A 144,179-nucleotide genomic window follows, 5' to 3' on the forward strand; every position below is an offset into this window, starting at 1 on the left:
CTGGAGCGTGGTCCTGAGCTCCTGTCTGACTTTCCCTCTCTTCTGGCCGTTCTCACCAGGGATCCACTTATGTCCGGCTCCCTCGGGTCTCTTGGTGGGTACACCTCTTCTGGGTTCCCTGACCCTATACTTGGTATGCCTTCCTAGTGGATTTAGTGAGGGTCGTGGCAGATCCTGCCCACGACCTCCGGTTTCTGGCTAAGGTGTGCTTTTCTCTCTGCCAGCTTGGGATCCGGTACCCTGGGTGCCAACCCTTCACCCTGCTGTTTGTATTCTGGGGTCTTGGGGTTCCTTCTTCTTCTCTCTGGGTCCTTCTGACTCCTCTCTCTCTCTCTCAGACTTGGCCTTGGAGCTGGGCCCAGCCGGAACCACAACTCCCTGTCAGCCCTTCTGGCTGAGCTTCTCTGCTCTGCTCCTGACCGACTCACTCTACAAAAGACTGACTCACTCTACAAAAGACTCTGTCCTAAGATGGTGCCCACCTTATATACTCCCTCTATGTGTGAGCTCAGGTGACCAGCACCCAATGAGCTCCTAGCATTACCCAGACTGCTCCCCCTATCTGCCCCTACACTACTGGGATGTTCCACCCCCCTCCCACTCCAGCCAGGGACAGACACTATCGTACCTGCACATATATTGGTGGGAGTACCGTCGATCTGTCCCCCGGAAATGGGATGTATGTAGTGTATGCAGCTATCTGAGCTCAGTTCCACACTCCATCCTTACCCGGGAGTGGAATACCACACCTCTGGCTTGAGGTGTAATACCCCTGTAGCAGCCGAGTCCTCAGGGTGCTACATTCCCCCCTGGTAAATCACAGCACGTCCTCAGGCTGTAAGAGAATAAAAACATCCACAAACATACATTTTTTTTTTTCATAAAACATAAACATATAAAACATCATATATTATCAGCATAAACTTTTCATATAAAGCTTTTCATAAATAACACTCTTGTTCCTCCGGCCACGGTGCAACTTGTGACCGGGTAAAGTGCGACAGTCTCTTGTAGTAAAAACAACAGTTTCCTATAAAACCGGTAGGGGGCGCCTTAGAAAGCGCAACTATATACAAGGGAAGGTGGCCGCTCTCAGTCCTCGACCAGTGGGGAAAAGGGATGGCTGCTCACAGTCCTCGGTCAGTGGGAATAGGGACACACGGGTTTCAGTTCAATTTGCTGGTCCCAACGGGGACTATATTTTAACTAGCAGCAGTAACAGTTCTTATACCCTGACGGGTAACTATATACAGTCTCTTTACCGTACTTTAATGACGGCGTACTCCTGCTCCTCCTTCAGACCCGTCCGGATCCTCTTGCTCCTCTTCACACCGTAGCTCCTTCTCCGTCAGCCGGTGTACATGGAGAGCGTAGGGTCCTTTGGCACACTTGTGCCGGGTGAACGTGACCTCGTCCCCTACATATAGGTCACGACCTCTGTGTCCCTCCGGCAGATGGGACTCGACGTCTCTTCTGGTCACGAAGACGTCGCCGGGGGTTTGATGATCCCTGATGAAACCCCAACCGTGCTGCAGTTGGAATTTAATTACAGTCCCGGTGGCACGGGGACCGTGGGCTGCACGGGGGTTCCTCCTGGTCCTGCTCTTCTGCCCTGCGCTCTGTTCCTGCAGCCGCTGCTCTCGGACCCGCCTCTCCCTTCGCTCGCGGTCAAAGACCTCTAACTGCTGCCGGCAGCACTCCGCACGCTCAGCTGCGGCTGCCCGAGTCTCTTGGGTGAATCCCATGAGGTCTCCTCCGGTGGGGTCCCACGCAAACTGCGCTTCCTCCAACGAGAGTGGGGTGATCTTAACGGGCTTCGGAACCGGAATCAGGGGCTCATCTAGGGGTCTTTCTTTCCGGAGTCGGGGATGGTGGAACTCCGGTGGCCACACAAAGGGCTGCCCATCCGGGCACGTGTGCTGGGCAAACAAATCTTCACCCAGGTGCGGCACTCTAGATGTTGAGGGCGCTGTGGTGGTGGCGGCGCCCGGGTTCGCCTGGCCTTGCGACCAGGCCTGGGGTACCCTGAACGTAAAGGGCACCGTGAAGACGGCGGCGCCCGGGGTTACTTGGCCCAGCGACCAGGCCGGTGGCTCAGTGGAGGTAGAGGGCGCTGTTGGTACTGCGGCGCCCGGGGGTACTAGACCTTGCGACCAGGCCGGTGGTGTTTCCTGCTTTGCCGCGCTCAGGGTTGAGGCGCATGACGTCACAGGGGTCGCGGCCGCGGCTTCTGCTTGAGGCCTTGTCTGGAGCGGTGACGATGCAGCGACGGGCACGGCAGGGGGAATTTCGGGCTCTGCGACGGGGAGCTGGGGCAGGCACGCGGTTTCTCGGCTCGGGGTAGTGACGTCCCCTTTACCTGCCTCCATCTGTCCAGCTCCCTTCTCGGCGCCGTCTCCGGCCTTCACTCCTCCTGCACCATCCTCAGAGGCGGTCTGTCTCCTCGTCTCGGGTGGCGTGCTTCGCTGGCGGGTTCCAGCCTGCTGGGCCATCTCTCTGCTCCATGCGGCCAGTACGTCCCGCTGCACTCGGGCCATCCTCTGAGCCAAGCCCTCCAGTGCGGTCTGTGCACGCTCCCGGTCTCGGGGGAGCTGTGCCAGGATCTCCACCAGGCCTTCTGGGGTTGTCGCTTGCAACAGGCTCCTGACCACTGGGTCGGTGCTGCCTGCCTCTCCCTCCATCTCCGGGTACGACTTCTCCGGAGTCCTCTCCAGACTTCTTGTCTCCGGGTGCGCTCTCTCCAGACTTCTCCAGGCTGCACCCATCTTCGCTCTCTTGTTCTGTCTCCGCCCACATTGAAGGTGGTCCTGGGGCAACTTTGTGATTGTCAGTTCCAGGGGCAGTTCTCTCACGCAGATGGACATCTCCAGCATCACAGTCTCCGTTGGTGGGGGCGGTTTCCGCTTTTGGCGCCATTCCTTGACCTGGCCCACGATGGGAGGTGACCTCTTGCCACCCTCTGGCACGCCCATAATGGCGTCCGCTCTTCCAAGGCGGGAAATCTTCTGGAAATGGCAGGAATTGTCTCCCAGTGGCGGGAAACTCCGTGGATGGCGGGAAAAAGCTGCAGATGGCGGGCAACCGGCGGGAAACGATCCGTGATGGCGTCCCATGGTGGGGACCCTCTGGAACCGGCGGGAGACTTCTTCTTGAGGTAAATTTGGAACTTTTCTTCAGGCACGCAGTACCCGGTGGTTGCGGGCACGAAATCCTGCCGACTACGCCAAAGTTGAAGCGCCCCCTGGGCCAGTGCTGTTTGGGGGATACCCGGAGCCGGATCAGATGGGGGTTGTAGTCTCCGAGTGGCGGCGACCCGGTCCGTGCCCAGGGTGTCAAACTCAGTGTGTGGCAGTCTTGATAGATGTTATTGGTGTTCTTAGTGTCGACTACGCCACCCGTTGATTTGCGGTCAAAAGGCCGCCGCTGCAGAAGGGTCCGCTGAGGCTGGTGGTATGTGTGCAGCTGTGGTAGTATAACCCCCAACGGGAGGGGTATAGCCTCAGGGGGTCAGATGTAGAGGATGGTGGTTGTGCAGGTGCAGGAGAGCTAAGCAAGAAGACTCAGAGTCGGGCTGTGCAGTTCAGGGGTTTTTACTTACGGGTGTTCTTATGGTCACTCTGGCCTGAAGCGACCACCCGAGCCGTGCTGCGTCCACCAGGTCCTGGACTCGGCCAACCCCCAAGCAATTCTGGAGCGTGGTCCTGAGCTCCTGTCTGACTTTCCCTCTCTTCTGGCCGTTCTCACCAGGGATCCACTTATGTCCGGCTCCCTCGGGTCTCTTGGTGGGTACACCTCTTCTGGGTTCCCTGACCCTATACTTGGTATGCCTTCCTAGTGGATTTAGTGAGGGTCGTGGCAGATCCTGCCCACGACCTCCGGTTTCTGGCTAAGGTGTGCTTTTCTCTCTGCCAGCTTGGGATCCGGTACCCTGGGTGCCAACCCTTCACCCTGCTGTTTGTATTCTGGGGTCTTGGGGTTCCTTCTTCTTCTCTCTGGGTCCTTCTGACTCCTCTCTCTCTCTCTCAGACTTGGCCTTGGAGCTGGGCCCAGCCGGAACCACAACTCCCTGTCAGCCCTTCTGGCTGAGCTTCTCTGCTCTGCTCCTGACCGACTCACTCTACAAAAGACTGACTCACTCTACAAAAGACTCTGTCCTAAGATGGTGCCCACCTTATATACTCCCTCTATGTGTGAGCTCAGGTGACCAGCACCCAATGAGCTCCTAGCATTACCCAGACTGCTCCCCCTATCTGCCCCTACACTACTGGGATGTTCCACCCCCCTCCCACTCCAGCCAGGGACAGACACTATCGTACCTGCACATATATTGGTGGGAGTACCGTCGATCTGTCCCCCGGAAATGGGATGTATGTAGTGTATGCAGCTATCTGAGCTCAGTTCCACACTCCATCCTTACCCGGGAGTGGAATACCACACCTCTGGCTTGAGGTGTAATACCCCTGTAGCAGCCGAGTCCTCAGGGTGCTACACATACCATGATTCATGATGCACAGATACCGCAGAGAAATATATATATATATAGTACAAGGCCAAGGATTTCACTTACTACATTACATGAGCGATATCTATTGTAAATTCTACAATAGCTCAGAAACCGGCAAATCCTCACAACGCACAGTGCAGACCGGACAGTATAGTCCTCCATACAGTATTATGGGCACCATATCATGCTCCATACAGGATACTGACCCCCTTATAATGCTCCATACAGGATACTGGTCCCTATATAACGCTCCATAGAGGATACTGGTCCCCATATAACACTGCATACAGAATACTAGCCCCCATATAACGCTCCCTACCGAATACTGTCCCCCATATATCACTCCATACAGAATACTGACCCCCATATAACGCTCCATACAGAATATTGGCCCCCATATAACGCTCCATGCAGGCTGTTCCCCCCTTATAATGCCCCATTACAAAAGCGATATCTATTGTAAATTCTACAATAGCTCAGAAACCGGCGAATCCTCACAGCGCTCAGTGCAGACCGGACAGTATAGTCCTCCATACAGTAATATGGGCACCATATAATGCTCCATACAGGATACTGACCCCCTTATAATGTTCCATACAGGATACTGGTCCCCATATAATGGTCCATACAGGATACTGGTCCCCATATAACTCTCCATACAGAATATTGGCCCCCATGTAACGCTCCATGCAGGCTGTTCCCCCCTTATAATGCCCCATGCAGGATAACACCCCCCTTTTAATGCGCTATGCAGGATGTCACATCTACCCCCATAAAATGCCCCATGCAGGATGTCACCTCTTCCCCCCATATAATGCCCCTTGCAGGATGTCACTTCCCCCCTTTTCAATGCCCCATGCAGCATGTCAGACCACCCCCTCCCTTATAATGCCCCATGCAGGAGGTCACCCCCCCTCCTTATAATGCCCCATGCAGTATGTCACACACCAACCCTCTATATAATGCCCCATGCAGGATGTCAATTCCCCCCTCCCCCTCTTATAATGCCCCATGCAGGATGTCACACCGTCTCCCTTATAATGCCCCATGCAGAATGTCACGCCCCCCCTCCCTTATAATGCTCCATGCAGGATGTCACTTCCCCCCTTCCCCTCTTATAATGCCCCATGCAGGATGTCACTTCCCCCCTTCCCCTCTTATAATGCCCCATGCAGGATGTCACTTCCCCTCTTATAATGCCCTATGCAGGATGTCACAGCCCCCCCCCACCCCCATATAATGCCCCCATGCAGGATGTCAATTCCCCCCTTCCCCATATAATGCCCCATTCAAGATGCCAATCCCCCCCCTATATAATGCCCCATGCAGGATGTCACACCACCCCCCCATATAATGCCCCATGCAGGATGTCACACCCACTCTCCCCCCACCATTAAATACCCCATGCCCCCATACATAAAAAAAAAAAAATCAAATACTCACCTCACTTCTTACCTGCTGCTGATCCGGACTCCAGCGTTGCGCGCGTCTTCCCGCTCTGATGTGACAGCTCAGGAGAGAGCGCGCGGTGTAAAGACGTCACCGCGCCCTCTGACCTGAGACGTCACAGTCAGAGGACGCGGCAGACGCTGCGGAGGCACGGGGAGGGGTAAGTATTGTGCCGGCGCCGTCACATGACCGGAGATGTCCCTGCGCTCAGCATGGGGCCCATGCTGAGCGCAGGCACATCTCCGGTCATGTGACGGCAGGAGGTCCTGCGGGGGGGGGCCCATGAGGAGACGCACAAGAGGGGGGCTCCGAGGGGGCCCCGACCGGCCGGGCCCCATGCTGGAGTCAGGGCAGTCATGCCATGATGGCGGTCCTGCTGGAGGCTGGAGGGGCCACCTCTCCCTCGGGGGTCCCCGTTCAATGAACCGGCTGCACGGCCGGTAGGTCCGCCCCTGGTACTACATCTCTAATAAGGTATATCTGCTTTAAAAATAGTAATACATAAGAATAATATGTACTATGTCTGACCACTACAAACACTCATCTGAACTGGTCCAAGTGCTGTCAGCTTTTTTCATGGGCAACACTTAGACAATACGGTCGTGTGAATATAGGCTTATGATGCATCTGGTAATAAACATGATAAGGATGGGCCGCTACTCATGGGCCACTGCTGTGTGCTTGCCCCCCAGGCTAAAATGTGCCAGCCAGCCCCTGCTGCACCGGGTGCCAGAAAACCTAGATACACCTTTGGAATAGGTATCTTGCAAAGTAAGGATGGGATTTGGTGTTTTTAAGTGATATTATTGACTCTGTGCATTTATATTTTGTATCAATAATATGATATGGTTACTGTATATATATCTTCTGGATATCAGTAGGGCTTATCCCTGTGCATTGACTCTCTCCTTCTCCTTCGATGTCCTGTATAGGAAAAAAAAAACTACGCGTTTCGAGGACTCACAGTTCCTCTTCGTCAGCTTCTCGCTGGTAGTCAAACTGGTAACCTAATAAAGTCCAAACGCCCCCCACAAAGATAATACAACCAAAGAAATGGAGGAAGATCCAATACTATCAAGACGGTGGAAAAGGACATATGGAGGTGCAATAGAACTAAGATAGAATTCCAATAAGAATAGACTGTGTGTGAAAAAAATAATAATAAAAAAGACATTGTTCAAACTTTCACAATTAGTTAAAAATGAATAAAAATTATATACTTATATTTCTGATGGCTATAAAAAACAGTCTGTTAATCAGTGTATATTACCAGGATAGTATAAATTCGGCACTTAGTACCATCCAGAGATAAAAAGGAAAAAATGAAGGAGAAAAATAAAAACATTATATTGTATCTCCAATAGGGGTATCAATATATAGAAACAAATACATATATAAAATAGGTGGATTCAAAGGAATATATCCAAAAGACATATTATATTGATAAAATATAAGGAGGTTCATAAAAGTGCAATGTAAATGTTCAATTGGTACTAGGATAAAAAATACATACAGTATATACCGCTGCGAGTTGAAGGCATACAGCTGACTCTCGTGATTAAGGGCCTTCAGAGCCAAGCTATTTAATGTGAAGATCCATTTGGATTCCATCCGCGACTAGTGTTGAGCGATACCTTCCGATATCGGGAAATATCGGATCGGATTGGATCGGACCGATACCGAAAAAGTATCGGATATCGCCGATTCCGATACCGGAAACCAATGCAAGTCAATGGGACATAAATATCGGAATTAAAATAAACCCTTTCTTTCCTTGTAGGTTATTTCTACATGAAGGAAAACAACTAAGAATAATGTAGAATGTATTGGGGGAGGTGGGGGAGACAATAAAGGCATAGAGGTTTAGCCCAGTCAAATGGAATAGCAGGAATTAATATTTTTTTATTATGTTCTGAGTTACGGAAATATTAACTATGTTAAGTATTTTTATATTTTGTCAGATATTTATGTTTCACTACTTCCATGCTCTTCACCTTCTTTTTTACTTCTCCCACACTTTCTCCTTCATCATCCTCAGCATCTTTTTCATCCACTTCTTCTTCACCTTCTTCTTCTTCACCTTCTTCGTATTATTCTTTTTTTTACATTCTTCATATTCTACTTCTTCATCTTCTTCATATTCTTCTTCTTCATCATATTCTTATTTGTGACAGGCATTCCTGTAGTTGTTATCTATAAAAGGTTGGACATTACACCTTTCGTTCTGCCCGTCACAAAAGATTTACAACAGGATTTGTCCGCGTTCAGTTTGGCCTGCAGCAGCAGGTCTTTTCCAGGGGCACCACGAGGAGGAACAGACTCACCCCCATACACTGCTTAGTCATCTTCTGCTTATAATTTAGATATTATCTTTTGCTCTGATTTTTAGTCTTATGCTTAATGTTCTTCCGCTTTTTGTTCTGCAGCTTCTTGTATTTCTGCTTCTTGGTTTTCTGTCTCTTGTTTTTCTGTATCTTGGTGCTTGTCTTCTCTTCTTTGTCTTCTTGGTCAACTTCTTCAGGGTCATCTTCTTGGTCTTCTTCGGGGTGGTCTTCAGGGTCGTCGTCTTCGGGGGTCCTCGTCTTCGGGGTCCTCGTCTTCTTCGGGTTGGTCTTCTGGGTCCTCGTCTTCGGGGTCCTCGTCTTCTTCGGGGTGGTCTTCAGGGTCCTCGTCTTCTTCGGGGTGGTCTTTAGGGTCCTCGTCTTCTTCGGGGTGGTCTTCAGGGTCCTCGTCTTCAGGGTCATTGTCTTCGGGGTCCTCGTCTTCTTAGGGTTGGTCTTCAGGGTCCTCGTCTTCAGGGTCCTCGTCAGGGAGATCCAGAGTGATTACCAAGAACCATTTCAAAAAGCTTGAACTTGGAAATGTAGCAGAAGGTACAAGAAAGCTGAGGAACTACCGAGGACCAGCTGACGGTACTGGAACCCGGATGGATAGCAGAAGGTACAAGAGCCAATGGAACTACCGAGGACCAGCTGATGTTACTGGAACTCGGTTACTAAGCAGGAGGTACCTGTGCCAGAAAGCACTACCAAGGACCAGCAGACGTTGGTGGAACTTGGATACCGAGAAGGAGGCACCTAATCCAAAGGCACTGCCGAGAACCAGCTGATGGTACTGGAACCCGGATGGGTAGCAGAAGGTACAAGAGCCAATGGAACTACCGAGGACCAGCTGATGTTACTGGAACCCGGATGGGTAGCAGAAGGTACAAGAGCCAATGGAACTACCGAGGACCAGCTGATGTTACTGGAACTCGGTTACTAAGCAGGAGGTACCTGTGCCAGAAAGCACTACCAAGGACCAGCAGACGTTGGTGGAACTTGGATACCGAGAAGGAGGCACCTAATCCAAAGGCACTGCCGAGAACCAGCTGACGGTACTGGAACCCGGATGGGTAGCAGAAGGTACCCATGTAAAAAAAAAGTTCAAGGCCGCGAGCCGGCCGCAGTTACCAAAACCCACAGTCCTACAGAGGGTGCTTGTCCTATTGGCACTATGGAACCAGCCTTCATTGCCAGATCCCGCAGCCCACATAGGAGTCACCTAAACTGCAGGCACCATAGAGTCGGCTAACCCGACCGCAACACGACAGGACAACGCATTGGAGGCAAAGTGACGTTGACACTACCCGGAAACAGCTGGCGTGCTGGAACCAGGCTGGGCAGGAGGGAGTACCCGTGCCAAAGACACTGCCGAGAACCAGCTGACGGTACTGGAACCCGGATGGGTAGCAGAAGGTACCCATGTAAAAAAAAAGTTCAAGGCCGCGAGCCGGCCGCAGTTACCAAAACCCACAGTCCTACAGAGGGTGCTTGTCCTATTGGCACTATGGAACCAGCCTTCATTGCCAGATCCCGCAGCCCACATAGGAGTCACCTAAACTGCAGGCACCATAGAGTCGGCTAACCCGACCGCAACACGACAGGACAACGCATTGGAGGCAAAGTGACGTTGACACTACCCGGAAACAGCTGGCGTGCTGGAACCAGGCTGGGCAGGAGGGAGTACCCGTGCCAAAGACACTGCCGAGAACCAGCTGACGGTACTGGAACCCGGATGGGTAGCAGAAGATACAAGAGCAAATGGAACTACCGAGGACCAGCTGACGGTACTGGAACCCGGATGGGTAGCAGAAGGTACAAGAGCCAATGGAACTACCGAGGACCAGCTGATGTTACTGGAACTCGGTTACTAAGCAGGAGGTACCTGTGCCAGAAAGCACTACCAAGGACCAGCAGACGTTGGTGGAACTTGGATACCGAGAAGGAGGCACCTAATCCAAAGGCACTGCCGAGAACCAGCTGACGGTACTGGAACCCGGATGGGTAGCAGAAGATACAAGAGCAAATGGAACTACCGAGGACCAGCTGACGGTACTGGAACCCGGATGGGTAGCAGAAGGTACAAGAGCCAATGGAACTACCGAGGACCAGCTGATGTTACTGGAACTCGGTTACTAAGCAGGAGGTACCTGTGCCAGAAAGCACTACCAAGGACCAGCAGACGTTGGTGGAACTTGGATACCGAGAAGGAGGCACCTAATCCAAAGGCACTGCCGAGAACCAGCTGACGGTACTGGAACCCGGATGGGTAGCAGAAGGTACAAGAGCCAATGGAACTACCGAGGACCAGCTGATGTTACTGGAACTCGGTTACTAAGCAGGAGGTACCTGTGCCAGAAAGCACTACCAAGGACCAGCAGACGTTGGTGGAACTTGGATACCGAGAAGGAGGCACCTAATCCAAAGGCACTGCCGAGAACCAGCTGACGGTACTGGAACCCGGATGGGTAGCAGAAGGTACCCATGTAAAAAAAAAGTTCAAGGCCGCGAGCCGGCCGCAGTTACCAAAACCCACAGTCCTACAGAGGGTGCTTGTCCTATTGGCACTATGGAACCAGCCTTCATTGCCAGATCCCGCAGCCCACATAGGAGTCACCTAAACTGCAGGCACCATAGAGTCGGCTAACCCGACCGCAACACGACAGGACAACGCATTGGAGGCAAAGTGACGTTGACACTACCCGGAAACAGCTGGCGTGCTGGAACCAGGCTGGGCAGGAGGGAGTACCCGTGCCAAAGACACTGCCGAGAACCAGCTGACGGTACTGGAACCCGGATGGGTAGCAGAAGATACAAGAGCAAATGGAACTACCGAGGACCAGCTGACGGTACTGGAACCCGGATGGGTAGCAGAAGGTACAAGAGCCAATGGAACTACCGAGGACCAGCTGATGTTACTGGAACTCGGTTACTAAGCAGGAGGTACCTGTGCCAGAAAGCACTACCAAGGACCAGCAGACGTTGGTGGAACTTGGATACCGAGAAGGAGGCACCTAATCCAAAGGCACTGCCGAGAACCAGCTGACGGTACTGGAACCCGGATGGGTAGCAGAAGATACAAGAGCAAATGGAACTACCGAGGACCAGCTGACGGTACTGGAACCCGGATGGGTAGCAGAAGGTACAAGAGCCAATGGAACTACCGAGGACCAGCTGATGTTACTGGAACTCGGTTACTAAGCAGGAGGTACCTGTGCCAGAAAGCACTACCAAGGACCAGCAGACGTTGGTGGAACTTGGATACCGAGAAGGAGGCACCTAATCCAAAGGCACTGCCGAGAACCAGCTGACGGTACTGGAACCCGGATGGGTAGCAGAAGATACAAGAGCAAATGGAACTACCGAGGACCAGCTGACGGTACTGGAACCCGGATGGGTAGCAGAAGATACAAGAGCAAATGGAACTACCGAGGACCAGCTGACGGTACTGGAACCCGGATGGGTAGCAGAAGGTACAAGAGCCAATGGAACTACCGAGGACCAGCTGATGTTACTGGAACTCGGTTACTAAGCAGGAGGTACCTGTGCCAGAAAGCACTACCAAGGACCAGCAGACGTTGGTGGAACTTGGATACCGAGAAGGAGGCACCTAATCCAAAGGCACTGCCGAGAACCAGCTGACGGTACTGGAACCCGGATGGGTAGCAGAAGGTACCCATGTAAAAAAAAAGTTCAAGGCCGCGAGCCGGCCGCAGTTACCAAAACCCACAGTCCTACAGAGGGTGCTTGTCCTATTGGCACTATGGAACCAGCCTTCATTGCCAGATCCCGCAGCCCACATAGGAGTCACCTAAACTGCAGGCACCATAGAGTCGGCTAACCCGACCGCAACACGACAGGACAACGCATTGGAGGCAAAGTGACGTTGACACTACCCGGAAACAGCTGGCGTGCTGGAACCAGGCTGGGCAGGAGGGAGTACCCGTGCCAAAGACACTGCCGAGAACCAGCTGACGGTACTGGAACCCGGATGGGTAGCAGAAGGTACAAGAGCCAATGGAACTGCCGAGAACCAGCTGGCGGTGCTGGAGCCCAGGGTAAATACTAAAAACAGAAGAGCCAGAGGTGTATTTGGAGGAGGTTTTAAATCCGTACTACAGTGGATGTGGACAAAGCAGGAGAATTTGCCGGACACACAGCTGGGGATCAGCTGACGTTACTGAATCCCAATAACACTGGAGCAAGCGTTGACTGTGCAGACGGCACTTCTGAGCAGCAACTAGCGGTATTGGAGCCCAGGGTAAATACTAAAAACGGAGGAGCCAGAGGTGTAATTGGAGCAAGTTTTAAATAAGTAGCACAGTGAATATGGACAGAGCAGGAGAAATTGCCGTGAACACAGCAGGGGAACAGCTGACGTTACCGAACCCCAATAACACCGCAGCAAGTGTTGACTGTGCAGACGGCACTTCCGAGCGCCAACTGGCGGTGCTGGAGCCCAGGGATAAGAATGAAAACAGAGGAGCCAGAGGTGTAATTCGAGCAACTTTAAAATGTGTAGTACAGTGGATTTGGACAAAGCAGGAGAAATTGCCGTCCGCACAGCAGGAGAACAGCTGACGTTACTGAACCCCAATAACACGGCAGCAAGTGTTGACTGTGCAGACGGCACTTCCGTGCGCCAACTGGCGGTGTTGGAGCTCAGGGATAATACTGAAAACAGAGGAGCCAGAGGTTTAATTGGAGCAACTTTAAAATCTGTAGTAGTGAGAATGTGGACAGAGCAGGAGAAATTGCCGTCCGCACAGCAGGGGAACAGCTGACGTTACTGAACCCCAATAACATGGTAGCAAGTGTTGACTGTGCAGACAGCACTTCCGAGCGCCAACTGGCGGTGCTGGAGCCCAGGGATAAGAATGAAAACAGAGGAGCCAGAGGAGTAATTGGAGCAACTTTAAAATGTGTAGTACAGTGGATGTGGACAAATCAGGAGAAATTGCCGTCCGCACAGCAGGAGAACAGCTGACGTTACTGAACCCCAATAACACGGCAGCAAGTGTTGACTGTGCAGACGGCACTTCCGAGCGCCAACTGGCGGTGCTGGAGCCCAGGGATAAGAATGAAAACAGAGGAGCCAGAGGTGTAATTGGAGCAACTTTAAAATCTGTAGTAGTGAGAATGTGGACAGAGCAGGAGAAATTGCCGTCCGCACAGCAGGGGAACAGCTGACGTTACTGAACCCCAATAACATGGTAGCAAGTGTTGACTGTGCAGACAGCACTTCCGAGCGCCAACTGGCGGTGCTGGAGCCCAGGGATAAGAATGAAAACAGAGGAGCCAGAGGTGTAATTGGAGCAACTTTAAAATCTGTAGTAGTGAGAATGTGGACAGAGCAGGAGAAATTGCCGTCCGCACAGCAGGGGAACAGCTGACGTTACTGAACCCCAATAACACGGCAGCAAGTGTTGACTGTGCAGACGGCACTTCCGAGCGCCAACTGGCGGTGCTGGAGCCCAGGGATAAGAATGAAAACAGAGGAGCCAGAGGTGTAATTCGAGCAACTTTAAAATGTGTAGTACAGTGGATTTGGACAAAGCAGGAGAAATTGCCGTCCGCACAGCAGGAGAACAGCTGACGTTACTGAACCCCAATAACACGGCAGCAAGTGTTGACTGTGCAGACGGCACTTCCGTGCGCCAACTGGCGGTGTTGGAGCTCAGGGATAATACTGAAAACAGAGGAGCCAGAGGTGTAATTGGAGCAACTTTAAAATCTGTAGTAGTGAGAATGTGGACAGAGCAGGAGAAATTGCCGTCCGCACAGCAGGGGAACAGCTGACGTTACTGAACCCCAATAACATGGTAGCAAGTGTTGACTGTGCAGACAGCACTTCCGAGCGCCAACTGGCGGTGCTGGAGCCCAGGGATAAGAATGAAAACAGAGGAGCCAGAGGAGTAATTGGAGCAACTTTAAAATGTGTAGTACAGTGGATGTGGACAAATCAGGAGAAATTGCCGTCCGCACAGCAGGAGAACAGCTGACGTTACTGAACCCCAATAACACGGCAGCAAGTGTTGACTGTGCAGACGGCACTTCCGAGCGCCAACTGGCGGTGTTGGAGCTCAGGGATTACAGTTCAGGTGGTAGAAACATGAACAGAACAGGAGACCTGGATACTGTTGCCAACCAATTATTTATTCTGGAAGAGGACTGGCAAATTCATGAGAGATCCAGGCCTTGTTCATTTTGAGAAAAGTAAGCCGGTCAACGTTATCGGAGGATAGTCGCATGCGACGGTCTGTTAGTACACCACCTGCGGCACTAAAGACGCGTTCCGATAATACACTAGCAGCAGGGCAAGCTAGCACCTCCAGTGCATACTGACTAAGCTCTGGCCATGTATCCAGCTTACAGACCCAAAACTTGAAGGGAGAAGAGCCGTCTGGGAGTACACTAAGAGGGCAAGACATGTAGTCTGTCACCATCTGACGGAAACGTTGCCTCCTGCTGACTGGAGCTGTCTGTGATGGTGTAGACATTTGTGGCGGCGGGGACACAAAACTTTGCCACATTTCGGCCATACTGGTCTTGCCTTGTGCTGAGGCGCTGCTTCTGCTCCCTCTTTGTGCAGAGCTTCCTCCACTGCCTCGACGCACTGAGCTGCTTTGTAAAGCACTAGCAGCACTGCTCTCGGTTGGAATGGAGAACATGATGGAATGCACCAGTGCGTCTTGGTACTCCCGCATTTTACGCTCCCGGTTCAATGGTGTTATGAGGCTTTGTAAGTTGTCCCGGTAGCGAGGATCTAGGAGGGTGGACACCCAATAATCAGCCGTGTTGAGAATGTGGGCGATGCGGCGGTCGTTTCTGAGGCACTGCAGCATGAAATCAACCATGTGCTGCAGACTGCCAACTGGCTAAGAAACGCTGTCCCCTGCTTGAGGCGTGATCTCTGCCTGCTCTGCATCACCCCACCCTCGCTCTAGATACTGACTACTAGAGCATTGTGTACCTCCCTCCTCTGGACAGATGTCTTCCTCATCCATTGACTCCTCCTCATCCTCCTCACAAAGTGTCCCCTGCCTAGGCCTTTGTGAGGAACCACATTGCGCAGACTGTAGAGAAGCAGATGGCATTTGTGACTCCTCATCCTCCACCTCTTCCAAAACCTCGTCCCTTAGTGCTTGCAGTGTTTTTTCAAGCAGGCAGATAAGGGGGATAGTCATGCTGACTAGTGCATCATCTGCACTCGCCATCCGCGTGGAATAATCGAAGGCACGCAAAACGTGGCAAATGTCCTTCATAGAGGCCCACTCAGTGGTGGTGAAGTGTGAACGGCGCGCACTGCGACTTGTTTGCGCCTGCTGCAGCTGGTACTCCATTACTGCTGCCTGCTGCTCACACAACCTCTCCAACATATGTAACGTTGAATTCCACCTGGTGGGTAGGTCACATATGATGCGATGTTCCGGAAGACATAATCGGCGCTGCAGAGCTGCAATGCGTGATCTTGCATTGCTGGAACGCCGCAAGTGAGCGCACTCTATGCGGACCTTGTGAAGCAGTGCATCAAGATCCGGATAGTCCCTCAAAAAACTCTGCACGACCAAGTTGAGCACATGTGCCAGACATGGGATGTGAGTGAGGTTGCCTAGGCCCAGAGCTGCCACCAGATTTCGGCCATTGTCACACACTACCATGCCTGGCTGGAGATTCGCTGGCACAAACCACACGTCACTCTGCTGCTTGATGGCATTCCAGAGCTCCTGCGCTGTGTGGCTTCGATTCCCCAAAGAAATTAATTTTAATACGGCCTGTTGACGTTTGGCCACGGCTGTGCTCATATCGGTCATCATAACAGGTAACCGTTCACGGGTCGATGTGGAGGTAGACCGTGACGGCTCCTGCAGCGCTGATTCAGAGGAACTGGAGTATGAGGAGGAGTCAATGTGTACAGACTGGATTCCTGCAATCCTTGGAGTTGGCAGAACACGTACAGCGCCACTCTCAAGATCTGTACCCGGCTCCACAACATTTACCCAATGGGCAGTGAGGGAAAGGTATCGTCCCTGTCCATGCTTACTGGTCCACGCATCAGTGGTCAGGTGGACCTTGCTACTGACGGCGTTTTGTAGCGCATGTTTAATTTTTCCCTCCACATGATGTTGCAGGGCAGGGACGGCTTGCCTGCTGAAATAAAAGCGGCTGGGCACGTTGTATTGTGGGACTGCCAATGCCATAAAGTTACGGAATGTGTCAGTCTCCACCAGCCTGAATGATAGCATTTCAAGGGCCAGTAGTTTAGCAATGCCAGCATTCAGAGCCTGTGCTCGGGGGTGGTTTGCCGAGTATGGGTGCCTTTTCTCCCATGCCTGTGCTAACGATGGCTGTAGACTGGCCTGGGAGTGTGAGGATGACTGGGAAAGTGGTGCTGTGGGTGGAATTACACTGTGTCTCTGTACAACAGTGCCAGAGATTCTTCCATGGCGATCCTGTGAGGAAGCCGAACCAGCTGTGTGTGAGCTGGAGGAAGAGGCTACAACACGAGCTGAAGAGGTGGTAGGTGGCGCTGTAGGTTGGCCTAGGTCTTCAGTGTGTTTGTGTAACTCCACCACGTGCTTGGTCCGCACATGTTTCCACATATTTGTGGTATTGAGGTTGCTGACACTTTTCCCTCTTTTCACCTTCTGATTACACAGCTTGCATTTGACAAAGCAAATGTCATCTGCAACTGTGTCAAAAAAGGACCAGGCACTGCAAGTCTTGGGAGCGCCCGCTTTGGATTTTGGAAGAGCCATGCTCCTAATGGGTGCCGAAGTGGAGGCTACAGGCAACCAAGTCTGCCCCCTCCCTCTCCCTCCTTTTTGGGCCGTTCGGGGAATCTCTTCCTCAGAGCTGCTCCCACCACCTTCCTGTCCCTCACGCCATGATGGGTCAAGGACCTCATCATCTACACCACCCTCTTCAAACAACTGCTTCTCCTGGGTAGTCTCGACAGCACAGTACGCACCAGAAAGTGGCACCTGAGTCTCATCATCAGATGCGTACTGAGGTGTGCTGCTGACCATAGGCACTGGCCCACCCGCCTCTTCAGATTCAGAGAGACAAAACGGTTGCGCATCACTGCATACTACCTCTTCTTCAAATTCTCGAATTCTGCTTGGCTGGCCCCCTCTTTCCAAGCCAAGAGATTCAGAGAACAGAAGTAGAGATGGCTCCTGTCCAGGGCTCTCTGACTGCCTGGGCAATTTGGCAGGTGGTGAAGAGACAGATGGGTGCTCTTCAGTGCTCAGGACCTGAGAGGATCTGGAACTAATTGAAGTCGATGCGTTAGCTGCCATCCATCCGACAACGGCTTCAATTTGGTCCTCGCGCAGCAGTGGGGTACGGCTAGCTCCTACAAAGCTGCGCATAAAGGACTGTTCCCTGGTAAAACTGGGGGATGCTGAGTCACTGGTGCCCGCAGCAGGCACAGAATCCCCACGTCCTCTCCCTGCAGGCACAGAATCCTCACGTCCTCTCCCTGCAGAAACTCCACGCCCACGCCCACGACCACGACCACATGCCTTACTCCCTGCCTTCTTCATCTTGATAGACTGATAAAGATAGGCAGAAAAGTACTAAGGGCTTAGTGTGCTTATTCCTGAACAGCTGCTAACAGGTATAAGAAACACTAATTTTATAAAGTGTGGACTAGACTTTAATATGAGCTAATGTGGCCTACACAACTGTAAAGTGGAGTGTTTGGTGAACTTTATTTAGGTTTTTTTTGTCACAAAAAGACACTGGATGTGCCTAAAGATGTAATAACGATAGTATCACAAACTTTTTGTAGCTATTACAATGTAGGAAGGTAACCTACAATGCAATAGATGAGGCTGCAAAAAATAGGCTAATACTAATCTGGCTGGGGCTGCAGGGCCCAATGCTGCAGAAAGGCTCCTCTATCTACTCCTATATAGTGTGTTTGGAATCAATTTAGCTGAATATGGATGGAACCACCACACTAATAGGAGATATCAGGAAAAATTATGAATTGGCAATAAAGGACAATGTATGAGGCAGTGACACACACTGAGTGCACTACAACCAGACGGGGTTGAAGCACACACTACAGGGTGAGCTGCACTCACACACCAGACCTTGCAGACAGCGGTGAACAGTACAGATGCAGAGCACTGTGCACTAGTGCTGCAAGACGGAAAAAAATTTCTCTATCTACTCCTATATAGTGTGTTTGGAACCAATTTAGCTGAATACAGATGGAACCACCACACTAATAGGAGATATCAGGAAAAATTATGAATTGGCAAAAAAGGACAATGTATGAGGCAGTGACACACACTGAGTGCACTACAACCAGACTTGGCTGAAGCACACACTACAGGGTGAGCTGCACTCACACACACAGACCTTGCAGATAGCGGTGAACAGCACAGGGAACTGTGCACTAGCACTGCAAGGCACAGTGATTTAGAAAGTAGCTTGGGTAAAGCAGTATAGAGCAAATAGGTAGCTAAAACTGTCCCTCAGAACAACAGCGTCCTATCCCTAACTGAATTCACAGCAGAGTGAGCTCAAAATGGCGGCGGTGGCTTTTATAGTGCATCATGACATCATTTCAGCAGCCAATCACAGCCATGCCATTAGTTAAGATGCCTACATGCCTAACAGGATGTGCCCACACTTCTTAGGATCCTCATTGGCTGAATAAAATGAAAATGTCTCATTGCATTATGGGAACTTCCGATTCCGGTATACGATATTGCAATAGTATCGGAATTAAGTATCGGAATTCCGATACCGCGAATATCGGCCGATACCCGATATTTCAGTATCGGAATGCTCAACACTATCCGCGACATTAATCTCAGGTAATCACCTCCCCTCCATTTTCTGGGGACTAATCGGATCCCACAAAACTTAGGGTCCTTATAAGATTGGTTGTGGAACTTCCGGTAGTGCCGGGACAGTGGATGCCCTTCAAAACCTTCATTCATGTTGATAAAGTGTTCCTTCAGCCTTTTGATAACTTGCGCTTTGCACAGACATCTCCTCCTGCCAAAGTATAAAAAGGGCGTGGCTTGGGGTGTGGATAGGGGCGTGGTCAGACTACGCGTGCCGCATGGTTTCGCCCTCTTTCTAGTCCTCATAGGTTGGCGGTATGCTTGTACTGAGGAGATCTGGGATATCAGTGATTAGGTCCCATATTGTGCACTGTAAGGTCTGGAAAAGCTCCTTCTATCCGTCTCTGTAGCACCAGAGGAAGAACAGAGGGGAAAAGACAGGATTTTCTACATGTCGCGTTATGTAGATGTTCTGCAGATTTATCACAACCGTCCACAAGAAGAAACTGCCATCACAGAGCCGCTGTTGGAAAAGTTTAAACTTAGTTTTGAATGGTTGCTATAGGCAACAGGGACCGTTTCTATTTACACTGGGTCACATGATGCTGGTGCTGGGTGATGTCATGTGACGGAATGTTGTGGGTGATGATGTCACAGAGGGCGTTGTGATGTCACCCTTGGGGTATATAAGGGGGCTCCATCCACCTGGAGCTCATATCTCATTGGCCATATCTTGGTGCTGAGATGCCCCCTGGAGACAATGAGGATCGCCATATTGTTTCTGTGCTGTACCCTGTTCTACCCTGTGAATTACCATAGGCTGCCGGTGAGTACCTGTCTATTATTACATATGGAGGACGTTTAGAATCAGCTGCGGCAGGGGAAGGGGATGGGGAGGGGGGTCCTGTAAGAATTTACCTGCGGGAATAAGAGGTTATGGCAGGGAAAGGAGCTTAGGAAGTGACAGTCAGAGGGGATATAAGTGTGGGGTGACCCCTCTGACTCCCACATTCCTGCCTTGTCCTTGTAGTGATTAATGACTTTGGTGTTGTCCCTTATATATCACTTTGCAGTCACCAGTGATCGCTCCGCACTGTGATCCTAAACTACAGTCTCATTTACCTTATTGCAAACGCCCAGAAGGGGAGGAGTGACATCACACCCATGTGAGCAGATCCCGCCCACTTTTACTGCAGTCGTAATGCGAGCTAGCTGTATTCTGTTTTCATGGAAATATCAGCAGCTGCTCCCCCTAGTGTTTACAAGATGAAAACATCAAAACAGTTAAAATATTTTTTCAGATTTTATACCATTAAAACCTTTTTAAATATATATGTGTATTTATATATAAATATAAATACTTTACAATTTTATAATTGTAAAAAAATTGCTGACACTTTCCCTTTAAAAGATCTAAAGACGTTCTGCTTCATGTGCCATTGTGACCAATCACAGCACAGATTATATTTTTTAAACTTTTCTTGAAAAACTGAAGCTGCTCCGTGATTGAAAATCATGTGGAAGGGTTCTCTTTTAGACATTTAGTTAGGTCCAAAGTATCAGTGACATGATGGATAGAACTGTGCAATGATGTCACAGAGGGCTTTGTGATGTCACCCCTGGGTATATTAGAAGCCTCGGCCCATCTGCAGCTTGTATCTCATTGACCATACCTTGGTGCTGAGAGACCTCTGGAGATGATGAGTATCATCCTATCACTTCTGTGCTTTACGTTGCTCTACCCCCACATTACAGTACACTGAGGGCGAGTATGTTCTCATCAATATGGAGGTCACAAGGATCAGCTAATGAGAATATCGCCTCTTGCAGGACTTCTCATACTGGACACGTGACCGTTCGTCATATGAAAGTCCAACTGTAAATAATATTCCATGGACCCTGGAGGTGAAACCCAAACTTCTTACTGATCTTCTCAATGGGATATTTCTGAAAGTTGCTTGATAATGTATCCATCACTGTATAATAACAAGGGCTCTCTGTTTGACTGGATTGGCTATAAATATACAGGACTTTATTATGTTTTTTTTCTTTATTATAGGATGACCCACTACCCGTGGATCTCAGTAGAAGCACCTATCAAGCTTCCATCAATCTTCCTCTTTGGCTCTTCCGTGATGCAGTTTCTTTTGCGGTGATGACACTACTGACAATACTAGAGTATTTGGCCTTAAGTCTTGTCCTGAGCAAGTGGGCAATGTCTGAACCTGGTGAAACAATCAGAAAACTCCTGAGAACAAAACCATTCTGAAGGAACAAAGTGCTTGTAAGGAGCCGATTTGCATCCCTCAGATTCAGGAGCAAGACTCCAGGAGAACACCTGTCCTGCCCAATGGCAAATGTTCTACTCCATCCATGGCTCCTGCACCGCAGGATGCGAAAAAGGTTCCTAGCTGCAACTATAAAGTGGCGTTCAGTGATATTGTCTGGGTCAGAACGATCCCTCACAACAATATAGGAAGAAGAGCTCGAAGTTCCACGGAGCATAAAGAGAGGTTACTGATTTTTCAGAGAAACCAACAATCCAGAATTCCAGAGCCAAGAGCACCAGAACCTAGAACACCAGAACCTACCATGTCAGAACCTAGTATGTCAGAATGTAGAATGCCAGAGCCAGAAATGCCTACAACACCTCAACCCAAAATCAAGAGGAGAAGATGTTTCCTTAGATGTCTTAGAGGCGAGGAAGATTGAGAAGGCAACTGCTTGAACTTTCCCATTGCTCGTGTTTTCATCACAGGTTAGTCCTATACATGCTGTCTGATGGGCACCATCTTACTACATACAAGGCAGCATTGCACCTGAAATCGAATGTATATTTTGTCACACACTTGCACTTTAGCACCTTATCATATGGCGCATATATCTATGAACGCTTTGCTAAGTATCACTGTCTAGTATGTGCTTCTGATGAACCTATTTTAGGAAAACGTGTCGAGGTTTGGCATACTATGTACTTGAGTTTGGCGTACTATGTGCTTGTTGGTAAATTCTATTGCCATCTATAATCTACTAGATATTATAATGTCTCTGGTGGGATGCCCCTTGCCGAATTGTTGATAACTGACTATGAGCATTGTCCTCTATTTCTTATCTACTATGGTTACAGGTTGAAGTGAAGACAGCTGTGCCATTGGTAGCGATATTTCTACTGATTTGTCAGTTATATTTAAGTTAGTTTAGCAAATTTCTGCTTGTAGGGTCTAATGTTTTAGCATAGTGTATGTTCTGTGAGCTAAATTGTCATACTTATGCACTAGATAGATTATAAATTGTGATGCTTATGTACTAGATAATTAGTTTAATCGGTGATTTTTTTAATTATTTTTTAACATCAGGAGACTCAAGAATCGCATCTTACAGAAGACAAGAAGCCTAAATGCCGAAGTGTGATGACCTGTTGATGGCCCACAGCTGGAGGGTCATTACCTCTTGATGACACAAAACTGGACAGAAGATAAAAACATTTGATGGCACACAGCCGGAGGGTGATGACCTATTGATGGCCATAGCCAGAGGGTCATTACCTGTTGATGGCACACAGCCGGACAGAGGATCATTACCTGTTGATGGCACACAGCCGGATGGTCATTACCTGTTCATGGCACACTGCCGGATGGTCATTACCGGTTGATGGCACACAGCCGTAGGGTGATGACCTATTGATGGCCATAGCCAGAAGGTCATTGCCTGTTGATGGCGCACTGCCGGATGGTCATTACCTGTTGATGGCACACAGCTGGAGGGTGATGACCAGTTGATGTCGCACTGCCGGATGGTCATTACCTGTTGATGGCACACTGCCGGACAGAGGATCATTACCTGTTGATGGCACACAGCCGGATGGTCATTACCTGTTCATGGCGCACTGCCGCATGGTCATTACCTGTTGATGGCACACAGCCGGAGGGTGATGACCTATTGATGGCCATAGCCAGAGGGTCATTACCTGTTGATGGCGCACTGCCGGATGGTCATTACCTGTTGATGGCACACAGCTGGAGGGTGATGACCAGTTGATGTCGCACTGCCGGATGGTCATTACCTGTTGATGGCACACAGCCGGACAGAGGATCATTACCTGTTGATGGCACACAGCCGGTCAGAGGATAAGATCTTTTGATTACATACACCGGGTCCCTCCCTGATAACAAGGAACCCTGAGGAATACTGGTCATCTTGATCCCCCACTGACTATATACTTGCTCCACCTCAGCCTACACCATCATGGAGGACACTTCCACCTGTGTCCACTGTAAGGTTGGACTTTCTTTTATAATTACAGCAGATTAATAAACATCATAAAGCTGAAAAACTATCGAGTAATTTATTATAAATTATTATAAAGAAATATAAATTATAATATATAGCTATAGAGGGCACATAAGACGACTAACTATAGAAAGCATGGTATCGCCTGATATATACTGTATATTCTAGATGGCGCTATTACACTAAATACATCACAACCTCCAGGGTGATATTACCGTACAATGCGAGATCACTAATAATGGCCACAGATTATGAGAAAATGACCAGCTCCATAGTCCTGGAGTTATTATAAATGTCTCTAGTGTGAGGCAGGGACTGGACGAGTGTTGGAGGGAGGTATATTCCCCCAGGACGTCCTTTATGTATCCATGCTGTAGAATCTGCCGTATACTTCTGTTCTAGCAGTCAGACATTTCACTCTGCTGATCACAGGCTCAACATTGTGTAAAACTACCACCGTATATAAGAGCACTCAGAATAAAAACTAGCGGCATGCCGTGCACTGCCCACGTCATGTGTACGGGATACAGGACCTGCAGAACCTGGTGCGGCCATTATAGTTGATAGATTAATGATACCTGTGCAGATGAAGGGAAAAAAAATATGTGCAACAACAGGAGGAGAAAGTCTCAAAATGTAATTTGAAGAGTATAATAGAGAAATGGGAAACTTCTGGAGATGCAGATAAGTGGTACGAGGGCGAAACGTAAGTGCAGTCAGACAAGGGAAAAGTGCAAATGATCCAGCGTAAAGGTTTGTTTAGTAGAAAAAATATTAAAACTTAGCTTTTATTAGCCATATAAAACACTGCTCCACAAAGAATACAGCAAATGTGCAACTATCATAGCTTACAGACCTACGCGTTTCAACAAATCATGTCTTAATTATGGCCCTATTACTAGAATGACAAAAAGGTACAGTATATATATATATATATCCACGTGCCTGTATGACCTCCCTACAACGCCTGGGCATGCTCCTGATGAGGTTGCGGATGGTCTCCTGTGGGATCTCCTCCCAGACCTGGACTAAAGCATCCGCCAACTCCTGGACAGTCTGTGGTGCAACGTGACGTTGGCGGATGGAGCGAGACATGATGTCCCAGATGTGCTCAATCGGATTCAGGTCTGGGGAACGGGCGGGCCAGTCCATAGCTTCAATGCCTTCATCTTGCAGGAACTGCTGACACACTCCAGCCACATGAGGTCTGGCATTGTCCTGCATTAGGAGGAACCCAGGGCCAACCGCACCAGCATATGGTCTCACAAGGGGTCTGAGGATCTCATCTCGGTACCTAATGAAAGTCAGGCTACCTCTGGCGAGCACATGGAGGGCTGTGTGGCCCTCCAAAGAAATGCCACCCCACACCATTACTCACCCACTGCCAAACCGGTCATGCTGAAGGATGTCGCTCTCCACGGCGACTCCAGACTCTATCACGTCTGTCACATGTGCTCAGTGTGAACCTGCTTTCATCTGTGAAGAGCACAGGGCGCGAGTGGCGACTTTTCCAATCCTGGTGTTCTGTGGCAAATGCCAAGCGTCCTGCATGGTGTTGGGCTGTGAGCACAACCCCTATCTGTGGACGTCGGGTCCTCATACCACCCTCATGGAGTCGGTATCTAACCATTTGTGCAGACACATGCACATTTGTGGCCTGCTGGAGGTCATTTTGCAGGGCTCTGGCAGTGCTCCTCCTGTTCCTCCTTGCACAAAGGCGGAGATAGCGATCCTGCTGCTGGGTTGTTGCCCTCCTACGGCCCCCTCCACATCTCCTGGTGTACGGGCCTGTCTCCTGGTAGTGCCTCCAGCCTCTGGACACAGCCAACCTTCTGGCCACAGCTCGCATTGATGTGCCATCCTGGATGAGCTGCACTATCTGAGCAACTTCTGTGGGTTGTAGAGTCTGTCTCATGCTACCGCGAGTGTGAAAGCACAACCAACATTCAAAAGTGACCAAAACATCAGCCAGAAAGCATTGGTACTGAGATGTGGTCTGTGGTCCCCACCTGCAGAACCACTCCTTTATTGAGGGTGTCTTGATAATTGCCAATAATTTCCATCTATCGTCTATTCCATTTGCACATCAGCATGTGAAATTGATTGTCAATCAGTGTTGCTTCCTAAGTGGACAGTTTGATTTCACAGAAGTTTATTTACTTGGAGTTACATTCTGTTGTTTTAAGTGTTCCCTTTATTTTTGGAGCAGTGTTTATGACGCGCCCCCTGGGCCAGTGTTGTTTGGGGGATACCCGGAGCCGGATCAGATGGGGGTTGTAGTCTCCGAGTGGCGGTGACCCGGTCCGTGCCCAGGGTGTCAAGCTCAGTGTGTGGCAGTCCTACAGATGTTACTGGATGTTCTTTAGTGTCGACTACGCCACCCGTTGATTTGCGGTCACTACGGCCGCCGCTGCAGCAGGGTCCGCTGAGGCTGGTGGTGTGTGTGCAGCTCAGGTAGTATAACCCCCAACGGGAGGGGTATAGCCTCAGGGGGTCAGTTGTAGAGGGTGGTGGTTGTGGTGGTGCAGTGAGAGTGGTAATAAGACTCCGAGTCGGGCTGTGCAGTTCAGGGTTTTACTTACTGCTGTTGTTCTGGTCACTCCGGCCTTGAGTGACCGCCCGAGCCGTGCTGCGTCCACCAGGTCCTGGACTCGGCCAACCCCCAGGTGATTCTGGAGCGTGGTCCTGAGCTCCCTTTCTGACTTGTCCTTCTCTCTGGCCTTCCCCACCAGGGATCCACCTAAGTCCGGCTCCCTCGGGCCTCTTGTTGGTAAAACCCTTGTCTCTGGGTTCCCTGACCCTATTCCTGGTGTGCCTTCCGGGTGGATTTGGTGGGTGGTCGTGGCAGATCCTGCCCACGACCTCCGGTCTCTGGCTAAGGATTAGGGCCCTCCACCAGCTTGGGATCCGGTACCCTTGTGCCAACTCTTCACCCTCTGGTCTAATTTTGGGTTCTTGGAGTTCCCTCTTCTCCCCCTCTGGGTCCTTCTTTCTCCTCTCTCTCTCTCTCTTGGCCTTGGAGCTGGCTGAGCTGCTCTGCTTCTCTGACTAAACCTCTACAAAAGACTGACGTCTCACAGACTGACCCTGATCTAAGATGGTTCCCACCTTATATACTCCCTCTATGTGTGAGCTCAGGTGACCAGCACCCAATGAGCTCCTAGCATTACCCAGACTGCTCCCCCTATCTGCCCCTACACTACTGGGATGTTCCACCCCCCTCCCACTCCAGCCAGGGACAGACACTGTCGTACCTGCACATTTCTCTAGTGGGAGTACCATTGGTCTGTCCCCCGGAAATGGGATGTATGTAGTGCATGCAGCCTACTGAGCTCAGTTCCACACTCCATCCTTACCCGGGAGTGGAATACCACACCTCTGGATTGAGGTGTAATACCCCTGTAGCAGCCGAATCCTCAGGGTGCTACATTTATAGATACATTGAGTACGGAAAGTATTCAGACTCCTTTAAATTTTTCACTCTTTGTTTCATTGCAGCCATTTGATAAATTCTAAAAAGTTCATTTTTTTTCTCATTAAAGTACACTCTGCACCCCATCTTGACTGAAAAAAACAGCAATGTAGAATTTTTTTGCAAATTTATTAAAAAAGAAAAACTGAAATATCACATGGTTATAAGTATTCAGATCCTTTGCTCAGACACTCATATTTAAGTCACATGCTGTCCATTTCCTTGTGATCCTCCTTGAGATGGTTCTACTCCTTCAATGGAGTCCAAATGTGTTTAATTAAACTGATAGGACTTGATTTGGAAAGGCACACACCTGTCTATATAAGACCCCACAGCTCACAGTGCATGTCAGACCAAATGAGAATCATGAGCTCAAAGGAACTGCCCAAGGAGCTCAGAGACCGAATTGTGGCAAGGCACAGATCTAGCCAAGGCTATAAAAGAATTTCTGCATTACTCAAGGTTCATAAGAGCACAGTGGCCTCCATAATCCTTAAATGGAAGAAGTTTGGGGCCACCAGAAGTCTTCCAAGACCTGGCAGTCCAGCCAAACTGAGCAATCGTGGGAGAAGAGCCTTGGTGAGAGAGGTAAAGAAGAACCCCAAGATCACTGTGGCTGAGCTCCAGAGATGCAGTAGGGAGATGGGAGAAAGTTCCACAAAGTCAACTATCACTGCAGCCCTCCCCCAGTTGGGCCTTTATGGCAGAGTGGCCAGACGGAAGCCTCTCCTCATATGAAAGCCCGCATAGAGTTTGCTCAAAAACACATGAAGGACTCCCAGACTATGAGAAATAAGATTCTCTGGTCTGATGAGACGAAGATAGAACTTTTTGGTGATAATTCTAAGTGGTATGTGTGGAGAAAACCAGTCACTGCTCATCAGCTGCCTAATACAATCCCAACAGTGAAACATGGTGGTGGCAGTTGTTAGAACGCTCCTGTTAGTTTTTTCTATTTTGTGGTCACGTGACCTTCTGCCTATTTATTCTAGCTCCACCCTTCAGGCTTTGCTGGACTTTAGTGTTACTTTGACTCTTAATCTAGCCAGGTGCTTTGTACCTACTGTATCTCTCTAGTTTGTTTGGTCCTTGGACCACTAAGTACTTTTGTCTGTTTGTCTTCTTCTGCTACTACTTCTGCCAGGAGGTGTCCAATTTTGTCCCAGTCCTTAGTTCTTTTAGGGACCCCTCTCTTTAATCTATAGGTCTGCGTTCAGACTAGCCGCGGACGAAGGCGGGTCTGTTCACAAGGAACAGGTTGCCCGCTGCATCGTAGGGAATCAGCTTAGTCCTATTGTATGGACAGATTTCCTCTCTTTCCTTAGTTCTTGTAGCAGATCATAACAGCAGTATCATGCTATGGGTGTGTTTTTCAGCTGCAGGGACAGGACGACTGGTTGCAATTGAAGGAAACATGAATGCGGCCAAGTACAGAGATATCCTGGATGAAAACCTCTTCCAGAGTGCTCTGCACCTCAGACTTGGCCAAAGGTTCACCTTCCAACAAGACAATGACCCTAAGCACACAGCTAAAATAACAAAGGAGTGGCTTCAGAACAACTATGTGACCATTCTTGACTGGCCCAGCCAGAGCCCTGACCTAAACCCAATTGAGCATCTTTGGAGAGACCTGAAAATGGCTGTCCACCAACGTTTACCATTCATCCTGACAGAACTGGAGAGGATCTGCAAGGAAGAATGGCAGAGGATCCCAAAATGCAGGTGTGAAAAACTTGTTGCGTCATTTCCAAGAAGACTCATGGCTGTACTAGCCCAAAAGGGTGCTTCTACTCAATACTGAGCAAAGGGTCTGAATACTTATGCCCGTGTGATATTTCAGTTTTTCTTTTTTATTAAATTTGCAAAAATTTCTACATTTCTGTTTTTTTCAGTCAAGATGGGGTGCAGAGTGGACTTTAATGAGAAAAAAATGAACTTTTTAGAATTTACCAAATGGCTGCAATGAAACAAAAAGTGAAAAATTTAAAGGGGTCTGAATACTTTCCGTACCCAGTGTACATGCATGGAAATAAATGCAGAATTATATTTCTTAATACTGCAGTATCAGATCCTGTCTTGAATTTAACCCCTGTGGTATCCAATGTGAAAATCCACAGGGACTCCCGGTTCAGAAGTTTGCACTTATGATCCCCCCTCGTGTGGCTCTATATACCTTCTCTATCTCCATATATTTAAAGAATGAGGTGTCCCCTTTATGAACTCTCGCAAAATGCCTCGATACTGCTGATGTATTTATGGCTTCCAAATTAATCGCATCAGAAAGATGTCTTCTGATACGGACTTTCAGCGAAACCTGTGGTACAACCCACATAGTGAACCTTACACAAGGTGCATTCTAGAAGGTATATAACCCCTGATGAATTACAATTGAGGAAATCATGAATTTTATATTCTCTATCATTACTTAAGAACATAAAACTATCTGTTTTAACCGCGTGTAGACACGCTTTGCACCGATTGGCTCCACATCTGAAGAAACCTTTTGTGCTGAGCCAATTTGGTTGTACAGTATTAGTCTCACTGGTGTATAAGCCAGGAGAAAGGATGGTTCCCAGAGCGGGCGCTTTCCTGGCTACAAAGCGGATGTCATTAGAAAGTAGGTTTTTTAGTTTCTTGTTCTGATATATAATAGGGTTATACTTTTTAATTCTAGATGTAATTTTATTATACTGAGGACTATAGGTGGTAGAAAACGTTACCCTAGTATCCAATGTGTTAATGTTATTTTTCTGTTTATTTCGGAGTATATCTTTCCGATTTATATTGGAGACAATTCTACTCGCTTTTCTTAAAGACCACTCGGGATAGCACCTATTGGATAGTCTGTTACTAATTTTTTCTGATTCCTTCTGAAAAGTGATGTTATCTGAACAATTTCGTATTGCTCGTATTAGCTCACCGTAAGGGATATTTCTCTTAATGTGGCGGATGACAACATTTAGCTGATAGAATAGAATTTGAGGCTGTAGATTTTCTGTGGGGATTAATTTTGACCAATTCTTTCTCCTTGGTAGCCTCAAGTTCGAGATCCAAAAAAGTAATTTTGGATGAATGGTAGAACTAAGTGAATTTAAGATTAAAATTATTGCAGTTGATGTACTGTACAAATTGTACCACCTCCTCCTGTGTGCCCCCCCACACCAGGAGGAGGTCATCAATAAATCTACCGTACACAATGTGTCCACTATATGTGTTATCATTATGGTAAATGAAAAGCTCCTCCCACCTACACATCACTATGTTCGCTAGCGAAGGAGAACATTTACTGCCCATGCTGACTCCTCTTTTCTGTAAAAAAAAATCTTTTATCAAAGCTAAAATAATTACGCTCTAAGAGGAACTGTACTGCTATGACCAGAAATTCTTTTATTTCTATAGTGTACGAACTGTATGTGTCAAGGTGGTAGGTTAAACATGCTAAAGCAATATGGTGTGGAATTGAGGGGGTATAATGCCACCACATCACAGGACAATCATCCAAAGTTTTTTGGCCATTCAAATTTATCAAAAATGGTCACTATGAATTTTGAATCCCTAATGTAACTCGGAGTTTCCTGAACCAGAGGCTGTAGGTAAAAATCCATCCAGGCACTTAATTTTTCACCATGGGAACCAATCCCCACCACTATGGGTCTTAACCCCTTTACAGCCCAGGGCTTACTAATATGTACTGTACCTGCGCCCAGGGCTTTAAGAGCCAGGTACGTATTAGTACGCCCTGTTGATTTCAGCCACACACAGGCTGTGCGGGCGCGATCGCCGCCGGGTGTGAGCTGATTTTTGCTATGTGCTGGGAGCGGTCACGCACGGCTCCCGGCACATTAACCCCCGCAATGCTGCGATCGAAGTCGATCACAGCATTGCGGAGGTAAGTACTGCATACTCACCTCTTCCCCGCCGTCGCGCGCTGTCTGAGGCTGGGTTCCGTGGTTGTCATGGTAACCCAGATGTCGTCATGACAACATCCGGGTCACCAGACAGCAGAAAGATACTTTGATCATGCACAGTGCATGACCAAAGTATGTTCTGCATCTACAGCGCTGACAGCCTGTATAGCACAGGGATGGTGCTCCATCCCTATGTTATACAGGCGATCAGAGTATAAAAAGTGAAAGTCCCATAGTGGGACAAAGTATAAAAGTAAAAAAAAGTGGTAAAAAAATGTAAAAAAAAAATAATCCACCAAAAATAAAAATATAATGTACCCATCAATAAATATTATAATGAAAAAAAACAAACAAAACAATAAAAGTACACATATTTGGTATCGCCACGTCCGAAACGACCTGACCTATAAAACTGTCTCACAAGTTAACTCCTTTAGTGAACACGGTAAAAAATTTAAATAAAAAACAAAGCAAAAAATGATGCTTTATCATCATACCGCCAAACAAAAAATGGAATTAAACGCGATCAAAAAGATGAATATAAATAAAAATGGTACCACTGAAAACGTCATCTTGTTCCACAAAAAACAAGCCGCCATACAGCTCCATCAGCTGAAAAATAAAAAAGTTATAACTCTCAGAATAAAGTGATGCAAAAAAATATTTTTTTCTAGAAAATAGCTTTTATTGTGTAGAAGCGCCAAAACATGAAAAAAGATATAAATGTGGTACCGCTGTAAACGTACAGACCCAAAGAATAAAGCTACCTCATCAATTTTACCACATGCGGAACAGCATAAAAAAATTAAGAAAAACAATTCCTGAATTGTTGGTTTTTGCTTATTCTGCCTCCCAAAAATCGGAATAGAAAGCGATCAAAAAATGTCACGTGCCTGAAAATGGTACCAATAAAAACGTCAACTCATCCCGCAAAAAGCAAGTTGTCAAATGACTCTGTCGGCCAAAATATGGAAAAATTATAGCTCTCAAAATATGGCGATGCAAAAACTAGATTTTGCAAAAAAATGCGTCTTTTAGTGTGAGACAGCTGTCAATCATAAAAACCCGATAGGATTCTGGTATCGCTGTAATCGACCCAAAGAATAAAGTCGTCTAATCACTTATACCGCACAAGGAACGGTGTGAAAAATAAACTCTAGGGTTAGGGTTGTGCTAGGGTTGGGATTTTTTTCAAAAGCAAAAAAAAAACGATGACGATATGTCGACTAGTGTTGAGCACAAGTGCTCGCTACTTGAGTTTGCATCGGGTGCTCGGGTATGCATTGAGTATCGCGGGTGCTCGAGTCTCTGCCCCATACGCTTCACAGTCAAAAAAAACGTGCGGGGATTGCCTGCCATGCGCCAGCAATCCCTGCATGTTTGTTTTGGGTGTCTAATAGCCGTGAAACATGTGGGCAGGACTCGAGCATGTCACTCGAGCACGTGCGATACATGGTGCATACCCGAGTACACGATGCAAACTCAAGTAGCGAGCACTTGTGCTCAAGACTAATGACAACTTATTCAATATGATGACCTAATGTTATCAAATTATGTGTCGTACCGGGTTCAAAATGTTCATTATACCCCTTGATAAAATCCTTGAGGGGTGTAGTTTCCAAAAAGGGGTCACTTGTGGGGGGTTTCAACTATTTAGGCACATCAGGGGCTCTTCAAACGTGACATGGCGTCCGCCCTCAATTCCAGCCAATTTTGCGTTCAAAAAGTCACACAGTGCTCCTTCCCTTCTGAACTCTGCTGTGCACCCAAACACTGTATTTTCCCCACATATACGGTATTGGCGTACTCAGGAGCAATTGCAAAAAGTTTTTGGGGTCCATTTTTTCCTCTTACCCTTGTGAAAATAAAAAAATTGGCGCTAAAACATAATTTTTGTGGAAAAAGTTTGATTATTTATTTTCATGGCTCCATGTTTAAACTTCTATAAAGGTTCTCTGAGGGGTCTAGTTTGCAAAATGGTGTCACTTGTGGGGGGTTTCCACTGTTTAGGCACATCAGGGGCTCCCCAAACACAACATGGCGTCCACTAATTATTCAAGCAAATTTTACTTTCAAAAAGTCAAATGGCGCTCCTTCCCTTCCGAACCCTGCCGTACGCCTAAACAGTGTTTTTTCCCCTCATATGGGGTATCTGTGTGGTCAGGGGAAATTGAACAACAAATTTTGGGGTCCATTTTTTCCTGTTAACCCTGTGAAAATAAAAAAAATTGGGTCTAAAGTAACATTTTTGTGAAAAAAGTTAAATGTTAACTTTTTTCTTCCATATTCCAAAAATTTCTGTGAAGCACTTGAAGGGTTAATACATTTTTTGAATGTGGTTTTGAGCACCTTGGGGGTGCAGATTTTAGAGTGGTGTTACTTTTGGGTATTTTCTGTCATAAAGACCCCTCAAAGTGACTTCAAATGTGATGTGGTCCCAAAAAAAATGGTTTTGTAAATTTTGTTGGAAAAATGAGAAATCTCTGGTCAACTTTTAACCCTTATAGCTCTCTAATAGAAAAAAAATTTGGTTCCAAAATTGTGCTGATGTAAAGTAGATATGTGGTAAATGTTATTTATTAACTATTTTGTGTGACATATCTCTCTGATTTAAGGGCATAAAAATTCAAATTTTGAAAATTGCTAAATTTTCAAAAATTTTCGCCAAATTTCAGTTTTTGTCACAAATAAATGCAAGTGTTATCGGAGAAATTTTACCACAATCATGAAGTACAATATGTCCCGAAAAAAACAATCTCAGAATCAGGGGGATCCGTTGAAGCGTTCCAGAGTAATTACCTCATAAAGTGACAGTGGTCAGAATTGTAAAAATTGGCCTGGTCATTAATGTGCAAACCACCTTGGGTAGTAAAGGGGTTAAAGGTGGTAGGAAAATATTTTTATGTATTTTTGTCAGCGAATGGTAAACTGGAACAATTGGGTGATCTACGTATAAATATTCCATTAATTTTTTTTTTAGGGCCCCTCAGTGCAAACCTTCGTTTAATAGATTATACATAGCAGCATTAAACTCAACAGTAGGATCTCTAGCTAACTCCAAATAAACATCCCTATTTTCTAAATCCATCAAATTCAATTTTTTATACAATCCTGCATTCAGTACTATAGTGCCACCTTTATCCGCTGAGCGGACTAGTATGTCTGAATTATCCTTTAATTTTTTCAGAGCGTCTTTTTCTCTATATGTCAGATTAGAGTCCAAATGATTAGTAGAAGATAATTCATTCTTTAATTCCACTAGTTCTTTTTCAATTAAGTCCTGGAACTGATCCAGAACCAATGGTCTGGACTGAAGTGGGTAAAAGAAAGGATTACCAGCCCGAAAGTCGTCATTTAAATTTACATTTGGAATTAAAGATTCCGTCTCGAATTGTTTCATTTGTAATAAAGACTGTTGTTCTGTGAATAATAACATGGAATCCTGGCTTGTCCTAGGAGAAACTTCTTCTGAAGCTGTATTCTGTGGATTTTTCATGTCCATAAAATGACATCGGATGGTGAGGTTACGTGCTAGTTTGTTAACATCCAGAATTGTTCTGAAAATGTCGAATTCGTTAGAAGGTGAAAAGCTCAGGCCTTTAGCCAGGAGAGAAATTTGACTCTCAGATAAGATGTAGCTAGAGAGATTTCAAACAGGTGACTCTAATAATGGCGTTTTTTGCTCTGTGTTGGGTACTTGTTTGCATTTACGCTTACGTCCCGCCCTTGTGTGACCCGCCACTAGCTGTTTCAGTAGCGGCTAGCCCTCCCTTGGAAAGGGGTGTACTCGTACGGCGGGCCCAGTTGGTAGAATGGGGATGCAGTCGCGGCCTCGGCCCAGTCCGTGCCCAGGGCGCTCACATTAAAAATAGGGGCCAGTTGATGAGTGGCAATTATGAGTGGATAAACGACTACGCCACCTGTGGTGTCTGGTGATGCGCCACTAGCACTGGTGCAGTCCTCTGAGGCGGAATGTTGTGGCAGCCGATGGCAGTACTACTCCCCACAGGCGGAGCAGGGCCTCAGGGCAGAGGAAAAAGGAGGATGAGGGGAGTCGTAGTAGGTGCAGTGGTGCGGTGTGGTGTCGCGCTGCAATAATGGACCGGAGGCAATGGATGTAGTCTTCCAAGCTTTACTCACGTTGTTAGAGGTCAGCAGCAAGGCTTCTCCTTGCTCCTCATGGCGTGCTGTGACCACCAGAGAAGGGGGTTCGGCACACCCCGGTTGTTCAGGTGCATCTATCAGGATCCCCAGAACCAGCGTGTTCCTAGAAATCTCCCCCTTGGGCCTCTCCTGTCCGTGTGCGGTGAGTGTTGCAAGGCTGGGTCTCCCTCTGGCTATACACAGAACAAGGGCATGGGTGGAGACTCCGCTCCGTCCGTTACCTGGTGGGAACCACTTAGCCTCCGGGCTTTTCCGACTGAGACGTGAAGTAACAAAGTCAGATATCGGGGGCCGGTACCCCTCTTGCAGCAGGAGTCCCTCTGACTAGGCCAGAATGGAGAGTACAGGTGGCGTATACCGCTCCGTCCGTATTCCCTGGGATCCTTTTGCCTGCGGAGCTCTCCTCCTCATCTCCCCTCCAGGCCTTCTTAAGCAGGGACCTTGACCGGGTAGAGACCTCTGTTAACTCTATCCTGCTCCTCGTCTCAAGGCCAGAGCATGAGGACCGTGCATCTCCAGCACGCTGCAGGCTCCTACACAAGGCCACTGCCAGCTGTGAAGACCACAATGAAACAACCATGAACTTAAGATGGCTGGCTATTAAATATGTATCTACAAGTGTAACCTAAAAGGGCATCCTCCACCCTCACCCACTACATGGTTCCCCCTATCTTTGGTTCCCCCATCTCCATTATCCTGCTGGGGCAGCACCCTAGTGCATACTAGCCCCCCATAGGACAGGAGTGTGTAGTGTTGAGTGATGAGATGGGGTCCTGACAGGTGCTCCATCCTAACCTGGGAGAGGAGATACCACACCTCTTTCACAAGATGCAGTACCCCCCTGTGGCGACCGAACCCTCAGGGGCGCCACACCCTCTTCCTCCGTTTTTTGTAATCGTTCCACCAGCACTAGATAATTTATTTTTAATAAAATACAATTGTTGCATTTCTCCCATTGAACTCATAGATGAATCTGAGTAATCATCAGAGGTGGCAGCAAAAGAATTATCCGTAACATCATCATGCTCCTTAAAACGCCCTCTTCCAGATCTCTGAAAACGTTTGTGGGAGCGTTTTTTTAAGATGGATGGTAATTGTTTATTCCAACTATAAATCTTGTTCTGCGCATAGTCCTCACTGTCCCTTTTGAACTTGGATCTTTTTATATCCATAATGGTGTTCTCCAACTTGGCCAAATTAGATTTCAGTTTGTCATTACAAATATTAAATTCTTTTAGTTGCACATATTTCCCCAAAGACGATTGCATATTTTTAATATCCAATTTAATTTAAGTCAGTTCCAGTTCCTCATGTTTGATTATGAGGTGCATAAGATTCAGTGAACATTGACTAAGAATCGCATTCTGATCTTCTTGAAAACCGTCATTGTATATAGTGGTGGCGACATTTTTTTAAACGCAGACCTCTAGGGATCATTTCCTTTTTTATATATGTGTCCAAGGTTGTGAGATCCCACCAAACTTTAAGTTCTCTGGTCATTTTGTTTTCCACCTGGAACATGAGATCTTTAAATTCATCCGGTTCTGTTGTCACCACTGACGGTTTATTATCAAAAATAGATGCTAGTTTGTTCAGTGTAGCCGAACAATCCTCTGTGTCACTGAAATTCATTATGTCAAATTGAGGGGATGTGAAAATCCACAGGGACTCCCGGTTCAGAAGTGTGCACTTGCAGTCAGACATGGCCTGGTAACAGGGGCCAAGCAGAGCCGGGTAAGTGGTAATACAAGTGGGCAGTGGAATGAGTCGAGGTTTTTGGTAATCATGGTGTAACAGATCGGGCAGACTGACTGGGCAGGAGAGAATTTCATGTTTTCTTGATTATAGCATCATGCGGAGAATTCCTGCTCCTTAATATTAAAAGGGGTTGTCCGGGACTTTTTTTTTTTTTTTTTTTTACCTTAGACCTAAGAACTAACAGGCAAGTATTTGCTAACTATGTGCCTGTTGTGCCAGGCGCCGATATCTGCTGGTTCAGAGTGGTCACGGAGCGCTCCTGACAGTGATTTTTCAGCTCCCGCTCTGATCTGTTGATGGGGTGTGACTGCCGGTGTCATGCTGATTGACAGCTGGCTCCCTGCTGCCTAACTGCAGGGAGCCGTCTGTCAATCAGCATAAAGTTGGCATTCACGCCTCTTTGACTGAGCAGTCGGGAAGAGGAAGAGCTGTTCTGTTGACGTGAAGCAGCAGAATCGCTGTTAGAAGCGGTCCAGGAACAATTTGAGCCACCACAGGGTAGAACAAGCACGTAATAAGCAATTACCTGCCTGATAGTTCTTAGGCTCATTGCATTTTTCTATCTCACCCTGTAGGAGTCACCTTCTCCTCAACCAAAAAGAGAAGGTGCATATCCACCGACATTGTGATGCGCCAGCTTCCAGATCCAATTGCAGATAAAATTATGATTTTATTGTTAATCCATTAAAAGATATACACATTGCAAAAATAAAATAAAGAAAGGTGGAGACCTCTGTGAAACCTACACGTTTCAAACTCCAAACGTTCTTCGTCCTGCTATAGAAATACATGTAGGGAGTTACAATTTACATGCTCGACCGCGCCATCATATGGGCGTGTTGATCGTTCCTCACGCCCAATTTTCTAAGTAAAGAAATGATAGGGTGTGGGAATAACAGAATAAAAACAAGTGATCTAATCTTGAAAAGTAGGCAGTGTGTATAAAAAATACACAAAGATGATACAAACAATATGATATATACATTAACATAAAATCAAAAAGATAATAAAAGAAAAGTGCTAAACCTGTGTCAGAGAAATAGCTCAGAGCTTAGTGCAAGGAAGCACTCCTTAGAAGAACTCCTTAGGAAAACAGATACAACTACAGCAAGCTGTACCTTCCAGGACTGACCAATGACCAAAATCCAAGCTCTGATTTAATAAGATCACGGTTACACCCACATACCTTCTATTGGTGAGCTCATATGAGGACTTATCATAGGTGTGCTAGATCTTTTAGAAGTTTATGAGTCCCCAACTTTCAGGATATCTTCGCCCATGGAGGTCTCGGGCGGGAAATATCATGGTCATGTTTTCTATCATGATTTTACCTTTCTATAGAGATGAAACATGGCATGGATAGCATTATCCATCTAAACGATATTAAGTTGGGGGTGTTCGGCTGGTCTTACAATGATGTGAGTGAATGCGTTATGATCGTCCCTTTGCTACGATGTCGAAAATACATCTCCCATGAATATTGGATCGATGCAAACCCCAATATTCATCACTGACCACAGTCTTCAGAGTGTCTGAGACAAGTCCTTTGAAAAGAGGAAGCCCTTGCTTCGGAAATGTACTTATCCGCCTCTGAGTATGCAAATTCTAGACTTGTTGGCTGGTTCTCATCAGATTCTTTGTTGAATTTACCTGACCACGGCAGGAGGCCATACGTCAATAGAGGTTGAAGTGTCAGCTCTTTCTCATTTTTCTAGTTATAATCCTATATGCTCAATGTGAGGGTGATATGTCCCCTCTCCAGAGATGTCTTTTTGGATTTTACAATTTTTCTTTACGACAGGGTGCAAAATTACCCTCCCCACCCCCAACCAGGATCAAACTGGGGTGTCTGGGGCCCCAATAGGAATTGATTCTAGGGGTCCACACTACAGCTGTATATGAAAACCTGTTAGCCATTATCTCGATTATAGTGGAGCGTCGGCTGTAAAATACAGGAGGCTCCTGCACCTCTTACTGTGCGATACCATAACTGGGATGTACAATTACGGTAATTTGCAGTAAAGGACTTTGTTAGTGAAAACAAGTTATGACCATAGGATCCACAGGAGAGGTGATAACTCCATAGGATCCACAGGAGAGGTGATATCTTATTGGTCAGTGATTGATTGGTCTGACCATTTGGGACTGTACCGATTGGAAGAATGGGGAATTTTTATCCCTGACAGGGCACTTTTATTCCTATTGTAAAATGGAGCGGCAGATCGGGTGTGTCATCTTCTTTGCCAGAAAAAGCCAAGTGCAGTGCTCATATAAAATACATATAATACAGACTGTCTTTGATGTGAGCTCAGGAGCAGATGATGGGAGTGTTACAGATTCCCCTTTAAAAAGGACCTTTTGCTGACAGCCTCTTCACATGGAAGCTCTGTGCTTTGCTCCTGCTCTGCATCCTTTCATTTCCACCTATTAGCAGTGAAATATTGATTCCTTCACACCAAAGGCTGGGGGAAAGTACACAGAGAAGCTTAAAGTGCACTCAGACATGACCAGAAGCAAGCATCAGAAGGAGCAGAGTCCAGATAGTGGGCCTTCCAACATGGCGCCTCCTCCCCCACACCAGCCAGAGTGAGAGATGCTGAGGCTGCTGCAGCAAAGCTGGGGAGATTTGCCAGACTGACCTTAGATTCTGACCCTTCAGATGATTTACAACCTGATCAGGTATGCTCACAGAGGAAGAGAGATACAGAGACTGTGCAGGGGAGGCAATGTGGCACCACTCTCACAGCAACAGTTAAACAGAGAAGTGCAGGTAATGCAGAGCACTAACAACACCTATGGAGAAGTCAATGATTCTGGGCAAGAGCCTACACGACAAGATGTTTTCTCTGCTGGAAAATCCTGTAGTTTCTCATTAGAAATTATCAACAAACACATGGGAGGGCTTAGAGAGGACATTAATCTCATCAGACAAAACATGAAGAAAATAAACAGCCGAGTCAATGAGTTGGAGGAAAGAGTGAGTTCTGTTGCGGACCAAATGCCTACTATACATAAATATCTCAGGAGAGGTCTTCAGAATATCAATGCCCTTCTCAAGAAGGTTGATGACCTAGAGAATAGGCATCGGCGAAATAACATACGTTTAGTCGGGGTTCATGATAAAGCGGAGGGTCGTAATTCAGTTGATTTTTTTTTAATCCTGGCTGACTACAATGTTCGGCAAAAACACTCTCTCTCAATTTTTTGGCAATTGAAAGAGCTCACAGAGTTCCTACACGTCCTTTGCCACCGGGTGCTCCACCAAGACCTGTACTCATCAAATTACAAAATTTTAAAGAGAGAGACCTTATCCTACGAAAGGCCAGGGACCACTCTTCACTTACCCTTGATGGAAGGAAAATATCTATTTATCCTGACTTTTCAACAGAAGTTCAGAAGAAGAGGGTCAAGTTCTGGGATAGAAAAAGGAGGCTCTGTGAAAAGCAAATTTCCTATTCTATAATCTACCCTGCTCGGCTTAGGGTGAAGTTCATATGTTTGACTCCCTTCCAGATGCTTTATCATGAATGGATGCCAAAAAGAGATCTCTGCGAAATGGAGCTGGATGAGAGACTTCTCCTTGAGGCGGTTTTCTCCAAGCACTTTTCATATACCATTATGAAAAAATGCCTATCCCTGAATCTATTCCGTTATTCTATTATGAGCGGGAAATGTTGAGCTATGATGAGTTATGTACCTGCCTTATTGTACATACAAAGTATTCTTATTTTGTGAGTGGAGCATCCGTGGAGAAAATCTCTTTTGACAGAAAACATCATCCACTATACATTTACTTTCAATTATTTGGGTATTTTTCTTGTTTTTGGTTTCTCTTCATCCACTATAAGTTCATGCTCAAAACTTATAATTCTGCTCTCCATCCGGCTAAACAAGTCTACTTTACCACTCTCATCACATCTCTAGCCAACAATCCTAAACGACTCTTTGAAACCTTCCACTCCCTCCTGAGCTCTAAAGTACAGACCCCCGTCACCAACCTAAGCGCTGACGATCTGGCCACTTATTTCCTACAAAAAATCAATCATATCTGTCAAGACATTTTTACACAATCCCCTCAGAGTCTGGATTCCCTTCCCTCCTGCACCTCAAGTTCACTTTCCATCTTCGAGCTGGTCACAGAAAAAGAAGTGACCAGACTCCTCACTTCTTCCCTCCCTACAACCTGCAACAGTGACCCTATTCCCTCACAGCTCATTCAGTTCCTTTCCCCAGCTGTCACTGTGGAGGTTTCACCAATTTAAGATACACTAGGTAACTGCTCTCCTCCTAATTAAAGATGTCCGAGTGAATGCAAATCAACCAAATTTGCTAATATGGTTGAAAAACTTCACTCAGAGACTAAACCACGCAAAATGACATACTTTATTATGTAGACATGGGGTTATATAGTATTCTACTTCTAGGTGGGATTAGTAAAATTCATTGCTCCTTCTGATAACTTGGCACACTGCAATTTGCTCATCCATGTATCTCCTAGCCTCAGTAACACCTTAGGAATTCTGATGGGAGGGGTGAAGTCGTCTCTCAGCGCCATCTTTGCCAACTCGACATGAATCTCTCTGTTATCAACCATGCACATACATACGTCATTCCCAGGAAATCATAGTTGTTCATGTCTACAATAAGGCTGTGTGCCCACGATGCGTTTTTTAAGCGTTTCCGCAGCGGCAATTCCGCTGCAGAAACGCTTAAAAAACGCTTGCTAGAAGGCCTGCCATGTTCCCCAATGATAATCCACATGTGCTGTGCACATGCTGCAGAAATTTCCGCTGCGTCTTATCATTGCGGAAAAAAACGCAGCATGGCCAATTATTTTGCGGAAGCGCTGCGTTTTCGCCACCATTGACTTGCATTGGAACGCATGGAATCTGCATCACTGGATCTGTACATGCTTATTCCATGCGTTTCAATGTGCGGATGGTACCCGGGTCTGGAGAAGAGGAGACTCTCCTCCGGACCCAGGTACCATAGTACCTGTAAAAAAAGAATAAAATAAAGCATAAATATTATACTTACCTTCTGATGGCCCCCGGTGTGCTTGTCTTGGCTTGCCGGCAGATCGCGGTGGACTCAAGGACCTGCGCTGACGTCATTTAGTCATGTGACGGCAGGTCCTTCAGTGTACCGCGAGCTGCCGGCAAGCTGAGACGCATCGGATAAAGACACCGGGGGCCATCAGAAGGTAAGTATGACATTTATTTTTTATTTTTTAACATTCTTTCGGACACACTATATAAATCCATGCCGTTTGCATGGATTTATATAGTGTGACCAAGTTGTCAAGCACTTTCCAAGTGATGTTAAAATCGCTTGGAAAGCGCTTTTCAATGCGCATGCGGAAATGCATGTGAAGAAAGCTTCACATCCGCTTGTCCCTGGCAGGAAAAACGCATGTAAAATCCGCATGTACAATCCGCATGTAAAATCCGCATGTACAATCCACATGTAAAATGCGCATGTACAATCCGCATGTAAAATCCGCATGTACAATCCGCATGTAAAATCCGCATGTACAATCCGCATGTAAAATCCGCATGTACAATCCGCATACATTTTTTCTGCCAGGGAGATGCAGAAACGCTCAGGAAAAATCCGGAGCATTTCTGCATCGTGGGCACATAGCCTGAGAACAGAAACTGTTATATATCATTAACTATTAACATAATCAATGTGCATATACACATTTGCATACATACATACACATAGATTATTCCATCATCTCTATATTAATTCACACTGATTAGGTAATCTATTAAAATAAACTAATTGATTTTCTATAATATATATATTTTACCTTGACATCACTACCCACCTAACTAAAATATTTGACCTCTCTCTTTCTTTAGGTATCTTTCCCTCCTCACTTAAACATGCCATCATAACCCTTTTACTGAAAAAGCCATCCCTGGACCAGAACTGCACTGCTAACTACAGACCGGTCTCTAATCTTCCCTTCATCTCTAAACTCCAGGAACGCCTGGTCCATTCCCGCCTAATCCGCTATCTCTCAGATAACTCTCTTCTCGACCCTTTACAATCCGGTTTCCGCTCCTCACACTCTACTGAAACTGCCCTCACTAAAGTCTCTAATGATCTACTAACAGCTAAATCTAATGGTCACTACTCCCTGCTGTTTCTCCTGGATCTCTCTACCGCTTTTGACACTGTAGATCATCAGCTCCTCCTCACTATGCTCCGCTGTATAGGCCTCAAGGACACCGCTCCCTCCTGGTTCTTCTCCTACCTCTGACCGCTCCTTCACAGTATCTTTTGCCGGCTCTTCTTCCTCTAATCTTCCTCTTACTATCGGGGTTCCACAAGGATCAGTCCTAGGTCCCCTCCTCTTCTCATTGTATACTGCTCCTATTAGACAAACCATCAGCAGATTTGATTTCCAGTACCATCTCAATGCTGATGACACCCAACTATACACCTCTTCACCTGACATCACCCCCACTCTAATACAAAATACCAGTGATTGTCTGTCTGCTGTCTCTAACATCATGTCTTCTCTCTATCTGAAACTGAATCTTTCCAAAACTGAACTCCTTGTTTTTTCTCTCTCTACTAACCTACCTGTACCTGACTTTTCAATTTTCTTGGGTTGTGCCACCATAACCCCCAAGCAGCAAGCTCGGTGTCTTGGAGTCATATTTGACACACAACTTTCCTTTATCCCCCATATACAATCATGTAATGCAGGTGCGGGAATGCAACGCACAAAGACACAAGGCGAGAACAGTCTGAGATGAAAATAAACAATTTTATGCAACAGTTATTCTGAACAAGGGATTAGTAACAAGGGTAATGAACAGTAATTCAATATATCAGCAAAAGGCAAAATCTCTCAAAATAAGACGCAGTCTCTCAAAGTAAGGTGAAGCCTCTCAAAGTAAGGTGAAGTCTCTTAAGTAAGGTGCAGTCTCTTTAGTACGGTGAAGTCTCTTAAGTAAGGTGAAGTCTCTTAAGTAAGGCGAAGTCTCTTAAGTAGGGTGATGCCCTCAGTCATAGGAGACACCACGTAAGTTCTTTAACTGTACATTTGGCCCTAGCGAGGGTCACCGGTTATTCACGCTAGGCCGTGAGTCTCTTCCTCATAAATTCAATTAGATCACGTTGTACTCGTTTAGTCCCAACCGTTCCCCTCCCAACCTGAGTATCTAAACCCAATTGTCCCCGGTACCGTGGGTGAACAGTGGAAGTGACGGCCCTGTTCACGTATGCAGCTCCTCCGCTTCCGCTGGCGTGACTTTCCTGGGGCAACTGTCTCTCAACTCATCTCTGCTTGGCTGTTGGAGGCAGTCTCTCGAGCCTTGGATAGGGGGGTCCAGGCCTCGTCTGTCGGCGGGCGATGTCGGGTTCCGCGAACTCACTCAGCACCGCAATCAGGTTCCTAGTCTCCTCAGCAGGCACAGCACTCAGGTAACATCCGCGAGATATCCGGAGCTCTTTTACCGGTGCCCGGCTGTGGCACCTCACAGGCCTCTAGCTTAGGCTTGTCACGCGGGGTTTCTCAGGATGCAGGGAACACGTCTGCTCCTTTCTGCTGCTTGGCGCCAAAGACCCCTCAGGTTTGGCGCGCTGGCCTCTTATTTTCCGGAACTCCTTCCTGTAAGTCACCTGATCAGGTCCAGCGTCTGAATTTGCTCTCCCTGCAACTTCCCTTGCATATCTTGGTTCCGCTTGACTGCGTCTGGCCAGTAGATGGCAGTCTCTTTCCATCCTTGAAACATCATGTAGAAGTTCTTTTACAAGCTCTCTTGACTGGGCTACATTCCTCCCTCCTTTTTGCTCGCCAGTCCTCGGGCTAGTAGGCTTCTCGCAGAACTAATGCCTCCTTCCAGGCAGTGCAAGCTCAGACAGGAGTTGGGCACACTCCTGCGTTTTCTGTTGGATTTGAGACCAGATGAACTCTTCCTGAGCATACCGGTTAGGAGGGATTCCGGCATTAGCCCGCTCAGTTCTGCGGAGCTCTTCTTGCGGAGGTGACTCCGGGAGATCTGAGGAATCAACCACTGGGGATTGCAAATCATTTCCCGACTCTTTTGGAATTCCACTCGGGGTTGGCATCAACGGTTCTGACGGGCCCAACTGCATTGTGGCCCATCCTTCTTCATCCCCTAAGGTTCCTGCATGTGGCACTTCAGCCAATACATCTGGGGGCCCAACTTCGTTACAGACTTCTGCTTCAGAGGAGCAAGGTCGCAGCATATTACGGGCCTAACCTCGTAGACTGGGTTGTCTGGGTGAACTTTCTTCACCACCCGATATGGTATCGCCTCCCAACGATGGTCCAGTTTACTTCCAAATCGTTTAGCCCTCACCAGCACTCGGTCTCCTGGCTGAAGTGATCCACCTGTCGTCGGGGGCCGAACTGCATACTCTACTTCCTGAAACTGTATGGAGCCGACGCCGGTGTTCTCGAATCCAGGTACTTGGTCTACCGCCCGGGCCGGGGTCTTCTGAGTCTAGCTCCAGTACAGTGATTTCTCGGCCACTTCTTCCTAACAGCAACATGTAAGGGGTGTAGCCGGTGGTCGCATGAACTCGATTATTATACACCCACAACAGCTCGGACACATATTCGGGCCACTTCATCTTTTTGTCCGCTTCCAGCGTTCGCAACATTTGCAACAGGGTTCGGTTAATGCGCTCGCATGCGCCGTTCCCTTGCGGGTGGTAGGGCGTTGTTCGGGAACGGTCGATTCCATAGATGCGGTACAACTCATCCATCACTCGCCCTTGGAAGCAGGCCCACTGGTCAGAATGTATTCGCTTCGGGCACCCATAAATCCAGATGAAATCTTGACAGATGGCCTTAGCTGCAGCTTCTGCCGTCTGGTCTTTAGTAGGCGTCACTACTGCGAACTTGGTGAATTGATCAGTCATGACCAAACATTGTCCATAACCATTGTATGAAGTTCCTATCATCAAGTAGTCAATCATCAAGACCTCCAAGGGGGCAGAAGTTCGGATGGTCTGAATGGGAGCTCTTTGTTCCGGGGGCTTATTCAACTCACACTGGCGACATGCTCGGCAGACTCCCTCGACTTCTTGCTGCAGTTGAGGCCAATACACCAGCCGTTGCAACCACCGAAAGGTCTTTTCTACTCCGAAGTGAGCTGTGTTACTAGCGCTCCTGGAAATACCACCTGCCAGGTAACATCAAACTCACGAGGCAGCTGGATTCTTCGGCATAGCAAGCCGTCCTTCAGGAGAAGCCTCTCCCACTGACCTAGGATTTGTAGGGTAGTTGGAAGTGAAGCGGCTCTGGCTTCCTGGTCGGGTCTTTGATTAAGGGCGACCCATTCCCTCAATTTTGCTAACTCCGGATCGGATTGCTGCAGATGTATCCATTCGTCTCTTGAAAGGCCCAGAATCTGAGTGGGCTTCTGCTCCTCTCTGGTCTCTTGGGCAGCGACGAACTGGCTGAAATCCGGAATCTCGTTGCCTTCGAGCTCCTCATCTCTGTCCTCCTTCGGCCCCGCCTGAGTGACCCAGGACCGGGCATCGGCATGGTTGTTCAGGGCCTTGGACCGATAGGCAATCTTATACTGGTATTTGGACATCCTTGCGACCCACCGCTGTCCTAACACGCCCAGTTTGGCGTTCTCCAAGTGGGCCAAAGGGTTGTTATCTGTCCGCACTTGCACTTCTGACCCTGACAAGTACTCAGCAAATTTCTCGGTCATGGCCCACACCAGTGCTAGTAGCTCCAGCTTAAACGAACTGTAGTTCTCCGGATTCTTCTCCGTATCTCGGAGTGACCTGCTGGCATACGCGATCACTCGCTCTTTTCCTCCTTGTACTTGAGCCAGCACTGCTCCCAGTCCATGAAAGCTTCCATCGGTGTACAACACGAAAGGCTGCGAAAAGTCGGCATAGGCCAAGATTGGGGCATCTGTCAGCACCATTTTAAATGCTCGGAATGCCTCTTCTTGTCGTTGGCCCCACTGGATGGGCTGTCGCTTGGCTCCCCCAGCTGTTCCTCTCAGCAATTCATTGAGCGGGATCGCAATCTCAGCGAAGTCTTTAATGAATCTGCGGTAGTATCCAGCAAGCCCCAGGAACGCCCTCAGTTCCCTTAGGTTGGCGGGCGTGGGCCACTTCTGCACGGCAGCTACTTTCTCTGCAGTGGGGTGTACTCCTGCACTGGACACAGTGTGCCCCAGATACTCAATTTCTCGTTTGAAGAGGCGACACTTTCGAGGCTTAATTTTCAGGCCGTGTCTCTGAAGCCGTTCTAACACTTGTTCCAATCGGCGGAGATGATCCTCAAACGTAGCGGAATAGATAATTATATCGTCCAGATATATTAAAGTGGCTTCAAAGTTGAGGTCCCCCAAGCATCTCTCCATCAGCCGTTGGAAGGTCCCTGGCGCATTTGTTAGTCCGAACGGCATCCGATTGAACTCAAACTGGCCCATAGGGAGAACAAAAGCGGTCTTCGGACGATCCTTCTCAGCTACTGGGACCTGCCAATAGCCACTGGCCAGGTCGAGGGAAGAGAAGAATTTGGCGCTTCCTAGTGCAGATAGAGACTCTTCGATTCGGGGGAGTGGATAGGAGTCCCAGACTGTACAGGCATTCAGCTTTCGATAGTCCATGCAAAATCTCAGAGTACCATCCTTCTTTCGGACCAGCACGATCGGAGCCGCCCAGGGGCTCTGACTTTCACGGATCACACCGTTCTGCAACATGTGGGCCAACAGCTCTTTCACCTCCTGGTACATTTGAGGCGGGATCTGCCGATATCTCTCTCGGATGGGAGCAGTATTTCCAGTGGGTATTTCGTGCTGAATGTCCCGAGTGCACCCGAAATCATCTTCATGCTGTGCAAACACTCCCTGATATCGCTGTAGAAGTTGTTCGATCTGCCTTACTTGTCCAGCAGAAAACTCAGTCAGATTAGCCTCCATTTCTTCCAGAAGGTGGCGTCCAGCCAACGGTTCTCTTCCATTCTCCTGGCTGTTGAGGGACACCTCCAGGGTCCATGGTTTTCCTTCCACAGCTGCCAGCCCTATAGCGTCCGCTCTAGTAAGGGCCTCTGGCATTATGTACACTCGCGCCACCTCTTGTCGGGGCAACAACTGTAAACTGGTGCCACCTAAATTGATGCAGCGCACGGGTACTCGGCCGTGCCGCACGGTTGCCAGGGTTTGAGCAATCAGGAGTCCAGAGGGCGCTTCTTCTCCTTCCATCGGTTCAGTTTGAATGTCCACACCCTCTAAGGACACATGTGCCAGCACCGGCAACGTGAGTACAGTCTGTCCCACCGGCAGTGTCATTGTGGCTTCGGGCGGTATCGATACCTTGCCAAGGTACTGAGAGGTAGCGGGCAATTTTTGAATCTGGCTGACAAGCACGAGGTGTTGGAACACTCTCTTGCTAACTGGGTCTCGAGTGGCGCGGGTCCAGTTGTTTTTGCTACAGCCCTCAGCCAGGAACTGTCCGACTTCTTTCAGCACATTCATGCCCAGGGTTACAATGGGCCCATCGCCTCCGGGCCCTGTGGTTAGTACGATCCCTTTTCGACCGAGGTCCTTTCCACATGCCCGCATGGACATCCATACTACTCCCGCTACTGGGATAGGTAGTTGATTGGCCGCCACCAATTTGACAGTGGGTTCCCGGCAGGGACGAATGACTTCAGGAAAGTGACTTTGGAAATACGTCTCAGGTATAGTGGTCACTTGAGACCCGATGTCCAACAAACAGCGGATCCGCTGCCCATTGAATTCAGCCCAGATGATGGGCCTCTCGGAGACAATGTCTTCAGAGCTCCCTCTTCTACCCTCTGAAGCACGAGACACCACGGTATGCTCCACAACCGTGGGGCATTTTAGTTTAACGGCTGTCCCTTCCTCCTCCTTTCTCGGTTGGGACAGTCTTTGGAGATATGCCCCCTACCTTCGCAAGTCCAGCACTCCGGTCCTCTTTCTGCCGATATGTCGGGTACATGCCGTGCTGGGGCCGGGTAGGAACGTCTCTATTGTTCTGGTCTCCGTCCGCGTTGAGCAGTACGGTCCGTTGGCAAGGGGGCAGTAGGGGGCTTTCTAATAGCAATCAGCTCACCCCGAATGTCTCGAATTTCCTGACTTATTTCCCGTACCCAATCAGGCTCTTGGTTGGTGAATCCAGGAGCAATTGCCTCTTGACTTCTAACTGTGGCTTTGAGAACAGGAACTTCTCTCTCCAGCACTCTAGCTTCAGCCCCTACTTCCAGGAAGCCCATATCAGGGCTCAAATCGCAGCCGCTCCTTCAGGATCTGCCTCAGGGAAGGGTCTTTCAAGCCGGCAATCAGTTGGTCACGCAACACCTCATCCAATGGTCCCAGTCCTCGGTTCCCATCTCGAGCTTTCTTAGTGATATGGGCCGTCACTTCCTGCAACGCATTAACATACTGATTTACTGTCTCATTTTCCCCTTGGACCCGCTGGAACAACCGTAAGTGCAAGTGTCCCAAATCTGTAGTGTCACCGTGCATGTCCTCTAAAATTTTTATCACTTTATCCACGGTGTCACGGTCCCCAGGTGGGCGGTACATCACAGTCTGACGGGCCTCTCCATCAAGAGTTAGGAGGGCCAGCTCCGACTGGGCTAGGGGATCAAGGGGGTACATCCGTAGCATACTTCTCAGTCTTTCTACCCAGTCCCACAGTGACATGCCATCCCCTGAAAACTTGGGAAGATGGCTGAGCATAGCCCCCAGGGGTATATGGGTCCGACCGGACCCAGCCACAGACTGATCCCCCATCTCTGCGTCTGAATGTTGCATCCTACCGACTACGCCAAATGTAATGCAGGTGCTGGAATGCAACGCACAGAGACACAAGGCGAGAACAGTCTGAGATGAAAATAAACAATTTTATGCAACAGGTATTCTGAACAAGGGATTAGTAACAAGGGTAATGAACAGTAATTCAATATATCAGCAAAAGGCAAAATCTCTAAAAATAAGACGCAGTCTCTCAAAGTAAGGTGAAGCCTCGCAAAGTAAGGTGAAGTCTCTTAAGTAAGGTGCAGTCTCTTTAGTAGGGTGAAGTCTCTTAAGTAAGGTGAAGTCTCTTAAGTAAGGCGAAGTCTCTTAAGTAGGGTGATGCCCTCAGTCATGGGAGACACCACGTAAGTTCTTTAACTGTACATTTGGCCCTAGCGGGGGTCATCGGTTATTCACGCTAGGCCGTGAGTCTCTTCCGCATAAATTCAATTAGATCACGTTGTGCTCCTTTAGTCCCAACCGTTCCCCTCCCAACCTGATTATCTAAACCCAATTGTCCCCGGTACTGTGGGTGAACAGTGGAAGTGACGGCCCTGTTCTCGTATGCAGCTCCTCCGCTTCCGCTGGCGTGACTTTCCTGGGGTAACCGTCTCTCAACTCCTCTCTGCTTGGCTGTTGGAGGCAGTCTCTCGAGCCTTGGATAGGGGGGTCCAGGCCTCGTCTGTCGGTGGGCGACGTCGGGTTCCGCAAACTCACTCAGCACCGCAATTAGGTTCCTAGTCTCCTCAGCAGGCACAGCACTCAGGTAACATCCGCGAGATATCCGGAGCTCTTTTACCGGTGCCCGGCTGTGGCACCTCACAGGCCTCTGGCTTAGGCCTGTCACGCAGGGTTTCTCAGGACGCAGGGAACACATCTGCTCCTTTCTGCTGCTTGGCGCCAAAGACCCCTCAGGTTTGGCGCGCTGGCCTCTTATTTTCCGGAACTCCTTCCTGGAAGTCATCTGATCAGGTCCAGCGTCTGAACTTGCTCTCCCTGCAACTTCCCTTGCATATCTTGGTTCAGCTTGACTGCGTCTGGCCAGTAGATGGCAGTCTCTTTCCATCCTTGAAACATCATGTAGAAGTTCTTTTACAAGCTCTCTTGACTGGGCTACAATCACTCACTCACTCTTGTCACCTGCACCTTAAAAACATCTCCAGAACCCCACATTTTCTCACCTTTGATACTGCAAAAACTCTTACTGTCGCTCTTATTCACTCTCATCTGGACTACTGCAACTCTCTTCTAATTGGTCTCCCTCTAAACAAACTCTCTCCTCTCCAATCCATTCTGAATGCAGCAGCCAGGGTCGTATTTCTATCAGGCCGCTTCACCAACGCCTCTAACCAGTGCCAGTCATTGCACTGGTTACCCATTCACCACAGAATACAATACAAACTCATCTCTCTCACCCATAAAGCCCTCCACAGTTCTGCACCACCCTATATCTCATCCCTCATTTCTGTCTATCACCACTCCCGTGCCCTCCGTTCTGCAACTGATCTAAAACTAACATCCTCCTAAATCACAACCTCGCAGGGGGAGGGGATTTTGCCACCTACCTCCACCCTTTCTGGGATAAATTCCATACTGGAAATATTTTTCAAAATGCACAATATACATCTCTACATTATCTGCTAGAGGAGGTAGGCATAGTGGACCTATGGAGAATACGGCACCCTGATGTCAGACAATATTCCTGTTACTTCGCCTCCCATCATTCTTTGTCAAGAATAGACCAAGCTATTGGCTTTGAATCAATCATACCCTATATTAAATCAGTGAGGTATCTGCCAAGGAGTGTCTCTGACCACTCGCCTATACAGGTACAACTGCAGATGGGTGTTGTGAGGTCTCCGGGGGAATATACATGGCACATCAATCCTTTTTGGCTGCAACTAATTGGTCCTACTCTTAGCTCTAGAATCTTAGAATATTTTCGTTTTAATGATGGGTCGTCATCTACGAGATTTATATGGGATGCTATGAAAGCATATGTACGGGGAATATGCATAGGGGAGATCAATAAGATAAAATCCCAAATAAAGGAGTTAACCCAAAAATTGCAACAGAATGTTTGCGAAAAGGAGGCGCAAGTAGAATGAAATGGAAAAATGCACAGAAAATATTGCCTGATCATTTGCTATCATTAGCTTCTCAGAAACAACTGTTTGTTAAGCTAAGATACTTTATAAAGCAAGGGTCTCAAACTCGGCTGGGTAGATGGTCCGCATTCTTTGCATGACTAAATGACATTTTTAGTGATATCATTTTTTTTCTATACACCTTTTGAATTTGTCCTCATCTTGTATTAGCCCCTTTACAGCCCATGACGTACTAATACGCGTCTGTGCCCTGGGCTTTAAGAGCCTGACCCTTATTAGTACGTCATGGCGATCGTGCGCGCACACAGGCTGTGCGGGCGCGATCGCCGCCGCGTGTCAGCTGATTGTCACAGCTGACACCCGGTACTATGTGCAGGGAGCGGTCCCGCACCGCTCCCGGCACATTAACCCCCGCAATGCTGCGATCGAAGTCGATCGCAGCATTGCGGTGGCAAGGGGAGGTGATCGCAATACTCACCTCCTCTTCCGGCCTCCAGCTCTGTCTGCCGCGGCTTCCCGGGTGTTGCCATGATGACCCGATGTCGTCATGACAACATCCGGGTCACCAGACAGCAGGAAGATTGTTTGGTCATGCGCAGTGCATGACCGAACAATCTTCTCACTGTGCAGCGCTGACTGCCTGCATGGCTCAGGGATGGTGCTCGATCTGACTAAAAAAGTGAGAGTCCCAGAGTGGGACAAAGTAAAAAAGTGTAAAACCTCTCAGAAAGTGAAAAAAAAATGTAAAAAAAATTGTAAAAATATTTTTTAAAAAATAAAAAAAATAATCCACCAAAAATAAAAATATAATGTACCCATCAATAAATATTATTATGAAAAAAACAAAAAAAACAATAAAAGTACACATATTTGGTATCGCCGCGTCCGGAACGACCTGACCTATAAAACTGTCCCACTAGTTAACCCCTTCATTGCACACGTTAAAAAAAAAAAACAAAGCAAAAAACAATGCTTTATCATCATACCGCCAAACCAAAAATGGAATAACACGCGATCAAAAAGATGAATATAGATAAAAATGGTACCGCTGAAAATGTAATCTTGTCCCGCAAAAAACAAGCTGCCATACAGCTCCATAATCCGAAAATTCAAAAAGTTATAGCTCTCAGAATAAAGCGATGCAAAAAAATATTTTTTTCTATAAAATGTCTTTTATTGTGTAAAAGCGCCAAAACATAGAAAAACTATATAAATGTGGTACCACTGTAAATGTACTGACCCGAAGAATAAAGCTACCTTATCAATTTTACCACACGCGGAGTAGAATAATAAAATTAAAAAAAAAAACAATTCCTGAATTGTAGGTTTTTGTTTATTCTGCCTCCCAAAAGCTGGAATAGAAAGTGATCAAAATATGTCACGTGCCTGAAAATGGCACCAATGAAAACGTCAACTTGTCCCGCAAAAAATAATCCATCACATGACTCTGTCGGCCAAAATATGGAAAAATTATAGCTCTCAAAATATGGCGATGCAAAAACTAGATTTTACAAAATATGTGTCTTTTAGTGTGTGTCAGCTGTCAATCATAAAAGCCCGATATGATCCTGGTATCTCTATAGTCGCACCGATCCGAAGAATAAGGTCGTCTAATCACTTATACCGCACGAGGAATGGCGTAAAAAATAAACACTAGGGCTGGGGTTGGGGTTATGGTTGTGCTAATGTTAGGGTTGGGGTCAGGGTTGGGCTAGGGTAGGGTTAGGGTTGGGGGTAAGGGTTGTTTTTTTTTTATTAAAAAATAAAAAAAAAAAAGATAACGATCTGGCAACTAGTGTTGAACACAAGTGCTCGCTACTTGAGTTTGCATCGGGTACTCGGTTATGCATTGAGTATCGCGGGTGCTCGAGTCTCCGCCCCATATGCTTCGCGGCCAAAATAACCTCGCGGGGATTGCCTGCCATGCTCGAGCGATCCCCGCATGTTTTTTAGGGGGTGTCTAATAACCGTGAAACATGTGGGAGGAGACTCGAGCATTTCAGTTGAGCACCCGTGATACATGGTGCATACCCGAGTACCCAATGCAAACTCAAGTAGCGAGCACTTGCGCTCAAGACTAATGACAACTTAATCAATATGATGACCTAATGTCATCAAATTTTGTGTCGTACCTCTGGGTTCAAAATGTTCACTTTACCTCTTGATAAAATTCTTGAGGGGTGTAGTTTCCAAAATGGGGTCACTTGTGGGGGGTTTCAACTATTTAGGCACATCAGGGGCTCTTCAAACGCGACATGGCGTCCGCTATCGATTCCAGCCAATTTTGCGTTCAAAAAGTCACACAGGGCTCCTTCCCTTCTGAACTCTGCCATGCGCCCAAACACTGTATTTTCCCGACATATGGGGTATTGGCGTACTCAGGAGAAATTGCACAAAAGTTTTTGGAGTCCATTTTCTCCTCTTACCCTTGTGAAAATAAAAAAATTGGGGCTAAAACATCATTGTTGTGGAAAAAGTTTGATCTTTTTATATTCACTGCTCCATGTTATAAACTTCTGTAAAGGACTTGGGGGTTCAAGGTGCTCACCACACATCTAGATAAGTTCCCTGAGGGGTCTAGTTTCCAAAATGGTGTCACTTGTGGGGGGTTTCTTCTGTTTAGGCACATCAGGGGCACATCCGCTAATTATTCAAGCAAATTTTACAATCAAATAGTCAAATGGTGCTCCTTCCCTTCCGAACCCTGCCGCGCGCCCAAACAGTTGTTTGCCCCCACATATGGGGTATCTGCTAATTCATGAGAAATTGCACAACAAACTGCATAGTGAAATTTCTTCTGTTACCCTTATGAAAATGCAAAAGTGGGGGCTGAAAAACATTTTTTGTGGGAAAAATGTGAAAATGTTATTTTTACGGCTTAATGTTATAAACTTCTGTGAAGCACCTGGTGGTTCAAGGTGCTCACCACACATCTAGATAAGTTCCCTGAGGGGTCTAGTTTCCAAAATGGTGTCACTTGTGGGGGGTTTCCACTGTTTAGGCACATCAGGGGCTCCCCAAATGCAATATGGCGTCCGCTAATTATTCAAGCAAATTTTACAATCAAAAAGTCAAATGGCGCTCCTTCCCTTCCGAACCCTGCTGTGCGCCCAAACAGTGGTTTTCCCCCACATATTGGGTTTCTGCTTGCTCAGAAGAAATTGAGCAACAAACTGCATGGTGCAATTTCTCCTGTTACCCTTATGAAAATGCAAAAGTGGGGGCTGAAAAACATTTTTGTGGGAAAAATGTGAAAATTTTATTTTTACGGCTCAATGTTATAAACTTCTGTGAAGCACCTGGGGGTTCAAGGTGCTCACCACACATCTAGATAAGTTCCCTGAGGGGTCTAGTTTCCAAAATGGGGTCACTTGTGGGGGGTTTCCACTTTTTAGGCACATCAGGGGCTCCCCAAATGCAATATGGCGTCCGCTAATTATTCAAGCAAATTTTACATTTAAAAAGTCAAATGGCACTCCTTCCTTTCCGTACCCTGCCGTGCGCCCAACCAGTGGTTTTCCCCCACATATGGGGTATCTGCTTACTCAGGAGAAATTGTTCAACAAATTTTGGGGTCTATTTTTTCCTGTTACCCCTGCGAAAATAAAAAAAATTGGGTCTAAAGTAACATTTTTGTGAAAAAAGTTAAATGCTAATTTTTTTCTTACACATTCCAAAAATTCCTTTGAAGCACCTGAAGGGTTAATAAAGTTCTTTAATGTGGTTTTGAGCACCTTGAGGGGTGCAGTTTTTAGAATGGTGTCACTTTTGGGTATTTTCTGTCATAAAGACCCCTCAAAGTGACTTTAAATATGATGTGGTCCCTAAAAAAATGGTTTTCTAAATTTTGTTGGAAAAATGAGAAATCGCTTGTCAACTTTTAACCCTTATAGCTCCCCAGTAAAAAAAATGTTGGTTCCAAAATTGTGCTGATGTAAAGTAGACATGTGGGAAATGTTATTTTTTAACTATTTTGTGTGACATATCTCTCTGATTTAAGGGCATAAAAATTCAAATTTTGAAAATTGCTAAATTTTCAAAATTTTTGCAAAATTTCCATTTTTTTCACAAATAAACGCAAGTGATATCGAAGAAATTTTACTACAATCATGAAGTACAATATGTCACAAAAAACAGTCTCAGAATCAGGGAGATCCGTTGAAGCGTTCCAGAGTAATTACCTCATAAAGTGACAGTGGTCAGAATTGTAAAAATTGGCCTGGTCATTAATGTGCAAACCACCTTGGGTTGCAAAGGGGTTAATGACTCATCCTGGTCCTCATCTTGTAGTAATGCCTCATCTAATGCCTCATCCTGGTCCTCATCTTGTAGTAATGTCTCATCCTGGTCCTCATCTTGTAGTAATGTCTCATCCTGGCCCTCATCTTGTAGTAATGCACCATCCTGGTACTCATCTTGTAGTAATGCCCCATCCTGGTCCTCAACTTGTAGTAATGCACCATCCTGGTCCTCATCTTGTAGTAATGCCCCATCCAGGTCCCCATCTTGTCGTAATGTCCCCCATTCAGGTCCCCAACTTGTCGTAATGTCCCCCATCCAGGTCCCCATCTTGTCGTAATGTCCCCCATCTAGGTCCCCATCCTGTTATAATGTCCCCATCTTGTAGGAATGTCCCCCATCCAGGTCCTCACATTGTAGAAATGTTCCTATCCAGGTCCCCACATTGTAGGAATGTTCCTATCCAGGTCCCCACATTGTAGATATGTCCCAATCCAGTTCCCCATATTGTAGATATGTCCCCATCCAGGTCCCCACATTGTAGATATGTCCCCATCCAGGTCCCCATATTGCAGGAATGTCCCCATTCAGGTCCCAAATTGTAGGAATGTCCCCATCCAGGTCCCACATTGTAAGAATGTCCCCATCCAGGTCCCACATTGTAGGAATGTTCCTATCCAGGTACCCATATTGTAGGAATGTCCCCATTCAGGTCCCACATAGTAGGAATGTCCCCATCCAGGTCCCACATTGTTGGAATGTTCCTATCCAGGTCCCCATATTGTAGGAATGTCCCCATTCAGGTCCCACATTGTAGGAATGTCCCCATCCAGGTCCCACATTGTAGGAATGTTCCTATCCAGGTCCCCACATTGTAGATGTGTCCCCATCCAGGTCCACATATTGTAGGAATGTCCCCATTCAGGTCCCACATTGTAGGAATGTCCCCATCCAGGTCCCACATTGTAGGAATGTTCCTATCCAGGTTCCCATATTGTAGGAATGTCCCCATTCAGGTCCCTATATTGTAGGAATGTCCCCATTCAGGTCACTATATTGTAGGAATGTCCGCTGTTCCATTCTTCACATACATATATAAGAAAAAAAAAAGTCTCTTCTCACCTGTCCTCCGTTCCCTCGGTGTCCTTTCTGCATATGCGGGCGCAGGCACCATAGACCCCTTGACGATCGCGGCCTGGTCCAGGAGCTTCCGGCAGCTGCTCTTTAGTTCAGTGTATTGCTGCGCAGAGACCAATGCCTGCCACTGGCCTATCAGAGGCCAGCAGCTGACATCTGCCCATGTTAGTGATGTCATGCACCGCTGCGCTGGGACGCGGATGTCCGCTGCTGGCCTCTGATAGGCCGGTGGCTGGCATTGGTATTGTATCATGCAGAGAGCCGGTCTCTGCGCAGCAATACACTGAACTAAAGTGCAGCTGTTGGCAGCTCCTGGACCGGGCCGCGATCGGGGTCTATGGTGCACACAGGCCGCATGAACCAGTCTGAAGGGCCACATGCGACCCGCGTGTTTGAGACCCCTGGTTTAGGATGAGTCTGTCTCTCATACTCTGCTGACCTCACCCCTCCTTGGATAAACCCCCTTCCCACTGCCCCCTTTACTTTTTCCCTGCCCCTCTTCAGGGACGCCTGGAGCTGGTGCTCCCACACTATCATACAAGTCACCACTCAATAAAGGTAATATGAAGCAATTAAAGTAGTGAAAGAGGTTAAAACATAACCTTTAATGAATACGTAGGTAAAAAAGATATAAAACGTCACTAGGACCTAAAATCCAGTTAATGCCTGCCAATGGTAGTAAAACAAAGCTACCTATCATAAATATGTACTCGTTATAAACAGGAATTTATATGGCATGAACACCAAATGTATCCAACCTGTATATTTAACAAGATAGTGGCAAGAAAAATGATAGAGCTGTCAATAACACATCTCAATAAGCGTGCAACATATCCGACGACCAGTCCTCACACTGTACTCACACAGTGGGTCCTCACACTATATGCAGGAGGCTGTGTGGGTCCTCACACTATATTCAGGAGGCTATGTGGGGACTGATACTGTATAGAGGAGGCTATGTGAGGGCTCATACTCATATAGGAGGTTGTGTGAGGGCTCACATTGTATATAGGAGGCTATGTGGGGCTCACACTGTACAGTATATGGAAGGCTATGTGGGGCTGTAAAAAGGAGACTATGTGGTGGCTCCTGTTCAGCAGCCACAGAATATTCATCTGACCACTGGACCACGGTTCTACAAATTGCTCGTCTCTATATACCAGTCATACTGTATATTCTCCTATATATATTGTACTGTATGTGGTATACTATGTATACAATGTGCACGGACATCAGATGAAGCACTCAAGATAATTAGTGACTGCTACATCATATACTATTATGTGGAGTTGAAGTTTACCATGATGATTTCATTGATGAAGTATGTTTGAAAACATATACAAAATAATAATTCATAGGTATCTATCTAGCAGACCTGGGCTTATGTGTGACCACCTTTACTCTGCTGATATGTTATTTTAGGAGTGTAGAAAAACACAGCGTACTACACAGGGGCGGACACAAACTGTAGTGGGCCCCTGTGCAAGAATTTTTTTGGGGCCCCCCCCGTCCTTCATAGGGGGCATGAAGGGCCCCCCCCATGCATCTCTCATCCCCCCGTGCATCTCTGATTCCCCCCACTCCAAGTTAATTAATTGTGGGCCCCTTTAACACATACCATGATTCATGATGCACAGATACCGCAGAGAAATATATATATATAGTACAAGGCCAAGGATTTCACTTACTACATTACATGAGCAATATCTATTGTAAATTCTACAATAGCTCAGAAACCGGCGAATCCTCACAACGCACAGTGCAGACCGGACAATATAGTCCTCCATACAGTATTATGGGCACCATATCATGCTCCATACAGGATACTGACCCCCTTATAATGCTCCATACAGGATACTGGTCCCCATATAATGCTCCATACAGGATACTGGTCCCCATATAACGCTCCATAGAGGATACTTGGCCCCATATAACGCTCCCTACCGAATACTGTCCCCCATATATCGCTCCATACCGAATGCTGTTCCCCATATATCGCTCCATACAGAATACTGACCCCCATATAACGCTCCATACAAAATATTGGCCCCCATATAACGCTCCATGCAGGCTGTTCCCCCCTTATAATGCCCCATTACACAAGCGATATCTATTGTAAATTCTACAATAGCTCAGAAACCGGCGAATCCTCACAGCGCACAGTGCAGACCGGACAGTATAGTCCTCCATACAGTAATATGGGCACCATATAATGCTCCATACAGGATACTGACCCCCTTATGATGTCATGTGACGGAATGTTGTGGGTGATGATGTCACAGAGGGCGTTGTGATGTCACCCTTGGGGTATATAAGGGGTCTCCATCCACCTGGAGCTCATTTCTAGTGTTGAGCCACCCCCGTAGTGTTCGAGTTCGGTTCGGTTCGTCGAACACCCGTGTGTTCGCCGAACTGTTCGTCGAACTGTTCGTCGAACACCTTCGAACACCGTTAACACCAATGGCAGGCAAACAAAAACACATAGAAACACATAGAAAACACCTTCAAAGGTGTCCAAAAGCTGACAAACTGCTCAGAAGACACAACTAACACATGGAAAAGTGACAAGTACATATAGTCATGCGAAAATAAAAGAGGTGGAGGAGTAAAAGGAGGGGGAGACACAGATATAGGCATGTCATGCCCTTCTAAAATCCAAAAAGTGAGAAGCCGACACGGCCAGTCCGCTCCTGCCCGTGCCACCTCCGTGTCGCCGGGTTTGTGCCAGAGCCGCGGTGAACCCTGATGGCCAGTCCCCCTCTCCCAATACTGGTGCCTGTCCGCTGGTGGGTCGAGCGAGCCCCCCTGTGGTGGAGGCAGCTCTAAGCTTTTTAATTTAAATTGTCTCTCTAATTTGAATGAATACACTTTAAATCCATTTACAAGGATCTATTGGAGGGCAAGTCTCATGCCAGCAGCCGCGTAATTCCAGCTCCAGTAGCGTCCACTAAAGCTGCTGCAGTTAAAAAGCTTTTATAAGGATCGAGCTCGGCTGTCCACCGCAAGGCATCCTACTGCCAGTCCCAGCCCCTATGCCTTGGGGTGCCTCCTGATGCTCTTCACTGAGTATCCCATGGTCCCGAAGCATTTCCTTTGAAAAAATTAAGTGTCTAAACTACAGGTGGTGTAGCTTGCTTAACAGCCGGGATAATCCGCTGACTAGCAGACACTGCTACTAGGCACAAAGTATTTCCTGGGCTAGATGCAGTTAAAAATTTGTAATTAGATACTCTCGTTGGATGCTGAGAAAGCATTCCATAGAGTCTCCTGGCACGCCATATATGATTCTCTTATAAAGCTTGGGGTAGGGGTCTAGGGGACCCTTTTATAGCCAAAATCACGGCCCTGTATCGCAATACGTCACCTAGGCTGAAGATAAATGGAACTGTAGCACCCTGAGGGCTCGGTTGCTACAGACGTATTGCACCTCACCCAGAGGTGTGATATCTCACTCTCAGGTAAGGATGGAGTGTGGATCAGGACCCGACACCTGCATGCATTACACCACATTGTCGTGGGGCAGGGCGACCAATATGCCCCTGAGATGGGCACGACAGTCCCTGTCCCTGGCTGGAGTGGGGGGAGGGAACACTGAGGAAGGGGAACCCTGTAGTGCAGGAGCAGGGAGGAAGCAGTTCCTGGGTGCATTGAGAAGGGAGTATAAAAGGTGGGCACCATCTTAGTTCAGTGCAGAGAAGTCTGAGCAGAAGTGGCAGGGAGCAGGGGCTCTGCATGAGCTCTGCTCCGGAGGCGGGCCTAGTAACAGAGGCCCAGGCCTGGAAGAGGGAGAAGGAAGGAAGAGGAGCGGAGAAGGCTCCAGGAACGAGGAATGAAGGGATCCCAGGGGTGCGGACGGGCGAGTCGCCACCGCACGCCCGAATCCACCTGCGTGGAGGGGTCAGGCCAAAGGGGGAGACCGGTCCCCGAACTAGTGGAGGCAGGAAACGACCCTCAGCTAGAAACCGGAGTCTCTGACATTTTATGTGGCGCAGCCCCTCGCTACACCCGCTAGGAAGGCACCACATAGGGTCAGGGAAACTGGCGCCAAGTTTACCAAGAGGAGGCCCGAGGCAGCCGGACAGAAGTGTTGGTAAGAAAGGCCAGACAAAGGACACACAAAGGGGGTCCTGTGAAGTGCTCCAAAGTTATCTGGGAGTTGTCTGAGCTCCTCACCTGGTGAGCACAGTACGACGTGGGCAGCCGTTACCTGCAGACGTGGTCTGGATAATAAGAACTGTGAGTAAAGGCCCTGGACTGCATCACTGACTCCGTGTCGTTACTGCTGCTGCCCTGCACCATCACCCCCATCCTCCGCATACACTGCCCTGAGGCTATACTCCTCCCGTGGGGAGTTATGCTACGCTCTGCTGCACCCACAACACCAGCCTCAGCGGTCTGCCCTGTAGCAGCGGTTCACTCTGACCGCAATCCACGGGTGGCGTAGTCGGACATTTAAACATCAAAACCACATAAATAGTTCCGCCACTGGTTTGACCGCCCTGAGCCACGGAACCGGGTCGCCGCCACGAAGACTACAACCACCAGCATCCACCAAAAAGGGTCCGGCTCCGGGTGTCCCAAGGCCCAGGGGGTGCGTCAGAACATTTTCATCACCTTTCACAATCACCAATGGGACAAGGCAGGGATGTCCTCTGTCCCCTCTCTTATACATCCTAGTGACGGAGCACCTGCTCTCATCAATTCGCCATAACCCCAATATTAGGTGGATTGAGGTGGGAGGCACCGAGTACAAGTGCTCTCTATTTGCTGATGATGTCCTAGTATATATCACTCAATCACATATATCCATCCATGCTGTTATGGCTGAAATAGATCACTTTGTTACATGGTAAAATTTTAAAATCAATGCAGCGAAGTCTGAGGCCCTCGATGTCTCCCTCCCCAAATCCATATAGGATTCCATCCAGTCCAACTTTCCCTTTGCCTGGCCCTCACAGGGTATCAAATACTTAGGAATTCCTATTCATAGAGACCTCTCCCATCTATGTTATCTTAATTTTGGGCCCTTTATTGAACAATTCCATACAGACCACGGTTGGCAAGTTAGAACTGTAAGATTCACTACGTGAACCACTGGTGTTTTGTGGAAAAGCACATGTACACCGCGTTCCAAATTATTATGCAAAAAGTGTTTAGGAGTGATAAGGGAAGAATTTGTTTGTTTGTCAGTTAAACTCATTGATGGTGATGTGTGTCAGGGCTCTTTATATCACTGTAAGCAATTGCAGACACCTGTGCTAATTAGTTTGGCAGGTGTGTCCAATGAAAGGCAAGACTACTTAAGAAGGCTCTCTCACATTATTAAGCAGCCTACATTTTCTGCCAAAATGGGAAAGAAAAAGGATGTGTCGGCTGCTGAGAAGCAACAAATTGTGGAGTGTTTAGGTCAAGGCATGACTACAATCAACATTGTGCGATGATCAGGATGAAGTGTCTTGGCAATCAAGAAGTATGTAGCTGATTCACAGTACACACGTGTGCGTGCTGATAAGGGCAAATTGAGGACTCTTTCCTACAGGCAATTACGTCAGGTTGAAAGAGCAGCGGCAAAAAAGCCTTGTCATAGCAGCAGACAAGTTTTTGAAGCTGCTTGTGCCTCCAACGTCCCCCGAACAACAAGATGCAGGGTCCTTCAGAGGTTTGCAGCTGTGCATACGCCATCCTGTCGACCTCCTCTATCCACTTCACACAAGCAGAAACGGCTCCAGTGGGCCAAACATTACATGAAGACTGATTTCAAAACTGTTTTGTTCACGGATGAGTGCCGTGCAGCGCTCGATGGTCCAGATGGATGGAGTGGAGGATGGCTGGTTGATGGACACCCCACGCAAACACGGCTACAGCGCCAACAAGGAGGAGGTGGAGTAATGTTTTGGGCTGGAATCATGGGGAGAGAGATTGTCAGCCCCTTTAGGATCCCTGAAGGCGCTAAAGATGAACTCCATAATGTATGTGGATTTTCTCAAACAGCACTTCCTGCCATGGTTCAAGAAGAAGAACCGTGTATTTCACAGCAAGATCATTTTTCTGCATGATAATGCACCATCTCATGCTGCACATAAAACATCTGCATCTCTGGCTGATATGGGCATAAAAGGGGACAAACTTATGGTGTGACCCCCATGCTCCCCTGACCTCTACCCCATTCAGAACCTTTGGAGCATCATTAAAAGGAGTGTCTATGATGGCGGGAGGCAGTTCACATCTAAGCAACAGCTCTGGGAGGGTATTCTGTCCTCATGCAAAACAATTGAAGCAGAAACCATCCAAAACCTGACAAATTCAATGGACGAGAGAGTTCAGAAGCTCCTTTCGAACAAGGGGTCCTATGTGAAAATGTAACATCACCTAGAATAAAGTTTTGAGTTGAAAACTGTTTGATTTCAGTTTCTAACAACCTGCTAATGCTTATAATTTCAAAAATGACCATTTTTTTGGTCTTTATTAAAATGAAAAGGTTGATCGAAAAGTTTGGGGGATCTAAGAGTGTGGCAACCCAGTAGTCATGATTACTTCGAATTCTGACAATATGAGGGTCATGCTGCAGGTAGTGCAGCAAGAAGGCACTTATGTGTCTTGCGCATCTCGGAGCCCCAAAATTATTTTCCGGGCTAGATGCAGCTAAAAATTATTTTTAATTTTAAATCTGGTGGAGCTTATTATAGATGGCCTAATAGGATCAGTGCTGCACACTGCTACAAAGCCCAAATTATTTTCCAGTCAAGATACAGATAAACATGATTAGTAATTTGAAAGCTTAAAACGTTTGGTAGGGTGATTTTAACCAATCATCAATCTTTTACTCTCCCCAGGATGACACAGGGGTAGAAAAGTCGTTTCGGATCCATGATTTGTTCATCTTTATGAACGTGAGTCTGTCTACATTATCAGTGGAGAGCCGCGTGCGCTTATCTGTCAGCACACCACCAGCAGCGCTGAACACACGTTCAGACAGAACGCTGGCTGCGGGGCATGACAAGATCTCCAAGGCGTAAGTGGCTAGCTCCGGCCATTTATCCAGATTGGAAGCCCAAAAAGAGCAAGGGTCCAGTGACACAGTCGTGGCTTCAATGTTTACTTGGAGATACTCCTGTACCATCGTCTCTAGGCGTTGACTATGTGTCAGACTTCTTGTCTCCTGTGGCCTTGCAAAGGATGGGCTAAAAAAGTGGTGAAATGATTCTGCAAAATTGATGTTACCAGCAGATACTGTGGTTCTGTTACGGTTTGAGTGCTGAACACTTGACGGTCCCACGGTTGGCAAGTTGGAACTGTGAGATTCACTACGTGCACCACTGGTATTTTGTGGAAAAGCACATGTAAGATTCTGCAACAGTCTCTGCTGATACTCCTGCATGCGTGCATCCCTTTCTATGGCAGGAATAATTTCTGCAAATTTACTTTTGTACCGGGGATCTAACAGTGTGGCAACCCAGTAGTCAGGATTATTTCTAATTCTCACAATTCGAGGGTCATGTTGCAGGTAGTGCAGCAAGAAGGCACTCATGTGTGTTGCGCATCCAGGAGCACCAAGTCCCTGTTGTGTTGGTGGCGAGGTAACAATCATGCTTCCTTCCTCTGTCCTCTCCCCCCAACCTCGCACAACAGAAATGTGATCAAGGTCTCCCTCATCTGATGAGTCTTCCATCAGTTCGTCCTCCACTTCTTCCTGGGCTCCTGCACCTTCCTCACTAGTTTGGCTGCTACCATGCGCCCTGGTAAAACCATCTCCCCCACCCTCACATGCCTGCCGCCTTGGTGCTGCCGACCTTCTGGACCTTGCAGATGTTAGCCCTTCCGCATACAACTCCTCCTCCTCTACTTCCTCCACCTCCTCTTGTGCCACCACCTGACTCCGAATTCTGTTTAACATGTGCTCCAGCATGTAAATCACCGGAATAGTCATGCTGATAATGGCATCGTCAGCACTAAACATCTTCGTCGCCATTTCAAAACTGTGCAGAAGGGTGCATAGGTCCCTGATCTGAGACCACTCCTCCAGCGTGATTTGCCCCACCTCTGAATCTCGTTGGCCCAGGCTATACGTCAGAACGTATTGCACCAGGGCTTGTCGGTGCTGCCACAGTCGCTGCAACATGTGCAGAGTTGAATTCCACCGGGTAGGCACATCGCATTTTAGCCGGTGAAGTGGCAGGCCCAACGACTTCTGTAGAGATGTAAGTGGCTGAGCTGCGGGATGCGAACGGCGGAAGTGAGCACACAGCGACCGTGCCCTCTGCAGAAGGCCATCTAGTCTGGGATAGTGGGCTAAAAATTGCTGGACAACCAGGTTCAACACGTGAGCCATACAAGGCACGTGTGTGACATTGCCCCGGCGAAGGGCCGCACCCAGGTTTGCAGCATTGTCGCACACGGCCTTCCCTGGTTTCAGGTCCAGTGGAGACAACCATTCATGAAATTGGTTCTCCAGAGCTGACCACAACTCCTCAGCTGTGTGACTCACATTTCCCAGACATTTCAATGTAAAAACCGCCTGATGACGTTGAGCCCTACTGCCAGCATAGTAAGGAGGTGTGCAGGATCCCTTCTGCGCAGTTAGAAAGCTTGTGGCATGACCAGACAGGCTTTGGGTGCAGGTGGAAGACCGAGAGGAGGTTGAGGAGGCAGAAGCAGTGGAGGAACTTTGACATAAAGAGGATTGACGCACAACTCGTGGGGACGGCAAGACTTGGACAGCAGCCCCTTGTCCTGCTGTCACCATAGTTACCCAGTGCCCAGTCAGCGACATGTAACGCCCCTGTCCATGCCTACTCGTCCAAGTGTCTGTGGTGAAATGCACCCTGTCACACACAGAGTTTCTCAAAGAAGCGGTGATGTTGTGTGCGACATGCTGGTGGAGCGCAGGCACACCTTTCTTTGAGAAGTAGTGCCGACTGGGCATCTGGTACTGGGGCACTGCGACGGACATAAGGTCTCGAAAATCCTCTGTGTCCACCAGGCGGAAAGGCAGCATTTCTGTAGCCAAGAGCTTGCAGATGGTGAAATTCAACCTCTTAGCTTTCTCATGGCTAGGAGGAAATGGTCTTTTACTTGTCCACATCTGAGGGACCGAGGGCTGGCTATTGTGCTTAGACGGGGTTGATAAGGGTGTCCCCGGCAAACTGCCGGTCTGTGAGGAAGATGCAGGCGGACATGTTAGGTTGCCTTGATCCAAAGGTGGTGCTATCGATGTCGGACAGCACTCAACACCAGCTGGTGTTACCACCTCCAAAGAAAATGATGACCTGCCAATCACGCTGGCTGTTGCGGGTAAAGAGGTGGCAGGTCTGCGCCCCAAAACAGGTGTGACTGCTGTCCCCCCAGTCACAGAGGATGAAGAGGCCGCGGATGCACAAGATATGGCAGACGGTGGTTGGCCCGGCCGGCTAGGCCGCATTGTAGCACACTGAGCTTCCCACTGCAACTTATGCTTCATGTCCATGTGCCGGTTCATGCATGAAGTACTCAAACTATGTATTTTTTGGCCTCTACTTAGCTTTTGCTGACAAATGTTACAGATAACACGAGTTGGGTCATCTTTATCGATCTGAAAAAATGCCCAGGCTATGCAAGGCTTAGCACCCATGCGACCTGAAGAGCCACCACGACTTGTGGTGAGAGGCAGAGTTGTGTTTGAGGATGCAGTTGTTGACGTGCTTCCAGTACTACGTCTCTGTCCAGGAAGGCGCAACCTGACCTCGTCGTCACTAGCATCTTCCTCCACCTCCTCTGCTGACCTCATCTCTTGGCTGACTGTGGGTTGACAGTAAGTGGGATCTCCGACCTCATCATCATCACCCTGTGCGTTATCACACCCGTCGTCCTCAGAGCCAACCTGTTCCTGCCCTGACAAAAAACTAAAGTTGTCGCTCCAATCAGGTATTTGAGTCTTATCATCGTCTTCCTCATTGTCTCCACCAACAGGAGTTACAGTTTGGGAATGAGGGTCTACATTATGGTCAGAACCTTCTGCGTCTGGTCCTGGATCCGACTCATAAAGATTCTGGGCATCAGTGCAGATCATTTCCTCGTCTGGATTCACAGAAGCGCTGGAGTCGACCTCTGATTCCCAGGCTATAGTATGAGTAAACAGCTCTGCAGACTCAACCATCTGTTCTACCTCATACTCAGACGGGCAGCTGGAGATTTGGGAGCTGTGAGGAAGCAAGTGCGATTTGGGTGACACCTTTGAGGACTGGAGTATTTGTGATGTTGAAGTTGATGTGGAGGAGAGCCCACTTAAAGGAGCACTTGATATCCGTTGAAGCACCTGCTGTTTTTGTGCCTCATCTGGAATTTGTAGCGATTGGCGTGGCCGTAAGAAAGGGATCTTATCACATTGTCCGCTAAAAGAAGTAGACATTTTAGTTTGGCTGGAAGATGGTCTTTCTTCTGCAGATGTTACTGTTGCTTTAACACCTACCCCACGGACACAACCTTTTTTCCCCTTCCCAACACGCCTATTCCCCTTTCCACCAGCAGCAGGCCTTTTTCCACTCATTTTGGTGGTTAACTAATTCACAACTCTGGAGTTGTTTGCACAAAAAAACAATGGATGGTAACCGAGCAGAGCTGAGTGGCCAAACTGTGGTATTAGGCCAAAACTATTGGCTGGGTTAGATGCAGAAAAAAATTATTTTGAATTTGCAACCTGATGGAGGTCAGTATAGATGGACTAATACAACAAGTCCCACACACAGCTAGAAGCCCAAATATTTTTTTCAGAGGTACTGTAGATGCAGATAAAAATTAGTTTTAATTTGCAACCTGATGGAGGTCAGTATAGATGGACTAATAGAGAAAGTCCGACACACTACTAGAAGGCCAAATATTTTTTCAGAGCTAGATGCAGAAAAAAATTATATTCAGTTTGCAACCTGATGGAGGTCAGTATAGATGGATTAATAGAACAAGACCCACACACAGCTAGAAGCCCAATATTTTTTCAGAGGTAGATGCAGAAAAAAATATATTCAGTTTGCAACCTGATGGAGGTCAGTATAGATGGACTAATAGAACAAGTCCCACACACTGCTAGAAGCCCAAATATTTTTTCAGAGGTACTGTAGATGCAGATAAAAATTAGTTTTAATTTGCAACCTGATGGAGGTCAGTATAGATGGACTAATAGAGAAAGTCCGACACACTACTAGAAGGCCAAATATTTTTTCAGAGCTAGATGCAGAAAAAAATTATATTCAGTTTGCAACCTGATGGAGGTCAGTATAGATGGATTAATAGAACAAGACCCACACACAGCTAGAAGCCCAATATTTTTTCAGAGGTAGATGCAGAAAAAAATATATTCAGTTTGCAACCTGATGGAGGTCAGTATAGATGGACTAATAGAACAAGTCCCACACACTGCTAGAAGCCCAAATATTTTTTCAGAGGTACTGTAGATGCAGATAAAAATTAGTTTTAATTTGCAACCTGATGGAGGTCAGTATAGATGGACTAATAGAGAAAGTCCGACACACTACTAGAAGGCCAAATATTTTTTCAGAGGTAGATGCAGAAAAAAATATATTCAGTTTGCAACCTGATGGAGGTCAGTATAGATGGATTAATAGAACAAGACCCACACACAGCTAGAAGCCCAATATTTTTTCAGAGGTAGATGCAGAAAAAAATATATTCAGTTTGCAACCTGATGGAGGTCAGTATAGATGGACTAATAGAACAAGTCCCACACACTGCTAGAAGCCCAAATATTTTTTCAGAGGTACTGTAGATGCAGATAAAAATTAGTTTTAATTTGCAACCTGATGGAGGTCAGTATAGATGGACTAATAGAGAAAGTCCGACACACTACTAGAAGGCCAAATATTTTTTCAGAGGTAGATGCAGAAAAAAATATATTCAGTTTGCAACCTGATGGAGGTCAGTATAGATGGATTAATAGAACAAGACCCACACACAGCTAGAAGCCCAATATTTTTTCAGAGGTAGATGCAGAAAAAAATATATTCAGTTTGCAACCTGATGGAGGTCAGTATAGATGGACTAATAGAACAAGTCCCACACACTGCTAGAAGCCCAAATATTTTTTCAGAGGTACTGTAGATGCAGATAAAAATTAGTTTTAATTTGCAACCTGATGGAGGTCAGTATAGATGGACTAATAGAGAAAGTCCGACACACTACTAGAAGGCCAAATATTTTTTCAGAGGTAGATGCAGAAAAAAATATATTCAGTTTGCAACCTGATGGAGGTCAGTATAGATGGATTAATAGAACAAGACCCACACACAGCTAGAAGCCCAATATTTTTTCAGAGGTAGATGCAGAAAAAAATATATTCAGTTTGCAACCTGATGGAGGTCAGTATAGATGGACTAATAGAACAAGTCCCACACACTGCTAGAAGCCCAAATATTTTTTCAGAGGTACTGTAGATGCAGATAAAAATTAGTTTTAATTTGCAACCTGATGGAGGTCAGTATAGATGGACTAATAGAATGATGCTATGCCCAAAAGATTTTACTTCACTAGGTGCAGTAAAAAAATTGGTATTCTATACACAGGTGGTATATCTTGCAACACAGATAGGCTACTCCACTGACTAACACACTCTGCAATAGGCCAAAAAGGATTAGCTTTGCTAGATTCAGCCAAATGCTGTGAAAAAAACTTGCACAGCACTGGCACAGACCTGCCTGGCAAAAACTGATAGGAACTGATGTAACCTAGTCCTGAAAAGGACTGCAATTACAATTAGTCTTTACTCCCACAACCGATCTATTTAAGAGCACAGACCTCCCTGATAAAAGTCGTAGGAAATGCTGTAACCTAGTCCTTAAAAGGACTGCAATCACAACTATTCCCTACTCCCAAGCTATCTGTATATTTGTGCGAAAATTGGCTTGAAATTAACAAGGTATAGCGCACACAGCAACAGCGGTGCCGTCTAACACGCAGCTGCAGCAGTGAGAAAATGGTGGCGACGGGGAAAATGGCTTGGTCTTATAGGGCAAGGACATGTGACATACACTGCCAATGACACATGCCCTTGCTTGTGTGAAAAAAAGCACTTCGCTCCGTGTGTGCGCTGCTGATAGGCTGACAGATTGCACCTCCCCACTGTAAATGCGGGAAAGAGAAAAAAAAATGGAGTTCTTCATTGTTCCTGCAGAGATCCATCCCCTGCCCCTCCCCCCACCCCGCTGTACACTCAAACTGCGTATTAACATTAATTTTCATCATTACTGAGAAAAAATCCAGTTATGATTTTGGTGCACGAACAGTTATCGAACATAACCTCGAACAGCCGAATTTTTCTCAAATTGTTCGTGTTCGCCGAAAGGCTCGAACACCGCCCAAAACAGCTCGAATTTGAGATTGGCGAACAGTTCGAGTAGAACAACGCTCATCTCTACTCATTTCTCATTGGCCATATCTTGGTGCTGAGATACCCCCTGGAGACAATGAGGATCGCCATATTGTTTCTGTGCTGTACCCTGTTCTACCCTGTGAATTACCATAGGCTGCCGGTGAGTACCTGTCTATTATTACATATGGAGGACGTTTAGAATCAGCTGCGGCAGGGGAAGGGGATGGGGAGGGGGGTCCTGTAAGAATTTACCTGCGGGAATAAGAGGTTATGGCAGGGAAAGGAGCTTAGGAAGTGACAATCAGAGGGGATATAAGTGTGGGGTGACCCCTCTGACTCCCACATTCCTGCCTTGTCCTTGTAGTGATTAATGACTTTGGTGTTGTCCCTTATATATCACTTTGCAGTCACCAGTGATCGCTCCGCACTGTGATCCTAAACTACAGTCTCATTTACCTTTTTGCAAACGCCCAGAAGGGGAGGAGTGACATCACACCCATGTGAGCAGATCCCGCCCACTTTTACTGCAGTCATAATGCGAGCTAGCTGTATTCTGTTGTGGAACCCCAGGGGTCTGGTTACCACAGTAATAGCAATATTACGTCTGAGAGCAGGTGGGAGGTCTCCTGGTCAGGTGCCCTAAGCATGCCACACCTCCTGCCCAGTCCTGGGAGGGGAAGAACTTCCCCTATAAAAACTGGGGGCTGAGGCAGGGTTAGAAAAAGAAGAAGAGGAGTCCCAGACAGAGACACAGTCTGGTCTGGAGTGGAGCAGATACAGGGAGAGCAAGATCAGGAGCTCTGTGGGAGCAGTGATAAAAGGGGTCAGAGACTGGAAGCTGTAGAGCTCGTCCTGACTGAAGAGATCTCACCGGACACGGAGTCCGAGGCTGTGGGGACTGATCCATACCCAGCAGCAGAAACCGACCGGCAGGGGATTTCAGGTCCTCTGGCCAAGAAACCCGAAGGCACGGTCACACGCAAGGGGACCAGCACCGCCGGCGTGGAGCGGAGGCTACCAGAAGGCCCCGAGTCACCGGCCATACGGGTGAGCACCACACGGTACACTCAGGGACGTGGGCTACTTCTACCCGCTTCTAGCAAGGTAGCCAGGAAGAGTACAATAGTTGGGGAGGCCTACAACTCCGCCTGGCCAGGGGAGATCCTATCTGCTCACAGACTGACCAGGCCCCGATCGCTAGCCAGTACTCCCGGGAGGGTCTACCTTTGCCACCAGTAAAGACCCTGAATTACACCGCACCGTCTCTGAGTGGTTCCTGGTGCCCGCGTGCAATTCTGCTATCCCCATCATCCACGTCCGCTGCCCTGAGGCCATACCCCTCCCGTTGGGGGTTATACTATCCACGCTGCACAACCGTACCACCGGCCTCAGCGGTCTGCCCTGCAGCGGCGGTTTCATAACCGCATTCAACGGGTGGTGTAGTCGAACTCTATAACATCTTATTCTAAGTTCTGCCACTTGGTTTGACACCCTGGGCACGGACCGGGTCACCGCCACGAGGACTACTACCCCTATCAGATCCGGCTCCGGGTATTCCCCGCATGCGCAACGCTGCAAAACATGGCCCAGGGGGTGCGTCAACTTTGGCGTAGTCGGCAGGATTCCGTGCCCGCAACCACCGGGTACTGCGTGCCTGAAAAAGACTGTTAAACTTACCTGTGGTGAAGATTCCCGCCATCCGACGCCATCTTCTGCCTTCTTCCCGCCATCCGTGGAGTTTTCCCGCCATCTGACGCCATCTTCTGCCTTCTTCCCGCCATCCGTGGAGTTTTCCCGCCATTGGACGCCATCTTGAGGACGCCGCGCGGGAAGAAGAGGGGCGTGGACTCCGAAAGCGCGCGAGAACTGAAGCTCCGCCTCACGTCCGGACGTTGCGTAAGGTCCTGGAAGGAGCCCAGCAGACGCCGACGTCACAGGAGCGCGACGGAAGGTCCTCGACCCTGACGATCCACTGCGGAGCCGCGGCCTACGGAAGAGGATCATCGCAAGGTAGGCCACGGTCCACTAGGGGGGAGGAGGATGTCGGATAGAGAGGAGAGCTTCACTGCCACAGCCACCGCCAGCGCCACCGCTGCTGCGGTCATGCCTTTCACTATGCCCTATATCCCGGGGGCAGCCTGGCTACCCCAGTACTCAGGGGAGTCACATACCCTAACTGACTTCAGAGAAAAGCTGGATAGCCTCTTCCAGGTGTACCCCCTCACAGAAGAGCAAAAAGTGAGCATCCTGGTGGCTCAATTAACAGGGGCAGCCCAAAGGGAGGTAAAGTCCTGGCCACTTGGGAGGAGGAGGACTGTCGCAGAGATACTAGCCCGGCTGAAGGACACCTTTGATACCCGTACCTCAGCCGAGATCAAGCTTAGATTCTACGGGTGCAAGCAGCGAGCACATGAGAATATAAGGGACTATGCACTAAACCTACAAGAGGCCCTGAGAGCCATTAAGCAGGCCGACCCTGACGGCGTGGGAAACGAAGACAAGCTGTTGACTGAACAATTTATAGAGGGTCTATATTGCAATGCCCACCGAACCCAGTTGCGGGCAATGGCCTTACAGGACCCTCATCTGGACTTTGCACAGTTCAAGGACAGAGCCATCCGGGTGCTCCGAGAACCAGCACCAGGTGGCGCTGTGACCCACAGACGCCCTACTACCACTTACCACCAGGAGACGGCGCCCTTGTCGGCAGGGCCTGTGGGAGCTGATGCGCAGGCTTTAAACAATGACCCGGCTACAGACCTGCACCATCAGGTCCAAGAGCTAACTAAAAGCGTTGCTGCGCTAACCCGAACTGTGCAGTCTTTACAGGTTTCTACTCCAGGGAAGATCCAGCTGGCATCCGGACCGGAGGACATCCCGTGGCGCCGACCAAGGAGGACCCCACCGGCCAGAGGAAAACCCAGCGACCGATACAACGAGGACGGACAACCCATCTGCCGCCGCTGCAATCAACCCGGACATATGGCAAGGTACTGTCCTTTAAACTGGCACAACCTGGGGTAGAGGGCCAACCCCTAGGAATAAGATCACCAGGCCCATCGAACTGGCGTGACAAATACGTGGGAGGACGTCCAGTCTTGCCTGTGGTACTGGATGGCATTCCTATGAGTGCCCTACTGGACACCGGGTCACAGGTCACCACCATCCCGTACGTGCTCTTCAAGCAGTACTGGAATGACTCGGATATAACTCGCTACCCTGACGACGACTTGAGTATCATCACCAGCAATGGTCAGCCCGTGCCACAGATCGGATTTAAAGAGGTGACTATTAAAATCGGTAAAGTTGAACTGGCAGCACAGGGACTGATCATTGTGGACATTGACAAGCGCGAGAGTCACCCAAAGATAACTCTAGGAACTAATGTGATTGAAAATTGTCTTGCAGAGATGATTCTCATTTTACAGCAGGTTGCCAAGAACGCCAGCTCCGGTCAGCAGCGAGTGCTCCAAAAAGAGATCCGGGCACTGATGCGACGGCAACAGGTGGAACTCTCCGGTGGTGAGATTGGTAGCGTGAGAATGTGTGACCCTTTCCCTCTTGCTATGCCCCCGAAAAGTGAAATGATGATTTGGTGCCGGGCAGCTATTGGTCTGAGAGGTAGAGATTACCAGGCAATGGTAGAACCAGTCTACTCAGACAGTAGGCCCACCATTTTGACGGCACGGGGGGTGGTTGATGTACGCCATGGGAGGGTGCCCGTTCGCATAATAAATATCGGGAAGAGGGAAGTGTACCTGCCCCGGTATGCTACGCTAGCCAAATTGTATACCATCAACCAAAATTCTGTACAGTCCGTGGAACCCTTGCCTCCATCTCATCCAGAGGAAGGTAACGGCTCTAAGCAACAAATGGAGGACTGGTGTCAGCAACTGCATTTGGGTACTGACTCCACACCCGCTCACCACAAGCAGGGAGTCTACCGGGTGATCCAGGAATACGAGAGAGTGTTCAGTAAACACCCGCTAGACTTCGGGCGAGTAAAGGGGGTAGAACACCACATCCCCACGGGACACCATCCTCCCATAAAGGAGAGATACCGACCCGTACCCCCTGCACACTACCAACACGCCAAGGGGATGCTTAGAGACATGAAGGAGGCTGGGGTAATCAGGGATAGCTGTAGCCCCTGGGCAGCTCCACTAGTCTTGGTTAAAAAGAAAGACAACACCATGAGAATGTGTGTAGATTACCGGAAAATCAACCGTATCACACACAAAGATGCGTACCCCTTACCAAGGATAGAGGAGTCTTTGGCTGCTTTAAAATCTGCTAACTTCTTCTCCACTTTGGATCTCACTAGCGGGTACTGGCAGGTTCATGTAGCAGAGGCGGACCGGGAGAAGACCGCATTCACCACCCCGATGGGACTTAGCGAGTTTACCTGCATGCCGTTCGGACTCTGCAACGCACCAGGAACCTTCCAACGATTGATGGAATGCTGTCTGGGACACCGGAACTTTGAGACGGTCCTGCTGTACCTGGACGATGTTATAGTTTATTCCAAAACCTACGAGGACCACCTGAAACACCTGGCGGAAGTGTTTGAAGCCCTGGCAAACTACGGTCTGAAGGTGAAACCGTCGAAGTGTCACCTGCTAAAACCAAAAGTGCAGTACCTGGGACACGTGGTGAGTGCTGACGGAGTGGCTCCCGACCCTGATAAGATCACCGCGATTAAGGAATGGCCAAGACCCTCCAGCGTAAGGGAAGTACGGCAGTTCCTCGGGTTGGTAGGCTACTACCGAAGATTCATTCCCGGTTTCACCAAAAAGGCAGCTCCTATGCAGGACCTCCTGATAGGCCAGTCCAGGAAGGCCAAGAACCAGAAGCCGCCCTTCAGATGGGAGAAGCTGGAGGAAGAGTCCTTCCGCCAGCTGAAGATGGCCCTCACGGGGGATAAAATCCTGGCATAACCTGATTACAGCCAGCCCTTTATCCTCTACACCGACGCAAGTAACATCGGGCTAGGAGCCGTACTGTCCCAGATCCAGCAGGGGAGAGAACGGGTAATTGCTTACGCCAGCCGAAAACTGCGACCCACCGAAAGAAACCCTGAGAATTACAGCTCATTCAAGCTAGAGTTCCTGGCAGTGGTGTGGGCAGTCACCGAACGCTTTAGGCACTACCTCGCCTCTTCCCGGTTCACCGTGTACACGGATAACAACCCGTTGACACATCTGGACACTGCAAGACTCGGTGCCCTGGAGCAGAGATGGATGGCCCGCCTGTCCAACTATGAGTTCACAATCAAATACCGGGCAGGACGCTCCAATACCAACGCGGATGCCTTGTCCAGAATGCCGAACCTACCGGACGTAGGGGAAGATCCAGAGGAACTGGAAGAAGTTGAACTCCCCGCGTTCCACCGTCATGGGACTACCCAGTATTCCCACCGTGTAAGGGGTAAGCAATCCGCTACGTTCAACCCCTTACCTCATTACAACTGGGCGGAAACGCAAGACAGTGACCCCGCCGTCCGACTGGTGAAGGAGATGCTGACTCAGCCAGATGCTCGCCTTGACCCAGACGCTCCGGAGGAAACCAAGCAACTGTGGGCTGAGAAGAGTCGACTGTTCCTTTACAAGGGGAAGTTGTGCCGTAGAATGGTTAACTCCCGGACGCATGAACTGATCTGGCAAGTAGTGGTGCCAAGAAGAGACGCGGCTATGGTACTGGAGGCATACCACGATGGGGCTGGGCACTTCGGATGGAAGAAGCTGGAGTTCCTGCTGCGCGGGCGGTTCCACTGGGTAGGCATGAGAGGAACCATCGAGAGGTGGTGCAGAGACTGTGGCCCATGCAACCTAAGAAGGAAGGACCGTGCCAGTCAGAAGACTCCCCTGCAGTCCATCGTCACCAGGCAGCCGTTGGAACTGGTAGCCTTGGATCATGTAAAACTGACCCCCAGCAGAAGTGGCTACGTCTATGCGTTAACCATCGTGGATCACTACTCCCGGTTCCTGGTTGTAGTCCCCGTCAAGGACTTAACGGCTCAAACAGCAGCTAGAGCCTTTCAGCAGCACTTCTGCCGTCCACACGGATACCCAGAGCAGGTGCTGACGGACCAGGGACCTGCCTTTGAAGCGGAAGTCTTCCAGGAGTTCTGCACTCTGTATGGCTGCCGGAAGATAAGAACAACACCCTATCATCCGCAAACCAATGGGCTCTGCGAGAAGATGAACCAGGTGGTGATAGACCTTCTGAAAACATTGCCCCTGGAAGAACGCAGTCTGTGGCCTGAGAAACTGCCTGATCAGGGGACCTATACAACCACATCCCTGTAGGTTCTACCAACTGTACCCCGGCTTACCTAATGAGAGCAAGACCTGGTAAGCTGCCTGTTGATCTGGATATGGGAGTCCTGACACCCGAGGACACTTCACCAGAAGCAGACTGGGACACAGAGAGGCAGCAGCAGTACCGGAAAGTACAGGAGAGCGTTGAGCGAAGTCTCTGTCAAGCAAGAGAAAGGCAGGAGAAGACTTACAACCAGTATGCTCCCGCTGTTCCCCTGGTACCTGGAGAGCAGGTCTTGAAAAGGAAGAGACGGCTCCACAAGTTGGACGACCAGTGGGAGAAGGACCCGTACACCGTACTGCCATCAAGCCATGAAAACCCAAAAATCTGCACAATCAGTAAGGATGGAGGAGAAACCACAGCCATTGTCTCCCGAGATCACCTGAAGAAGTGTCCCGAGCAGCTACGAAACCCTGAAGAAGATCAAGAAAACCCTCGACCCGCAGAGGAAAGGGAAGAAATGGTCAGTACTGTACTCGGAGACTTCCCTCGGTCTTGGACACAAGTAAATGGCGCTGTTGTGGTACCCGTCCTCACCTTCCTCCAGCCAGCATCCCAAGTGCCCACGGAAAAACAGGTAGAGCTGGAAGAGCAGCCGGTCCAGGAGGCAGAAGACCCCACACAAGCAGACCAGGAGAATCGACCCTCTGCTTATAGTGAGCCTGCCTTGCCCCTAGTGAGCCAAAGAACCCGTAGACAGCTGCCCAGCTTACCTTTGACAGCTCCTACACCCTGTAGGTTAGGACCGGTCAGTAAGCTCCGTAGGTCTACTAGGGCCACTAGAGGCCAGTTGCCAGAACGTTGGAGGATCTAAAGTGTTCAGACTGTTTTATTGGTATTTACCTGTTTACTGTTGCTTGTAAATAATTATGTTTTTCCAGTTATTTTATAGGTGTCTTTTGTGGATTAACCGGAATTCTTTGTATATATGTTTGGAGCGTAACCCAGGAATGGACTAAGACTGCTAAAGACTCGGGGTAGGACAGACCCCCACCTGGTTACGGCTCCCTGTTCTTTGGTGAAATGGACACCCTTATTGCTTAAAAAAAAACTGCACCCGGTTGCGGACACGCCGTGACCACCCTAACGTGTTTTTCCTTATTGTATTGTTCCTGTTTATACCCTGTTATGTTTTCAAAAATATGTTTAGTCCCGGAGAACTAAATTTTACTAGGGGGGAATGTGGAACCCCAGGGGTCTGGTTACCACAGTAATAGCAATATTACGTCTGAGAGCAGGTGGGAGGTCTTCTGGTCAGGTGCCCTAAGCATGCCACACCTCCTGCCCAGTCCTGGGAGGGGAAGAACTTCCCCTATAAAAACTGGGGGCTGAGGCAGGGTTAGAAAAAGAAGAAGAGGAGTCCCAGACAGAGACACAGTCTGGTCTGGAGTGGAGCAGATACAGGGAGAGCAAGATCAGGAGCTCTGTGGGAGCAGTGATAAAAGGGGTCAGAGACTGGAAGCTGTAGAGCTCGTCCTGACTGAAGAGATCTCACCGGACACGGAGTCCGAGGCTGTGGGGACTGATCCATACCCAGCAGCAGAAACCGACCGGCAGGGGATTTCAGGTCCTCTGGCCAAGAAACCCGAAGGCACGGTCACACGCAAGGGGACCAGCCCCGCCGGCGTGGAGCGGAGGCTACCAGAAGGCCCCGAGTCACCGGCCATACGGGTGAGCACCACACGGTACACTCAGGGACGTGGGCTACTTCTACCCGCTTCTAGCAAGGTAGCCAGGAAGAGTACAATAGTTGGGGAGGCCTACAACTCCGCCTGGCCAGGGGAGATCCTATCTGCTCACAGACTGACCAGGCCCCGATCGCTAGCCAGTACTCCCGGGAGGGTCTACCTTTGCCACCAGTAAAGACCCTGAATTACACCGCACCGTCTCTGAGTGGTTCCTGGTGCCCGCGTGCAATTCTGCTATCCCCATCATCCACGTCCGCTGCCCTGAGGCCATACCCCTCCCGTTGGGGGTTATACTATCCACGCTGCACAACCGTACCACCGGCCTCAGCGGTCTGCCCTGCAGCGGCGGTTTCATAACCGCATTCAACGGGTGGCGTAGTCGAACTCTATAACATCTTATTCTAAGTTCTGCCACTTGGTTTGACACCCTGGGCACGGACCGGGTCACCGCCACGAGGACTACTACCCCTATCAGATCCGGCTCCGGGTATTCCCCGCATGCGCAACGCTGCACAACATGGCCCAGGGGGTGCGTCACTGTTTTCATAGAAATGTCAGCAGCTGCTCCCCCTAGTGTTTACAAGATGAAAACATCAAAACAGTTAAAATATTTTTTAAGATTTTATACCATTAAAACCTTTTTAAATATATATGTGTATTTATATATAAATATAAATACTTTACAATTTTACAATTGTAAAAAAATTGCTGACACTTTCCCTTTAAAAGATCTAAAGACGTTCTGCTTCATGTGCCATTGTGACCAATCACAGCACAGATTATATTTTTTAAACTGTTCTTGAAAAACTGAAGCTGCTCCGTGATTGGAAATCATGTGGAAGGGTTCTCTTTTAGACATTTAGTTAGGTCCAAAGTATCAGTGACATGATGGATAGAACTGTGCAATGATGTCACAGAGGGCTTTGTGATGTCACCCCTGGGTATATTAGAAGCCTCGGCCCATCTGCAGCTTGTATCTCATTGACCATACCTTGGTGCTGAGAGACCTCTGGAGATGATGAGTATCACCCTATCATTTCTGTGCTTTACGTTGCTCTACCCCCCACATTACAGTACACTGAGGGCGAGTATGTTCTCATCAATATGGAGGTCACAAGGATCAGCTAATGAGAATATCGCCTCTTGCAGGACTTCTCATACTGGACACATGACCGTCCGTCATATGAAAGTCCAACTGTAAATAATATTCCATGGACCCTGGAGGTGAATCCCAAACTTCTTCCTGATCTTCTCAATGGGATATTTCTGAAAGTTGCTTGATAATGTATCCATCACTGTATAATAACAAGGGCTCTCTGTTTGACTGGATTGGGTATAAATATACAGGACTTTATTATGTTTTTTTTTCTTTATTATAGGATGACCCACTACCCGTGGATCTCAGGAGAAGCACCTATCAAGCTTCCATCAATCTTCCTCTTTGGCTCTTCCGTGACGCAGTTTTTGTTGCGGTGATGACACTACTGACAATACTAGAGTATTTGGCCTTTAGTCTTGTCCTGAGCAAGTGGGCAATGTCTGAACCTGGTGAAACAATCAGAAAACTCCTGAGAACAAAACCATTCTGAAGGAACAAAGTGCTTGTAAGGAGCCGATTTGCATCCCTCAGATTCAGGAGCAAGACTCCAGGAGAACACCTGTCCAGCCCAATGGCAAATGTTCTACTCCATCCATGGCTCCTGCACCGCAGGATGCGAAAAAGGTTCCTAGTTGCAACTATAAAGTGGCGTTCAGTGATATTGTCTGGGTCAGAACGATCCCTCACAACAATATAGGAAGAAGAGCTCGAAATTCCACGGAGCATAAAGAGAGGTTACTGATTTTTCAGAGAAGCCAACAACCCAGAATTCCAGAGCCAAGAGCACCAGAACCTAGAACACCAGAACCTACCATGTCAGAACCTAGTATGTCAGAACCTAGAATGCCAGAGCCTGAAATGCCTACAACACCTCCACCCAAAATCAAGAGGAGAAGATGTTTCCTTAGATGTCTTAGAGGCGAGGAAGATTGAGAAGGCAACTGCTTGAACTTTCCCATTGCTTGTGTTTTCATCACAGGTTAGTCCTATACATGCTGTCTGATGGGCACCATCTTACTACATACAATGCAGCATTGCACCTGAAATCGAATGGATATTTCGTCACACACTTGCACTTTAGCACCTTATCATATGGCGCATATATCTATGAACGCTTTGCTAAGTATCACTGTCTAGTATGTGCTTCTGATGAACCTATTTTAGGAAAACGTGTCGAGGTTTGGCATACTATGTACTTGAGTTTGGCGTACTATGTGCTTGTTGGTAAATTCTATTGCCATCTATAATCTACTAGATATTATAATGTCTCTGGTGGGATGCCCCATGCCGAATTGTTGATAACTGACTATGAGCATTGTCCTCTATTTTTTATCTACTATGGTTACAGGTTGATGTGAAGAGAGCTGTGCCATTGGTAGCGATTTTTCTACTGATTTGTCAGTTATATTTATGTTAGTTTAGCAAATTTCTGCTTGTAGGGTCTAATGTTTTAGCATAGTGTATGTTCTGTGAGCTAAATTGTCATACTTATGCACTAGATAGATTATAAATTGTGATGCTTATGTACTAGATAGATTATTAGTTTAATCGGTGATTTTTTAAATATTTTTTAACATCAGGAGACTCAAGAATCGCATCTTACAGAAGACAAGAAGCCTAAATGCCGAAGGGTGATGACCTGTTGATGGTCCACAGCTGGAGGGTCATTACCTCTTGATGGCACAAAACTGGACAGAAGATAAAAACATTTGATGGCACACAGCCGGAGGGTGATGACCTATTGATGGCCATAACCAGAGGATCATTGCCTGTTGATGGCACACAGCCGGATGGTCATTACCTGTTCATGGCGCACTGCCGGATGGTCATTACCTGTTAATGGCACACAGCCGGAGAGTGATGACCTATTGATGGCCATAGCCAGAGGGTCATTACCTGTTGATGGCGCACTGCCGGATGGTAATTACCTGTTGATGGCACACAGCTGGAGGGTGATGACCAGTTGATGTCGCACTGCCGGATGGTCATTACCTGTTGATGGCACACAGCCGGACAGAGGATCATTATCTGTTGATGGCACACAGCCGGTCAGAGGATAAGATCTTTTGATTGCATACACCGGGTCCCTCCCTGATAACAGGAAACCCTGGAGAATACTGGTCATCTTGATCCCCCACTGACTATATACTTGCTCCACCTCAGCCTACACCATCATGGAGGACACTTCCACCTGTGTCCACTGTAAGGTTGGACTTTCTTTTATAATTACAGCAGATTAATAAACATCATAAAGCTGTAAAACTATCGAGTAATTTATTATAAATTATTATAAAGAAATATAAAGTATAACAGATAGCTATAGAGGGCACATAAGACGACTAACTATAGAAAGCATGGTATCGCCTGATATATACTGTATATTCTAGATGGCGCTATTACACTAAATACATCACAACCTCCAGGGTGATATTACCGTACAATGCGAGATCACTAATAATGGCCACAGATTATGAGAAAATGACCAGCTCCATAGTCCTGGAGTTATTATAAATGTCTCTAGTGTGAGGCAGGGACTGGACGAGTGTTGGAGGGAGGTATATTCCCCCAGGACGTCCTTTATGTATCCATGCTGTAGAATCTGCCGTATACTTCTGTTCTAGCAGTCAGACATTTCACTCTGCAAATCACAGGCTCAACATTGTGTAAAACTAACACCGTATATAAGAGCACTCAGAATAAAAACTAGCGGCATGCCGTGCACTGCCCACGTCATGGGTACGGGATACAGGACCTGCAGGACCTGGTACGGCCATTATAGTTGATAGATTAATGATACCTGTGCAGATGAAGGGAAAAAAAATATGTGCAACAACAGGAGGAGAAAGTCTCAAAATGTAATTTGAAGAGTATAATAGAGAAATGGGAAACTTCTGGAGATGCAGATAAGTGGTACCAGGGCGAAACGTAAGTGTAGTCAGACAAGGGAAAAGTGCAAATGATCCAGCGTAAAGGTTTGTTTAGTAGAAAAAATATTAAAACTTAGCTTTTATTAGCCATATGAAACACTGCTCCACAAAGAATACAGCAAATGTGCAACTATCATAGCTTAGAGACCTACGCGTTTCAACAAATCATGTCTTAATTATGCCCTACTACTAGAATGACAAAAAGGCATATATATATATATATATATCCACGTGCCTGTATGACCTCCCTACAACGCCTGGGCATGCTCCTGATGAGGTTGCGGATGGTCTCCTGTGGGATCTCCTCCCAGACCTGGACAAAAGCATCCGCCAACTCCTGGACAGTCTGTGGTGCAACGTGACGTTGGCGGATGGAGCGAGACATGATGTCCCAGATGTGCTCAATCGGATTCAGGTCTGGGGAACGGGCGGGCCAGTCCATAACTTCAATGCCTTCATCTTGCAGGAACTGCTGACACACTCCAGCCACATGAGGTCTGGCATTTTCCTGTATTAGGAGGAACCCAGGGCCAACAGCACCAGCATATGGTCTTACAAGGGGTCTGAGGATCTCATCTTGGTACCTAATGGAAGTCAGGCTACCTCTGGCGAGCACATGGAGGGCTGTGCGGCCCTCCAAAGAAATGCCACCCCAGACCATTACTCACCCACTGCCAAACCGGTCATGCTGAAGGATGTCGCTCTCCACGGCGTCTCCAGACTCTGTCACGTCTGTCACATGTGCTCAGTGTGAACCTGCTTTCATCTGTGAAGAGCACAGGGCGCGAGTGGCGACTTTGCCAATCCTGGTGTTCTGTGGCAAATGCCAAGCGTCCTGCATGGTGTTGGGCTGTGAGCACAACCCCTATCTGTGGACGTCGGGCCTTCATACCACCCTCATGGAGTCGGTATCTAACCGCTTGTGCAGACACATGCACATTTGTGGCCTGCTGGAGGTCATTTTGCAGGGCTCTGGCAGTGCTCCTCCTATTCCTCCTTGCACAAAGGCGGAGGTAGCGGTCCTGCTGCTGGGTTGTTGCCCTCCTACGGCCCCCTCCACATCTCCTGGTGTACTGGCCTGTCTCCTGGTAGCGCCTCCAGCCTCTGGACACAGCCAACCTTCTTGCCACAGCTCGCATTGATGTGCCATCCTGGATGAGCTGCACTATATGAGCAACTTCTGTGGGTTGTAGAGTCTGTCTCACGCTACCACGAGTGTGAAAGCACAACCAACATTCAAAAGTGACCAAAACATCAGCCAGAAAGCATTGGTACTGAGATGTGGTCTGTGGTCCCCACCTGCAGAACCACTCCTTTATTGAGGGTGTCTTGATAATTGCCAATAATTTCCATCTATCGTCTATTCCATTTGCACATCAGCATGTGAAATTGATTGTCAATCAGTGTTGCTTCCTAAGTGGACAGTTTGATTTCACAGAAGTTTGATTTACTTGGAGTTATATTCTGTTGTTTTAAGTGTTCCCTTTATTTTTGGAGCAGTGTATATAGATACATACAGTGAGTACGGAAAGTATTCAGACTCCTTTAAATTTTTCTCTCTTTGTTTCATTGCAGCCATTTGATAAATTCTAAAAAGTTCATTTTTTTTTCTCATTAAAGTACACTCTGCACCCCATCTTGACTGAAAAAAACAGCAATGTAGAATTTTTTTGCAAATTTATTAAAAAAGAAAAACTGAAATATCACATGGTCATAAGTATTCAGATCCTTTGCTCAGACACTTATATTTAAGTCACATGCTGTCCATTTCCTTGTGATCCTCCTTGAGATGGTTCTACTCCTTCAATGGAGTCCAAATGTGTTTAATTAAACTGATAGGACTTGATTTGGAAAGGCACACACCTGTCTATATAAGACCCCACAGCTCACAGTGCATGTCAGACCAAACGAGAATCATGAGCTCAAAGGAACTGCCCAAGGAGCTCAGAGACCGAATTGTGGCAAGGCACAGATCTAGCCAAGGTTCTAAAAGAATTTCTCAAGGTTCATAAGAGCACAGTGGCCTCCATAATCCTTAAATGGAAGAAGTGTGGGACCACCAGAAGTCTTCCTAGACCTGGCCGTCCAGCCAAACTGAGCATTCGTGGGAGAAGAGCCTTGGTGAGAGAGGTAAAGAAGAACCCCAAGATCACTGTGGCTGAGCTCCAGAGATGCAGTAGGGAGATGGGAGAAAGTTCCACAAAGTCAACTATCACTGCAGCCCTCCACCAGTTGGGCCTTTATGGCAGAGTGGCCAGACGGAAGCCTCTCCTCAGTGCAAGACATATGATAGCCCGTATAGAGTTTGCTCAAAAACACATGAAGGACTCCCAGACTATGAGAAATAAGATTCTCTGGTCTGATGAGACAAAGATAGAACTTTTTCGTGATAATTCTAAGGGGTATGTGTGGAGAAAACCAGGCACTGCTCATCACCTGCCTAATACAATCCCAACAGTGAAACATGGTGGTGGCAGTTGTTAGAACCCTCCTGTTAGTTTTTTCTATTTTGTGGTCACGTGACCTTCTGCCTATTTATTCCAGCTCCGCCCTTCAGGCTTTGCTGGACTTCAGTGTTACTTTGACTTTTAATCTAGCCAGGTGCTTTGTACCTACTGTATCTCTCTAGTTTGTTTGGTCCTTGGACCACTAAGTACTTTTGTCTGTTTGTCTTCTTCTGCTACTACTTCTGCCAGGAGGTGTCCAATTTTGTCCCAGTCCTTAGTTCTTTTAGGGACCCCTCCATTTAATCTATAGGTCTGCGTTCAGACTAGCCGCGGACGAAGGCGGGTCTGTTCACAAGGAACAGGTTGCCTGCTGCATCGTAGGGAATCAGCTTAGTCCTATTGTATGGACAGATTTCCTCTCTTTCCTTAGTTCTTGTAGCAGATCATAACAGCAGTATCATGCTATGGGTGTGTTTTTCAGCTGCAGGGACAGGACGACTGGTTGCAATTGAAGGAAACATGAATGCGGCCAAGTACAGAGATATCCTGGATGAAAACCTCTTCCAGAGTGCTCTGCACCTCAGACTTGGCCAAAGGTTCACCTTCCAACAAGACAATGACCCTAAGCACACAGCTAAAATAACAAAGGAGTGGCTTCAGAACAACTATGTGACCATTCTTGACTGGCCCAGCCAGAGCCCTGACCTAAACCCAATTGAGCATCTTTGGAGAGACCTGAAAATGGCTGTCCACCAACGTTTACCATTCATCCTGATGGAACTGGAGAGGATCTGCAAGGAAGAATGGCAGAGGATCCCAAAATGCAGGTGTGAAAAACTTGTTGCATCATTTCCAAGAAGACTCATGGCTGTACTAGCCCAAAAGGGTGCTTCTACTCAATACTGAGCAAAGGGTCTGAATACTTATGCCCGTGTGATATTTCAGTTTTTCTTTTTTATTAAATTTGCAAAAATTTCTACATTTCTGTTTTTTTTCAGACAAGATGGGGTGCAGAGTGGATTTTAATGAGAAAAAAATGAACTTTTTAGAATTTACCAAATGGCTGCAATGAAACAAAGTGTGAAAAATTTAAAGGGGTCTGAATGCTTTCCGTACCCAGTGTACATGCATGGAAATAAATGCAGAATTATATTTCTTAATACTGCAGTATCAGATCCTGTCTTGAATTTAACCCCTGTGGTATCCAATGTGAAAATCCACCGGGACTCCCGGTTCAGAAGTTTGCACTTATGATCCCCCCCTCGTGTGGATCTATATACCTTCTCTATCTCCATATATTTAAAGAATGAGGTGTCACCTTTATGAACTCTCGCAAAATGCCTCGATACTGCTGATGTATTTATGGCTTCCAAATTAATCGCATCAGAAAGATGTCTTCTGATACGGACTTTCAGCGCACCTGTGGTACAACCCACATAGTGGACCTTACACAAGGTGCATTCTATAAGGTATATAACCCCTGATGAATTACAATTGAGGAAATCATGAATTTTATATTCTCTATCATTACTTAAGGACATAAAACTATCTGTTTTAACCGCATGTAGACACGCTTTGCACCGATTGGCTCCACATCTGAAGAAACCTTTTGTGCTGAGCCAATTTGGTTGTACAGTATTAGTCTCACTGGTGTATAAGCCAGGAGAAAGGATGGTTCCCAGAGCGGGCGCTTTCCTGGCTACAAAGCGGATGGCATTAGAAAGTAGGTTTTTTAGTTTCTTGCTCTGATATATAATAGGGTTATACTTTTTAATTCTAGATGTAATTTTATTATACTGAGGACTATAGGTGGTAGAAAACGTTACCCTAGTATCCAATGTGTTAATGTTATTTTTCTGTTTATTTCGGAGTATATCTTTCCGATTTATATTGGAGACAATTCTACTCGCTTTTCTTAAAGACCACTCGGGATAGCACCTATTGGATAGTCTGTTACTAATTTTTTCTGATTCCTTCTGAAAAGTGATGTTATCTGAACAATTTCGTATTGTTCGTATGAGCTCACCGTAAGGGATATTTCTCTTAATATGTGGCGGATGACAACATTTAGCTGATAGAATAGAATTTGAGGCTGTAGATTTTCTGTGGGGATTAATTTTGACCAATTCTTTCTCCTTGGTAGCCTCCAATTCGAGATCCAAAAAAGTAATTTTGGATGAATGGTAGAACTAAGTGAATTTAAGATTAAAATTATTGCAGTTGATGTACTGTACAAATTGTACCACCTCCTCCTGTGTGCCCCCCCACACCAGGAGGAGGTCATCAATAAATCTACCGTACCCCACAATGTGTCCACTATATGTGTTATCATTATGGTAAATGAAAAGCTCCTCCCACCTACACATCACTATGTTCGCTAGCGAAGGAGAAAATTTGCTGCCCATGCTGACTCCTCTTTTCTGTAAAAAAAAAAACTTTTATCAAAGCTAAAATAATTACGCTCTAAGAGGAACTGTACTGCTATGACCAGAAATTCTTTTATTTCTATAGTGTACGAACTGTATGTGTCAAGGTGGTAGGTTAAACATGCTAAAGCAATATGGTGTGGAATTGAGGGGGTATAATGCCACCACATCACAGGACAATCATCCAAAGTTTTTTGGCCATTCAAATTTATCAAAAATGGTCACTATGAATTTTGAATCCCTAATGTAACTCGGAGTTTCCTGAACCAGAGGCTGTAGGTAAAAATCCATCCAGGCACTTAATTTTTTACCATGGGAACCAATCCCCACCACTATGGGTCTTAACCCCTTTACGGCCCAGGGCGTACTAATACGTACAGTACAGACCAAAAGTTTGGACGCACCTTCTCATTTAAAGATTTTTCTGTATTTTCATGACTATGAAAATTGTACATTCACACTGAAGGCAGCAAAACTATGAATTAACACATGTGGAATTATATAGTTAACAAAAAAATGTGAAACAACTGAAAATATGTCTTATAATCTAGGTTCTTCAAAGTAGCCACCTTTTGCTTTGATGACTGCTTTGCACACTCTTGGCATTCTCTTGATGAGCTTCAAGAGGTAGTCACCGGAAATGGTCTTCCAACAATCTTGAAGGAGTTCCCAGAGATGCTTAGCACTTGTTGGCCCTTTTGCCTTCACTCTGAGGTCCAGCTCACCCCAAACCATCTCAATTGGGTTCAGGTCTGGTGACTGTGGAGGCCAGGTCATTTGGCGTAGCACCCCATCACTCTCCTTCTTGGTCAAATAGCCCTTACACAGCCTGGAGGTGTGTTTGGGGTCATTGTCCTGTTGAAAAATAAATGATGGTCCAACTAAATGCAAACCGGATGGAATAGCATGCGGTTGCAAGATGCTGTGGTAGCCATGCTGGTTCAGTATGCCTTCAATTTTGAATAAATCCCCAACAGTGTCACCAGCAAAGTACACCCACACCATCGCACCTCCTCCTCCATGCTTCACGGTGGAAACCAGGCATGTAGAGTCCATCCGTTCACCTTTTCTGCGTTGCACAAAGACACGGTGGTTGAAACCAAAGATCTCAAATTTGGACTCATCAGACCAAATCACAGATTTCCACTGGTCTAATGTCCATTCCTTGTGTTCTTTAGCCCAAACAAGTCTCGTCTGCTTGTTGCCTGTCCTTAGCAGTGGTTTCCTAGAAGCTATTTTACCATGAAGACCTGCTGCACAAAGTCTCCTCTTAACAGTTGTTGTAGAGATGTGTCTGCTGCTAGAACTCTGTGTGACATTGACCTGGTCTCTAATCTGAGCTGCGCTTAACCTGTGATTTCTGAGGCTGGTGACTCGGATAATCTTATCCTCAGAAGCAGAGGTGACTCTTGGTCTTCCTTTCCTGGGGCGGTCCTCATGTGAGCCAGTTTCTTTGTAGCGATTTATGGTTTTTGCAACTGCACTTGGGGACACTTTCAAAGGTTTTCCAATTTTTCGCATTGACTGACCTTCATTTCTTAAAGTAATGATGGCCTCTCGTTTTTCTTTACTTAGCTGCTTTTTTCTTGCCATAATACAAATTCTAACAGTCTATTCAAGAGGACTATCAGCTGTGTATCCACCAGACTTCTGCACAACACAACTGATGGTCCCAACCACATTTATAAGGCAAGAAATCCCACTTATTAAACCTGACAGGGCACACCTGTGAAGTGAAAACCATTTCCGGTGACTACCTCTTGAAGCTCATTAAGAGAATGCAAAGAGTGTGCAAAGCAGTCATCAAAGAAAAAGGTGGCTACTTTGAAGAACCTAGAATATAAGACATATTTTCAGTTGTTTCACACTTTTTTTGTTAAGTATATAATTCCACATGTGTTAATTCATAGTTTTGATGCCTTCAGTGTGAATGTACAATTTTCAAAGTCATGAAAATACAGAAAAATCTTTAAATGAGAAGGTGTGTCCAAACTTTTGGTCTGTACTGTATATAGATAACATATATTTTGCACCATTAATTTTGTTGTAAATACATATATATAGAAGTATTTAAGGTCATCACAGAGGAGATATGTATCATCAACTTTTAAACAGTTGGTGATGGAAACCCATATTTGTAACTACAGCGTCAAAGATGCTGAGAGACTTATTTGTCTTTTCACTGGGCTGGGTTTTTTGTGAACAGCTGAAGAGATGAGTGGGACGTCTGTTCACCATATCACCTCCTCTGGCTCTAATTCATGTGGATAGAGACATCGCTACATAGATATATATTCATATATATATCTGTATTTATATCTTAAAAAATGTAGATTTTAGACATATATTATACATAGATATATGATAGATATTATATACTTTAAATAATTCTATATTTTTAGTACATACAGTACATACATCATAGCTAAACACATACATATATATGTTTGTTAATGTTGTTATATATATATATGCAAATTGCCTCTTCAGAGAAAAAGAGGACTTGTACTCTATAGCGCCACCTATTGGAAGCAGCAATCCTACAAGTCACAATCAACCCTTTAACGAGTCGTGCAATATGACTTAGGATAAAAGCCAAATCAGAATCTCAATTTGCAGACACGGCGTTTCGGGCTGTTGGCCCTCGTCAGTGCAAAGTATGAGAACTGATTTGGCGAGGTGAGAGGCTCTGGACTGAGGTCTTTTTCTCTGAAGAGGCAATTTGCATATTCAATTTCCCAGAGAAGCATTGCATGGCGAATAAGCCTCCTTACCTTGACGTGCCAGAGCCGGTGTGTCACTCTCCATAAGGAGGAACGCTACCCCTTAGATATATCACATATATATATATATATATATATACATATATATATATATATATATATATATATACATATATATATATATATATATATATAGATTGAGGAGACATTATAGATACATACTTACATAGTTTCACCATATATACATAAATAATATATTTATATCATATAATAATATTGATTCATTTATATAGCACTATTAATTCCATAGTGCTTTACATACATTTGCAGCACTGTCCCCATTGGGGCTCACAATCTAAACATCCTATCAGTATGTCTTTCAGGTTTCATAGTTCCATCTATCTAATACATAAAAATAGAATCTAATAACATTTCTATGGATTGTCTTTCTGTTCCTATTATGTAAAGTATGAAGCTTTGCCATTATTTGTGACATGGTAATAAATTGGATCCTTTCACTTCCTTTCTGTTTTTTTGCTCCACCTTGGAAACGGACAATCACACACACATCAAACTCCACAAAACAATGGACCACATCCAATTATAGTCACAACAGCTTCCAAGAGACCATATAGTGTAAACCCGCACACAGGGAGACACCACATAGTGACCATCACTCAAGAAACACAACACCAGATCCCAAAATACAGCACACAACAAGGAAGAGACAGTGCACAGGTGTGAACGACGTCAAATGATGCAACAAATACAAGACACAAATGCGGAAGGATGATATAGAACAGGGATGTTGGAAAGCGCAAATGGTGTGACACATGGCCACTGCTCCTGTTAGCACCACTAAGGGTACACAGAGGTTCATTTCACCGCACTCCCGATGCAATAGCATCGGGCCTATTTCTAGTATATATGACGCGCCCCTGGGCCTGTGTCGCGCTGCGTTGCGCACGCGGGAGCTTACCCGGAGCCGGATCTCTTGAGGGTTGTAGTCTCGTGGCGGTGATCCGGTCCGTGCCCAGGGAGTCAGACTAAGTGGCGCTGTATCAGCGGTAGATGATGGACGACTACGCCACCCGTTGAATGCAGCTATGGAGCTGCCGCTGCAGGGCAGACCGCTGAGGCCGGTGGAAGGATGGTGCAGCGTGGATGGTATAACCCCCAACGGGAGGGGTATGGCCTCAGGGCAGCCGACGTGGATGATGGGGGTAGCAGGAACCACTCAGAGACGATGCGGTGTAGTTCAGGGTCTTTACTGGTGACAAAGATAGACCCTCCCGGAGTACTGGCTAGCGGTTGGGGCCTGGTCAGTCCTTGAGCAGATGGGATCTCCCCTGGCCAGGCGGAGTTGTAGGCCTCCCAAACTAACGATACTCTTCTGGCTACCTTGCTAGAAGCGAGTATAAGTAGCCCACGTCCCTGAGTGTACCGTGTGGTGCTCACCCGTATGGCCGGTGACTCGGGGCCTTCTAGTAGCTTCCGCTCCACGACGGCGGTGCTGGTCCCATGCGTGTGACCGTGCCTTCGGGTTTCTTGGCCAGAGGACCTGAAATCCCCTGCCTGACGGATTCTGCTGCTGGGTAGGAGTTAGTCCCCACAGCCTCGGACTCCGGGTCCGGTAAGAAATCTTCTCAGTCAGGGTGAGCTCTGCAGCTGCCAGCCCCTGACTCTTTGTAACACTGCTCCCACAGAGCTCCTGTTGTTTCTTCCTATGCTGCTTCTCTTCTCTACTTCTGGCATGGCCCAGGAGCTGGGCCCAGCCGGAGCCACAGCTCCCTGTCAGCCCTCCTGGCTGAACTCTCCCTCTCAACTCTCTAACCCTGCCTCAGCCCCAGGTTTATATAGGGGAAGTTCTTCCCCTCCCAGGACTGGGCAGGAGGTGTGGCATGCATAGGATTCCTGACCAAGAGACCTCCCACCTGCTCTCAGACATAACATTGCCGTTACTGTGGAAACCAGACCCCTGGGGTGCCACATTCCCCCCTAGTGAAATTTAGTACTCCGGGACTAAACATATTTTTAGAAAAACATAACAAGGTATAAACAATAATAATACAATAAGAAAAACACATAAAGATGGTTACGGCGTGTCCGCAACCGGGTGCAGTCTTTGAAGAAAAGCAAGGTGTCCATTTCACCAAAACAGGGAGACGTAACCAGGTAGGGGTCTGTCCTGCCCCGAGTCCTTAACAGTCTTTAGTCCATTCCTGGGTTACGCTCCAACCATGTACAAAGGATTCCCGGTAAATCCACCAAAGACTCCCATAAATTACTAGAAACACATAATTATTTACAGGATATGGCCGCTCTCAGTCCTCGGCCAGTGAGGATAAGGAATAGCTGCTCACAGTCCTCAGCCTGGTTTAAGATAGGGGCACATGGGGAACAATTCACTAATCCCAACGGGGACCATATTTTAATTAGCAGCAGTCCTTGTACCCTTACGGGTAACTATTTACAGCTCTTTATTCACGCTACTTCCCTTCAGTAGCTATGTCCTCTTTGTGCTCCCTCCTGAGGGTAGTCCTCAGACCCGTCCGGGTCCTCTTGGCTTTCCTCGTATTGGTAGTACTGCAGCTCCTCCTCGGTTAGCTGGGTTAGTATCTCTGCGACAGTCCTCCTCCCAGGTGGCCAGGACTTTACCTCCCTTTGGGCTGCCCCGGTTAATTGGGCCACCAGGATGCTCACTTTTTGCTCCTCTGTGAGGGGGTACACCTGGAAGAGGCTATCCAGCTTTTCTCTAAAGTCATGCAGGGTATGTGACTCCCCTGAGTACTGGGGTAGCCAGGCTGCCCCCGGGATATAGGGCATGGTGAAAGGCATGACCGCAACAGCGGTGGCGCTGGCGGGGGTTGAAGCGGTGAAGCTCTCCTCCGTATCCGACATCCTTCCTCCCCCCTAGTGGACCGTGGCCTACCTTGCGATGATCCTCTTCCGTAGGCCGCGGCTCCGCAGTGGATCGTCAGGGTTGAGGACCTTCCGTCGCGCTCCTGTGACGTCGGCGTCTGCTGGGCTCCTTCCAGGACCTTACGCAACGTCCGGACGTGAGGCAGGGCTTCAGTTCTCGCGCGCTTTCGGAGTCCACGCCCCTCTTCTTCCCGCGCGGCGTCTTCAAGATGGCGTCCAACGGCGGGAAAACTCCACGGATGGCGGGAAGAAGGCAGAAGATGGCGCCGGATGGCGGGAAAACTTCGCGGATGGCGGGAAGAAGGCAGAAGATGGCGCCGGATGGCGGGAATCTTCACCACTGGTAAGTTTGAACAGTCTTTTTCAGGCACGCAGTACCCGGTGGTTGCGGGCACGAAATCCTGCCGACTACGCCAAAAGTTAACGCGCCCCTGGGCCTGTGTCGCGCTGCGTTGCGCACGCGGGAGCTTACCCGGAGCCGGTTCTCTTGAGGGTTGTAGTCTCGTGGCGGTGATCCGGTCCGTGCCCAGGGAGTCAGACTAAGTGGCGCTGTATCAGCGGTAGATGATGGACGACTACGCCACCCGTTGAATGCAGCTATGGAGCTGCCGCTGCAGGGCAGACCGCTGAGGCTGGTGGAAGGATGGTGCAGCGTGGATGGTATAACCCCCAACGGGAGGGGTATGGCCTCAGGGCAGCCGACGTGGATGATGGGGGTAGCAGGAACCACTCAGAGACGATGCGGTGTAGTTCAGGGTCTTTACTGGTGACAAAGATAGACCCTCCCGGAGTACTGGCTAGCGGTTGGGGCCTGGTCAGTCCTTGAGCAGATGGGATCTCCCCTGGCCAGGCGGAGTTGTAGGCCTCCCAAACTAACGATACTCTTCTGGCTACCTTGCTAGAAGCGAGTATAAGTAGCCCACGTCCCTGAGTGTACCGTGTGGTGCTCACCCGTATGGCCGGTGACTCGGGGCCTTCTAGTAGCTTCCGCTCCACGACGGCGGTGCTGGTCCCATGCGTGTGACCGTGCCTTCGGGTTTCTTGGCCAGAGGACCTGAAATCCCCTGCCTGACGGATTCTGCTGCTGGGTAGGAGTTAGTCCCCACAGCCTCGGACTCTGGGTCCGGTAAGAAATCTTCTCAGTCAGGGCGAGCTCTGCAGCTGCCAGCCCCTGACTCTTTGTAACACTGCTCCCACAGAGCTCCTGTTGTTTCTTCCTATGCTGCTTCTCTTCTCTACTTCTGGCATGGCCCAGGAGCTGGGCCCAGCCGGAGCCACAGCTCCCTGTCAGCCCTCCTGGCTGAACTCTCCCTCTCAACTCTCTAACCCTGCCTCAGCCCCAGGTTTATATAGGGGAAGTTCTTCCCCTCCCAGGACTGGGCAGGAGGTGTGGCATGCATAGGATTCCTGACCAAGAGACCTCCCACCTGCTCTCAGACATAACATTGCCGTTACTGTGGAAACCAGACCCCTGGGGTGCCACATATATATAATGCAAAATCAGGTAAGAGTCAACGAAAATGAATTCTTGCAGCAGACTATAGATTATATTCTAAGCGTCCTGTTTCTCCAAAGAAATGATTAGTGTCTCTACACATCTCAGAGTCAGTTGTTTCTGACCGCAAAGATAACATCTGTCTACTTTCCACTCATTCTAGGACCTTTCAGTAAAACTATATATACTGTATATATACTGTATATATATATATACACACATTATATAGTTATTACAAAAATGATTATAACATTCCCCCGTTTTGTAAATGTCAATATCACATCTCTGTACCCATCAGGGCTTTTGTTCTCTTATTACGGTTTTCACAGGACCCATCGGATTTCAGAGTCTTGGTTATTTTTGGGGAAGGTATAATGTTCAGAATCATTATCATCAGGTTCCATAGTCTCCATTCCTCCATACATAGTCTTTGTTATGGCAGAGTCAATAAGTCTTTGTGCGAGTCCTCTAATGCACAGTATAGCACAACAGCCACAAACAGGGAGTACACTGGCCACAATGGCCAGAGATATCAGCGCGGAAGTGACCTGGCCACACCATTTCCCAAACAATCCTTCAATCCAGGAAGAAAAATTGTCAACATATCCAGAGTTCTCAGCCAGTTTATTAGATAGGGCAGTCAGTCCATCAAGGGCATTGGTGATGCTACCATCAGGAGCTGTAGTATTATTAGGGATGAAATTGCAACAAAATCCTCCAACATACTACATACATCTTCTCTTTCTGCTAAGAGGATGCCTAATGCCATTCTGTTCTGCCAAGCCATGAGGGAAGTTGGTCCTAGCTGCTCAGCTATCCCTTTAGCTGCATCTCCAGTGTAATTAACAAATCTCTGTTGGTTGTAGTATATGTAGTTTATCCAGTCTACATTTTTATTTATTGTCACCCACCATATGATGGACTCCCACCCAGCTGCTACCTGGTTCCTAGCCTTGTATTCGTTGGGCACTCCTCTGGGAACTCCAATGTCATCTATGTATATGACGCGCCCCTGGGCCTGTGTCGCGCTGCGTTGCGCACGCGGGAGCTTACCCGGAGCCGGATCTGTTGAGGGTTGTAGTCTCGTGGCGGTGATCCGGTCCGTGCCCAGGGAGTCAGACTAAGTGGCGCTGTTTTAGCGGTAGATGTTGGATGACTACGCCACCCGTTGAGTGCAGCCAGGGAGCTGCTGCTGCAGGGCAGACCGCTGAGGCCGGTGGTAGGATTGTGCAGCGTGATAGTATAACCCCCAACGGGAGGGGTATGGCCTCAGGGCAGCCGACGTGGATGATGGGGGTAGCAGGAACCACTCGGAGACGGTACTGTGTAGTTCAGGGTCTTTACTGGTGACAAAGATAGACCCTCCCGGAGTACTGGCTAGCGATTGGGGCCTGGTCAGTCCTTGAGCAGATGGGATCTCCCCTGGCCAGGCGGAGTTGTAGGCCTCCCAAACTAACGATACTCTTCTGGCTACCTTGCTAGAGGCGGGTATAAGTAGCCCACGTCCCTGAGTGTACCGTGTGGTGCTCACCCGTATGGCCGGTGACTCGGGGCCTTCGGGTTTCTGGGCCAGAGGACCTGCAATCCCCTGCCGGTCGGTTTCTGCTGCTGGATAGGAGTTAGTCCCCACAGCCTCGGACTCCGGGTCCGGTGATAACTTCTCAGTCAGGGCGAGCTCTGTAGCTGCCAGCCCCTGACTCCTTGTAACACTGCTCCCACAGAGCTCCTGTTCTTTCTTCCTATATTTGCTTCTTTTCTCTGCTTCTTCTCTACTCACTCACCCTGCCTCAGCCCTAGGTTTTTATAGGGGAAGTTCTTCCCCTCCCAGGACTGGGCAGGAGGTGTGGCATGCATAGGATCCCTGACCAAGAGACCTCCCACCTGCTCTCAGACATAACATTGCTGTTACTGTGGAAAACCAGACCCCTGGGGTGCCACATTCCCCCCTAGTGAAATTTAGTACTCCGGGACTAAACATATTTTAGAAAAACATAACAAGATATAACAATAACAATAACTAGAAACACATAATTATACACAAGCAACAATAAACAGGTAACCACAAATAAAACAATTTATACACTTCAAATCCTCCAACGTGCGGGTAACTGGCCTCTAGTGGCCCTAGTGGACCTACGGAGCTGACTGTCTGGCCCTGAACTACAGGGTGTAGGAGCTGTTAAGGGTAAACTGGGCAGCGGTCTACGGGCCCTTTGGCTCACTAGGGATATGGCAGGCTCACTGCAAGCAGAGGGTTGATCCTCCTGGTCTGCTGGTGTGGGGTCTTCTGCCTCCTGGACCGGCTGTTCTTCCAGCTCTACCTGTTGCTCCGTAGGTGCTTGGGATGCTGGTTGGAGGAAGGTGAGTACGGGTACCACAACTGCACCATTGACTTGAGTCCAAGACCGAGGGAAGTCTCCGAGCACAGTATTAACCATGTCTTCCCTTTCCTCTACGGGTCGAGGGTCTTCTTGTTCCTCTTCAGGGTTCCGTAGCTGTTCGGGACACTTCTTCAGGTGATCCCGGGATACAATGGTTGTGGTTTCCCCTCCGTCTTTACTGATGGTACAGACCTTTGGGTTGTCGTGGCTTGAGGGCAGTACGGTGTACGGGTCCTTCTCCCACTGGTCGTCCAACTTGTGGAGCCGTCTTTTTCTCTTCAAGACCTGCTCTCCGGGTACCAGGGGAACAGCGGGAGCATACTGGTTGTAAGTTTTCTCTTGTCTTTCCCTAGCCTGACAGAGACTTCGCTCCACGCTCTCCTGTACTCTCCGGTACTGCTGCTGCCTCTCTGTGTCCCAGTCTGCTTCTGGTGAAGTGTCCTCAGGTGTCAGGACTCCCATTTCCAGGTCAACAGGTAACTTACCAGGTCTTGCCCTCATTAGGTAAGCCGGGGTACAGTTGGTGGAACCTACCGGGATGTGGTTGTATAGGTCCACCAGATCGGGCAGCTTCTCAGGCCACAGACTGCGTTCTTCCAGGGGCAACGTTTTCAGAAGATCCATTACCACCTGGTTCATTTTCTCACAAAGTCCATTAGTTTGCGGATGATAGGGTGTCGTCCTTATCTTCCGGCAGCCATACAGAGTGCAGAATTCTTGGAAGACCTCCGCTTCAAAGGCAGGTCCCTGGTCTGTCAACACTTGGTCCGGGTACCCGTGTGGACGGCAGAAATGCTGCTGGAAGGCTCTCGCTGCTGTTCGAGCTGTTAAGTCCTTGACGGGGACGACAACCAAGAACCGGGAGTAGTGATCCACGATGGTTAGTGCGCAGACGTAGCCACTTCTGCTTGGGGTCAGTTTTACATGATCCAAGGCTACCAGTTCCAACGGCTGCCGGGTGACGATGGACTGCAGGGGAGTCTTCTGGCTGGCACGGTCCTTCCTTCTTAGGTTGCACGGGCCACAGTCTCTGCACCACCTCTCGATGGTTCCCCTCATGCCTACCCAGTGGAACCGCTCGCGCAGCAGGAATTCCAGCTTCTTCCATCCGAAGTGTCCAGCCCCGTCGTGGTATGCCTCCATTACCATGGCTGCGTCTCTTCGTGGCACCACTACTTGCCAGATTAGTTCATGCGTCCGGGAGTTAACCATTCTGCGGCACAACTTCCCCTTATAAAGGAACAGTCGACTCTTCTCAGCCCACAGTTGCTTGGCTTCCTCCGGAGCGTCTGGGTCAAGGCGAGCCTCTGGCCGAGTCAGCATCTCCTTCACCAGTCGGACGGCAGGGTCACTGTCTTGCGTTTCCTCCCAGTTGTAGTGAGGCAAGGGGTTAAACGTAGCGGCTTGCTTATTCCTTACCCGGTGGGAATACTGGATAGTCCCATGCCGGTGGAACGCAGGGAGTTCGACTTCTTCCAGTCCCTCTGGATCTTCTCCTATGTCCGGTAGGTTTGGCATCCTGGACAGGGCGTCCGCGTTGGTATTGGAGCGTCCTGCCCGGTATTTGATTGTGAACTCGTAGTTGGACAGACGGGCCATCCATCTCTGCTCTAGGGCACCGAGTCTTGCTGTGTCCAGGTGTGTCAACGGGTTGTTATCCGTGTACACGACGAATCGGGAAGAAGCGAGGTAGTGCTTAAAGCGTTCGGTGACTGCCCACACCACTGCCAGGAACTCTAGCTTAAATGAGCTGTAATTCTCAGGGTTTCTCTCGGTGGGTCGCAGTTTTCGGCTGGCGTAAGCGATTACTCGTTCTTTCCCCTGCTGGATCTGGGACAGCACGGCTCCTAGCCCGATGTTACTTGCGTCGGTGTAGAGGATAAAGGGCTGGCTGTAATCCGGGTACGCCAGGATTTCATCCCCCGTGAGGGCCATCTTCAGCTGGCGGAAGGACACCTCTTCCAACTTCTCCCATCTGAAGGGCGGCTTCTGGTTCTTGGCCTTCCGGGACTGGCCTATCAGGAGGTCCTGCATAGGAGCTGCCTTTTTGGTGAAACCGGGGATGAACCTGCGGTAGTAGCCTACCAACCCGAGGAACTGCCGCACTTCCTTTACACTGGAGGGACTTGGCCATTCCTTAATTGCGGTGATCTTATCAGGGTCGGGAGCCACTCCGTCAGCGCTCACCACGTGTCCCAGGTACTGCACCCTTGGTTTCAGGAGGTGACACTTGGAGGGTTTCACCTTTAGGCCGTAGCTTGCCAGAGCTTCGAACACTTCCGCCAGGTGTTTCAGGTGGTCCTCATAAGTCTTAGAATATACGATGACATCGTCCAGGTACAACAGGACCGTCTCGAAGTTTCTATGGCCCAGACAGCAGTCCATTAATCGTTGGAAGGTTCCTGGTGCGTTGCAGAGTCCGAACGGCATGCAGGTAAACTCGCTAAGTCCCATCGGGGTGGTGAATGCGGTCTTCTCCCGGTCCGCCTCTGCTACAGGAACCTGCCAGTACCCACTAGTGAGATCCAAGGTAGAGAAGAAGTTAGCAGATCTTAAAGCAGCCAAAGACTCCTCTATCCTTGGTAAGGGGTACGCATCCTTGTGTGTGATACGGTTGATTTTCCGGTAATCTACACACATCCTCATGGTGTTGTCTTTCTTTTTGACTAAGACTAGTGGAGCTGCCCAGGGGCTACAGCTATCCCTGATCACCCCAGCCTCCTTCATGTCTCTAAGCATCCCCTTGGCGTGTTGGTAGTGTGCAGGGGGTACGGGTCGATACCTCTCTTTTATGGGAGGATGGTCTCCCGTGGGGATGTGGTGTTCTACCCCCTTGACTCGCCCGAAGTCTAACGGGTGTTTACTAAACACTCTCTCGTACTCTTGAACCACCCGATAGACTCCCTGTTTCTGATGTGAGGGAGTGGAGTCAGTACCCAAATGTAGTTGCTGACACCAGTCCTCCATTGTTTTCTTAGAGCCGTTACCTTCCTCCGGGTGAGATGGAGGCAAGGGTTCCACAGATTGTATAGCATTTTGGTTAATGGTATATAATTTGGCTAGCGTGGCATACCGGGGCAGGTACACTTCCCTCTTCCCGATATTGATTATGCGAACGGGCACCCTCCCATGGCGTACATTAACCACCCCCCGTGCTGTCAAGATGGTGGGCCTACTGTCTGAGTAAACTGGTTCTACCATTGCCTGGTAATCTCTACCTCTCAGACCAATAGCTGCCCGGCACCAAATCATCATTTCACTTTTTGGGGGCATGGCAATAGGGAAAGGGTCACACATTCTCACGCTACCAATCTCACCGCCGGAGAGTTCCACCTGTTGTCGTCGCATCAGTGCCCGGATCTCTTTTTGGAGCACTCGCTGCTCGCCGGAGCTGGCGTTCTTGGCAACCTGCTGTAAAAGGAAAATCACCTCTGCAAGACAATTTTCAATTACATTAGTTCCTAGAGTTATCTTTGGGTGACTCTCGTGTTTGTCAATGTCTACAATGATCAGTCCCTGTGCTGCCAGTTCAACTCTACCAATTTTAATGGTCACCTCTTTAAATCCGATCTGTGGCACGGGCTGACCATTGCTGGCGATGATACTCAAGTCGTCGTCAGGGTAGCGGGTAATATCCGAGTCATTCCAGTACTGCTTGAAGAGCACGTACGGGATGGTGGTGACCTGTGACCCGGTGTCCAGTAGGGCACTCATAGGAATGCCATCCAGTACCACAGGCAAGACTGGACGTCCTCCCACATATTTGTCGCGCCAGTTTGATGGGCCTGATGATCTTTTTCCTAGGGGTTGGCCCTCTACCCTAGGTTGTGCCAGTTTAAAGGACAGTACCTTGCCATATGTCCGGGTTGATTACAGCGGCGGCAGATGGGTCGTCCGTCCTCGTTGTATCGGTCGCTGGGTCTTCCTCTGGCCGGTGGGGTCCTCCTTGGTCGACGCCACGGGATGTCCTCCGGTCCGGATGCCAGCTGGATCTTCCCTGGAGTGGAAACCTGTAAAGACTGCACAGTTCGGGTTAGCGCAGCAACGCTTTTAGCTAGCTCTTGGACCTGATGGTGCAGGTCTGGAGCCGAGTCATTGTTCAAAGCCTGCGCATCAGCTCCCACAGGCCCTGCCGACAAGGGCGCCGCCTCCTGGTGGTAGGTGGTAGTGGGGCGTCTGTGGGTCACAACGCCACCTGGTGCCGGTTCTCGGAGCACCCGGATGGCTCTGTCCTTGAACTGTGCAAATCCCAGATGAGGGTCCTGTAAGGCCATTGCCCGCAACTGGGTTCGGTGGGCATTGCAATATAAACCCTCTATAAATTGTTCAGTTAACAGCCTGTCCTCGTCTCCCACGCCGTCAGGGTCGGTCTGCTTAATGGCTCTCAGGGCCTCTTGTAGGTTCAGGGCATAGTCCCTTATACTCTCATGTGCCCGCTGTTTGCACCCGTAGAATCTAAGCTTGATCTCGGCTGAGGTGCGGGTATCAAAGGTGTCCCTCAGCCGGGTTAGTATCCCTGCGACAGTCCTTCCCCCAGGTGGCCAGGACTTTACCTCCCTTTGGGCTGCCCCGGTTAATTGGGCCACCAGGATGCTTACTTTTTGCTCTTCTGTGAGGGGGTACACCTGGAAGAGGCTATCCAGTTTTTCTCTAAAGTCCTGCAGGGTATGTGACTCCCCTGAGTACTGGGGTAGCCAGGCTGCCCCCGGGATATAGGGCATGGTGAAAGGCATGACCGCAACAGCGGTGGCGCTGGCGGGGGTTGGAGCGGTGAAGCTCTCCTCCGTATCCGACATCCTTCTCCCCCCTAGTGGACCGTGGCCTACCTTGCGATGATCCTCTTCCGTAGGCCGCGGCTCCGCAGTGGATCGTCAGGGTTGAGGACCTTCCGTCGCGCTCCTGTGACGTCGGCGTCTGCTGGGCTCCTTCCAGGACCTTACGCAACGTCCAGACGTGAGGCGGGGCTTCAGTTCTCGCGCGCTTTCGGAGTCCACGCCCCTCTTCTTCCCGCGCGGCGTCCTCAAGATGGCGTCCAATGGCGGGAAAACTCCACGTATGGCGGGAAGAAGGCTGAAGATGGCGCCGGATGGCGGGAAAACTCCACCGATGGCGGGAAGGAAGCGGAAGATGGCGCCGGATGGCGGGAATATTCACCACAGGTAAGTTTGAACAGTCTTTTTCAGGCACGCAGTACCCGGTGGTTGCGGGCACGAAATCCTGCCGACTACGCCAAAAGTTGACGCGCCCCTGGGCCTGTGTCGCGCTGCGTTGCGCACGCGGGAGCTTACCCGGAGCCGGATCTGTTGAGGGTTGTAGTCTCGTGGCGGTGATCCGGTCCGTGCCCAGGGAGTCAGACTAAGTGGCGCTGTTTTAGCGGTAGATGTTGGACGACTACGCCACCCGTTGAGTGCAGCCAGGGAGCTGCTGCTGCAGGGCAGACCGCTGAGGCCGGTGGTAGGATTGTGCAGCGTGATAGTATAACCCCCAACGGGAGGGGTATGGCCTCAGGGCAGCCGACGTGGATGATGGGGGTAGCAGGAACCACTCGGAGACGGTACTGTGTAGTTCAGGGTCTTTACTGGTGACAAAGATAGACCCTCCCGGAGTACTGGCTAGCGATTGGGGCCTGGTCAGTCCTTGAGCAGATGGGATCTCCCCTGGCCAGGCGGAGTTGTAGGCCTCCCAAACTAACGATACTCTTCTGGCTACCTTGCTAGAGGCGGGTATAAGTAGCCCACGTCCCTGAGTGTACCGTGTGGTGCTCACCCGTATGGCCGGTGACTCGGGGCCTTCGGGTTTCTGGGCCAGAGGACCTGCAATCCCCTGCCGGTCGGTTTCTGCTGCTGGATAGGAGTTAGTCCCCACAGCCTCGGACTCCGGGTCCGGTGATAACTTCTCAGTCAGGGCGAGCTCTGTAGCTGCCAGCCCCTGACTCCTTGTAACACTGCTCCCACAGAGCTCCTGTTCTTTCTTCCTATATTTGCTTCTTTTCTCTGCTTCTTCTCTACTCACTCACCCTGCCTCAGCCCTAGGTTTTTATAGGGGAAGTTCTTCCCCTCCCAGGACTGGGCAGGAGGTGTGGCATGCATAGGATCCCTGACCAAGAGACCTCCCACCTGCTCTCAGACATAACATTGCTGTTACTGTGGAAAACCAGACCCCTGGGGTGCCACATATACACTAAAATCTAAGGATTCTCGGGGGGTGTCACGCTTCTGTCTACTCCCACCACATACCTTTGACCATGTTCCTGTTGACAATAGGTGGAAGGGCATGACTAGCTGGATAACCGCACAATCCCTTTTAGAACCATACGGCAATCTGGCTGGTATTCTTTTGTCACCACATGACCACCATATGTCTTCTCTCAGGGTGGTCCGTTTTGACCATATGACTGAGTAGTTGGTGTTGTGGGAAACATTGTTTAGTTCTCTACAAAAGTCGTCCTGGAGTTCGTCATGTCCGTTCCCAGGAAGACTGAAACAAGTATAGTTACCAGGATAAGTAATCACCTGTTGGTGGATATCTGTTTTTTTTAAGTGGGGGAAATAAAAGTGATAATGTTTTGCATTTTCTTTCCTTATCTGAGGGGACAGGAAGTTTTCCATATAGTTTAATTATGTACTGAAACCCTTCTGGGTCCTCCTGATCATGTAGGGGAAAAGGGACAGTACCTAGCTGTGGTCTGGCTGTTGCTCAAGCTACACAGTTTAGTTTGTTAAGGCTTTTTGCAGTATATCTAAGCAATTCTAACCATTCATTTTTCTCCTCATAGATTGTCTCTAGAGCTAGTTTATCTTCATAGATTAAGTTAGCGAACCCAACTGTGGGACCCATGGACTCCATTATGGTTCTTTCTGACATACTTTCCTTGGGGCGTGTTTTGGTATCATTCTGAACTTCTATGTAGAAATGTCCTATTGGGTCTGTTCCTGATGCATCAGATCCAATACCATATAACCTTTGGTCTCTCATCTTAGGTTTTTTTTAAGATTAATACTAATTTTGCTACAATCATCCTTTTTTGTGCAACGGGAAGTTTATTTTTTCCTAATGAGGAACCTGGATTTCAAATCTGTGTGGCCATAAATTTTATACCCATAGTCTTGGTTGTCCATCCAGCAAGGGACCAACTAGTAAACATTCGGACTCCCCTGTTATTTTGGTTTATAACACAAACATATTTTTCTGACCCAGTTAGTTTGGCAGCTTGTTCTCCATCTTCACCTCCTTTATATAACAGGCAGAAGTCCATCAAAAAGGTGACCGTCTGACCTACTTCAAAAGTGAGATTTAAATTATTAAATCCAAAACCTCTCCAACCCTCTGGACTTTCCCATCCTGCTGGATCTATTACCTTCCAATTTCCCATAACCATGTGTAGGATTCCCAAAATAACTGTCCCTAGTACATCTTTTTTTTCTTCTACTGCCTACCCTGTCTCCGTCCTCCGGGAAAAGGGAAGCGGGTGTCTTCACCGGTTTGAGATGAATTCTCCCTTTTGGAGAACCCCCCTTTGTAGCCGGGTTTATGCTTTAGGAGACTGGGTTTGTTCCCTGCCTAACTTTCCCTAGACTTCCGTCAACCCTTTTAATAGTGGGACAGATGTATCCGTGATGTACGTTCAGCAATTTTGACAGCAGTGGGAGTGGTCAATAGGACTTGGTAAGGACCTTCCCACTTAGGCTGGTGCCAGTGTTTCTTCTTTATTACCTTCACAAGGACCCAGTCAGCACGTTTCACAACCTCAGGTTTCGGTAGCAGTTCTCCTGAGAAAAAATTAGGGGTAGAGACTTATTTGAGTGTTGTTATCTTAGCCAATTATTCTGCTAATGTACAGTCTGATTCCACATCTATTCTCTTGAAGGGTTTTCGCTGAGGTAACAGAAAGTAAGGTAACCAAATGTGTTGGAATAGGTGTAGGATCGGAGCAAAACCTTCAATACAGTCAACATTGTCCCACCTGAGTGTATCATGACATGGGGTCTATTTATCCTGTAACAGAGAGACAACTTAACCCAGAGTTAGGTGATTTGGGTTCCAGTATCATCTCTATGCTGACGACACCCAATTATACACTTCTTCCCCTGACATCACCCCTACCCTAATACAAAATACCAAGGATTGTTTGTCTGCTGTGTCTAACATAATGTCCTCCCTCTATCTTAAACTGAATCTCTCCAAAACTGAACTTCTGGTGTTTTCCCCCTCTACTAACCTAACTCTACCTAACATCGAAATTACCTTGGAGGGTTCAACCATAACTCTCAAGCAGCACGCCCGCTGCCTTGGGGTCATATTCGACACTAACCTCTCCTTTACTCCCTATATCCGATCACTCACTCGCTCTTGTCACCTGCATCTTAAAAACATCTCCAGAATCCGATCTTTTCTCACTTTTGAAACTGTTAAAACTCTTACTGTCGCTCTTATTCACTCTCGTCTGGACTACTGCAACTCTCTTCTGATCGGTCTCCCTCTTACCAAAATTTCCCCTCTCCAATCTGTCCTGAATGCGGCAGCCAGGGTCGTATTTCTGTCCAGCCGCTTCACTGATGCCTCCACCTTGTGCCAGTCATTACACTGGTTACCCATTCGCTACAGGGTCCACTATAAACTCATTGCTCTCACCCACAAAGCTCTCCACAGTTCTGCACCACCTTATATCAACTCTCTCATCTCAGTCTATCTTCCTACATGTGCTCTCCGTTCCACAAATGACCTAAGACTAACATCCCGCATAATCCGAACCTCGCACCTCCGTCTCCAAGACTTCTCTCATGCTGCGCCAGTTCTCTGGAATGCTCTACCCCAGGTGATCCGATTGATGCCTAGCCCTGATGTCTTCAAGCGCGCCTTAAAATGTGACTCCGCAGCTCCAGGCGTCGGTCACAGCCACCACCGTCCTTGCGACCAGGGGACCGCAGAGAGTATCCGACCCATGCCCGGCATACTGGAGGGTCTAGGCCCTGCGCTCCGGTGCCTATCACACATACAGCCAACAACTCTAAAAATCAATATCTATCATGAACACTGACATACAGACACTTAGCCAATATTATATAATAACTTGTGAAATGAGTCAATCAGGCATCTTAAGAGATTTGGTATAAGATATAACATGCCAGGTGACAATAACACTCAGGTGTATTCTACTTCAACACTTACGACAGACAATGTTTCCAATAATGGACAAGAAAGCAGGTGAGACAAAACTTTGAGTAGTTAGTAAAGTCGCATGCTGTAAATACTTTATGATCTTTACCATCTCTCCTGTGCTATGGCTCAATACTGCAGCATATCTAAAGAGGTTACTGGGCAATATATATTTGTTTTCTGCAGATACGTATATGCCATCTTTGAAGATAGCACCTTTTATTACCCATGTAGTTTGTTCAGATTTTGGGGATGCTTGTTGCATCTCTTTGAGGATTTGTAGGACAATAAGACTAGTCTCATGTAATGTCAGTATGTTGCGATGGCTGCTTGTGCTGATAGGTGTTTCGGAGTGCTTTGGCCATCAGGACTTTATCCTGAGTTACTACTGCATATTCTGTGGCATTTGTGCCATCTGGGTTATTTTTTGTCTGTCAGGGCATTCTCGAAGAAAATGCCCAATCTTCCTGCAATGCCAACAAGATGTTTTGTCGCCCACTCCCCTACCTCTTCCTCTACCTCTCCCCTACCTCTGTAACCCTGTTCTTCATTCAAGTCTTTCTGTGTGAGGACAATATCACACCCATCCTGGATTACTAACACCAGTCCCTTTTTATCCTTCTTTTTGTCTTTATAATATTTTTCTGCATGTCGGCCATTTTCTCTCTTTCAGGCTTCACACAACCATATATTTGCACTTGTAAGTCCATACTTTTTTAATTTCTCACTGCACTTTCCTATTTTTTCCACCAAATTTTCACATTTCATCAAACTAAGTTTATCATCAAATCCAAACCTTTTCTACCATCTGTCCCCATACTTTGCACATTCTGGGTGTATTTTATGGATATACTTCACATCGCCTTCCAGTGCTTCATTCTTTTGATAACACCATAAACATTCACATTCATGACCCTTACCTGAGACATCTCCCATGTTTAGAGTAAAACCCTTTGTAAGGACGTCTAATTTGACTATGGCCGTACATTGTTCAGGCTGATCTATATTAAGAGGACTATTATCTTTTGGATAATATAATTTTCCTTCTTCGATTTCACATATTTTCAGTTGTTTCACACTTTTTTGTTAAGTATATAATTCCACATGTGTTAATTCATAGTTTTGATGCCTTCGGTGTGAATGTACAATTTTCATAGTCATGAAAATACAGAAAAAATACAAAAAAACACAACATAACATAAATTCGCACACTTTTACCATATTTTTTACTTGCATTTTCCCCCCATGCATCTGATGAAAATCGCTGAATGGATTGACAGGCTGCAAATATAAAACTGCTTCTAATCTGCGAGGAAAAAAGAAGCAGCGTGTGCACGACGCCTCAGGAATCTCATTCACTTTGTTGGTACGAGGAAATGCTGCAACAAATACTTCAAAAAGAGAGGATTCAAAAAGACCTAAATAAACTGGAGCAGTGGGCAGCAACCAACAGAATGGTTTTTAACAGGGAAAAATGCAAAGTACTACATCTGGGCAATAAAAATGAAAAAAGCATATACAGAATGGGAGGAATAGAGCTAAGCAACAGTACATGTGAAAAAGATTTAGGTATACTAATAGATCATAGACTGAACATGAGTCAACAGTGTGATGCAGCAGCAAAAAAGGCAAATACAATTCTGGGATGTATTAACAGAAGCATACAGTCTAGATCACGTGAAGTCATTATTGGTCTTTACTCCTCTTTGGTCAGACCTCATCTGGAATACTGTGTACAGTTTTGGGCACCACATTTTAAAAAAGACATAGACAAACTGGAGCAAGTTCAGAGAAGAGCGACCAGAATGGTGACTGGTCTGCAAACCATGTCCTATGAGGAACGGTTGCAGGATTTGGGAATGTTTAGCTTGCAAAAAAGAAGACTGAGAGGAGACTTAATAGCTGTCTACAAATATGTCAAGGGCTGTCACATTGTAGAAGGATCATTTTTATTCTCATTTGCACAAGGAAAGATTAGAAGCAATGGGATGAAACTAAATGGGAGGAGACACAGATTAGATATTAGAAAAAACTTTTTGACAGTTAGGGTGATTAATGAGTGGAACAGGCTGCCACGAGAGGTGGTGAGTTCCCCTTCAATGGACGTCTTCAAACAGAGGCTGGACAGACATCTGTCTGAGATGATTTAGTGAATCCTGCTTTGAGCAGGGGGTTGGACCAGATGACCCAGGAGGTCCCTTCCAACTCTACCATTCTATGATTCTATGATTCTATGATTCTAAATATGCCCAAACCCAAAGCTCTAATCTCTCGGGCTCCAGAGTGCAGAAGCAGTTAACCCCTTCCTGACAGGGCCAATTTCTGTTTTTGAACTTTAGTTTTTTCCTCCCCTTCTTCCCACAGCCATAACTTTTTTTACTTTTCTGTCCACATAGACATATGAGGGCTTGTTTTTTGGGGGACGAATTGTAATTTTGATTGACACCATTGATTTTACCACTTTGTACTGGAAAACAGGAAACAAAAATTCCAAGTTCGGTGAAATTGAGAAATACACACAATCTGACATAGTTTCTTGGAAATTATTTTTACAGTGTACATTTTGTGGTAAAAATGACCTTGCAGTGTGATTCTGCTCATCGGTACGATTACAGCGATACCAAACAAGTCCAGTTCTTTCATTATTTTACCGGTGAAAACAAATCAGAAGGTTGAAATAAAACCATTTTTGGGTTGTCGCCATTTTCCGAGACCCGTAACGTTTCTATATTTTTATTGATACCATTTTGGAATGGATATGACATTTTGATCACTTGTTACAGCATTTTTAGGGGTATTGCAGAAAATAATGTCATTTTGGTGTTTTTGAATATTTTTCTGTTTTATGGTGTTTACGAATCGTGTTGCTTGTGGTTTTATTTTGATAGATCAGACTTTTCTGAATGCAGCGATATCGCATATGTGTATTTTTTTAATTTTTTAATATCTTTATTTTTAATGCAGGAAAATGGGGGTGATTGGAACTTTTATGTTTTTTTTTTTAAATATCTTTTAAAACTTTTAAAATAGCTTTTAACTTATAGCTTGTGCTATATACAGCGATGCCACAGTATTGCTGCAGTTAGTGAAAATCACGGTCTCCTTTGAAGCACGGCTATAGTCAGGATTTCAAGGGAGGTCCGTAATGGAGCACTGTGTTGTGCCATTATACAGTATGGAGCACTATGTGAGGCCCATTATACAGTATGGAGCACTATGCGAGACCATTATTCTGTATGGAGCACTATGTGTGGTCCATTATACAGTATGGAGCACTATGCGAGGCCATTATACTGTATGGAGGACTATGCGAGGCCATTATACTGTATGGAGGACTATGCGGGGGCCCATTATACTGTATGGAGGACTATGTGGGGCCATTATACTGTATGGAGGACTATGTGGGGCCATTATACTGTATGGAGGACTATGTCGGGCCCATTATACAGTATGGAGCACTATGCAAGACCATTATTCTGTATGGAGCGCTATGTGTGGTCCATTATACAGTATGGAGCACTATGCGAGGCCATTATACTGTATGGAGGACTATGCGAGGCCATTATACTGTATGGAGGACTATGCGGGGCCCATTATACTGTATGGAGGACTATGTGGGGCCATTATACTGTATGAAGGACTATCTGAGGCCCATTATACTGTATGGATGACTATGTGAGACCATTATTCTGTATGGAGCACTATGTGTGATCCATTATACAGTATGGAGCACTATGCGAGGCCATTATACTGTATGGAAGACTATGCGAGGCCATTATACTGTATGGAGGACTATGTAGGGCCCATTATACTCTATGGAGGACTATGTGAGGCCCATTATACAGTATAGAGCACTAAGTGAGACCATTATACTGTATGGAGGACTATATGGGGCCATTATACTGTATGGAGGACTATGTGGGGCCATTATACTGTATGGAGGACTATGCGGAGCCCATTATACAGTATGGAGCACTATGTGAGACCATTATACTGTATGGAGGACTCTGTCTGGTCCATTATACTGTATGGAGGACTATGCGAGGCCATTATACTGTATGGAGGACTATGCGAGGCCATTATACTGTATAGAGGACTATGCGGGGCCCATTAAACTGTATGGAGGACTATGTGGGGCCATTATACTGTATGGAGGACTATGTGGGGCCATTATACTGTATGGGAGATGACACGCCCAGGGGATTGGGGGAGGGACGACTCAGCGCCTGGGCCTTAGTTGTTGTTTGCCTGACCTTGGGGCGGGGGGGATGTCGCGGTGGTCGGCTCCCGGGCCCGTACCCTGGGGTCACTCTTTAAAAAGGGAAAAAGAAGGGGGGGGTTTGTGTGGGAAAAAGGGGAATGTTTGTGACGCCACCTGTAGTTTCTGGTGAGGATCACCAGCGCTCCGGCAGTCCTCTGAGGCCGGTGTTCAGGCAGCTTAGCTGGTGCGGCTCCCCACAGGTGGAGCAGGGCCTCAGGGCAGCGTAGAGAAGAGAGAGTGAAGTAAAGCGTTGGCGGGTGCAGGGCCGCGGAGGAAAGAGCAGACAGAGACAGTAGTTGCAGTCATCCAAGTCTTTACTCACAGATTTGATCGTTCAGCTCAGAGCTTCTCTCTGCTGTCACACGGCGAGCTGCGGCCGCCAGGGTGGGGCTCAGCACACTCCAGGTAGTTCAGGGGAACTTGACAGGACCCCCGCTCTAGTGTGTCTCTCTCTTCTCCTACTTCTCCTTCTCTCTCCTTCTCCCCACTGAGTCCCATACGGGTATTGCAATGTCCTTTTTGGGTAACTTGTAGCTCCCGGACCGACTGGGTGCCCTTTTTGGTGACTTGTGGTTAGAACGTGGTGTAAGGCCGGGTCCCTCTGGATAAACTCAGATTAGGGAATACAGGTGGCGACTCCGTCCGTATCCCCCTGGGATCCACATAAGCCTCCTGACTTTTCCGACAGAGACGTGAAGTCCTTTCGCCTGTGGAGCTTGTCAACTCTGCTCCCCTCCTAGGCCTTCTTAGTTGGACCCTGACCGGGGACAGAGCCAGTTATAACTCTGCCCCGACCCCCGTCTCGAGGCCTGAGACTGGGAACCGTGGACCCTCAGCCAGCCGCAGCCTTGTGCTGACTTGCCGACCAAAAGACCCACGACCAAAGACTTTGTTGCTAAAATGGCCTCTGATTATATATGATTCTAGTTAAGTGCTGTAGATTAATGCTTCCTCCACCCTCACTCACTACTTGGTTCCCCCTAATCTTTGGTTCCCCCCAACTCCTCCATTAAGGCCAGGGGCAGCACTATGGTGCATTAGGCCCCCTTCAGAACTGGAGTGGTGTAGTGTTGAGTGTGTGGTTGGGGTCCTGTGCAGTACTCCATCCTTACCTAAGAGAGGAGATACCACACCTCATTCTGAGGTGCAGTACCCCTGTGGCGACTGAACCCTCAGGGGCGCCACAAAAGCAATGTAGGGCCCTGTTATACTGTATGGAGGATTATGTGGGGTCCATTATACTATATGGAGAACTATGTGGGGCTCATTATTCAGTATGGAGCACTGTCACTGTATGGCCATTATACTGTATGGAAAGCAATGTAGGGCCCTGTTATACTGTATGGAGTACTATGTGGGGCCCTGTTATACTCTATGGAGTACTATGTGGGGCCAATTATTCTGTATGAAGGGCTATGTGAGACCATTACACTGCATGGAAGATTATATGAGGCCATTATACTGTATGTAGGACTATGTGGGGCCATTATACTGTATGGAGGACTATGTGGGGCCATTATACTGTATGGAGGACTATGCGGGGCCATTATACTGTATGGAGGACTATGTGGGGCCATTATTCTGCATGGAGGACTATGTGGGGCCATTATACTGTATGGAGGATTATGTGGGACCCATTATACTGTATGGAGGATTATGTGGGGCCATTATACTGTATGGAGGATTATGTGGGGCCCATTTTACTGTATGGAGCACTATGTGTGGCTCATTAATTCTGTATGGAGCACTGTGTGGCCATTATACTGTATATAATAAGCAATGTAGGGCCCTGTTATTGTGACGCTCTAGCCCTCCCTGGGAAGGTGAACTCGGACGGCGGGCCTGTAGTTGTGGGGGATGTCATCGTGGCCTTGGCCCGGTCCGTGCCCAGGGCTGTCACATAAAGAATTATGGGCTTCTGGATGAGTGGTTGTTCGACTACACCACCTGCGGTTTTTGGTGAGGGTCACTGTAACATACCTGGCGGCGTCCTTGCATAGTGGTCCATCTCCCACTGTGCAAGAGCGCGCACTTGATCTCCTGTCCAGAATGTCTCTCTGGCTTCCCTCCATGCTGTCTGTTTGTGTCTGTTTCTGCTGCTTAAGGGCGGCGCCCGATCACTTCCTGCTTTTTGTACCTGCTGTGGGTCACACCCCTTGTGCGTCCTCAGCCTATTGCTGTCTGTCACCTGGTATATAGCTCAGCTGCGCCCATCTATTCCTGCCTGAGCATAGTGTTTCTTTCAGTGTGTGCTTGCACTCTGAAGGTGCCAGGTCCCGTTCTGTGTTCTCTTGTCTGCTTATCCTGGAGGCTGTATTTCCAGGCCTGTCTGAACACGCTCCTAGCCTGTTCCTCCTGCCTTCTAGGGGCCGATTACCTAGACCTGTTCCTGTATCTTGTCTGACCTGTCTGAACACGCTCCTAGCCTGTTCCTCCTGCCTTCTAGGGGCCGATTACCTAGACCTGTTCCTGTATCTTGTCTGACCTGTCTGAACACGCTCCTAGCCTGTTCCTCTCGCCTTCTAGGGGCTGATTACCTAGACCCGCTCCTGTATCTTGTCTGTCCTGTCTGAACACGCTCCTTGCCTGTTCGTCCTGCCTCTCTGGGGGCCGTATTCCCAGACCCGCTCCTGTATCCCGCTGCAGTGTCGGTCTCCTCCGTACACTCAGTTCCAGTCTGAACTCTCTCCTATCCTTTACCTGTTTTGCCTCTATGTCCGTTCCCTTCCTTTTTCTGCAGAGTCTGAACTCGTACCTAACTCCTGCTTGTTGTCTCTGTACTCCCGTTTGTGAGTTTGTGGTCCACTCGCTACTTCACTGCAAGTACCCTGTGGGTGTCTGGCTCTGCCTTTCCCTTCCTGTCTGTTCCGTGTGAACAGAGCCCTGTCCTCCCTACTCAGCCTAGCCTGCTCTCACTCCTTTGCTCACCGCTCCGGCGGTTCTAGCCTGCTCTGACTCCTTTGCTCACCGCTCCGGCGGTTCTAGTCTGCTCTGACTCCTTTGCTTACCGCTCCGGCGGTTCTAGCCTGCTCTGACTCCTTGCTCACTGCTCCGGCAGTCCTGTCCTGCCCTGCTTCTGCCCGCTGCTCCGGCAGTCCTGTCCTGCCCTGCTTCTGCCCGCTGCTCCGGCAGTCCTGTCCTGCCCTGCTTCTGCCCGCTGCTCCGGCAGTCCTGTCCTGCCCTGCTTCTGCCCGCTGCTCCGGCAGTCCTGTCCTGCCCTGCTTCTGCCCGCTGCTCCGGCAGTCCTGTCCTGCCCTGCTTCTGCCCGCTGCTCTGGCAGTCCTGTCCTGCCCTGCTTGTGCCCGCTGCTCCGGCAGCCCTGTCCTGCTCTGTTCTTGCCCACCGCTTCGGGCGTTCCCTCTCTGCTGTGGTTGTCTACCGCATCTGCGGTTCTGTGACCCAGTCTGTACTGGGTCTTAACCTTTCTGTGCTCCAGCCCGTCCTTTCGGCCAGTACCTCCCTGCCTGCATACTCGCCTGTATCCACCCATCTGCATACCTGCCGTGTTTGCTTATATCCACCAGTCTGTGCCAGCCTAACCTGCCTGTTCCTGAGTCCCAGTGTGTACTGGGTCCTATCCCGCCTGTGTTCCTACCTGCTAGTGCCTCCCTGTCTGCACTCTAGCTGTGCTTGCCTGTACTTCTCTACCTGTATTGTTCCTGAGTCCCAGTGTGTACTGGGTCCTATCCCGCCTGTGTTCCTACCTGCTAGTGCCTCCCTGTCTGCACTCTAGCTGCGCTTGCCTTTACCCGCCTGCCTGCATACCAGTCGTGCCTGCCTATACCCTCCAGTCTGTGCGCCAGCCTAACCAGCCTGATCCAGTAATCCCTGTGTGGGTCAACCCCCGTGTCCGGAGTTTGACCTGGAGTAGCACCTGGTCCCTCTGCCCGGTTTCTCCCTGGTGCACTGGCGTCGTATGCCGTCGTGCCATCTTGGTCGGATCGGCCAGATACTTAGTCACGCCCCTCCAGGCACTCTCCGGTTCATGGTCCAGTGGAATCACTACAATCACACGCACACGCCGCTCAGTCCGGGCGTGTGCATTACAGCATGCTCAGGCCATGGTTCCCGTTGAGCCCCACGGCCTTCGCTCTCTGAGAAGTTTTCCAGCGAATACATGCATTAAAATAAATAAATAAATATTTTTTTTTTCCTTTAGCTGAGTTCCAGGCGAATTACGCACCCGTCCAGATGGATCTATCTGCTCTCGTTCCCGCGGATCCGCTACGTTATTATGGGGATCCTAGACAAAGTCGTGCATTTGTGGAGCAATGCATGCTACACTTCAAGTTCTACCCTCTATGTTTTCCCACCGATCGGGTTAAGGTGGCATTCATTATGTCTTACCTGGCGGGTGATGCCTTGGAATGGATCAACCCCCTATATGAAACACAGGATCCGATCCTCCTGGACCTAATGGCCTTCCTGGTGGCCTTTCTAATGGTCTTCGATGATCCTAACCCGGAGGCTCCTGCTGAAGCTTCACTTCCCAATATCCCGGAGCAGCCCCAATGGGTAATGTGTGTGGGTAGCGCAATAGTCCTCCAGCCCAATGAGACTACTGCCCACCCAGAATCCTCACAGGGTGACTACGCTTTCCGGAATACTTCTCCCAACCTCAAGAGGCAGTCCAGACGTGCTAGACGTAGAGGCAAGCCGTCACGCCAGGGTCTGTCCTCCCTGAGACCTCCTGACCCCAACCTTGAAGTCCCTACTGAAGCTTCATCTCCCTGTATCCCGGAGAAGCCCCAACGGGTAATGTGCGTGGGTAGTGCACCAGTTCTCCTGCCCGAAGAGACTTCTGCCCATCCAGACTCCACACAGGAGAACTTCCTGCACCCGGCATCAGATGCTTCACCCACTTTAACCGGTGTGCATGTCCAAGGATGCTCCAAAGCTGTGGTTACCTCAGAGTCTGTGCACCTCTACTACCTGGCGGAGGACCCCCTGTTGCCTCCTGAATCCTCCGGGATACCACTCGATGACAAATGGAGAGAGAATTCTCTACACCCGGTACTCGATACTTTGTCCGCTTCGTCCTGTGAGCCTGACAATGGGTACCCCAAAGTGGTAGTTACCCCCGAGTCTCTACACCCCTCCGACCAGGCGGAGGACCTCCAGTTGTCTCCTGAACCCTTCGGGGTGCTACCTGGTAGCGAAAGGACAGAGACTCTCCTATACTATGTACCTGATACCTCGCTCGCTTCGTCCAGTGAGTCCAACCTAGTGTACTCCGAAGCAGAGGTTACTCCCGAGTCTCTACACTCCTCTGACCAGGCGGAGGACCTCCAGTTGTCTCCAGAACCCTTCGGGGTGCCACCTGGTGGTAAATGGACAGAGACTTTCCTATATCCTGGATCTGATACCTCGCTTGCTTCGTCCAGTGAGTCCGACCTAGTGTACTCTGAAGCAGAGGTTACCCGTGAGTCTCTACACCCCTCTGACCAGGCGGAGGACCGCCAGTTGTCTCCAGAACCCTTCGGGGTGCCACCTGGTGGAGAATGGACAGAGACTTTCCTATACTCGGTACCCGATACCTCGCCTGCTTCGTCCAGTGAGTCCGACCTAGTGTACTCTGAAGCAGATGTTTTCTCTGAGCCTCTGCACTCTTCTGACCCGGCGGAGGACCTCCAGTAGTTTCCTGAATCCTCCGGGGTACCACCAGAAAACAAAGAGACAGTGACTTTTCCTCATTATGTACCTGATAACCCGTCTATTTCTTCCTGTGAGCTTGACAAGATGTACCTCGAAGCAGAGATTACCCCCAAGTCTCTGTCCCCCTCCAACCCGGTGGAGGACTTCCAGTTGTCTCCTGTACCCTCTGGGGTGCCACCTGAAAATATGTGGAGAGAGACTTCCTTGTGTGCTGTTCCTGGTACTCCACCCGTTTCGTCTGTTGCTGAGGATGGCTGGATGGGAGGTAGCATCCTAGCTACCCAGAGGAGACCAGTTTTTCCGGTGGACAGTGGAAGTGATCTCTTCGAAGTGAAGAATTGGCCCTCGAATTCCCTGCGGAAGATTCTGGCAGGCCTGAAGAAGAGGGGGCGTAAGGGGGGGGGTACTGTAACATACCTGGCGGCGTCCTTGCATAGTGGTCCATCTCCCACTGTGCAAGAGCGCGCACTTGATCTCCTGTCCAGAATGTCTCTCTGGCTTCCCTCCATGCTGTCTGTTTGTGTCTGTTTCTGCTGCTTAAGGGCAGCGCCCGATCACTTCCTGCTTTTTGTACCTGCTGTGGGTCACACCCCTTGTGCGTCCTCAGCCTATTGCTGTCTGTCACCTGGTATATAGCTCAGCTGCGCCCATCTATTCCTGCCTGAGCATAGTGTTTCTTTCAGTGTGTGCTTGCACTCTGAAGGTGCCAGGTCCCGTTCTGTGTTCTCTTGTCTGCCTATCCTGGAGGCTGTATTTCCAGGCCTGTCTGAACACGCTCCTAGCCTGTTCCTCCTGCCTTCTAGGGGCCGATTACCTAGACCTGTTCCTGTATCTTGTCTGACCTGTCTGAACACGCTCCTAGCCTGTTCCTCCTGCCTTCTAGGGGCCGATTACCTAGACCTGTTCCTGTATCTTGTCTGACCTGTCTGAACACGCTCCTAGCCTGTTCCTCTCGCCTTCTAGGGGCTGATTACCTAGACCCGCTCCTGTATCTTGTCTGTCCTGTCTGAACACGCTCCTTGCCTGTTCGTCCTGCCTCTCTGGGGGCCGTATTCCCAGACCCGCTCCTGTATCCCGCTGCAGTGTCGGTCTCCTCCGTACACTCAGTTCCAGTCTGAACTCTCTCCTATCCTTTACCTGTTTTGCCTCTATGTCCGTTCCCTTCCTTTTTCTGCAGAGTCTGAACTCGTACCTAACTCCTGCTTGTTGTCTCTGTACTCCCGTTTGTGAGTTTGTGGTCCACTCGCTACTTCACTGCAAGTACCCTGTGGGTGTCTGGCTCTGCCTTTCCCTTCCTGTCTGTTCCGTGTGAACAGAGCCCTGTCCTCCCTACTCAGCCTAGCCTGCTCTCACTCCTTTGCTCACCGCTCCGGCGGTTCTAGCCTGCTCTGACTCCTTTGCTCACCGCTCCGGCGGTTCTAGTCTGCTCTGACTCCTTTGCTTACCGCTCCGGCGGTTCTAGCCTGCTCTGACTCCTTGCTCACTGCTCCGGCAGTCCTGTCCTGCCCTGCTTCTGCCCGCTGCTCCGGCAGTCCTGTCCTGCCCTGCTTCTGCCCGCTGCTCCGGCAGTCCTGTCCTGCCCTGCTTCTGCCCGCTGCTCCGGCAGTCCTGTCCTGCCCTGCTTCTGCCCGCTGCTCCGGCAGTCCTGTCCTGCCCTGCTTCTGCCCGCTGCTCCGGCAGTCCTGTCCTGCCCTGCTTCTGCCCGCTGCTCTGGCAGTCCTGTCCTGCCCTGCTTGTGCCCGCTGCTCCGGCAGCCCTGTCCTGCTCTGTTCTTGCCCACCGCTTCGGGCGTTCCCTCTCTGCTGTGGTTGTCTACCGCATCTGCGGTTCTGTGACCCAGTCTGTACTGGGTCTTAACCTTTCTGTGCTCCAGCCCGTCCTTTCGGCCAGTACCTCCCTGCCTGCATACTCGCCTGTATCCACCCATCTGCATACCTGCCGTGTTTGCTTATATCCACCAGTCTGTGCCAGCCTAACCTGCCTGTTCCTGAGTCCCAGTGTGTACTGGGTCCTATCCCGCCTGTGTTCCTACCTGCTAGTGCCTCCCTGTCTGCACTCTAGCTGTGCTTGCCTGTACCCCTCTACCTGTATTGTTCCTGAGTCCCAGTGTGTACTGGGTCCTATCCCGCCTGTGTTCCTACCTGCTAGTGCCTCCCTGTCTGCACTCTAGCTGCGCTTGCCTTTACCCGCCTGCCTGCATACCAGTCGTGCCTGCCTATACCCTCCAGTCTGTGCGCCAGCCTAACCAGCCTGATCCAGTAATCCCTGTGTGGGTCAACCCCCGTGTCCGGAGTTTGACCTGGAGTAGCACCTGGTCCCTCTGCCCGGTTTCTCCCTGGTGCACTGGCGTCGTATGCCGTCGTGCCATCTTGGTCGGATCGGCCAGATACTTAGTCACGCCCCTCCAGGCACTCTCCGGTTCATGGTCCAGTGGAATCACTACAATCACACGCACACGCCGCTCAGTCCGGGCGTGTGCATTACAGTCACCAGCGCTGCAGCAGTCCTCTGAGGCCGGTGTTCAGACAACTTGGATGGTACGGCTCCCCACAGGTGGAACATGGCCTCAGGGCAGCATAGAGAGAGAGAGAGAGAGCGTGGAATAGAGCGTTGGCGGGTTCAGAGCTGCGGAGTAAGGAACAGACAGAGACAAAGGTTGAAGTCATTCAAGTCTTTACTCACAGGTGTAGTGGTTCAGCTCAGAGCTTCTCTCTGCTGTCACACGGCGTGTTGCGGCCACCAGGATGGGGTTCAGCACACTCCAAGTACTTCAGGTGCACTTGACAGGACCCCAAGCTCTAGTGTGTTCATCTCTTCTCTTACTTCTCCTTCTCCCTCCTTGTGTTCCCCACTGAGTTCCGTACGGGTACTGCGATGTCCTTTACGGGTTTCGTGTAGCCCCCGGACCGACTGGGTGCCCTTATTGGTGACTGGTGGTGAGAACTTGGTGTAAGGCCAGGTCCCTCTGGAAAAACGCAGATTAGAGGATACAGGTGGCGACTCCGCTCCGTCTGTATCCCCCTGGGATCCACATAAACCTCCGGACTTTTCTGACAGAGACGTGAAGTGCAAGGTCAGACAATCGGGTACCGGTACCCCCTATTGCGGCAGGGTCTCTCTGACTAGGCCAGAATGAGGCATGCAGGTGGCGACTCCGCTCTGTCCGCACCCCCTGAGATCCTTTCGCCTGTGGAGCCTATCTCCTCTGTTCCCCTCCTGGGCCTTCTTGTGTGGACTAAGACTGGGAACAGAGCTGGCTATAACTCAACTCTGCCCCAATCCCCAGTCTCGAAGCCTGAGACCGGGAATCACAAAATCCTAGAACAGCAGCCGCTTGTACTGACTAACCACTCCAGAGAACTGCAACCAAAGACCCTGTATTAAAGATGGCATCTGTTTATATATGATTCTATTAAGGTGTGTTATAAAGTGCTTCCTCCACCCTCACTCACTACTTGGTTCCCCCTTACTTTGGTTCCCCCCAACTCCTCCATTCAGACCCAGGGTTGCACTATGGTGCTTTAGATCCCCGTCCTGAACTGGAGTGGTGTAGTGTTGAGTGCGTGGCAGGGGTCCTGTGTAGTACTCCATCCTTACCTTGGAGAGGAGATACCACACCTCGGTCTGAGGTGCAGTACCCCTGTGGCGACTGAACCCTGAGGGGCGCCAAATTCCCCCCCGGTGAAACACAGCATGTCCGCGGGCTGCAATAGAGTAAATACATGGTATATTTCAGACTTCAAAAATTTTTAAATGCTTTTGTAAACAACAGAAACAATCTTCCCATTATGGGAGGCATTTTTCTTAAACGTTGCAGATTAAATATATATTAAGACATTATATAAGTATAGAAAACAGTAGAAATTCTTGTGCAAGTGCAGGCTCAGCAGCATGAGGGACCTGTCCAAAGAAAACCCTCCACGTAGGGCCTGGAGTGGCCGCAGGGCACGGCGATCCTGAGTTGGACCTCCAATGGTGCCACCCAGACAGGTTTTTGTTCTGAGGTCTGTTGTTGCACATATAAAACCAATAGGGAGCACCTGAATAGGTGCAAACTATTTACAATCCAGTCTGCTGACTGCTCACCGTCTGCTGGCATAACGTCTTTTCAAAATGAACGGCAACAAGGAGAACAAAAAAAAAACTATAACAAGGAAGTTCAGCCGCCGGGGCCGCATTACAGGTGGTATCTCCACCGGGGGTACGGCTCATGCTTTCCCACTGATCCTGACCGGTCACTTGTGGGAACGCGCGGAGAGGCGTCTTCCTTAAACACCCGGCGTACCTCCAGGGCGTACAACCCGCGCACCCCGTGGTGGCGGGTGTAGGAGACCAAGTCTCCCGGGTGTAGGTTGCGGTCAGGGTCTCCTTCCTCCAGATGGGGCTCCACGTCCTGCCTATTTACAAACATGTCTTGAGCGAACTGGGGGCTGCGGATAAAGTCCCATCCCGCCTCCTGGTGGAATCTGACTATGAGTCCTTCCTCCCGGGGGCTGAAGCGGGAGGCCTGCGCCTGGCGGGCTTTGGCCTTAGCGGCTTTTGACCGTACCTCCAACTGCTCGCAGCGGACCCTCCGTGCATGCCTTTCTCGCTCTAGCTGGAGGAGCTCATGCCGGCAATACTCCTCCCACTGTTGAGCCTCAGCTTGGGTCTCCCGGAGAAACCTCATTAGATCCCCCCCCCGGTTGTCCCATCTAAACTCCTCTCCCTTTGGGCTTGTGACGCGCCCCTGGGCCTACTTGGTGTAGCGTTGCGCACGCGGGGACTACCCGGAGCTGGGCCTGTTGGGGGTAGTAGTCTCGTGGCGGTGACCCGGTCCGTGCCCAGGGAGTCAAACTGTGTGGCTGAGTATTAGCAGTAGATGTTGGACGACTACGCCACCCGTTGAATGCAGCTATGGAGCTGCCGTTGCAGGGCAGACCGCTGAGGCCGGTGGAAGGATTGTGCAGCGTGGATGGTATAACCCCCAACGGGAGGGGTATGGCCTCAGGGCAGCCGACGTGGATGATGGGGGTAGCAGGAACCACTCAGAGACGATGCGGTGTAGTTCAGGGTCTTTACTGGTGATAAAGATAGACCCTCCCGGAGTACTGGCTAGCGATCGGGGCCTGGTCAGTCTTTGAGCAGATGGGATTTCCCCTGGCCAGGCGGAGTTGTAGGCCTCCCCAACTAATTGTACTCTTCTGGCTACCTTGCTAGAGGCGGGTAAAAGTAGCCCACGTCCCTGAGTGTACCGTGTGGTGCTCACTCGTATGGCCGGTGACTCGGGGCCTTCTAGTGGCTTCCGCTCCACGACGGCGGTGCTGGTCCCACGCGTGTGACCGTGCCTTCGGGTTTCTTGGCCAGAGGACCTGAAATCCCCTGCCGGTCGGTTTCTGCTGCTGGGTAAGGATTAGTCCCCACAGCCTCGGACTCCGGGTCCGGTGGTAACTCTTCAATCAGGGCGAGCTCTACAGCTGCCAGCCCCTGATTCCTTTCAGCACGACTTCCCCAGAGCTCCTGATCTTTCTTGTTCCTAAAGCTGCTCCACTACAGACCAGACTGTGTCTCTGTCTGTGTTCTCTGCTCTTTCCCTCCCTAACCCTGCCTCAGCCCCAGTTTTATATAGGGGAAGTTCTTCCCCTCCCAGGACTGGGCAGGAGGTGTGGCATGCATAGGATTCCTGACCAAGAGACCTCCCACCTGCTCTCAGACGTAATATCTCTATTACTGTGGCAACCAGACCCCTGGGGTGTCACATTCCCCCCTAGTGAAATTTAGTACTCCGGGACTAAACATATTTTTGTAGCATAACAAATTACAAACAGAAACAACGCAATAAAGAAAAACATTAGGATGGTCACGGCGTGTCCGCAACCGGGTGCAGTTTTTCAAGAAACAAGGGTGTCCATTTCACCAAAAACAGGGAGACGTAACCAGGTAGGGGTCTGTCCTGCCCCGAGTCCTTATCAGTCTTTTAGTCCGTCCTGGGTTACGCTCCAACTATGTGCACAAAAGATTCCCGGTAAATCCACCAAAGACTCCTACAAATAACTAGAAACACATAATTATACACAAGCAACAATAAACAGGTAAACATTAATAAAATAGCTTGAATATTTAGATCCTCCACCGTATGGGCAACTGGCCTCTAGTGACCCTAGTGGACCTACGGAGCTGGCTGACTGGTCCTGAGCTACAGGGTATAGGAGCTGTCAAGGGTAAACTGGGCAGCCGTCTACGGACTCTTTGGCTCACTAGGGGTATGGCAGGCTCACTATAAGCAGAGGGTTGATTCTCCTGGTCTGCTTGTGTGGGGTCTTCTGCCTCCTGGACCGGCTGTTCTTCCAGCTCTACCTGTGTCTCCGTAGGCACTTGGGATGCTGGTTGGAGGAACGTGAGGACGGGTACCACAACAGCACCATTGACTTGAGTCCAAGACCGAGGGAAGTCTCCGAGCACAGTACTAACCATATCTTCCCTTTCCTCTACGGGTCGAGGGTCTTCTTGTTCCTCTTCAGGGTTCCGTAGCTGTTCAGGACACTTCTTCAGGTGATCCCGGGATACAATGGCTGTGGTTTCCCCCTCCGTCTTTACTGATTGTACAGATCTTTGGGTTGTCGTGGCTTGAGGGCAGTACGGTGTACGGGTCCTTCTCCCACTGGTCGTCCAACTTGTGGAGCCGTCTTTTCCTCTTCAAGACCTGCTCTCCGGGCACCAGGGGAACAGCGGGAGCATACTGGTTGTAAGTTTTCTCTTGTCTTTCCCTAGCTTGACAGAGACTTCGCTCCACGCTCTCCTGTACTTTCCGGTACTGCTGCTGCCTCTCTGTGTCCCAGTCTGCTTCTGGTGAAGTGTCCTCGGGTGTCAGGACTCCCATTTCCAGATCAACAGGAAGCTTACCAGGTCTTGCCCTCATTAGGTAAGCCGGGGTACAGTTGGTGGAACCTACAGGGATGTGGTTGTATAGGTCCACCAGGTCGGGCAGCTTTTCAGGCCACAGACTACGTTCTTCCAGGGGCAATGTTTTCAGAAGATCTATCACCACCTGGTTCATTTTCTCACAAAGTCCATTAGTTTGCGGGTGATAGGGTGTTGTTCTAATCTTCCGGCAGCCATACAGGGTGCAGAACTCCTGGAAGACTTCCGCTTCAAAGGCAGGCCCCTGGTCCGTCAGCACCTGCTCCGGGTATCCGTGTGGACTGCAGAAGTGCTGCTGGAAGGCTCTAGCTGCTGTTTGAGCCGTTAAGTCCTTGACGGGGACGACAACCAAGAACCGGGAGTAGTGATCCACGATGGTTAACGCGTCGACGTAGCCACTTCTGCTTGGGGTCAGTTTTACATGATCCAAGGCTACCAGTTCCAACGGCTGTCTGGTGACGATGGACTGCAGGGGAGTCTTCTGGCTGGCACGGTCCTTCCTTCTTAGGTTGCACGGGCCACAGTCTCTGCACCACCTCTCGATGGTTCCTCTCATGCCTACCCAATGGAACTGCCCGCGCAGCAGGAACTCCAGCTTCTTCCATCCGAAGTGCCCAGCTCCGTCGTGGTATGCCTCCATCACCATAGCTGCGTCTCTTCTTGGCACCACTACTTGCCAGATTAGTTCATGCGTCCGGGAGTTAACCATTCTGCGGCACAATTTCCCCTTGTAAAGGAACAGTCGACTCTTCTCAGCCCACAGTTGCTTGGCTTCCTCCGGAGCGTCTGGGTCAAGGCGTGCATCTGGCCGAGTCAGCATCTCCTTTACCAGTCGGACGGCAGGGTCACTGTCTTGCGTCTCCGCCCAGTTGTAATGAGGTAATGGGTTGAACGTAGCGGATTGCTTACTCCTTACACGGTGGGAATACTGGATAGTCCCATGACGGTGGAACGCGGGGAGTTCAACTTCTTCCAGTTCCTCTGAATCTTCCCCTACGTCCGGTAGGTTCGGCATCCTGGACAGGGCGTCCGCGTTGGTATTGGAGCGTCCTGCCCGGTATTTGATTGTAAACTCATAGTTGGACAAGCGGGCCATCCATCTCTGCTCTAGGGCACCGAGTCTTGCAGTGTCCAGGTGTGTCAACGGGTTGTTATCCGTGTACACGGTGAACCGGGAAGCAGCGAGGTAGTGCTTAAAGCGTTCGGTGACTGCCCACACCACTGCCAGGAACTCTAGCTTAAATGAGCTGTAATTCTCAGGGTTTCTTTCGGTGGGTCGCAGTTTTCGGCTGGCGTAAGCAATTACCCGTTCCTTCCCCTGCTGGATCTGGGACAGTACGGCTCCTAGCCCGATGTTACTGGCGTCGGTGTAGAGGATAAAGGGCTGGCTATAATCAGGGTACGCCAGGATTTCATCCCCCGTGAGGGCCATCTTCAGCTGGCGGAAGGACTCTTCTTCCAGCTTCTCCCATCTGAAGGGTGGCTTCTGGTTCTTGGCCTTCCTGGACTGGCCTATCAGGAGGTCCTGCATAGGAGCTGCCTTTTTGGTGAAACCGGGAATGAACCTTCGGTAGTAGCCTACCAACCCGAGGAACTGCCTCACTTCCTTTACGCTGGAGGGGCTTGGCCATTCCTTAATTGCGGTGATCTTATCAGGGTCGGGAGCCACTCCGTCAGCACTCACCACGTGTCCCAGGTACTGCACCTTTGGCTTCAGGAGGTGATACTTGGAGGGTTTCACCTTTAGGCCGTAACTTGCCAGAGCTTCGAACACTTCCGCCAGGTGTTTCAGGTGGTCCTCGTAGGTCTTGGAATAGACGATGACATCGTCCAGGTATAACAGGACCGTCTCAAAGTTTCGGTGTCCCAGACAGCATTCCATCAATCGCTGGAAGGTTCCTGGTGCGTTGCAGAGTCCGAACGGCATGCAGGTAAACTCGCTAAGTCCCATCGGGGTGGTGAATGCGGTCTTCTCCCGGTCCGCCTCTGCTACAGGAACCTGCCAGTACCCGCTAGTGAGATCCAAGGTGGAGAAGAAGTTAGCAGATTTTAAAGCAGCCAAAGACTCCTCTATTCTTGGTAAGGGGTACGCATCTTTATGTGTGATACGGTTAATTTTCCGGTAATCTACACACATTCTCATGGTGTTGTCTTTCTTTTTGACCAAAACTAGTGGAGCTGCCCAGGGGCTACAGCTATCCCTGATTACCCCAGCCTCCTTCATGTCTCTAAGCATCCCCTTGGTGTGTTGGTAGTGTGCAGGGGGTACGGGTCGATACCTCTCTTTTATGGGAGGATGGTCTCCCGTGGGGATGTGGTGTTCTACCCCCTTGACTCGCCCGAAGTCTAACGGGTGTTTACTAAACACTCTCTCGTACATCGAACCACCCGGTAGACTCCCTGTTTCTGGTGGGAGAGAGTGGAGTCAGTACCCAAATGTAGTTGCTGACACCAATCCTCCATTATTTTCATAGAGCCGTTACCTTCCTCCGGGTGAGATGGAGGCAAGGGTTCCACAGACTGTATAGAATTTTGGTTGATAGTATATAATTTGGCTAGCGTAGCATACCGGGGCAGGTATACTTCCCTTTTCCCGATATTTATTATACGAACGGGCACCCTCCCATGGCGTACATCAACTACCCCCCGTGCTGTCAAAATGGTGGGCCTACTGTCTGAGTAGATTGGTTCTACCATGGCCTGGTAATCTCTACCTCTCAGACCAATAGCTGCCCGGCACCAAATCATCATTTCACTTTTCGGGGGCATGGCAATAGGGAAAGGGTCACACATTCTTACGTTACCAATCTCACCACCGGAGAGTTCCACCTGTTGCCGTCGCATCAGCGCCCGGATCTCTTTCTGGAGCACTCGCTGCTGGCCGGAGCTGGCGTTCTTGGCAACCTGCTGTAAAATGAAAATCACCTCTGCAAGACAATTTTCAATCACATTAGTTCCTAGAGTTATCTTTGGGTGACTCTCGCGCTTGTCAATGTCTACAATGATCAGTCCCTGTGCTGCCAGTTCGACTCTACCGATTTTAATGGTCATTTCTTTAAATCCGATCTGTGGCACGGGCTGACCATTACTGGCGATGATACTCAAGTCGTCATCTGGATAGCGGGTTATATCCGAGTCATTCCAGTACTGCTTGAAGAGCACGTACGGGATGGTGGTGACCTGCGACCCGGTGTCCAGTAGGGCACTCATAGGGATGCCATCCAGTACCACAGGCAAGACTGGACGTCCTCCCACATATTTGTCGCGCCAGTTCGATGGGCCTGGTGATCTTTTTCCTGGGGGTTGGCCCTCTACCCCAGGTTGTGCCAGTTTAAAGGACAGTACCTTGCCATATGTCCGGGTTGATTGCAGCGGCGGCAGATGGGTTGTCCGTCCTCGTTGTACCGGTCGCTGGGTCTTCCTCTGGCCGGTGGGGTCCTCCTTGGTCGACGCCACGGGATGTCCTCCGGTCCGGATGCCAGCTGGATCTTCCCTGGAGTGGAAACCTGTAAAGACTGCACAGTTCGGGTTAGCGCAGCAACGCTTTTAGCTAGCTCTTGGACCTGATGGTGCAGGTCCGGAGCCGGGTCATTGTTCAAAGCCTGCGCATCAGCCCCCACAGGCCCTGCCGACAAGGGCGCCGCCTCCTGGTGGTAAGTGATAGCTTGGCGCCTGTGGGTCACAACGCCACCCGGTGTCGGTTCTCGGAGCACCCGGATGGCTCTGTCCTTGAACTGTGCAAAGTTCAGATGAGGATCCTGTAAGGCTATGGCCCGCAACTGGGTTCGGTGGACATTGCAATATAGTCCCTCTATAAATTGCTCGGTCAACAGCCTGTCCTCGTTTCCCACGCTGTCAGGGTCGGTCTGCTTAATGGCTCTCAGGGCCTCTTGTAGGTTTAGTGCATAGTCCCTTATACTCTCATATGCTCGCTTCTTGCACCCATAGAATCTAAGCTTAATCTCGGCTGAGGTGCGGGTATCAAAGGTGTCCCTCAGCCGGGTTAGTATCCCTGCGACAGTCCTCCTCCCAGGTGGCCAGGACTTTACCTCCCTTTGGGCTGCCCCGGTTAGTTGGGCCACCAGGATGCTCACTTTTTGCTCTTCTGTGAGGGGGTACACCTGGAAGAGGCTATCAGCTTTTCTTTAAAGTCATTCAGGGTATGTGACTCCCCTGAGTACTGGGGTAGCCAGGCTGCTCCCGGGATATAGGGCATGGTGAAAGGCATGACTGCAGCAGCGGTGGCGCTGGCGGGGGTTGAGGCAGTGAAGCTCTCCTCCGTATTCGACATCCTCCTCCCCCCTAGTGGACCGTGGCCTACCTTGCGATGATCCTCTTCCGTAGGCCGCGGCTCCGCAGTGGATCGTCAGGGTTGAGGACCTTCCGTCGCGCTCCTGTGACGTCGGCGTCTGCTGGGCTCCTTCCAGGACCTTACGCAACGTCCTGACGTGAGGCGGGGCTTCAGTTCTCGCGCGCTTTCAGAGTCCACGCCCCTCTTCTTCCCGCGCGGCGTCTTCAAGATGGCGTCCAACGGCGGGAAAACTCCACGGATGGCGGGAAGAAGGCAGAAGATGGCGCCGGATGGCGGGAAAACTTCACGGATGGCGGGAAGAAGGCAGAAGATGGCGCCGGATGGCGGGAATCTTCACCACAGGTAAGTTTGAACAGTCTTTTTCAGGCACGCAGTACCCGGTGGTTGCGGGCACGAGATCCTGCCGACTACGCCAAAGTTGACGCGCCCCTGGGCCTACTTGGTGTAGCGTTGCGCATGCGGGGACTACCCGGAGCCGGGCCTGTTGGGGGTAGTAGTCTCGTGGCGGTGACCCGGTCCGTGCCCAGGGAGTCAAACTGTGTGGCTAAGTATTAGCAGTAGATGTTGGACGACTACGCCACCCGTTGAATGCAGCTATGGAGCTGCCGCTGCAGGGCAGACCGCTGAGGCCGGTGGAAGGATTGTGCAGCGTGGATGGTATAACCCCCAACGGGAGGGGTATGGCCTCAGGGCAGCCGACGTGGATGATGGGGGTAGCAGGAACCACTCAGAGACGATGCGGTGTAGTTCAGGGTCTTTACTGGTGATAAAGATAGACCCTCCCGGAGTACTGGCTAGCGATCGGGGCCTGGTCAGTCTTTGAGCAGATGGGATTTCCCCTGGCCAGGCGGAGTTGTAGGCCTCCCCAACTAATTGTACTCTTCTGGCTACCTTGCTAGAGGCGGGTAAAAGTAGCCCACGTCCCTGAGTGTACCGTGTGGTGCTCACCCGTATGGCCGGTGACTCGGGGCCTTCTAGTGGCTTCCGCTCCACGATGGCGGTGCTGGTCCCACGCGTGTGACCGTGCCTTCGGGTTTCTTGGCCAGAGGACCTGAAATCCCCTGCCGGTCGGTTTCTGCTGCTGGGTAAGGATTAGTCCCCACAGCCTCGGACTCCGGGTCCGGTGGTAACTCTTCAATCAGGGCGAGCTCTACAGCTGCCAGCCCCTGATTCCTTTTAGCACGACTTCCCCAGAGCTCCTGATCTTTCTTGTTCCTAAAGCTGCTCCACTACAGACCAGACTGTGTCTCTGTCTGTGTTCTCTGCTCTTTCCCTCCCTAACCCTGCCTCAGCCCCAGTTTTATATAGGGGAAGTTCTTCCCCTCCCAGGACTGGGCAGGAGGTGTGGCATGCATAGGATTCCTGACCAAAAGACCTCCCACCTGCTCTCAGACGTAATATCTCTATTACTGTGGCAACCAGACCCCTGGGGTGTCACACTTGTAACCGGGGGTGCTGGTAACAGTGTTAGCGGGGGCCGCTGTTGGTCCTCCATCTTGGCGGACCAGTCCGGGTTGGTGTGTGAGTACACCCAGGCGAGGGCAGGTGGTGACGGCTCCGGGAGTGTGAGGGGCAGCAGGCTTCCGGAGGCTGCGACAGCTTGGGCCTCAGGGTCCGGGGTTAGTAGCTGCTCCCAAACGGTAGCGCCCGGGGATGGAGGTGGCGGCAGGAAGTCTAGGAGGAGGTTGACGCATTCGGCGCCCGGGGCAGGGGTTGTTTCCTTACCCGCTCCTGGGCTGGATGCGGCCTCCTGGTCTTGTTCCATTTCCGCCGGGGCTGGAGTATCGCTGACAGGGCGCGGAACCTCCGGGTGTCGGGCTGCAAGCTTCTCCCACATCTCCTTCCTCCATTCCTCGACTGCTCTCCGCTGGGCCTCTTCCACTCTCCGGGTCAAGTTCTGCGTCTTGCCGCGGGGGAACTCGGCCTCCTCCGGTGCTAATCGAACGCTGTATCCCTCCAGGGTGAGGGAGGTGGTTGGCGGTGGGCCAGCGGCGGAGGGTGATTCCTGGTCTTCTTCCATTGCGGCCTCCAGGTGTGGTCTGTCTAGACTTGCTCGAACCACACCTTGTCTCCCTCTCTCTCTCCTCCTCTTTCAGGGGCGGTTCAATGGCAGCTTGCAGACGGGCATTCCCTGGGACGTCCCATCTGTTTTGACGGACACATCCATGCGGACAGTCTCTGTAGCAAGGGGCGGTCTATATTTTTGGCGCCATTTGTGAACCTTGCCCACGATGGGAGGTCTTAAGAGGTTGTTGTTTTCCCTGCACATAATGGCGTCTGTTCTTCTTGGGCGGGCGCCACATGGAATGTGGAAATACAGTCTTTAGAAAGGCGCACAGCACATAATGGCGTCTGTTCTTCTTGGGCGGGCGCCACATGGAATGTGGAAATACAGTCTTTAGAAAGGCGCACAGTACCCGTTGGCAATGGGTATAGACTTCTGCCGTTGACACGTGCACGAAATCCTGGCGACTACACCAAGTTGTGACGCTCTAGCCCTCCCTGGGAAGGTGAACTCGGACGGCGGGCCTGTAGTTGTGGGAGATGTCGTCGTGGCCTTGGCCTGGTCCGTGCCCAGGGCTGTCACATACAAAATTATGGGCTTCTGGATGAGTGGTTGTTTGACTACGCCACCTGTGGTTTCTGGTGAGGGTCACCAGCGCTGTGGCAGTCCTCTGAGGCCGGTGTTCAGACAGCTCAGATGGTACGGCTACGCACAGGTGGAGCAAGGCCTCAGGGCAGCATAGAGAGAGAGAGAGCGTGGAATAGAGCGTTGGCGGGTGCAGAGCCATGGAGTAAGGAACAGACAGAGACAAAGGTTAAAGTCATCCAAGTCTTTACTCACAGGTGTAGTGGTTCAGCTCAGAGCTTCTCTCTGCTGTCACACGGCGTGTTGCGGCCACCAGGATGGGGTTTGTGGCGCCCTGCTGTGCATGGAGCCACAGATCCTGGAGGGGTGTATTAAAGGATTTCTCCACAAGATGCCATCGGAGCATACACACACCTCCACCCTACCTCAGTCCACCAGAGGGAGCCCGGATAGGGATATAAATACGGAGGGTGGAGCTAGGCAAAGGCGGTCTGTGAGTTTGTTCTCCTCAGGAAGTGAGTGGAGACAGAATAGTCTGGAGTCGACAGCCAGTTCCTGCAGAGTGAGACACAGAAAAACAAGTCAGTCTGCAGTGGAGCTCAGCCAGACTCAAGCAGCTCGAGTTAAGCGAGCTAGGAGCGTTGCTGACACTCAGAGAGCAGTAGAAGAGGCAGCCAGCTAACTGCCAGTGTGTATAGCCTAGTGAGGGCCCTAGTAGGCCGAAGGCTAGAGGAGCGAGTAGCATTGGGGGCAGAGGGGCTTTACCAGCTCACCCCAGAAACCATATACCGGACAACGGGTCCGAGTCTGCAGGGATTCTTTACACGCAGCAGAGGACAACCAGAACCCCTGGTGAACTACATGTCTCAGGAATACCAAACGCTGACTGTTATACCAGGGTCAGGAGTTACCGAGGCCCCATATACCAGGGGGTGTGTACTCTAACAGAAGGCCCTACCACAGGATCAGCCGATGCAGGACACAAAATAAGTTAGGCCTAGCTCCAGGCAGGTCAGAAACTTACTACAGAGAGGCAAGAAACAGGAGGCCGTACACCCGCTCACTGGGGAGAATCCAGACGTGCACCCCTCACCCTACAGCGCTCCGGAGTGTTCCTGAACTATTTCCAGTAAAGGTACAGAAGTGACTTTTGTGTGTGCTTCCCCTTCTTGCTCTGACCTGGCTGGGTCCCCTCTGTCCTGCATCCCCAACTCCTACGCTGCCCTGAAGCCCCGATCCGCCTGTGGGAAGTGATTCCATCTAAGCTGCCACAACACCGGCCTCAGTGGACGGTCGCAGCGCTGGTGATCCTCACCAGACACCATAGGTGGCGTCACGAACTTTGACATTTCATTTTCCCCTTTTTAAGAGAGACCTCAGTGTACGGGCCTGGGAGCCGACCACCGCGACATCCCCCAAGAACAGGCATTAAGGCCCGGGCGCCGAGTAGTCCCCATCCCCTGGGCGCCACAGGGTTCAGCACACTCCAAGTACTTCAGGTGCACTTGACAGGACCCCAAGCTCTAGTGTGTTCCTCTCTTCTCTTACTTCTCCTTCTCCCTCCTTGTGTTCCCCACTGAGTTCCATATGGGTACTGCGATGCCCTTTACGGGTGGCGTGTAGCCCCCGGACCGACTGGGTGCCCTTATTGGTGACTGGTGGTGAGAACTTGGTGTAAGGCTGGGTCCCTCTGGATAAACGCAGATTAGAGGATACAGGTGGCGACTCCGCTCCGTCTGTATCCCCGTCGGATCCACGTAAGCCTCCGGACTTTTCTGACAGAGACGTGAAGTGCAAGGTCAGATAATCGGGGATCAGTACCCCCTCTTGCCGCAGGGTCTCTCTGACTAAGCCAGAATGAGGCATGCAGGTGGCGACTCCGCTCCGTCTGCACCCCCTGAGATCCTTTCGCCTGTGGAGCCTATCTCCTCTGCTCCCCTCTTTTGCCTTCTTGTATGGACTTAGACCAGGAACAGAGCTGGCTATAACTCAACTCTGCCCCAATCCCCAGTCTCGAGGCCTGAGACCGGGAATCACAGAATCCTAGAACAGCTGCAGCTTGTACTGACTAACCACTCCAGGGAACTGCGACCAAAGACCCGGTACTAAAGATGGCCTCTGTTTATATATGATTCTATTAAGGTGTGTTATAAAGTGCTTCCTCCACCCTCATTCACTACTTGGTTCCCCCTTACTTTGGTTCCCCCCAACTCCTCCAATCAGACCCAGGGCTGCACTATGGTGCTTTAGATCCACGTCCTGAACTGGAGTGGTGTAGTGTTGAGTCCGTGGCAGGGGTCCTGTGTAGTACTCCATCCTTACCTTGGAGAGGAGATACCACACCTCGGTCTGAGGTGCAGTAACCCTGTGGCGACTGAACCCTCAGGGGCGCTACATTATACTGTATGGAGCACTGTGTGGGGCCAATTATACTGTATGGAGCACTGTGTGGGGCCCATTATACTGTATGGAGGATTATGTGGGGCCATTATACTGAAGGAGCACTATGTGGGGCCAGTATACTGTATGGAGTACTATGTGGGGCCCATTATACTGTATGGAGCACTATGTGGAGCCCACTCTACTGTGTGGAACACTATGTGGGGCCCATTATACTGTATGGAGAACTATGTGGGACCCATTATTCTGATATGGAGGGCTATGTGGGGCCCATTATTCAGTATGGAGGACTATGTGGGGCCATTATTCTGTATGGAGGACTATGTGGGGCCATTATACTGTATGGAGGACTATGTGGGGCCATTATTCTGCATGGAGGCCTATGTGGGGCCATTATTCTGCATGGAGGACTATGTGGGACCCATTATACTGTATGGAGTACTATGTGGGCCATTATTCTGCATGGAGGTCTATGTGGGACACATTATACTGTATGGAGGACTATGTGGGGCCATTATACTGTATGGAGGACTATGTAGGGCCATTATACTGTATGGATGACTCTGTGGGCCATTATTCTGCATGGAGGACTATGCAGGGCCATTATACTGTATGAAGGACTATGCGGGGCCATTATACTGTATGGAGGACTATTCAATGTTATATTTGATAAGGGAAAACTTCCTCAATTGTAGACATTTTTTAAATAAATATCACGGTTGTCTTGCGACTTTGTCCAAGCTTTTCATTTTGGCCCTCCGGGTATTTGAGGTTGACAAAATATAAAGGGATGTCTGGGCATACAGTATTGCCATATCGCACTGCGTCATAATTCAGCTGTCACAGAGAGAGACTGCAGACTTTTCTTTTGCAAGCAGAAAACCCTATAAGATATAAAGGGATGTCCGGGCATACAGTATTGATGACCTATCTACATCTACAGGATAGGTCATCAATAGCAGATCAGTGGGGGTCCGACACCTGGCGCCCCCAAGAGCAGCTGTTTGCTCAGGCGGCATTACTGAGCGGCTGCTGCTGGTTCTGCAGCTCAGCTCCTGTTCATTTGAATAGTAGTGACTACAGTACCAGCAGCGACTGGCAGAGGCCACTACACTCTGGATAGAGCTGCGCTTGCTCCGGAGCTTGTAACAGCTGACCGACGGGGGCACTAGCTGTCAGACCCCACCTATCTGCTTTTCATGACCGATCCTGTATATGTAGAGAGGTCATCAATCCCATATGCCCGGAAATATCCTTTACTCTCTTATAGTTGTTTTCTGGTCACAAGAGAAAAGTCTGCAGTTACTCTGACTGCAGACAGCTGAATTATCACACTGTCACGATTTGCGCACGCTGTCTCGATTTTCCTGTATTTTAATGCGGGAGGGCGGTCACTTGACCTCATGTATGCAATTTACATACTTGCAGTCACATGCCAACTAGTCTCATCCAGATTCTTTCAATTTTCTTATATTGAGTGGAGCAAGATGAGTCTCGTCCGCACATGACTGTAAGTATGTAAATAACATACATTTAAAGGAAAATTCCTTTAAAGAGAGTTTCCAACCTTCTTGAAAATTTTACAGGGGACAGGGTTTGTTTTAAGAAAAAGAAAAACAACCTTAAAGGGGTTGTCCAGCTTTAGGCTACAAGCCTGCAATTTCTCTGTGCGCACTGTGACGATTCTCATGTACGTGTCTGCGTTACGTGTGGCATCCGTTTTTTTCATGGATACCACACGTGCCCATTATAACCTACTAGCTATTCAACCCGTTCTACGCCCGGGTGGCAAGCATTTTTATTGGTATATGGTGTCCCATGCTGGTATGTGCTGCTCCCCTCCTGGTATTTGTGCTGCCCCCATCCTGTCCCCACCATCCCATCCTGGTATGCATGGCACCTCTCACCCCCAATCTTGGTATGCAAGGCTCCCCTCACCCCCAATCCTGGTATGCATGGCACCCCTCACCCCCAATCCTGGTATGCATGGCACCCCTCACCCCCAATCCTGATATGCATGGCACCCCTCACCCCCAATCTTGGTATGCATGACACCCCTCACCCCCAATCCTGGTATGTGTGGTACCCCATCCCTCATCTCTATCCTGGTATGTATGGTATCCCAGATCCTGGTATGCATGGGCCGCTCACCCTCATCCTGGTATGCATGGCACCCCTCATCCCCATCCTGGTATGCTTGGCACTCCTCATCCCTATCCTGGTATGCATGGGCCCCTCATCCCCAATCCTGGTATACATAGTACCCCTCATCCCCAATCCTGGCATACATGGTACCCCTCATCCCTATCATGGTATGTATGGTACCCCTCTTCCTGGTATGCATGGTACCCCGCATTCCTATCCTGGTATGTATGGTACCCCTCATCCCTATTCTGGTATGCATGGCACCCCTCACATCCCTATTCTGTTATACATGGCACCCCTCACACCCCAATCCTGGTATGCATGGTCCCCTCACCCCCCAATCCTGGTATGCATGGTCCCCTCACCCCCCAAACCTGGTATGCATGGTCCCCTCACCCCCCAATCCTGGTATGCATGGTCCCCTCACCCCCCAATCCTGGTATGCACGGTCCCCTCACCCCCCAATCCTAGTATGCATGGTCCCCTCACCCCTTAACCCTGGCATGCATGGTCCCCTCACCCCCCAATCCTGGTATGCATGGTCCCCTCACCCTCAGTCCTGGTATGCATGGTCTCCTCATCCCCCCAATCCTGGTATACATGGTCCCCTCAACCCCCAATCCTGGTATGCGTGGTCCCCTCACCCCCCAATAATAGTATGTGTGGTGCCCCTCATCCTGGTATGTATGGTCCCCTCACCCCCAATCCTGGTATGCATGGTCCCCTCACCCCCCAATCCTGGCATGTGTGGTACCCCTCACCCCCCAATCCTGGTATGCATGGTCCCCTCACGCCCCAATCCTGGTATGCGTGGTACCCCTCATCCTGGTATGCTTGATCCCCTCACCCCACAATCCTGGTATGCATGGTCCCCTCACCCCACAATTCTGGTATGTGTGGCCCCCTCATCCCTTTCACACTGTACACACATACAAAAAAATAAACAGTTATACTCACCTTTCTTCTCTGTGCTCCAGCGCTGCTGCGTCCTGTTCTGCCGGAGGCGGGGGAGGAGTGTGGCGACGGAGCACCGCGCTGTCCGGCGCCATTTTGCTGAAGACACACTGCAAATGTGTCTTCAGTAAAATGGAGCAAGATAGCGCTATGTGCATGCGCCGATCCGGCGCCCCACTCCTGCCCCGGTCTCCAGCGAAGAGAGGCGCTGCGGCAACGCTCCTCCCGGTCAGGTAAGTATGTAAGTATGGCGTCGGAGATCGCGGTATGCGTTCAGTGCCTACACATACCACGATCTCCGGTGCCATACACTCCTCTTACCTGTAATGGCTGGATGGGTGATTCTGTCTGGAGCCAGACTGCGCGTCGCGCATGCGCAGTCTATCGAGGCTTCAGACAGAGACACGCTTGCAGTGTTATATTATAGATGGTGTTTTTCCGGTAACGGTTTTATATGAATTTATGAAGGTGCCTAAGGCTTTTAATTAATGCTGGATCCTACCTGCCCTTTATATTTTTACGCTTATAGCCCGGGAGAGGCATGACTGATAAATATTAGGATTAGGATCCCATCAAAGAAAGGTCACCTTGTCGCGGCTAGTGGGCTCTCCTGAATTTGCCAATTTATGTGCTAAATACTGTAATTTTTATAAGTAAATTCTATATAGCAGTAATGCGGTTCAAATGTCATATATTCAATGTTTGCAGCACTTACAGGGGCGGCTGTATTCTCCTGTATCTATCTATACTGAGGAGAGGGTGGACATGCCTTGGTGTTTGGGATCTGATCTTTTAAGACCCTAACAACGCCCCCGCTGCTATCCGTCCTTGGTGACACTGTTTACCTCTTGGTATCACTTTGCAGCAGCCAACAGAATGTCTCCGCACTGTGACCCTAAACTACATTCTCACTTATCTTTTTGCAAAGGACCAGAAAAAGAGGGGAGGAGACATCACACCATGTGAGCACATCCCGCCCACTTTTACTGCAGTCTTAATGCAATCTAACACTACACTAGATTCATGGGAAATGTCTGCAGCTGCTCCCCCTAGTGTTTAAAAGTTGAAAATATCAAAACTTTTACAATTTTTATATTTTTTTACCATTAAAAGATTTTTTTTTAAATTAAAACTTTAGTGCTTTACATTTTTTCAATTGTTGCTGCGAGACCTCTGATGAGTATTATACTATCCATTTCTGAGCTTTACGTTGCTTTACTCCCTACTTCACAGTACACTGACGTTGAGTATGGTCTCATCCATATGGGGTCACAAAGGTTCAGCTAATGTTATCGCCTTTTGCAGGGCTTTTCATACTGGATACATCACCGTCCATCATATGAAAGTCCAACCATAAACAATATTCCATGGACCCTGGAGGTAAATCCCAAACTTCTCCCTGATCTTCTCTATGGGATATTCATGAAGCTGCTTTATATTTTATCCATGACTGTATAATAACAAGGGCTCTCTGGTTGATTAGATTATGTATAAGAGAATTTCTAAATGTTTTTTTTTTATTACAGGATGACCCACTACGTGTGGTTCCCTGGAAAAATTCCTCTGAAGATTCCATCAAGCTTCCTCTTTGGATCTTCCGTGCCACAGTTTTTGTTGCGCTGATGACACTTGTGACAATACTAGAGAACTTGGCTTTAAAGCGCACCTGTCAGCAGGACTGTGCTTAGTAAACCACATACACTGACCGGTGGGCGCCATTACACTGAGTAAAATGATAGCTTTGTTGATGAAATCCGTCCAGAGGTTCTTTTATAATCTTTAGTTTCAGTTTTGCCATAATGAGATACTCGTGCTCTGGGGCGGGACTTTAGGGAGGTGCTGTAGCTGGTGCTCTCATTATGTATGCCTATCTCTGACAGGTCACTGTGCTTTCAGTCGCCGGCCTAATATTTTAAATATTGCCTTTGTAATTTCTCTGCCAATTTGAAATTTACATCCCCAAAATGGCCGCAAAGGCCCGCGCATGCGCAGTAGCATCTTTCGGTTGCCGAAAGATGCTACTGCACACGCGCGGTCGCCATTTTGCTAAAGGAAAAAGAAACTTGCCTGCAGCAATACGGCACCCAGCAACCGAAAGATGCTACTGCGCATGCGCGGGCCCCGGCAGCCATTTTGGGAGATGTAAATTTCAAATTGACAGAGAAATTACAAAGGCAATATTTAAAATAGAAGCAGAAGCACAGTGACCAGTCAGAGGCCAGAGATAGGAATACATAATGAGAGCACCACTTACAGCCCCTCCCTAAAGTCCCACCCCAGAGCAAGAGCATATCATTATGGCAGAACTGAAAATAAAGATTACAAAAGAACCTCTGGACGGATTTCATCAACAAAGGTATCATTTTACTCAGTGTAATGGCGCCCACCGTTCAGTGTATGTAGTTTACTAAGCACAGTCCTGCTCACATGTGCGCTTTAAGGCTTGTCCTGAGCAAGAAGGCAAAGTCTAAACCTGGTGAAACAACTATAAAACCCACTCCTAAGAACAAAAACATTCTGGAAGAACAAAGTACTTGTAAGGAACCAATTTGTATCCCTCAGATTCAGGAGCAAGTTTCCAGGAGAATAACTGTTCTGCCAAATGGCAAATGTTCTGGTCCATCCATGGCTCCTGCACCATAGGATGCGAATAAAGTTCCTAGACGCAACTATAAAGAGGGTTTCAGTGATATTGTCTGGGTCCATACTGTACCATATTACAGCAGAAGAAGAGCTCGAAGTTCTACAGAGCAAAAAGAGGTTTCTGATCTTTGAATGAAACCAATAACCAATAACCTAGAATTTCAGAGCCGAGAACGCCAGAGTTGAGCACACCAGTACCAAGAATACCAGAGCCTAGAGATTCAGAACCTTGAATGCTGGAGCTTAGAAAGCCCACAATACTGCAACACAGAATCGAGAGGAGAAGATTTTTCTGTAGATGTCTAAGAGGCAAAAAAGATTGAGAAAACATCTGCCTGTAGTTTCCATCGCTTGCATCTCACCTATTCCCGATCCATCACAGATTTGAGGGATACCTCCTGATGTCATCAGCATCGCAACCATCTGTGGTTCACATCCTACAGATGACGATAAACTTGAAGTTCAGATTTCTGGGTGGCTAAATGCTGGAGGGTGATGACCTATTGATGGCCCACAGCCAGAGGTTCATTACCTGTTGATGGTACACAGCTGGACAGTGGGTCAATAACTTTTGATGGGACACATCCAGGTTCCTCCCTGATTACAAGGGACCCTAGTGAATACTGATCATTCTGAACCCCCACTGACTATATACTTGCTCTACCTCACCCTATACCATCATGGAGGACACTTCCACCTGTGTCCACTGTAAGGTTGGACTTTCTTTTAAAATTACAGCAGATTAATAAATATCATAAAGCTGAAAAAGTGTTGAGTAATTTTATTATTAATAAATATAAAGTATAATATATATCTATAGAGGGCACATAAGATGACTAACTATAGAAAGCATGGTATCGCCTGATATATACTGTATATTCTAGATGGCGCTATTACACTAAATACATCACAACCTCCAGGGTGATATTACCATACAATGCGAGATCACTAATAATGGCCACAGATTATGAGAAAATGACCAGCTCCATAGTCCTGGAGTTATTATAAATGTCTCTAGTGTGAGGCAGGGACTGGACGAGTGTTGGAGGGAGGTATATTCCCCCAGGACGTCCTTTATGTATCCATGCTGTAGAATCTGCCGTATACTTCTGTTCAAGCAGTCAGACATTTCACTCTGCAAATCACAGGCTCAACATTGTGTAAAACTACCACCGTATACAAGAGCACTCAGAATAAAAACTAGTGGCATGCCGTGCACTGCCCACGTCATGTGTACGGGAGACAGGACCTGCAGGACATGGTACGGCCATTATAGTTGATAGATTAGATTAATGATACCTGTGCAGATGAAGGGAAAAAAGTATGTGCAACAACAGGAGGAGAAGGTCTCAAAATGTAATTTGAAGAGTATGAGATGTAGATATGTGGTACCAGGGAGAAACGTAAGTGTAGTCAGACAACACAATGACCTGGAAACGGGTCAAGCAGAGCCGGGTATGTGGTAATAATAAATGGGCAGGGAAATGAGTCGAAGTTTTGGTAATCATGGTGTAACAGACCGGGCAGACTGACTGGGCAGGAGAGAATTTTATGTTCTTTTGATTATAGAATCATTCGGAGAATTCCTGCTCCTTAATATTTAAAGGGGTTGTCCGGGACTATTTTTTTTTTTTTACCGTGGACCTAAGAACTTACAGGCCGATCTTTGCCTGCTAACAGTGGTCACAGCCCGCTCCTGCTGGTGATTCTCCAGCTCCCGCTCTGCTCTGTTGATGGGGCATGACTGCTGGTGTCATGCTGACTGACAGCTGGCTCCCCGCTGCCTAACAGCAGGGAGCCGGCTGCCAATCAGCATGAAGTTGGCAGTCATGCCTTCATGACTGAGCAGATAGGAAAAGGAAGAGCTGTCCTGTTGACGTAAAACACCAGAATTGCTGTTAGGAGCAGTTCAGGAGCGATCTGAGTCGCCACTGGCTAAAACAGGCAGGTAGTTAGTAGTGTTGAGCCACCCCCGTAGTGTTCGGGTTCGGTTCGGTTCGTCGAACACCGGGATGTTCGAGGAACTGTTCGTCGAACTGTTCGTCGAACACCTTAGAACACCGTCGAACACCGTTAAAACCAATGGCAGGCAAACAAAAACACATAGAAACACATAGAAAACACCTGCAAAGGTGTCCAAAAGCTGACAAACTGCTCAGAAGACACTCTCTTTAAAAAAGCCGGCCGGCAAATTCAGCAGCGGCATACACCGGTACCCAACAATTTAGACAAGAAGGAATAGAGCATCACACATAGATTAGATAGATAGAAACATGTCAGTCACATATATATGAAGTACAGTGACAGTGTTGCTTACTGTACTTGTCATTTAGTGTAAAGGATTTATTAAAAAAAATATTAGTGTTTTCATGCACCGTCTCTTTAAAAAAGCCGGCCGGCAATTCAGCATCTGTACCCGACAATTTAGAACAGAAAGAATAGAGCTTCACACATAGATTAGATAGATAGAAACATGTCAGTCACATATATAATAAGTACAGTGATAGTGTTGCTTACTGTACTTGTCATTTAGTGTAAAGGATTTATTTAAAAAAATAATAGTGTTTTCATGCACTGTCTCTTTAAAAAAGCCGGCCGGCAATTCAGCAGCGGTACCCGACAATTTAGAACAGAAAGATAGAGCATCACACATAGATTAGATAGATAGAAACATGTCAGTCACATATATATGAAGTACAGTGATAGTGTTGGTTACTGTACTTGTCATTTAGTATTAAAATAAAGGATTTATTATTAAAAAAATTGGCGTGGGGTTCCCCTTAATTTTAGGCTCTAGCGGCGGTTAAGCAGACGGCTGGGGCAGATGTTTGAAGCCTGGGAAGGGGGTAATACCCACGGAGCTTCCCAGGCTACTAATATCAGCCTCCAGCTGAATACATAGCCTTTACTAGCTATTAAAATGGGGGACCCCCCAAAAAAAATGACGTGGGGTCCCCCCTAATTTAATAGCTAGCAAAGGCTAGGCAGACAGCTGGGGGCTGATATTAATAGCCCAGGAAGGGAGCCATGAATATTGGCCCCCTCCCAGGCTAGAAACACCAGCCGTCAGCCGCCCCAGAAATGGCGCATTCATAGGATGCGCCAATTCTGGCACTTAGCCTCGCTCTTCCACGCTGCCCTGGTGCGGTGGCAGGGGGTAATAGGGTTGGGGTTGATGTCAGCTTATAATGCCAGCTGACATCAAGCCCAGGTTAGTAATGGAGAGGCGTCTATAAGACACCCCCATTACTAACCCCATAGTCAAAGTTAAAAAAAACACAAACACCCAGAATAAAGTCCTTTAATTGAAATAAAGACACAATCCTTTATTGTTCTAAATTAAACCATACTTACCATCACGCCCATTCCAGCTGAAGCCAACGATCTCCTGCAATAAAAGAAAAATAATAAAGCAACCTCATCCTTACCTTTCCATGGTTCCCACGACAGCTTCAGCTCTGCTACATCGAGATGACAGGCTGGACCGCAGCAGAACGCTGCCATCCAGCCTGTCATCCCGCAGACACTGAGAAGCGCAGGCTTGCTTGCGCTGCTCAGCGTCTCTCTGTGACGACATCCAGATGAGCCGAGTTCATGTCCAATGAACTCGGCTCACCTCATGCACGTCACTGACAGCGTGGGAAAATTCTCACGCTGAAGCGCTGATTGCAGGAGAATTTTCCCACGCTGTCAGTGACGTGCAGGAGGTGAGCTGAGTTCATTGGACATGAGCTCACCTCATGCACATCACTGACAGCGTGGGAGTATTCTCCTGCACTCAGCGTGAGAATTTTCCCACGCTGTCAGTGACGTGCATGAGGTGAGCCGAGTTCATTGGACATGACCTCGGCTCATCTGGATGCCGTCACAGCGAGACAGTGAGGAGCGCAAGCATGCCTGCGCTTCTCAGTGTCTGCGGGATGACAGACTGGATGGCAGCGTTCTGCTGCGGTCCAGCCAGTCATCTCGATGTAGCAGAGCTGAAGCTGTCGTGGGAACCATGGAAAGGTAAGGATGAGGTTGGTTTATTATTTTTCTTTTATTGCAGGAGATCGTTGGCTTCAGCTGGAATGGGTGTGATGGTAAGTATGGTTTAATTTAGAACAATAAAGAATTGTGTCTTTATTTCAATTAAAGGACTTTATTCTGGGTGTTGTGTTTTTTTTAAATACTTTACTAGAAATTCATGGCGGTCATGTCTAATACTGGCGTGACCCCATGAATTTTGGGCTTGGGGCCAGCTGATAATACCAAGCTGGCCCTAACCCCTTTATTACCCAGTGAGCCACCGCACCAGGGCCCTGGATGAGTTGGGTACAGCGCCAGAAGATGGCGCTTCTATGAACGCGCCATTTTCCGGGGTGGCTGCGGACTGCAATTTGTAGCGGGGGGGGGGGGGGCCCAGAAAGCTTGGGCCTCCCTGCGCTGCAGATTCCAGCCCCCAGCTGCCTAGTTGTACCTGGCTGGACACAAAAATAGGGCGAAGCCCCACGTACTTTTTTTTTAATTATTTCATGAAATTCATGAAATAATTAAGAAAAAAAGGCCTTCCCTATATTGTTGTGTCCGGCCAGGTACAAATAGGCAGCTGGTGGTTGGGGGCAGCCCGTTCCTGCCTGCTGTACCTGGCTGGACACAAATATAGTGCGAAGCCCCACTTCAATTTTTTTTAATTATTTCATGAAATTCATGAAATAATTAAGAAAAAAAGGGCTTCCCTATATTGTTGTGTCCGGCCAGGTACAAATAGGCAGCTGGTGGATGGGGGCAGCCCGTTCCTGCCTGCTGTACCTGGCTGGACACAAATATAGTGCGAAGCCCCACTTCAATTTTTTTAAATTATTTCAGGAAATTCATGAAATAATTTAAAAAAAATTGACGTGGGGCTTCGCACTATATTTGTGTCCAGCCAGGTACAGCAGGCAGGAACGGGCTGCCCCCAACCACCAGCTGCCTATTTGTACCTGGCCGGACACAACAATATAGGGAAGCCCTTTTTTTCTTAATTATTTCATGAAATAATTTAAAGAAAATTGACGTGGGGCTTCGCCCTGTTTTTGTGTCCAGCCAGGTACAACTAGGCAGCTGGGGGCTGGAATCCGCAGCGCAGGGAGGCCCAAGCTTTCTGGGCCACCCCCGCTGCAAATTGCAGTCCGCAGCCACCCCGGAAAATGGCGCGTTCATAGAAGCGCCATCTTCTGGCGCTGTACCCAACTCATCCAGGGCCCTGATGCGGTGGCTCACTGGGTAATAAAGGGGTTAAGGCCAGCTTGGCATTATCAGCTGGCCCTAAGCCCGAAATTCATGGGGTCACGCCAATATTAGACATGACCACCATGAATTTCTAGTAAAGTATTTAAAAAAAACACAACACCCAGAAAAAAGTCCTTTAATTGAAATAAACACACAATTCTTTATTGTTCTAAATTAAACCATACTTACCATCACGCCCATTCCAGCTGAAGCCAACGATCTCCTGAAATAAAAGAAAAATAATAAAGCAACATCATCCTTACCTTTCCATGGTTCCCATGACAGCTTCAGCTCTGCTACATCGAGATGACAGGCTGGACCGCAGCAGAACGCTGCCATCCTGCCTGTCATCCCGCAGACACTGAGAAGCGCAGGCTTGCTTGCGCTCCACAGTGTCTCTCTGTGAGGGCATCCAGATGAGCCGAGTTAATGTCCAATGAACTCGGCTCACCTCATGCACGTCACTGACAGCGTGGGAAAATTCTCCTGCACTCACCGCTTCAGCGTGGGAGAATTCTCACACTGAAGCGCTGAGTGCAGGAGAATTCTCCCACGCTGTCAGTGACGTGCAGGAGGTGAGCTGAGTTCATTGGACATGAGCTCACCTTATGCACGTCACTGACAGCGTGGGAAAATTCTCCTGCACTCAGCGCTTCAGCGGGAGAATTCTCACGCTGAAGCGCTGAGTGCAGGAGAATTCTCCCACGCTGTCAGTGACGTGCAGGAGGTGAGCTGAGTTCATTGGACATGAGCTCACCTTATGCACGTCACTGACAGCGTGGGAGAATTCTCCTGCACTCAGCGCTTCAGCGGGAGAATTCTCACGCTGAAGCGCTGAGTGCAGGAGAATTTTCCCACGCTGTCAGTGACGTGCATGAGGTGAGCCGAGTTCATTGGACATGAACTCGGCTCATCTGGATGTCGTCACAGAGAGACGCTGAGCAGCGCAAGCAAGCCTGCGCTTCTCAGTGTCTGCGGGATGAGAGGCTGGATGGCAGCGTTCTGCTGCGGTCCAGCCTGTCATCTCGATGTAGCAGAGCTGAAGCTGTCGTGGGAACCATGGAAAGGTAAGGATGAGGTTGCTTTATTATTTTTCTTTTATTGCAGGAGATCGTTGGCTTCAGCTGGAATGGGCGTGACGGTAAGTATGGTTTAATTTAGAACAATAAAGGATTGTGTCTTTATTT

Source organism: Phyllobates terribilis, unplaced genomic scaffold, assembly GCF_046119375.1.
Source record: "Phyllobates terribilis strain yellow unplaced genomic scaffold, ASM4611937v1 Scaffold_88__1_contigs__length_6355796, whole genome shotgun sequence".
Taxonomy (NCBI): domain Eukaryota; kingdom Metazoa; phylum Chordata; class Amphibia; order Anura; family Dendrobatidae; genus Phyllobates; species Phyllobates terribilis.